Here is a 144179-nt window from a genome sequence, read left to right as displayed (position 1 = left end):
TGTACGAGTTCAGGTAGCCAGGCTAGAGCCCTGTCCTGTACGAGTTCAGGTAGCCAGGCTAGAGCCCTGTCCTGTACGAGTTCAGGTAGCCAGGCTAGAGCCCTGTCCTGTACGAGTTCAGGAAGCCAGGCTAGAGCCCTGTCCTGTACGAGTTCAGGTAGCCAGGCTAGAGCCCTGTCCTGTTCGAGTTCAGGTAGCCAGGCTAGAGCCCTGTCCTGTACGAGTTCAGGTAGCCAGGCTAGAGCCCTGTCCTGTACGAGTTCAGGTAGCCAGGCTAGAGCCCTGTCCTGTACGAGTTCAGAAAGCCAGGCTAGAGCCCTGTCCTGTACGAGTTCAGGTAGCCAGGCTAGAGCCCTGTCCTGTACGAGTTCAGAAAGCCAGGCTAGAGCCCTGTCCTGTACGAGTTCAGAAAGCCAGGCTAGAGCCCTGTCCTGTACGAGTTCAGGTAGCCAGGCTAGAGCCCTGTCCTGTACGAGTTCAGGTAGCCAGGCTAGAGCCCTGTCCTGTACGAGTTCAGAAAGCCAGGCTAGAGCCCTGTCCTGTACGAGTTCAGGTAGCCAGGCTAGAGCCCTGTCCTGTACGAGTTCAAGAAGCCAGGCTAGAGCCCTGTCCTGTACGAGTTCAGGAAGCCAGGCTAGAGCCCTGTCCTGTTCGAGTTCAGGAAAGCCAGGCTAGAGCCCTGTCCTGTACGAGTTCAGGAAAGCCAGGCTAGAGCCCTGTCCTGTACGAGTTCAGGAAAGCCAGGCTAGAGCCCTGTCCTGTACGAGTTCAGGAAAGCCAGGCTAGAGCCCTGTCCTGTACGAGTTCAGGAAGCCAGGCTAGAGCCCTGTCCTGTACGAGTTCAGGAAGCCAGGCTAGAGCCCTGTCCTGTTCGAGTTCAGGAAGCCAGGCTAGAGCCCTGTCCTGTACGAGTTCAGGAAGCCAGGCTAGAGCCCTGTCCTGTACGAGTTCAGGAAGCCAGGCTAGAGCCCTGTCCTGTACGAGTTCAGGAAGCCAGGCTAGAGCCCTGTCCTGTACGAGTTCAGGAAGCCAGGCTAGAGCCCTGTCCTGTACGAGTTCAGGAAAGCCAGGCTAGAGCCCTGTCCTGTACGAGTTCAGGTAGCCAGGCTAGAGCCCTGTCCTGTACGAGTTCAGGTAGCCAGGCTAGAGCCCTGTCCTGTACGAGTTCAGGTAGCCAGGCTAGAGCCCTGTCCTGTACGAGTTCAGGAAGCCAGGCTAGAGCCCTGTCCTGTACGAGTTCAGGTAGCCAGGCTAGAGCCCTGTCCTGTACGAGTTCAGAAAGCCAGGCTAGAGCCCTGTCCTGTACGAGTTCAGGTAGCCAGGCTAGAGCCCTGTCCTGTACGAGTTCAGGAAGCCAGGCTAGAGCCCTGTCCTGTACGAGTTCAGGTAGCCAGGCTAGAGCCCTGTCCTGTACGAGTTCAGAAAGCCAGGCTAGAGCCCTGTCCTGTACGAGTTCAGGTAGCCAGGCTAGAGCCCTGTCTGATGATCAGAAGGGTGGGGGCAGAAGTTTTAATCAAGAGAGAGCTTTAGAAAATAGATCAATTTTCTCTAACACTAAACATGTATGTATTTTATAGTTATAAGGAAAGTAAAATCTTACGGTTTGTATTTTTATAATTTGATTGTTACTATATTTAGAAAGCATGTCGAACCTTTCAAGCCCTGTTCATCCACTTTTGTTGAATAGGAACTACATTCTATATAACATTCCATATTTTCATTCATTAATTCGTACTATGGACTTGAGTTTGTATCCTCAAAAGTGAGTACACCTTTTCACAGGTGGAGGTGGGCGGGAAGACGGACTGGGATCTGGGCGTGGCCAGCCGCTCCATCAACAGGAAGGGGAAGATAACGGTATCCCCTAGCAACGGCTACTGGTTCCTCAGCCTCAGAGATGAACACAACTATGCGTTCCGGACAGATCCCTCCACTGAGCTGCCTCTCAACCTCAGACCACAGAAGATCGGGGTGTATGTGGATTATGAGAAAGGGCAGGTAGGATGTCACACGTTTGTACTCCGCAGTTTGTTGTTGTTGTTGCAAAAAATTCCAGGGTTTTAACCTTCAACAAGGATTTTTGAACTACTTGGAAATTGTGCAACCCTCCTTGACCACACACACACACACACACACACACACACACACACACACACACACACACACACACACACACACACACACACACACACACACACACACACACACACACACACACACCTACCTCTTTCTTCTCTCCCTGTCTATCTTACTATATAACGTTGACTAACTTACCCTTCTTCTCCCCTGTTCAGGTATCGTTCTATGTGGACTAACTTCCCCTTCCTCTCCCCTGTTCAGGTATCGTTCTATGTGGACTAACTTCCCCTTCCTCTCCCCTGTTCAGGTATCATTCTATAATGTGGACTAACTTCCCCTTCTTCTGCCCTGTTCAGGTATGGTTCTATTACGTGGACTAACTTCCCCTTCTTCTCCCCTGTTCAGGTATCGTTCTATGATGTGGACTAACTTCCCCTTCTCCCCTGTTCAGGTATCGTTCTATGTGGACTAACTTCCCCTTCTTCTCCCCTGTTCAGGTATCGTTCTATAACATGGACTAACTTCCCCTTCTTCTCCCCTGTTCAGGTATCGTTCTATAATGTGGATTAACTTCCCCTTCCTCTCCCCTGTTCAGGTATCGTTCTATAACGTGGACTAACTTCCCCTTCTTCTCCCCTGCTCAGGTATCGTTCTATGTGGACTAACTTCCCCTTCTTCTCCCCTGTTCAGGTATCGTTCTATAACGTGGACGCTAAGCTCCACATCTACACCTTCATGGCCTCCTTCTGCGAGTCTGTGTTCCCGTTCTTCAGTCCCTGCACCAACAAGTCAGGCAAGAACGACGGAGCCCTCGTCATCACACCAGTACTGCTCATGGACACCCATCCACTACAGCCCGATGATTGTGATGAAGTGAACATCTGAGGCCCCGACTCTGACCCCCTAATAGAGAAATGTGCTTTGGGCTACAGATCAGGGGGAACAATTGTTTTTGACTATCTTTTTGTTGCCTGATTTAGATATGTTTCTGTTTATAATTTCCGACATTAGATACATGAAGCTTATCTTCTGTACCTATGTTTCCCCTAGAAGACTAAATCAATCGTTGCTCACCAGAATAAATGTCATAAATCGATTAGAATGAATGATTAAGATTTCAGTTTGTCTTGGATCCATATTTTATGTGGTTGAAATACTATCCGCTTTTTTATGGCGCTAATTAAGCATCTCTATAGAAGGTATCTAACTAAACTCTCAAGATGCTGAAATAAATAAATCATATTTCTCCACTCCTGTTTCCCGAGTCAACATTTAGCCTACATTTGGTGTACCATTTTACTGCAATAAATGCTTAATTCTGCAGGAGTTAATATTAAGGTTATGTGAGAGGTTATAGACCTACAGTCAGTGTCCAGATGTCAGTGTCCATTTTACCCATCTGAACAGTAGGCTACAGTTCCCTTGACGTGCAACAGGCCTATTTGAAGTTGCCCTTCTTGTGACTGTTGAATTTGTACAGTGCCTCACAATCATCACACATAAAACACTGTCATCATCCTCTTTTACCATTTCAACAAATCTTTCCCAAACATTACTTTTCTGGGTCTCCCTTCTCTTTATTTTCAATTCTCATTTCACAGCTTTTTCTCTTATTGAATGAAACTTATTGATTGACATTTTGGGCAAAAAAAGGAAAAAGTCAGCTCCATCATTCATCGAATCAGATGACTCGGAAGATTGTGGGAGCTGTTTTGTTAGGCTTCAGTGCGGCTTTTGACATTATCGATCATAGCTTGCTGCTGGAAAAACGTATGCGTTATCGCTTTACACCCCCTGCTATATTGTGGATAAAGAGTTACCTGTCTAACAGAACACAGAGGGTGTTATCGCTTTACACCCCCTGCTATAATGTGGATAAAGAGTTACCTGTCTAACAGAACACAGAGGGTGTTATGGCTTTACACCCCCTGCTATAATGTGGATAAAGAGTTACCTGTCTAACAGAACACAGAGGGCGTTATGGCTTTACACCCCCTGCTATAATGTGGATAAAGAGTTACCTGTCTAACAGAACACAGAGGGTGTTATGGCCTCTACAACATAATCCAGGTAGAATCAGGAATCCCCCAGGGAAGCTGTCTAGGCCCCTTACTTTTTTTTCAATCTTTACTAACGACATGGCACTGGCTTTGAGTAAAGATAGTCTGTCTATGTATGTGGATGACTCAACACTATACACGTCAGCTACTACAGCGAGTAAAATCACTGCAACACATAACAAAGAGTTGCAGTTAGTTTAAAAATGGGTGGCAAGGAATAAGTTAGTTCTAAATATTTCTAAAAAATAAAAGCATTTTATTTGGGACAAATCATTCACTAAACTTCAACTAAATTTTGGAATAAATAATGTGGAAATTGAGCAGGTTGAGGTGACTAAACTGCTTGGAGTAACCCTGGATTGTAAACTGACATGGTCGAAACATGTTGATACAACAGTAGCAAAGATGGGGAGAAGTTTTTCTATAATAAAGCATTGCTCTACCTTCTTAACAACACTATAGACAAGGCAGGTCCTACAGTCCCTAGTTTCTACATTCTTAACAACACTATCAACAAGGCAGGTCCTACAGGCCCTAGTTTCTACCTTCTTAACAACACTATCAACAAGGCAGGTCCTACAGACCTTAGTTTTGTCACACCTGGACTACTGTTCAGTAGCGTGGTCAGGTGCCACAAAGAAAGACCTCAGAATATTATAATTGGCTCAGAACAGGGCAGCACGGTTGGCTCAGAACAGGGCAGCACGGTTGGCTCAGAACAGGGCAGCACGGTTGGCTCAGAACAGGGCAGCACGGCTGGCTCAGAACAGGGCAGCACGGTTGGCTCAGAACAGGGCAGCACGGCTGGCTCAGAACAGGGCAGCACGGTTGGCTCAGAACAGGGCAGCACGGCTGGCTCAGAACAGGGCAGTACGGCTGGCTCAGAACAGGGCAGCACGGCTGGCTCAGAACAGGGCAGCACGGCTGGCTCAGAACAGGGCAGCACGGTTGGCCCTTAAATGTACACGGAGAGCTAACATTAATGACATGCAAGTCAATCTCTTATAGCTCAAAGTGGAGGAGAGATTGACTTCATCACTACTTGATTTTGTGAGAGGTATTGCTGAATGCACTGAGGTGTCTGTTTAAACTACTAGCACACAGCTCAGACACCCGTGCATACCCCACAAGACATGCCACCAGAGGTCTGTTTAAACTACTAGCACATAGCTCAGACACCCATACATACCCCACAAGACATGCCACCAGAGGTCTGTTTAAACTACTAGCACACAGCTCAGACACCCATACATACCCCACAAGACATGTCACCAGAGGTCTGTTTAAACTACTAGCACACAGCTCAGACACCCATACATACCCCACAAGACATGTCACCAGAGGTCTGTTTAAACTACTAGCACACAGCTCAGACACCCGTGCATACCCCACAAGACATGTCACCAGAGGTCTGTTTAAACTACTAGCACACAGCTCAGACACCCCGTGCATACCCCACAAGACATGCCACCAGAGGTCTGTTTAAACTACTAGCACACAGCTCAGACACCCCGTGCATACCCCACAAGACATGCCACCAGAGGTCTGTTTAAACTACTAGCACACAGCTCAGACACCCATCCATACCCCACAAGACATGCCACCAGAGGTCTGTTTAAACTACTAGCACACAGCTCAGACACCCCATACATACCCCACAAGACATGCCACCAGAGGTCTGTTTAAACTACTAGCACACAGCTCAGACACCCATACATACCCCACAAGACATGTCACCAGAGGTCTGTTTAAACTACTAGCACACAGCTCAGACACCCGTGCATACCCCACAAGACATGTCACCAGAGGTCTGTTTAAACTACTAGCACACAGCTCAGACACCCGTGCATACCCCACAAGACATGTCACCAGAGGTCTGTTTAAACTACTAGCACACAGCTCAGACACCCCGTGCATACCCCACAAGACATGTCACCAGAGGTCTGTTTAAACTACTAGCACACAGCTCAGACACCCGTGCATACCCCACAAGACATGTCACCAGAGGTCTGTTTAAACTACTAGCACACAGCACAGACACCCGTGCATACCCCACAAGACATGTCACCAGAGGTCTGTCTAAACTACTAGCACACAGCTCAGACACCCATACATACCCCACAAGACATGTCACCAGAGGTCTGTTTAAACTACTAGCACACAGCTCAGACACCCGTGCATACCCCACAAGACATGCCACCAGAGGTCTGTTTAAACTACTAGCACACAGCTCTGACACCCGTGCATACCCCACAAGACATGTCACCAGAGGTCTGTTTAAACTACTAGCACACAGCTCTGACACCCGTGCATACCCCACAAGACATGCCACCAGAGGTCTGTTTAAACTACTAACACCCAGCTCAGACACCCCATACATACCCCACAAGACATGTCACCAGAGGTCTGTTTAAACTACTAGCACACAGCTCAGACACCCGTGCATACCCCACAAGACATGCCACCAGAGGTCTGTTTAAACTACTAGCACACAGCTCAGACACCCGTGCATACCCCACAAGACATGCCACCAGAGGTCTCTGCACGGTCCCCAAGTCCAGAACAGACTATGGGAAGAGCACAGTACTGAATAGAGCCATGACTACATGGAACTATTCCACATCAAGTAACTGATGCAGCAGTAGAATCAGATTTAAAAACAGATAAAAATACACCTTATGGAACAGCAGGGACTGTGAAGAGACACACACACACAGGTACAGACACACATTCAGTGCCTTGCAAAAGTATTCATCACCCTTGGCGTTTTCCTATTTTGTTGCATGACAACCTGTAATTTGAATGGATTTTTATGTGGATTTCATGTAATGGACAAACGCAAAATAGTCCAAATTGGTGAAGTGAAATTTAAAAAATAACTTGTTTCAATAAATATTATTATTTTTTAACGGAAAAGTGGTGCATGCATGTGTATTCACCCCCTTTGCTATGAAGCCCCTAAATAAGATCTGGTGCAACCAATTACCTTCAGACGTTACATAATTAGATAAATAAAGTCCACCTGTGTGCAATCTAAGTGTCACATGATCTGTCACATGATCTCAGTATATATATTGCAGTATATATACACGTGTTCTGAAAGGCCCCAGAGTCTGCAACACCACTAAGCAAGGGGCAACACCAAGCAAGCAGCGCCATGAAGACCAAGGACCTCTCCAAACAGGTCAGGGACCAAGTTGTTGAGAAGTACAGATCAGGGTTGGGTTATAAAAAAATATCCAAAACTTTGAACATCCCACGGAGCACCATTAAATCCATTGTTAAACAATGGAAACATTATGGCACCACAACAAAACTGCCAAGTGAAAGCCGCCCACCAGAACTCACTGACCAGGCATGGAGGGCATTAATCAGAGAGGCAACAAAGAGACTAAAGATAACCCTGAAGGAGCTGCAAAGCTCCACAGCGGAGATTGGAGTATCTGTCCATAGGACCACTTTAAGCCGTACACCCTACAGAGCTGGGCTTTACGGAAGATTGGACAGAAAAAAAGCCATTGCTTAAAGAAAAAAATAAGCAAACACGTTTGGTGTTCGCCAAAAGGAATGTGGGAGACTCCCCAAACATATGGAAGAAGGTACTCTGCTCAGATTAAACAAAAATTTAGCTTTTTGGCCATCAAGGAAAACGCCATGTCTGGCGCAAACCCAACACCTCTCGTCACCCTGAGAATATCAGTGAAGCATGGTGGTGGCAGCATCATGCTGTGGAGATGTTTTTATCAGCAGGGACTGGGAAACAGGTCAGAATTGAAGGAATGATGGATAGCGCTAAATACAGGGAAATTATTGAGGAAAACCTGTTTCAGTCTTCAGAGATTTGAGACTGGGACGGAGGTTCACCTTCCAGCAGGACAATGACCCTAAGCATACTGCTAAAGCAGGGGGAGTGAATAGTTATGCACGCTCAAGTTGTTTTTTTGTCTTATTTCTTGCTTGTTTCACAATAAAAAATATTTAGCATCTTCAAAGTGGCATGTTGTGTAAATCAAATGATACAAACCCACAAAAAAATACATTTTAATTCCAGGTTGTAAGGCAACAAAGTAGGAAAAATGCCAAGAGGGTGAAAACTTTCACAAGCCACTGTACACATGATAAGACACGCCCTCTACACACACCTACACATGGATGTTGTATTTTAGATATGTGGTAGTAGAGTAGTGGCCTGAGGGAACACATTTAATGTGTTGTGAAAAGTTATGAAATGTAATGTCATGTAATATTTCTTATTTTATAATAACTTCCTTAATGTTACTGGACCCCAGGAAGAATAGTGAGGATCCTTAATAAATACAAATACAAACTCAGACTTTTTTGGGGGGGCCTCCATGGATTGACATTAACTTGTTTTGGGGGTGATTGGCGTTTAGGCTATTTGGTCCGCGTACAGTTAGGCCCTAAATCAAATCGAGTCAAATGTTATTTGTCAAATGCGCTGAATACCGTGCTTCTACACCTGCATTGCTTGCCGTTTGTGGTTTTAGGCTGGGTTTCTGTACAGCACTTTGTGACATTAGCTGATGTAAGAAGGGCTTTTAAATAAATTTGATTGATTGAATACAACTGGAATAGACTTTACCGTGACATGCTAGCTTATGAGCCTTTCCCAACAAGCTCAGGCTTTATGCACTAATGCCAGAAAGACTCAAATAATGACATAAAAAACCTCAAAGTAATATAAAAATCGCACCATTTTCTTTGAATGAATTGTTTTCCCTTTATTCAACACTATTTTATGACCCTAAACCCGCGGTTATGCCGGCAGCGTAGCCTAGCGGTTAGAGCGTTGGACTAGTAACCGAAAGGTTGCAAGATCGAATCCCCGAGCTGACAAGGTAAACATCTGTCGTTCTGCCCCCTGAACAAGGCAGTTAAACCCACTGTTCCTAGGCCGTCATTGAAAATAAGAATTTGTTCTTAACTGACTTGCCTAGTTAAATAAAAAAATATGCCGCATTTATGTCCTAGTGGGAACTAGGAAACTCTGACATTTCCCACTTGCTAACTGAATGTGTATAACTACAGCCAGTTAGCAAGTCTGACATTTCCTAGTTTCCACCTAGGACTTGAATGCAGCCTAATGCCAATGGAAAGTGAGGAGAATTCTACTATACTTCACGTTACTGAACACTAGATGTCAGGCTCCCCCACCACAGATAAGAAGTTGTTGGCCATGAGACACACAACATACAAATAGACAGTATAGAATCAGTCGCAATATACACACCTACGTGTGTGTGTGTGTGTGTGTGTGTGTGTGTGTGTGTGTGTGTGTGTGTGTGTGCCCTCCACTGATTTAGAAAGAAAAGGAAACAACAATTCCTCTCTTGTTCTGTATATGAATAGCGTACGTTTGAACAGTTTCACAACTAAACACGCCTTCACTCTAACACCACCACAAACTCTCACCACATATTATCGTTATCAATAGATCTTCTTTCCTACTTACATGTGAAATGAGACAAACGTAAGCATTTCGCTACACCCACAATAACATCTGCTAAATATGTGTATGTGATGTGATCAATTTGATTTGACATGATATAGGTGTCCAACAATTTCTGTTCTGTATGGGGAGTCTCTCTCCCTCCCTCCCTGGTTTCTGTTCTGTATGGGGAGTCTCTCTCCCTCCCTCCCTGGTTTCTGTTCTGTATGGGGAGTCTCTCTCCCTCCCTCCCTGGTTTCTGTTCTGTATGGGGAGTCTCTCTCCCCCCCTCCCTGGTTTCTGTTCTGTATGGGGAGTCTCTCCCCCTCCCTCCCTGGTTTCTGTTCTGTATGGGGAGTCTCTCTCCCTCCCTCCCTGGTTTCTGTTCTGTATGGGGAGTCTCTCTCCCTCCCTCCCTGGTTTCTGTTCTGTATGGGGAGTCTCTCTCCCTCCCTCCCTGGTTTCTGTTCTGTATGGGGAGTCTCTCTCCCTCCCTCCCTGGTTTCTGTTCTGTATGGGGAGTCTCTCTCCCTCCCTCCATGGTTTCTGTTCTGTATGGGGAGTCTCTCCCCCTCCCTCCCTGGTTTCTGTTCTGTATGGGGAGTCTCTCTCCTCCCGTCCCTGGTTTCTGTTCTGTATGGGGAGTCTCTCTCCCTCCCTCCCTCTCTGGTTTCTGTTCTGTATGGGGAGTCTCTCTCCCTCCCTCCCTCCCTGGTTTCTGTTCTGTATGGGGAGTCTCTCTCTCTCCCTCCCTGGTTTCTGTTCTGTATGGGGAGTCTCTCCCTCCCTCCCTGGTTTCTGTTCTGTATGGGGAGTCTCTCTCCCTCTCTCCCTCCCTGGTTTCTGTTCTGTATGGGGAGTCTCTCTCCCTCTCTCCCTCCCTGGTTTCTGTTCTGTATGGAGAGTCTCTCTCCCTCCCTCCCTGGTTTCTGTTCTGTATGGGGAGTCTCTCTCCCTCCCTCCCTGGTTTCTGTTCTGTATGGGGAGTCTCTCTCCCTCCCTCCCTGGTTTCTGTTCTGTATGGGGAGTCTCTCTCCCTCCCTCCCTGGTTTCTGCTCTGTATGGGGAGTCTCTCTCCCTCCCTCCCTGGTTTCTGTTCTGTATGGGGAGTCTCTCTCTCTCCCTCCCTCCCTGGTTTCTGTTCTGTATGGGGAGTCTCTCTCCCTCCCTCCCTGGTTTCTGTTCTGTATGGGGAGTCTCTCTCCCCCCCTCCCTGGTTTCTGTTCTGTATGGGGAGTCTCCCTCCCTCCTTGGTTTCTGTTCTGTATGGGGAGTCTCTCTCCCTCTCTCCCTCCCTGGTTTCTGTTCTGTATGGAGAGTCTCTCTCCCTCCCTCCCTCCCTGGTTTCTGTTCTGTATGGGGAGTCTCTCTCCCTCCCTCCCTGGTTTCTGTTCTGTATGGGGAGTCTCTCCCTCCCTCCCTGGTTTCTGTTCTGTATGGGGAGTCTCTCTCTCTCCCTCCCTCCCTCCCTGGTTTCTGTTCTGTATGGGGAGTCTCTCTCCCTCTCTCCCTCCCTGGTTTCTGTTCTGTATGGGGAGTCTCTCTCCCTCCCTCCCTGGTTTCTGTTCTGTATGGGGAGTCTCTCTCCCTCCCTCCCTGGTTTCTGTTCTGTATGGGGAGTCTCTCTCCCTCCCTCCCTGGTTTCTGTTCTGTATGGGGAGTCTCTCTCTCTCCCTCCCTCCCTGGTTTCTGTTCTGTATGGGGAGTCTCTCTCCCTCCCTCCCTGGTTTCTGTTCTGTATGGGGAGTCTCTCTCCCTCCCTCCCTGGTTTCTGTTCTGTATGGGGAGTCTCTCTCCCCCCCTCCCTGGTTTCTGTTCTGTATGGGGAGTCTCTCTCCCCCCCTCCCTGGTTTCTGTTCTGTATGGGGAGTCTCCCTCCCTCCTTGGTTTCTGTTCTGTATGGGGAGTCTCTCCCTCCCTCCCTGGTTTCTGTTCTGTATGGGGAGTCTCTCTCCCTCCCTCCCTGGTTTCTGTTCTGTATGGGGAGTCTCTCTCCCTCCCTCCCTGGTTTCTGTTCTGTATGGGGAGTCTCTCTCCCTCCCTCCCTGGTTTCTGTTCTGTATGGGAAGTCTCTCTCTCTCCCTCCCTGGTTTCTGTTCTGTATGGGGAGTCTCTCTCCCTCCCTCCCTGGTTTCTGTTCTGTATGGGGAGTCTCTCTCCCTCCCTCCCTGGTTTCTGTTCTGTATGGGGAGTCTCTCTCCCTCCCTCCCTGGTTTATGAACGGTATGAGGAGTCTCTCTCCCTCCCTCCCTGGTTTCTGTTCTGTATGGGGAGTCTCTCTCTCTCTCCCTCCCTCCCTCCCTGGTTTCTGTTCTGTATGGGGAGTCTCTCTCCCTCCCTCCCTGGTTTCTGTTCTGTATGGGGAGTCTCTCTCCCTCCCTCCCTGGTTTCTGTTCTGTATGGGGAGTCTCTCTCCCTCCCTCCCTGGTTTCTGTTCTGTATGGGGAGTCTCTCTCCCTCCCTCCCTGGTTTCTGTTCTGTATGGGGAGTCTCTCCCCCTCCCTCCCTGGTTTCTGTTCTGTATGGGGAGTCTCTCTCCCTCCCTCCCTGGTTTCTGAAAGGTATTTCTGTCTGATCCTACAGCCTGTCTGGACACGTTCTGAATAACAGTGAAAGCAGGGAGGGACACAGACAAGGTGAACAATAAACCTATCGGGCAGAAATGTGCAGTACTGATACCAGACCACTAGAGTGGGTGCTAGACTCTTATAAAGAGATAATGGATGCAGGTGGCTTCCAGTGATGGATGAAAAGCCAGGCACTTTTATTTAACCTTTTATTTAACTAGGCAAGACAGTTAAGAACAAATTCTTATTTTACAATAACGGCCTACCAAACCCCTAACTCTTCTCCGCTTCCCTATGGGACTCACAATCACGGCCGGTTGTGATACAGCCCGGAATGGTGTCTATAGTGACGCCCCTAGCACTGAGATGCAGTGCCTCAGACCATTCTGTGCTGGAGGCCGTGCCCCTTTGCAGCTCCCACGTGCCAAGTGTTCTTTCGGGTGATGGTATAGTTTATTAAAATATATATACCGTTTTTGTCGTTTTTCTGAACCCACTGCCCCCTCAAGTCGTCGGGATGTCGTTAAGTTTGCCACCCACTTCCCTGTCCATTGGTCTACCCTGTACAGAGCTCGCACACACCCGGTTGTGCCTTTTTCCACAGTCTGCCTCCTGTCCGGAGAATGCGCGCGCCCGGTTTGGTGATATTATTCGAGACGTCGAAACAATAACTTATGAGTGCTTGTTGGACAGAGCGCTGGATGAACCACGGCCCAGTAGATGGAGCTAGGTATGTTGGACAGAGCGCTGGATAAACCACGGCCCAGTAGATGGAGCTAGGCATGTTGCTCTTGCACTCGTAGTGCTTTCACGACGACGACGACAAATCATGACGTCAGTGATCTTCAGGTCGAAAAGTCGGAGCTCTAGAAAGATGCCCGAGTTGGATGACCGTTCAAAACGATTTTTCCCAGTCGGAGCCAATTTGTTTTCTTAGTTCTCAGTTGTCTTGAACACATTGAAGTCGGTTAGTCGGAGATTTCCGAGTTCCCGGTTGTTTTTGCATGGGACACATTATGGTCGCGTTCCCCTGCTCAGACGTCGAATGTATCAACCAATGGTTGCGTGGTACGTCATTAATTGTGTCATCGACTGACAGATTGCTAAAACATATGATGTGGTTAGCTGATACCTAAAATACCTATCCAGGCGTTGTGAGATCTGGCAGGCGTCAGCAATGCAACCATTATTACACAGAGATAGACCTCTCATTTTACAATGGGTCCATGATGGTTCTGTATAGTTATAATGATCACGGGAGGTTGGTGACACCTTAATTGGGGAGGACAGGCTCGTGGTAACAGCTGGAGCGGAATGGTATCAAATACATCAAACGTTCGGTTTCCATGGTGTTTGATGTCATTCCATTTGCTCCGTTCCAGGCATTACCACGAGCGCGTCCTCCCCTCAACAGCCCCCACTGATGATACTATATTTGATATAGCAGTGAATTTGGTCTATGACTTAATAAGTACAATTCTGTATCTTTCAGTAGCAAACAGAGAAACATCAACGAGTTCCAGCCGGTTGTCAATAGAACATACGTTTCCTTGGAAACGTGGCTGAGGATAGAAACCGCCCTGCGCTGAGTTTGGTCATGTTTATCTGACTTCTTTGGTTATCTTCTGTCCAGAACACTATTTATGTTGCTCAACTTAGAGCTTGAAATCCGTTGAAAAGGTTGGTTTGACTGACATGAAAATGACACCAAAGGGGAACGGATCCACAGACACAGAGGATGGTCATCTTTCTACACATCTCTTTATTTGTAATGCTGGTTACCATGGTTAACAAAAAGACAGGACGTTGAAATGCTACCTGAAAAAAACAAACACACACAGCATCACAGCCAGCGTGTTGTGTATCTGCGTCTGTATGTGATGTTTGTGTGCGAAGTAAGTCACGCATCGTCTCTTAGAAACAGGTTTGAATAGAGAGGAGAGACTTTTGTACAGTCTCATTTGAAAACTTTGCTCATTCACAAGACTTCAGACATTATTGTGAATTGAACCTTGTCCTCCCACTAAGCATTTACCAACGTCTTTTGGATGTCTTTTTTTTGTTGGTGTCGTCTGAACTGGCCTTGATTTCAACATCCAAGAAACATTTGTTTGTTTATTTCAGATTTGGTCCGGTCCGGACCAGCCTTGATTTCAACATCCACAGACATCTGGTCTGGACCGGTCTATATTTGGCCCAAACATAGACATCTATAATTGGTTCAGATTTGGTCCGGTCCAGACATTAAAGTAAAGTGTACTGTATTGTACCCTACTTTACTCTAATATACTCTACTGAATACAACTCTACTGTACTCTACTGAATTAAATTGTACTGTACTGAATTAAACTGTACTGTACTGAATTAAACTGTACTGTACTGAATTAAACTGTACTGTACTGAATTAAATTGTACTGTACTGAATTAAATTGTACTGTACTGTACTGAATTAAATTGTACTGTACTCTACTGAATGAAACTGTACTCTACTGAATGAAACTGTACTCTACTGAATGAAACTGTACTCTACTGAATGAAACTGTACTCTACTGAATGAAACTGTACTCTACTGAATGAAACTGTACTCTCCTGTATGAAACTGTACTCTCCTGAATTAAACTGTACTCTCCTGAATTAAACTGTACTCTCCTGAATTAAACTGTACTCTCCTGAATTAAACTGTACTCTCCTGTATTAAACTGTACTCTCCTGTATTAAACTGTACTCTCCTGTATTAAACTGTACTCTACTGTATTAAACTGTACTCTACTGTATTAAACTGTACTCTACTGAATTAAACTGTACTCTACTGAATTAAACTGTACTCTACTGAATTAAACTGTACTCTCCTGTATTAAACTGTACTCTACTGTATTAAACTGTACTCTCCTGTATTAAACTGTACTCTACTGTATTAAACTGTACTCTACTGTATTAAACTGTACTCTCCTGAATTAAACTGTACTCTACTGAATTAAACTGTACTCTACTGAATTAAACTGTACTCTCCTGTATTAAACTGTACTCTACTGTATTAAACTGTACTCTCCTGTATTAAACTGTACTCTACTGTATTAAACTGTACTCTACTGTATTAAACTGTACTCTACTGAATTAAACTGTACTCTACTGTATTAAACTGTACAATACTGTATTAAACTGTACTGTACAATACTGTATTAAACTGCACTCTACTGAATTAAACTGTAAAAGTTTAATACAGTAGAGTACAGTTTAATGCAGTAGAGTACAGTTTAATTCAGTAGAGTACAGTTTAATTCAGTAGAGTACAGTTTAATACAGTAGACTGAATTAAACTGTACTGTACTGAATTAAACTGTACTGTACTGAATTAAACTGTACTCTACTGAATTAAACTGTACTCTACTGAATTAAACTGTACTCTACTGAATTAAACTGTACTCTACTGAATTAAACTGTACTCTACTGAATTAAACTGTACTCTACTGTATTAAACTGTACTCTACTGTATTAAACTGTATTAAACTGTACTCTACTGAATTAAACTGTACTCTACTGTATTAAACTGTACAATACTGTATTAAACTGTACTGTACAATACTGTATTAAACTGCACTCTACTGAATTAAACTGTACTCTACTGTATTAAACTGTACTCTACTGTATTAAACTGTACTCTACTTTATTAAACTGTACTCTACTGTATTAAACTGTACTCTACTGTATTAAACTGTACTCTACTGTATTAAACTGTACTCTACTGTATTAAACTGTACTCTACTGAATTAAACTGTACTCTACTGAATTAAACTGTACACTACTGTATTAAACTGTACTGTACAATACTGTATTAAACTGCACTCTACTGAATTAAACTGTAAAAGTTTAATACAGTAGAGTACAGTTTAATACAGTAGAGTACAGTTTAATTCAGTAGAGTACAGTTTAATGCAGTAGAGTAGTTTAATTCAGTAGAGTACAGTTTAATACAGTAGACTGAATTAAACTGTACTGTACTGAATTAAACTGTACTGTACTGAATTAAACTGTACTGTACTGAATTAAACTGTACTGTACTGTATTAAACTGTATTCTACTGTATTAAACTGTACTCTACTGAATTAAACTGTACTCTACTGTATTAAACTGTACTCTACTGTATTAAACTGTACTATACTTATTAAACTGTACAATACTGTATTAAACTGTACTCTACTGTATTAAACTGTACTCTACTGTATTAAACTGTACTCTACTGTATTAAACTGTACTCTACTGTATTAAACTGTACTATACTGTATTAAACTGTACTCTACTGTATTAAACTGTACTCTACTTATTAAACTGTACTCTACTTATTAAACTGTACTCTACTGTATTAAACTGTACAGTACTGTAGTGTGATTGTGAAACATAGCCTAGAGGTTTATGATTCATTCAGATATGGATCTGGTCCGCACCGACCAAATGTGCACTTGTTTCGTTTACAAAACTGTGTCGGGGCCAGGCTGGTGGAGAATATGGTTCACATTATGTAGTTGTTTTGACTCTGTTTGAATAAACATCCTTTATTCTGTTGGTGTGTCCCCCTTCGTGTGCTTGAGCAACGATGATATATTGCAAATAATTGAATGACACCTTTCTTAAATTCAGTCCAGAAGATATTTATATTCTGTGGATTCTGAACAGTCGTGTAACAATTTGGAAGGATTAGTTGCATTGCGGTCGAAACGTGGTTTTGTTGCCAAGTAGAAGTGGAACTTATAGACGCAGATATATACTGGATCAGATAAACGGTTGACCCTTGACCCTTAACCCCTCAGAAAAGACCAGCCCGTGTTCTGTGATGCTTTGTGCCTCTACTACGAATCAAATGTGTTTATTAAGACCTTGACACACGTTTAAAGCTTTTCAAAGAACCTGTACTCCAAACACGTACGGACGTTCTATCTTGTGACGTGGGTTGAGTTTAGTATTTTTTTTTGGACTCCGGTGGGGTGACAACCGGTTAGGCCTCTCTACATAAAAAAAAACACGAAACTAAAAGTCACCCAGTTACAACGGTCACATTCATCTATGAATCAATTGCTTGTGACACACACACACACACACACACACACACACCCTCTTTCACCCACGCATATACATACAACACGTACACATCGCCGTTTTGTCACCTCGCCGGCTGGAACTGGACCAACAGGTATCAACGGATAACGAACTGAGATTCCACTGAATACCACCTCACCACCTCACTCACTCACTCACTCACTCACTCACTCACTCACACACTCACTCACACACTCACTCACACACTACCTCACTCACACACTACCTCACTCACACACTACCTCACTCACACACTACCTCACTCACACACTACCTCACTCACACACTACCTCACTCACACACTACCTCACTCACACACTACCTCACTCACACACTACCTCACTCACACACTACCTCACTCACACACTACCTCACCACCTCACTCACCACCTCACTCACCACCTCACTCACCACCTCACTCACCACCTCACTCACCACCTCACTCACCACCTCACCACCTCACTCACTCAGTCACTCACACACTACCTCACTCACACACTACCTCACACAGTGTGAGGAATGCTTCTGTGAGACAAGAATAAACTAATAAACTTGTATCTTTTTCCACACTGATTCTTCCCCCATAGTATATTCTGTCATCATGAAGTGCTTTGAGAGACTAGTCAAGGATCATATCACCTCCACCTTACCTGACACCCTAGACCCACTTCAGTTTGCATACCGCTCCAACAGGTCCACAGACGATGAAATCGTCATCACACTGCCCTATCCCATCTGGACTAGAGGAATACTATGTAAGAATGCTGTTCATTGACTACAGCTCAGCATTCAACACCACAATAACCTCCAATCTCATCATTGAGCTCGGGGCCCTGGGTCTGAACCCCGCCCTGTGCAACTGGGTCATGGACTTCCTGACGGTCTGCCCCCAGGTGGTGAAGGTAGGCAACAACACCTCCACCCCGCTGATCCTCAACTCTGGGGCCCCACAAGGGGTGCGTCCTCAGCCCCCTCCTGTACTCCCTGTTCACCCACAACTGCGTGGCCATGCATGCCTCCAATTCAGTCATCAAGTTTCCAGACGACACTACAGTGGTAGGCTTGATTACCAACAACGATGAGACAGCCAACAGGGAGGAGGTGAGGGCCCTCGGAGTGTGGTGTCAGGAAAACAACCTCTCATTCAACGTCAACAAAACAAAGGAGATGATTGTGGACTTCAGGAAACAGCAGAGGGACCAGCCCCCTATCCACATCGACGGGACAGTAGTGGAGAAGGTGGAAAGTTTTAAGTTCCTCGGCGTACACATTACAGACAAACTGAAATGGTCCACCCACACAGACAGCGTTGTGAAGAAGGCGCAACAGCACCTCTTCAACCTCAGGAGGCTGAAGAAATTTGGCTTGTCACCCAAAACCCTGACAAACTTTTACAGATGCACAATCGAGAGCATCCTGTCGGGCTGTACCACAGCCTGGTACGGAAACTGCTCCGCCCACAACCGTAAGGCTCTCCAGAGGGTGGTGCAGTCTGCACAATGCGTCACCGGGGGCAAACTACCTGCCCTCCATGACACCTACAGCACCCGATGTCACAGGAAGGCCAAAAAGATAATCAAGGACAACAACCACCCGAGCCACTGCCTGTTCACCCCGCTATCATCCAGAAGGCGAGGTCAGTACAGGTGCATCAAAGCTGGGACCGAGAGACTGAAGAACAGCTTCTATCTCAAGGCCATCAGTCTGCTGAACAGCCATCACTAACATAGAGAGGCTGCTGCCTACATGGAGACCCAATCACTGGTCCCTTTAATAAATGGATCACTAGTCACTTTAAACAATGCCACTTTAATAATGTTAACATATCTTACATTACTCATATCATAAAGTTGAAGTCGGAAGTTTACATATACTTTAGCCAAATACATTTATACTCAGTTTTTCACAATTCCTGACAAATTCCCTGACTTAGGTCAGTTAGGATCACCACTTTATTTTAAGAATGTGAAATGTCAGAATAATAGTAGAAAGAATGATTTATTTCTGACCCATTTCCAGTGGGTCAGAAGTTCACATACACTCAATTAGTATTTGGTAGCATTGCCTTTAAATTGTTTAACTTGGGTCAAACGTTTTGGGTAGCCTTCCACAAACTTCCCACAATAAGTTGGGTGAATTTTGGCCCATTCCTCCTGACAGAGCTCATGTAACTGAGTCAGGTTTGCTCGCACAAGATTTTTCAGTTCTGCCCACAAATGTTCTATAGGATTGAGATCAGGGCTTTGTGATGGCCAGTCCAATACCTTGACTTTGTTGTCCTTAAGCCATTTTGCCACAACTTTGAAAGTATGTTTGGGGTCTTTGTCCATTTGGAAGACCCATTTGCGATCAAGCTTTAAATTCCTGACTGATGTCTTGAGATGTTGCTTCAATATATACACATCATTCTCCCTCATGATGCCATCTATTTTGTGAAATTCACCAGTCCCTCCTGCAGCAAAGCACCCCCACAACATGATGATGCCACCCCCGTTCTTCACGGTTGGGATGGTGTTCTTCGGTTTGCAAGCCTCTCCCTTTTCCCTCCAAACATAACGATGGTCATTATGGCCAAACAGTTCTATTTTTGTTTCATCAGTCCAGAGGACATTTCTACAAAAATAACTATCTTTGTCCCCATGTGCAGTTGCAAACCGTAGTCTGGCTTTTTTATGGCGGTTTTGGAGCAGTGGCTTCTTCCTTGCTGAGCGGTCTTTCAGGTTATGTGGATATAGGACTCGTTTTTTTACTGTGGATATAGATACTTTTGTACCGGTTTCCTCCAGCATCTTCAGAAGGTCCTTTGCTGTTGTTCTGGGATTGGTTTGCACTTTTCGCACCAAAATACGTTCATCTCTAGGAGACAGAACGCGTCTCCTTCCTGAGCGGTATGACGGCTGCGTGGTCCCATGGTGTTTATACTTGCATACTGTTGTTTGTACAGATGAACGTGGTACCTTCAGGCGTTTGGAAATTGATTCCAAGGATGAACCAGACTTGTGGAGGTCTACAATAATTTTCTGAGGTCTTGGCTGATTTCTTTGTATTTTCCCATGATGTCAAGCAAAGAGGCACTGAGTTTGAAGGTAGGCCTTGAAATACATCCACAGGTACACCTCCAATTGACTCAAATTATGTCAATTAGCCTATCAGAAGCTTCTAAAGCCATGACATCATTTTCTGGAATTTTCCTAGTTGTTTAAAGGCACAGTCAACTTAGTGTTTGTAAACTTCTGACCCACTGGAATTGTGATACAGTGAATTATAAGTGACATAATCTGTCTGTAAACAATTGTTGGAAAAATTACTTGTGTCATGCAAAGTAGATGTCCTAACTGACTTGTCAAAACTATAGTTTGTTAACAAGAAATTTGTGGAGTGGTTGAAAAATGAGTTTTAATGACTCCAACCTAAGTGTATGTAAACTTCTGACTTCAACTGTATGTATATACTGTATTTTATACTATCAATTGCACATTTCCCATTCCGCTCGGCCATCGCTCATCCATTTATTTATATGTACATATTCTCATTCACCCCTGTAGATTTGTGTGTATTAGGTAGTTGTTGGGGAATTGTTAGATTACTTGATAGATATTACTGCACGGTCGGAACTAGAAGCACAAGCATTTCACTACACTCACATTAACATCTGCTAACCATGTGTATGTGACCAATCAAATTTGATATCAAAGACCCATACTATAGACCCATATTATAGACCCCGTATTATAGAACCATATTATAGACCCATACTATAGACCCATATTAAAGACCCATATAATAAAGCCATATTATAGACCCATATTATAGACCCAATATTATAGACCCCGTACTATAGACCCATATTAAATACTCAAATTATATAGACCCCGTATTATAGAACCATATTATAGACTCATACTATAGAACCATATTAAAGACCCATATAATAAAGCCATACTATAGACCCATATTAAAGACCCATATTATAGAACCATATTATAGAACCATATTAAATACTAAAATTATATAGACCCCGTATTATAGACTCATATAACAAAGACATATTATAGAACCATATTATAGACCCCATACTATAGACCCATATTAAAGACCCATATTATAGACCCCGTATTATAGACCCATATTAAATACTCAAATTATATAGACCCCGTATTATAGAACCATATTATAGACCCATATTAAAGACCCATATAATAAAGCCATATTATAGAGCCCATATTATAGAACCATATTATAGAACCATATTATAGACCCCGTATTATAGACCCATATTAAATACTCAAATTATATAGACCCCATACTATAGGCTCAAATTATAGACCCATATTAAAGACCCATATCATAGACCCATATTATAGACCCCATATTATAGACCCATATTAAATACTCAAATTATATATAGACCCATATTATATAGATCCTGTACTTTAGACCCATATTATATGGACCCCGTACTATAGACCCATATTATAGACCCCATATTATAGACCCCGTACTATAGACCCATATTAAATAATCAAATTATATAGACCCATATTATATAGACCCATATTACAGACCCCGTACTATAGACCCATATAATATGGACCCATATTATAGACCCCGTATTATAAACTCAAATTATAGACCCATAATATAGACCCATATCAAAGACCCATTTTAAAGACCCATATTATAGACCCCATATCATAGACCCATATTAAAGACCCATATTATATACCCTGTACCATAGACCCATAATAAAGACCCATATTATAGACCCATAATAAAGACCCATATTATAGACCCATATTAAAGATCCATATTATAGACCCATCTTGGGTGGCAGGTAGCCTAGTGGTTAGAGCGTTGGACTAGTAACCAAATGGTTGCATGATCGAATCCCCGAGCTGACAAGGTAAAAATCTGTCGTTCTGCCCCTGAACAAGGCAGTTAAACCCACTGTTCCTAGGCCGTCATTGAAAATAAGAATTTGTTCTTAAAATGACTTGCCTAGTTAAATAAAGACTTTAAAATTTAAAGAGCCCGTATTATAGACTCATAAAGCATCACAGAGGAGTGCTGGTAATGTTTTACCTTCTAAATCATAATGAATTAGAGGGTGGTCTGATCCGAGATCTCTGACGGACATCCCACGGTAGTTATCGGGGTCAAATTTGTCTCCACTTTCGTGGATTGGGGGGGGGGGGGGGGGGGGGGGGGTCAGTCCTTGGTTCCAAATATTGGGGAAGATGCCAGAGCTAAGGATGATGTTTAAGAGTTTAAGTATAGCCAATTGGAATTTGTTGTCTGTATATTTGACCATTTCATTGACGATACCATCAACACCACAGGCCTTTTTGGGTTGGAGGGTTTGTATTTTTGTATTTTGTCCTGTTGTTCATTCAAGGTAATTGGAGAATCCAGTGGGTTCTGTTAGTCTTTAATAGATGATTCTAAGATTTGTATTTGATCATGTATATGTTTTTGCTCTTTGTTCTTTGTTATAGAGCCAAAAAGATTGGAGAAGTGGTTTACCCATACATCTCCATTTTGGATAGATAATTCTTCGTGTTGTTGTTTGTTTAGTGTTTTCCAATTTTCCCAGTAGTCGTTAGATTCTATAGATTCTTCAATTACATTGAGCTGATATCTGACGTGCTGTTCCTTCTTTTTGCGTAGTGTATTTCTGTATTGTTTTAGTGATTCTCCATAGTGAAGGCGTAGACTCAGGTTTTCCGGGACTCTATGTTTTTGGTTGGACAGGTTTCTCAATTTCTTTCTCAGATTTTTGCATTCTTCATCAAACCAAAAGTCATTGTTGTTAATTTTCTTCCGTTTTCTATTTGAGATTTTTAGATTTGATAAGGAAGCTGAGAGGTCAAATACACTGTCTAGGTATTCTACTGCCAAGTTTACACCTTCCCTATTACAGTAAAACGTTCTGTTCAGGAAGTTGTCTAGAAGGGATTGAATTTGTTGTTGCCTAATAGTTTTTTGGTAGATTTCCACACTACTTTCCTTCCATCTATAGCATTTCTTAATATTATTCAGTTCGATGCCTCATGATTGAGTATTGTTCTGTTCAGGTAGACTGTGGTTTTGCTGTAGTCTGATAGGGGTGTCAGTAGGTATGTACATAGTCAAGCCTACCATTGACTGTGTACATACCCAGCGTACGACAGAGCTGCAGGAGTTGTGACCCGTTTCTGTTGGTTATGTTGTCATAGTTGTGTCTTGGGTGGCATATGGGGGAGGGAATGCTGTCACCTCCAGGCAGGTGTTTGTCCCCCTGTGTGCTGAGGGTGTCAGGTTCTTGTCCAGTTCTGACATTTAGGTCACCACAGACTAGTACATGTCCCTGGGCCTGGAAATGATTGATTTCCCCCTCCAGGATGGAGAAGCTGTCATTGTTAAAGTATGAGGATTCTAGTGGGGGATATAGATAGCACATAGGATGGAGAAGCTGTCATTGTTAAAGTATGAGGATTCTAGTGGGTGAAATAGGTAGCACACAGGATGGAGAAGCTGTCATTGTTAAAGTATGAGGATTCTAGTGGGTGAAATAGGTAACACACAGGATGGAGAAGCTGTCATTGTTAAAGGGGATTCTAGTGGGGGATATAGGTAACACACAGGATGGAGAAGCTGTCATTGTTAAAGGGGATTCTAGTGGGGGATATAGGTAACACACAGGATGGAGAAGCTGTCATTGTTAAAGTATGAGGATTCTAGTGGGTGAAATAGGTAACACACAGGATGGAGAAGCTGTCATTGTTAAAGGGGATTCTAGTGGGTGATATAGGTAGCACACAGGATGGAGAAGCTGTCATTGTTAAAGGGGATTCTAGTGGGGGATATAGGTAACACACAGGATGGAGAAGCTGTCATTGTTAAAGGGGATTCTAGTGGGTGATATAGGTAACACACAGGATGGAGAAGCTGTCATTGTTAAAGTATGAGGATTCTAGTGGGGGATATAGGTAACACACAGGATGGAGAAGCTGTCATTGTTAAAGGGGATTCTAGTGGGGGATATAGGTAACACACAGGATGGAGAAGCTGTCATTGTTAAAGGGGATTCTAGTGGGGGATATAGGTAACACACAGGATGGAGAAGCTGTCATTGTTAAAGTATGAGGATTTTAGTAGGGGATATAGGTAACACACAGGATGGAGAAGCTGTCATTGTTAAAGGGGATTCTAGTGGGGGATATAGGTAACACACAGGATGGAGAAGCTGTCATTGTTAAAGGGGATTCTAGTGGGTGATATAGGTAACACACAGGATGGAGAAGCTGTCATTGTTAAAGGGGATTCTAGTGGGGGATATAGGTAACACACAGGATGGAGAAGCTGTCATTGTTAAAGGGGATTCTAGTGGGGGATATAGGTAACACACAGGATGGAGAAGCTGTCATTGTTAAAGTATGAGGATTCTAGTGGGGGATATAGGTAACACACAGGATGGAGAAGCTGTCATTGTTAAAGTATGAGGATTCTAGTGGGGGATATAGGTAACACACAGGATGGAGAAGCTGTCATTGTTAAAGGGGATTCTAGTGGGGGATATAGGTAACACACAGGATGGAGAAGCTGTCATTGTTAAAGGGGATTCTAGTGGGGGATATAGGTAACACACAGGATGGAGAAGCTGTCATTGTTAAAGGGGATTCTAGTGGGGGATATAGGTAACACACAGGATGGAGAAGCTGTCATTGTTAAAGGGGATTCTAGTGGGGGATATAGGTAACACACAGGATGGAGAAGCTGTCATTGTTAAAGGGGATTCTAGTGGGGGATATAGGTAACACACAGGATGGAGAAGCTGTCATTGTTAAAGTATGAGGATTCTAGTGGGGGATATAGATAGCACACAGGATGGAGAAGCTGTCATTGTTAAAGTATGAGGATTCTAGTGGGGGATATAGGTAACACACAGGATGGAGAAGCTGTCATTGTTAAAGGGGATTCTAGTGGGGGATATAGGTAACACACAGGATGGAGAAGCTGTCATTGTTAAAGTATGAGGATTCTAGTGGGGGATATAGGTAACACACAGGATGGAGAAGCTGTCATTGTTAAAGGGGATTCTAGTGGGGGATATAGGTAACACACAGGATGGAGAAGCTGTCATTGTTAAAGGGGATTCTAGTGGGGGATATAGGTAACACACAGGATGGAGAAGCTGTCATTGTTAAAGTATGAGGATTCTAGTGGGGGATATAGGTAACACACAGGATGGAGAAGCTGTCATTGTTAAAGTATGAGGATTCTAGTGGGGGATATAGGTAACACACAGGATGGAGAAGCTGTCATTGTTAAAGGGGATTCTAGTGGGTGATATAGGTAACACACAGGATGGAGAAGCTGTCATTGTTAAAGGGGATTCTAGTGGGGGATATAGGTAACACACAGGATGGAGAAGCTGTCATTGTTAAAGTATGAGGATTCTAGTGGGTGATATAGGTAACACACAGGATGGAGAAGCTGTCATTGTTAAAGGGGATTCTAGTGGGGGATATAGGTAACACACAGGATGGAGAAGCTGTCATTGTTAAAGTATGAGGATTCTAGTGGGGTGATATAGATAGCACACAGGATGGAGAAGCTGTCATTGTTAAAGGGGATTCTAGTGGGGGATATAGGTAACACACAGGATGGAGAAGCTGTCATTGTTAAAGTATGAGGATTCTAGTGGGGGATATAGGTAACACACAGGATGGAGAAGCTGTCATTGTTAAAGTATGAGGATTCTAGTGGGGGATATAGGTAACACACAGGATGGAGAAGCTGTCATTGTTAAAGGGGATTCTAGTGGGGGATATAGATAGCACACAGGATGGAGAAGCTGTCATTGTTAAAGTATGAGGATTCTAGTGGGGGATATAGGTAACACACAGGATGGAGAAGCTGTCATTGTTAAAGTATGAGGATTCTAGTGGGGGATATAGGTAACACACAGGATGGAGAAGCTGTCATTGTTAAAGGGGATTCTAGTGGGGGATATAGGTAACACACAGGATGGAGAAGCTGTCATTGTTAAAGTATGAGGATTCTAGTGGGGGATATAGATAGCACACAGGATGGAGAAGCTGTCATTGTTAAAGTATGAGGATTCTAGTGGGGGATATAGGTAACACACAGGATGGAGAAGCTGTCATTGTTAAAGGGGATTCTAGTGGGGGATATAGGTAACACACAGGATGGAGAAGCTGTCATTGTTAAAGTATGAGGATTTTAGTAGGGGATATAGGTAGCACACAGGATGGAGAAGCTGTCATTGTTAAAGTATGAGGATTCTAGTGGGGGATATAGGTAACACACAGGATGGAGAAGCTGTCATTGTTAAAGGGGATTCTAGTGGGGGATATAGGTAACACACAGGATGGAGAAGCTGTCATTGTTAAAGTATGAGGATTCTAGTGGGGGATATAGGTAACACACAGGATGGAGAAGCTGTCATTGTTAAAGTATGAGGATTCTAGTGGGGGATATAGGTAACACACAGGATGGAGAAGCTGTCATTGTTAAAGGGGATTCTAGTGGGGGATATAGGTAACACACAGGATGGAGAAGCTGTCATTGTTAAAGGGGATTCTAGTGGGGGATATAGGTAACACACAGGATGGAGAAGCTGTCATTGTTAAAGGGGATTCTAGTGGGGGATATAGGTAACACACAGGATGGAGAAGCTGTCATTGTTAAAGTATGAGGATTCTAGTAGGGGATATAGATAGCACACAGGATGGAGAAGCTGTCATTGTTAAAGGGGATTCTAGTGGGGGATATAGGTAACACACAGGATGGAGAAGCTGTCATTGTTAAAGGGGATTCTAGTGGGGGATATAGGTAACACACAGGATGGAGAAGCTGTCATTGTTAAAGGGGATTCTAGTGGGGGACATAGGTAACACACAGGATGGAGAAGCTGTCATTGTTAAAGTATGAGGATTCTAGTGGGGGATATAGGTAACACACAGGATGGAGAAGCTGTCATTGTTAAAGTATGAGGATTCTAGTGGGGGATATAGGTAACACACAGGATGGAGAAGCTGTCATTGTTAAAGTATGAGGATTCTAGTGGGGGATGATATAGGGATGATATAGGGATGATATAGGGATGATATAGGTAGCACACAGGGGGACATTTTTCTCTGCTGAGACCATTTCCTTATTAATTTCTAGCCAAATGTAAAATGTAAAATATCAAATTAGCATACCCCCTGAGTCCCTTCCCTGTTTCACACCTGGTAGTTTGGTGGATGGGACTACCAGCTCTCTGTAACCTAGAGTGCAACCAGTGGGTCCGTCTCTCTCTCTCTCTCTCTCTCGTATGTAAAACAGTTTGACCTGAATGACTAGACGTACTCTGGGGAATAACACACCGTGTTTAGCTAGTGTAGTTGAAATTTCACACACACTCTAATCATGGATGCATGGATTGAGAGAGAGAGAGAAGATTGAGAAAGAGGGAGAGAGGGGAGAGAGAGAGAGAAGATTGAGAAAGAGGGAGAGAGGGAGAGAGGGGAGAGAGAGAAGATTGAGAAAGAGGGAGAGAGGGAGAAGATTGAGAAAGAGGGAGAGAGGGGAGAGAGAGAAGATTGAGAAAGAGGGAGAGAGGGAGAGAGGGGAGAGAGAGAGAAGATTGAGAAAGAGGGAGAGGGGAGAGAGGGTAGAGAGAGAGAAGATTGAGAAAGAGGGAGAGAGGGGAGAGGGGAGAGAGAGAGAGAGAGAGAGAGAGGGGAGAGGGGAGAGGGGAGAGAGAGAGAGAGAGAGAGAGAGAGAGAGAGGGAGAGAGGGGAGAGAGGGGAGAGAGAAAGAAGTTGTAAATACCGCCAATATTTATCTGTGTATTTATCTTCACCTACTATAGGTTCAGCTTGTAGTGTACCTCTCCTCCTCTCCTCCCCCTCTTCTCCTCCCCTCCTCCTCCTCTCCTCCCCTCCTCCTCCTCCTCTTGTCTCTCTGTGAGGTTGTTGCCACTATAAGGTATGGGGCCTGCACAGAATGATATATAGAAAGACCACCAAGTGAAATTCCTGCTCAAGGTGACTCTGATTCTAATTTATACACACAGTATATTGTGTTGCAGGTAAAGTTAAGTCATGCAGCGGTGTTGGCAGAAATATTGGCTCTCTATCGTCTCTTATATACATCATTTTGGGGCTCCTGAGTGGAGCAGCAGTCTAAGGCACTGCATCTCAGTGCTAGAGGTGTCACTACAGACCCTGGTTCGATTCCAAGCTGTATCACAACCGGCTGTGATTGGGAGTCCCATAGGGCGTGGCACATTTGGCCCAGCGTCGTCCGGGTCTGGACCGTGGTAGGCCGTCATTATAAATAAGAATTTGTTCTTAACTGACTTGCCTCGTTAAATAAACATTAAATAAATACAAATGTATCAGAAACACCTGTACCACAGTAAATATGTTTTAGTGCCTGCAACTGTTAAGAATATGTTGGTGATGATACACTGTCAATCTTTACACTAAAGAAAAGCCTTGCCAGAGTTCCAAAACACAATCATAAGAGGAGGAGAGTAACAGGTACAGATGGAGGGAGAGAGAGAAGAGAAGGAGAGTAACAGGTACAGATGGAGGGAGAGAGCGAGAGGAGAGTAACAGGTACAGATGGAGAGAGAGGAGGAGGAGAGTAACAGGTACAGATGGAGGGAGAGAGCGAGAGGAGGAGAGTAACAGGTACAGATGGAGGGAGAGAGAGAGAGGAGGAGAGTAACAGGTACAGATGGAGGGAGAGAGAGGAGGAGGAGAGTAACAGGTACAGATGGAGGGAGAGAGAGAGAGGAGGAGAGTAACAGGTACAGATAGAGAGATAGAGAGGAGGAGGAGAGTAACAGGTACAGATGGAGGGAGAGAGAGGAGGAGAAGAGTAACAGGTACAGATGGAGGGAGAGAGGAGGAGGAGAGTAACAGGTACAGATGGATGGAGAGAGAGGAGGAGGAGAGTAACAGGTACAGATGGATGGAGAGGAGGAGAAGGAGGAGAGTAACAGGTACAGATGGAGGGAGAGAGAGAGAGGAGGAGAGTAACAGGTACAGATGGAGGGAGAGAGAGAGAGGAGGAGAGTAACAGGTACAGATGGAGGGAGAGAGAGGAGGAGGAGAGTAACAGGTACAGATGGAGGGAGAGAGAGAGAGGAGAGTAACAGGTACAGATAGAGAGATAGAGAGGAGGAGGAGAGTAACAGGTACAGATGGAGGGAGAGAGAGGAGGAGAAGAGTAACAGGTACAGATGGAGGGAGAGAGGAGGAGGAGAGTAACAGGTACAGATGGATGGAGAGAGAGGAGGAGGAGTGTAACAGGTACAGATGGATGGAGAGGAGGAGAAGGAGGAGAGTAACAGGTACAGATGGAGGGAGAGAGAGGAGGAGGAGAGTAACAGGTACAGATGGAGGGAGAGAGAGGAGGAGGAGAGTAACAGGTACAGACGGAGGGAGAGAAGGAGGAGGAGAGTAACAGGTACAGATGGAGGGAGAGAGAGGAGGAGGAGAGTAACAGGTACAGATGGAGGGAGAGAGAGGAGGAGGAGAGTAACAGGTACAGATGGAGGGAGAGAGAGGAGGAGGAGAGTAACAGGTACAGACGGAGGGAGAGAAGGAGGAGGAGAGTAACAGGTACAGATGGAGGGAGAGTAATTATAGATAAAATGTGTCGGTGCTCATCGGCCATAAACATTACACAACAAGTTGGAAAACGTAAATTCAACAATGAGTGGTTTGGAAGGAATCCGTGGCTACCTGCAAGCATTGCAAAGCAATCATTTGCCTGCTATTCAGTGGAGTGGATGTGTGGTCCCAAGTCTAAGATTAAGGGTCTCTGTTCCAAGTTATAAATGATAAACATTCAACGTTAGCCGTGCTGTCAATGAAGCATGATGTGTGTAGCGCTCAAAACAACTGTTAACTCGGAACTGCAAAATCTGATTTTGGTGAGTTCAAGGCAACTGGGAACTCGGGGGGAAAACGAACTAGGACTGGGAAAATACATTTTGAACTGTCATCCAACTGGGAATTGTAAATCCAGGAGGTCGGGTCTCTTTCTAGAGCTACGACCTGAAGATCATTGACGTCATCATAAAACGTATTGCTTTTTTCGAGTTCCAAGTTGTCTTGAAAGCAGCATATATCCAGAGAATTTTATGACAAAGTTTAATGACAAAAATTTGCCCACGAAAGACCGCCGTGCCACTTCCTGTTCAAGGAAGCACAGCACAACAAGGTGAGTCCATGAATGTACTCAGACCCCTTGACTTTTTCCAATTTATTTTACATTACAGCCTTATTCTAAAATGTATTAAATTTGTTTTTGTTCCTCATCAATCTACACACAATACCCCATAATGACATAGCGAAAACAGGTTTTTTGAAATGTTTGCAAATTTATGAAAATAAAAAACTGAAAAACCTTATTTACATAAGTATTCAGACCCTTTGCTATGAGACTCAAATTGAGGTCAGTTGCATCCTGTTTCCAATGATCATCCTTGAGATGTTTCTACAACTTGACTGGAGTCCACTTGTGGTAAATTCAACTGATTGGGCATGATTTGGAAAGGCACACACCTGTCTATCACACAGTTGACAGTGCATGTCAGAGCAAAAACCAAGCCATGAGGTTGAAGGAATTGTCCGTAGAGCTCCGAGACAGCAATGTGTCGAGGCACAGATCTTGGGAAGTGTACAAAAACATATCTGCAACATTGAAGGTCCCCAAGAACACAGTGGCCTCCATCATTCTTAAATGGAAGACGTTTGGAACCACTAAGACTCTTCCTAGAGCTGGCCGCCCAGCCAAACTGAGCAATCTGGGGTGAAGGGCCTTGGTCAGGGAGGTGACCAAGAACCCGATGGTCACTCTGATGGAGCTCCAGAGTTCCTCTGTGGAGATGGGAGAACCTTCCAGAAGGACAACCATCTCTGCAGCACTCCACCAATCAGGCCTTTATGGTAGAGTGGCCAGACGGAAGCCACTCCTCAGTAAAAGGCACATAACAGCCACAGCCCGCTTGGAGTTTGCCAAAAGGCACCTAAAGACACTCAGACCATGAGAAACAAGACTTTCTGGTCTGATAAAACCAAGATTGAACTATTTCAAATCAAATCAAATTATTTGTCACATGCGCCGAATACAACAAGTGTAGACTTTACCGTGAAATGCTTAATTACAAGCCCTTCACCAACAGTGCAGTTCAAGAAGAGTTAAGAAAATATTTACCAAGTTGACTAAAATAAAAAGTAATAATAAAAAGTAACACAATAAGAATAACGAGACTCTATACCAGGGGGCACCGGTACTGAGTCACTGTGCAGGGGTACAGGTTAGTTGAGGTAATCTGTACATGTAGGTGGGGGCGAAGTGACTGCACACCTGTCTGGCCATTTGGCCTGAATGCCAAGCGTCACGTCTGGAGGAAACCTGGCACCATCCCTACGGTGAAGCATGGTGGTGGTTGCATCATGCTGTGGGGATGTCTCTGAATGTCCTTGAGTGGCCCAGCCAGAGCCCGGACTTGAACCTAATCGAACATCTCTAGAGAGACCTGAAAATCGCTGTGCAGCGTCGCTCCCCATCCAACCTGACAGAGCTTGAGAGGATCTGCAGAGAAGAAAAGGAGAAACTCCCCAAATACAGGTGTGCCAAGCTTGTAGCGTCATACCCAAGAACACTTGAGGCTGTAATCGCTGCCAAAGGTGCTTCAGCAAAGTACTGAGTAAAAGGTCTGAATAGTTATGTGAAGAATAAGGCTGTAATGTAACAAAATGTGGAAAAAAGTCAAGGGGTCTGAGTACTTTTCGAATGCACTTCCCCACCCCTCACCCCACCCCCCACCAGAACAAACACAAACACACGGGAATAAAAGAGGGGTGAATAGCGCCTCCCATACCTGTTCCTTGTGCGCCGCTGTGGCGAAGCACTTTCCCCTTTCCCACTAATCAACTATTTATTTATCCTCTATACGTACTCTACTGTCATACTCGAACATTTCCCCTCCCCTTTCTAATATGTTTTCAAGCCCTTCTTCTCGTCCCCACCTCGAAGCGGAATGGTGAAAGCGAGAGGGAGTGTGTAACAAAAAAAAGAAGAAAAGAAACCGGTCGAACAGGTACTAGCCTGGCCCAGATCTAGTTTGTCACCGTTATTTCTGAGACGCATGCGCGCTGCTACCTGTGCTTCCTGAATAAAGGAAAGGACTAGCCTACCTGTGTTGCCTTTGACCAACCTCTGAATTCACCGTGTTGTGTGGCTGTGAATCGGAATATTATCAGCGGTCTACCTGACAAACTCCGAGGATAGAACGTAGCCTGAAGGTACGGGCACACCTGAACAAGCGAACTCACCTGCAGAGACGCTACCGTTGCTGTTTTTGTGGAGTATGGGCTTGGAGAAAAACAACGGATAAAAAGAGAAAGAAAACGGGATAGGTAGAAGACCGAAACTACAGAGCTACCAAAGTTTGTTGTTAGGTGGAGAAGGAGGGAGGGGAACAATCCTTACCTTTTTGTTATTTGTTTTCCAACGGGAAGTTTTTTTAAGCACTTTTTTTTTTCTTCATCAGTTTACCAGGAGTATATTGATTAGACGAAGACGACAGGTTAACCGTAAAAACCGACCATGCCGCGAGCCTTCCTTGTAAAGAAGGCGAGATACTCTCCCGGTAAGCGGAACTGGAGCGAGCTGCCAGACCACGAGCGCGGGTACGTCTATATCCCAGGTGAGGTTGTGTTCCGTTAATAAACCATTTTGTTTCAGTGGAGCACGAGCAGCAGCACCGAATAACGGGAAATCAGTGTTCAATGACACGATTAATAAATTGTTAGGCTATAACGGTTTAACAAAAACTCAACCAGAAACGGTTACAATTGTGTATCTAAACGAGTAGGTAGGCTACATTACAGCAGTATCGGGGTGGAACGTTTTGGCATCATTTTTACACTGTCATCAAAGGCCATATTCCAGGATAGATCATAGGACTTCCGATAACATTTTTTTGAGGGTTTTATTGAGCTTTTCTTGGTCTAGAGGTTAAGACACTGCGTTGCAGCGGGCCAGGCCCAACTATAGTGCGTGTGGCAATGTTCCCCTGTGAGCCACAAAGATAACCAGGACACCCGGTTACAACTCCCGCTGTCCGGTCTTCAGACCCGAGTAGTTTCCTTGAAGGAGAGAAAGAGGGGGGATGAAAACGGTTGCAGCACTGCCACAATCTACCTCACCCATACGGCCTGTCATATCTATTGTAAACCAAGACCCACTTGTTTCACGAAGCGCCGCTGTATAGACTGCATTGGTTGGCCTTATAGGCAGTCTACCGCGGCGCTTCATGACAAAATAGTATCTTGGTTTGCAATAGATTTGAGATGTAAACCCTACTGTGTAGAACAGATATGCCTTTAACTGCTTGACATGCAGACTCAAATATATATTATTTATTTTTTGCCATAATCCACACAGTAGCCGAACACTTAACGTGACCAGTGTTTTACACGGAGGGACGTTTCACCTCATATTCTTCTTCTTTTATCTAGACTAGATATGTCTCTCTTGCGTCACAGTCCTGAGAACAATCGTCATTGTACCGGTGGGCTTTTTGTTATTGTTATGTGTTGTGATATCAGATAACTGATAGTGGGCAGGAAGCCTCGCGGTTAATAGCGTTGGTGTAGTAACTGAAAGGTTGCTGGTTCGAGACGACTAGGTGAAAAGTCTATCGATGTGCCCTTGAGCAAGGCACCAACCCCATATTGCTCCTGTAAGTCGGTCTGTATAAGAGCGCCCTACTATATGACTAAAATGTCAATGTAAACACGTTCACCTAAGACCTCCTTCCCCCACCACAGTTAACGTTTAATCAGTGCCTTTTAGATCCTTTAAAAGTCTCTGGTACTGAAAACGATCGTTAGATTAGCACCCAACAGGAGATAGATTTCACTTCCTGAACTAATATATTTTAAAAACATTAAGAACGCGTTAAGTAAGAAACAAACCAAGCCTCTCAGTATGGTTATGGGGTAGGCTGTAAGATCTATCTTTTATTTGATTGTTATAAAATTGTCTAAGTTGAATATTTTTTATGAAAACAATTGAAAACCGAGGCTATTTCAAACTGCAAAGATGTGAACGTTTAGGTTATTGCCTGAAGAGCCAAATCACCAGCAGTAGTCATGGTGACAACGCTAGCAGCAGTCCACAGCCTAGTTATTACCCGGCTGTGTGAAGTTACCTGCCCCACCGACTCGACTTGTGTTTCACTCCAACTACAGCTGTTATCATTGTGCTTACTAACAATGCGTCCATGGCGTTTATCACAGTATGCGTTTAGCATGGGTTAGGTTACACATTTCTCACCATAATTCTGAGCAAGATAATTTGATAGTTGGATATTGAAACGCATGTGCTTAGTCGCTATTCTATTATTTTTGTAGCTTCAACTAATAAATAAATACAATGGCACAGGAGATATTTTTTCTAAGTTGAGAAGAAAAAAAAAACGTCGCTAACAGTACCTGTGGACATTTGGGAAGAAGCATTCTTCATTGAGTGCCCTGGACGCGCCCCCGCCGTCTGGGTAATGTTCAGGAGGGTAGATGCTAGGTGAAATAACGGACTAGGGCTAGTACCCTCGTCTCCCAACACACAGTCATACACCCTTAGCAAACACACCAAACCACTGCCGCCTGTTCTTCTGTTGACTCTCTCTCTCTCCATGGGAGGTTAAGATAGCACATAGGCCTATTGTTTTGAATATTAGCCGATACATTGTCTTTGACTTCATCCTGTGTTTGACACTTTTCATTAAACCGTTAGTTCAGCCTGTACTCAGGGATAGACGTAACATATTAAACTTAAATTGGGGACATTCCAATTAGTATGAAATGTTTCGTATGGCATGTATTAAATTGTCGATGTCCATCATCCATTTCATATGCTGTGCAATACGTACATTATGTTACAAATTTGCAAAATGTATGATATGTTACAAATTCCAATTTGTTGTGGATAACTTTGGCTAGGTGGCTAACTTTGGCTAGGTGGCTAACATTAGGCTAGGGGTTATAGTTTGGGGTTGAGGTTAAGGTTAGGGGCTATGGGTTAGGGTTAGGTTAGATTAAAGGTTAGGGTTAGGGTTAGAGGAAGGGTTAGCTAACATTAGCTAGGCTAGGGGTTATAGTTTGGGGTTGAGGTTAAGGTTAGGGGCTATGGGTTAGAGGAAGGGTTAGCTAACATGCTAAATTGTTGCAAAGTAACTAAAAAGTAGTAAGTAGTAGAAAAGTTGTCCGTGATGAGATTTGAAAACACAGCCTTTGGGTTATACCAGCCTACTTTAGTTTTGCCTTAAGTAACCTTATTGTCTTCTGTAACCACACCAGACGTCAAATATTATACTCATTTGAGTGTCCAGGATTTACGTTTACTTTATTACGTCTAGTCCAGGGGTAGGCAACCCTGTTTACTGGCGTGCCACAGCTACTGCAGGGTTTTGTTCCACACCTGACCAATTAAACTAATTGATTTGTTCAGTGACTGCCTAAACTCAACACACTGGTGCCACTCCAGAACCAGAGATGCCTACCCCTGGTCTAGTCTATGAGAACAGGCGGGTTAGTTTCAGACTGTTTGATAACATGAATTAGGTTTTCAAAGATGTGACTGAACCAAGGTTTCAGATATCCGTGTCATAATATCTGGTTATATGGATAGTCATTGTTTGCCTGGAGGCGCACTTGGTGCTGGTGTGAGGGAAGGGAGGATGAGCAAACAGCTCGAGGTTAACAATTCACCAACATGTCTAATCAGGTGTGTGCGTGTACGGTTTTTTTATTGTTTGAAATGAAATATGACTTCAGTTGAGCAATTAAACGGTTACAATAAAAACAACTTAATTCTGTCCCAATATGACACTGGGAATAGGTGGAACCTGCTCCTCAGATTAAACTGTTACATAAAAATACAAATATATTTATTTACTAAACTTCATTTTAAAGCCCATGTTTTATCCTAATTATTTATTTTAAAAAAATATGTCAGATGTATTTTGAGGAGGGAGCACAGTGACTGGACCAGGCAAAGAGTAACCCCCCCCCTATCCTTCCTAGTAAATGGTTCCTTCCGAGGTGCCCGGATCCATCAGTAGAGGAAAGTGTAGAGCGGAAGAGGAAGCGGAGTCTTTTTTCCTGTTTTCAAAGGAATTCAGTGAGCTAAGTAAACCCTTTGTGTCTATAGGGGAGCAACCACCTTAAGCAGTGGTGTTGTTTCACCTGGAGAAGTGGGTATACTCAAATTTTGCCCCAAATTTCCCAAACGGTCTGCCCAGCGAAGGATGCTGTGGAGATGTTTTTCTCAGCGGCAGGGACTGGGAGACTGGTCAGGATCGAGGGGAAAGATGAACGGAGCAAAGTACAGAGATGATAATGAAAACCTGCTCCAGAGTGCTCAGGAACTCAGACTGGGGCGAAGGTTCACCTTCCAGCAGGACAACAACCCTAAGTGTAACAGTATAACTTTAGACCGTCCCCTCGCCCCGACCCGGGCGCGAACCAGGGACCTTCTGCACACATCAACAACAGTCACCCACGAAGTGTCGTTACCCATCGCTCCACAAAAGCCGCGGCCCTTGCAGAGCAAGGGGAACCACTACTTCAAGTCTCAGAGCAAGTGACGTCACCGACTGAACTAACATCTCTGGAGAGACCTGAAAATAGCTGTGCAGCGACGCTTCCCATTCAACCTGACAGAGTTTGAGAGGATCTGCAGAGAAGAATGGGAGAAACTCCCCAAATCCAGGTGTGCCAAGCTTGTAGCATCATACCCAACAAGACTCGAGGCTGTAATCACTGCCAAAGGTGCTTCAACAAAGTACTGAGTAAAGGGTCTGAATACTTATGTAAATGTTATATTTCATTTTTGTAAATTTTGAATACATTTGCAGAAATGTCTAAAAACCTCTTTCTGCTTTGTCATTATGGGGCATTGTGATGTCATTATGGGGCATTGTTGAAGATTGATGAGGAGGAAAAAAATATTTAATACATTTTAGAATAAGGTTGTAACGTAACAAAATGCGGAAAAAGTCAAGGGGTTCTGAATACTTTCCGAATGTACTGTATGTCTGTAAATTCAATTGACCACCAAGAAGCCATTTCAAGCTATAAATCAAGTTTGAATTGCTATCTTGTCTAACTAATTTAGCTGGCAAGCCTGTTGGCAAGGTTATTAGACTTTAGAAAAGCAGCCAACAACTACATGTACTGAATAAGACTCACATTCATTTAAATATTTTACCCAGATTTTTAGCAGAGATGGATATTTTACTTTCTTTTTTAAAGAAGCCCTCAGGGTTTTAGGTTGACACCCCTGATTATGACCCACACAAAACAAACGGGACCTCACGCAATGCTTTGATTTGTGAGTTATCCGATTTGGCTCCTGTCCTGTTATAGAAACAACAGATTCAATTGTGTGATCAACTGACATTTATAGAGCACACACACACATACGTCTCTACAATTACTGGCTGGAGATGTGTCTGTACTGTCTGGAGGGGTGTCTGTACTGTCTGGAGTGGTGTCTGTACTGTCTGGAGGAGTGTCTGTACTGTCTGGAGGGGTGTCTGTACTGTCTGGAGGGGAGTCTGTACTGTCTGGAGGGGTGTCTGTACTGTCTGGAGGAGTGTCTGTACTGTCTGAAGGGGTGTCTGTACTGTCTGGAGGGGTGTCTGTACTGTCTGGAGGAGTGTCTGTACTGTCTGGAGGGGTGTCTGTACTGCCTGCGGAGGTGTGTGTGTGTTTGAGGAGTTTACAGCAGGAACCTGTGTCTCTGGACTGGCCGGTCAGACTGGTCCAACGGTAACTATAGTGTGTGTGAGGCACAAGACAATGCCTTTAAACACACACACAACCCCCCCCGGTCCTCTCTGTCACCCTTTACACACTCACTTAGACTGGCACAAGCTCATATTAACTGTTACCAACATCACCACACTAGAATCCCTAGATTATATCCTTTATCCAGCTAAACCATTTCCCTCTGTCCTTCGTGTGTGTGTGTGTGTGTGTGTGTGTGTGTGTGTGTGTGTGTGTGTGTGTGTGTGTGTGTGTGTGTGTGTGTGTGTGTGTGTGTGTGTGTGTGTGTGTGTGTGTGTGTGTGTGTGTTAGCATATTGTAGGTTATATTCTATATGTAATGTATCTTTTCTCCTCTCTTGTTCCAGTGTCTGCATTCCCCTTATTGGAGGAGACTGAAGCCAGCCCAGCAGAGACCGCTCTCTGTCTCTCCACGACGACACGCTACGAATACACCAAACGCACAGAATCACTCCTGCGTGACGTGCACAGCGTGATGACCCCTAGAGCGGAGCTGCCCTCGTGCACGGTGCTGGGTAGACCCCAAAGCCCGGGTCAGGGGTTAGAGGTCAAGAGGAGGGCACAGAGCAGTCCCTACGTCCGCTCCAAAATCAAGGTGAGTGACTGAGGCATTATGGGGAATGTAGTCTTTTTTGTTGTCATTGTGTTTGTTGTTCTGGGAATATAAAGCCCCCAATCATCTCTTAACTCTTTTTTTTCTCCTGTCTGTCTCTTCTACAGGTGACCACAGGTGAGCTACCCAGTGAGATTCCAACACCTCCCCGGCCTTCCGTCCCCGAAATCACCACCACACCTGTTGCCTTGACGACGTCCGCTACTGTCCCGGTCTCCACAGTAACGAGGTCAGGGACAGGTGCTCAGGCGACGTTCGTGTGCCAGGTATGTCATATAACCTCCTCTCTCACCATCCCCCCTCTCTCCACCCTCTCCATGTCTAATCCCATCCTCTCGCCTCTTCGTCCATGTCTAATCCCCCCCTCTCTCTTCTCCCTTCATGTCTAATCCCCCCTCTCTCCCTCCATGTCTAATCCCCCCCTCTCGCCTCTCCCTCCACGTCTAATCTCCCCCTCTCGCCTCTCCCTCCATGTCTAATCCCCCCCTCTCGCCTCTCCCTCCATGTCTAATCCCCCCCTCTCTCCTCTCGCTCCATGTCTAATCCCCCCTTCTCTCCTCTCCCTCCATGTCTAATCCCCCCCTCTCGCCTCTCCCTCCATGTCTAATCCCCCCTTCTCTCCTCTCCGTCCATGTCTAATCCCCCCCTCTCTCCTCTCCCTCCATGTCTAATCTCCCCTCTCTCCTCTCCCTCCATGTCTAATCTCCCCCTCTCGCCTCTCCCTCCATGTCTAATCTCCCCTCTCTCCTCTCCCTCCATGTCTAATCTCATCCTCTCTCCTCTCCCTCCATGTCTAATCTCCCCCTCTCTCCTCTCCCTCCATGTCTAATCTCCCCCTCTCGCCTCTCCCTCCATGTCTAATCCCCCCCTCTCGCCTCTTCGTCCATGTCTAATCCCCCCCTCTCTCTTCTCCCTCCATGTCTAATCCCCCCTCTCTCCCTCCATGTCTAATCCCCCCCTCTCGCCTCTCCCTCCACGTCTAATCTCCCCCTCTCGCCTCTCCCTCCATGTCTAATCCCCCCCTCTTTCCTCTCGCTCCATGTCTAATCCCCCCTCTCTCCACTCTCTCCATGTCTAATCCCCCCCTCTCGCCTATCCCTCCACGTCTAATCTCCCCCTCTCGCCTCTCCCTCCATGTCTAATCCCCCCTTCTCTCCACTCTCTCCATGTCTAATCCCCCCCTCTCTCCACTCTCTCCATGTCTAATCCCCCCCTCTCGCTTCTCCCTCCATGTCTAATCCCCCCCTCTCGCTTCTCCCTCCATGTCTAATCTCCCCCTCTCTCCACTCTCTCCATGTCTAATCCCATCCTCTCGCCTCTCCCTCCATGTCTAATTCTCGCCTCTCCCTCCATGTCTAATCCCCCCCCCTCTCGCTTCTCCCTCCATGTCTAATCCCCCCCTCTCGCTTCTCCCTCCATGTCTAATCCCCCCCTCTCCACTCTCTCCATGTCTAATCCCATCCTCTCGCCTCTCCCTCCATGTCTAATTCTCGCCTCTCCCTCCATGTCTAATCCCCCCTCTCTCCTCTCCCTCCATGTCTAATCCCCCCCTCTCTCCACTCTCTCCATGTATAATCCCCCCCTCTCGCTTCTCCCTCCATGTCTAATCCCCCCCTCTCGCTTCTGTCTCCATGTCTAATCCCCCTCTCTCCTCTCCCTCCATGTCTAATCCCCCTCTCTCCTCTCCCTCCATGTCTAATCCCCCCTCTCTCCACTCTCTCCATGTCTAATCCCCCCCTCTCGCTTCTCCCTCCATGTCTAATCCCCCCCTCTCGCTTCTCCCTCCATGTCTAATCCCCCCCTCTCTCCTCTCCCTCCATGTCTAATCCCCCCCTCTCTCCTCTCCCTCCATGTCTAATCCCCCCCTCTCCTCTCCCTCCATGTCTAATCCCCCCCTCTCCTCTCCCTCCATGTCTAATCCCCCCCTCTCCTCTCCCTCCATGTCTAATCCCCCTCTCTCCTCTCCCTCCATGTCTAATCCCCCCCTCTCTCCACTCTCTCCATGTCTAATCCCCCCCTCTCTCCTCTCCCTCCATGTCTAATCCCCCCCCTCTCTCCTCTCCCTCCATGTCTAATCCCCCCCCCTCTCGCCTCTCCCTCCATGTCTAATCCCCCCCTCTCTCCTCTCTCTCCATGTCTAATCGCCCCCCCTCTCGCCTCTCCCTCCATGTCTAATCTCCCCTTTCTCCAATCCCTCCATGTCTAATCCCCCTCTCTCCTCTCCCTCCATGTCTAATCCCCCCCTCTCGCCTCTCCCTCCATGTCTAATCGTCCCCCCCTCGCCTCTCCCTCCATGTCTTATCCCCCCCTCTCGCCTCTCCCTCCATGTCTAATCTCCCCTTTCTCCAATCCCTCCATGTCTAATCCCCCTCTCTCCTCTCCCTCCATGTCTAATCCCCCCCCCTCTCGCCTCTCCCTCCATGTCTAATCCCCCCCTCTCGCCTCTCCCTCCATGTCTAATCCCCCCCCCTCTCGCCTCTCCCTCCATGTCTAATCCCCCCCCTCTTGCCTCTCCCTCCATGTCTAATCCCCCCCTCTCGCCTCTCCCTCCATGTCTAATCCCCCCCTCTCGCCTCTCCCTCCATGTCTAATCCCCCCCTCTCGCCTCTCCCTCCATGTCTAATCCCCCCCTCTCTCCTCTCCCTCCATGTCTAATCCCCCCCCTCTCGCCTCTCCCTCCATGTCTAATCTCCCCTTTCTCCAATCCCTCCATGTCTAATCCCCCCCCTCTCGCCTCTCCCTCCATGTCTAATCTCCCCCTCTCGCCTCTCCCTCCATGTCTAATCCCCCCCTCTCGCCTCTCCCTCCATGTCTAATCTCCCCTCTCTCCTCTCCCTCCATGTCTAATCTCCCCCTCTCGCCTCTCCCTCCATGTCTAATCCCCCCCTCTCGCCTCTCCCTCCATGTCTAATCTCCCCCTCTCTCCTCTCCCTCCATGTCTAATCTCCCCCTCTCGCCTCTCCCTCCATGTCTAATCCCCCCCTCTCGCCTCTTCGTCCATGTCTAATCCCCCCCTCTCTCTTCTCCCTCCATGTCTAATCCCCCCTCTCTCCCTCCATGTCTAATCCCCCCCTCTCGCCTCTCCCTCCACGTCTAATCTCCCCCTCTCGCCTCTCCCTCCATGTCTAATCCCCCCCTCTCTCCTCTCGCTCCATGTCTAATCCCCCCTCTCCCCACTCTCTCCATGTCTAATCCCCCCCTCTCGCCTATCCCTCCACGTCTAATCTCCCCCTCTCGCCTCTCCCTCCACGTCTAATCCCCCCTTCTCTCCACTCTCTCCATGTCTAATCCCCCCCTCTCTCCACTCTCTCCATGTCTAATCCCCCCCTCTCGCTTCTCCCTCCATGTCTAATCCCCCCCTCTCGCTTCTCCCTCCATGTCTAATCTCCCCCTCTCTCCACTCTCTCCATGTCTAATCCCATCCTCTCGCCTCTCCCTCCATGTCTAATTCTCGCCTCTCCCTCCATGTCTAATCCCCCCCCTCTCGCTTCTCCCTCCATGTCTAATCCCCCCCTCTCGCTTCTCCCTCCATGTCTAATCCCCCCCTCTCTCCACTCTCTCCATGTCTAATCCCATCCTCTCGCCTCCCCTCCATGTCTAATTCTCGCCTCTCCCTCCATGTCTAATCCCCCCTCTCTCCTCTCCCTCCATGTCTAATCCCCCCCTCTCTCCACTCTCTCCATGTCTAATCCCCCCCTCTCGCTTCTCCCTCCATGTCTAATCCCCCCCTCTCGCTTCTCTCTACATGTCTAATCCCCCCCTCTCCTCTCCCTCCATGTCTAATCCCCCTCTCTCCTCTCCCTCCATGTCTAATCCCCCCCTCTCCTCTCCCTCCATGTCTAATCCCCCCCTCTCGCTTCTCCCTCCATGTCTAATCCCCCCCTCTCTCCTCTCCCTCCATGTCTAATCCCCCCCTCTCTCCTCTCCCTCCATGTCTAATCCCCCCCTCTCTCCACTCTCTCCATGTCTAATCCCCCCCTCTCTCCTCTCCCTCCATGTCTAATCCCCCCCCCTCTCGCCTCTCCCTCCATGTCTAATCCCCCCCTCTCTCCTCTCTCTCCATGTCTAATCGCCCCCCCCTCTCGCCTCTCCCTCCATGTCTAATCTCCCCTTTCTCCAATCCCTCCATGTCTAATCCCATCCTCTCGCCTCTCCCTCCATGTCTAATTCTCGCCTCTCCCTCCATGTCTAATCCCCCCTCTCTCCTCTCCCTCCATGTCTAATCCCCCCCTCTCTCCACTCTCTCCATGTCTAATCCCCCCCTCTCGCTTCTCCCTCCATGTCTAATCCCCCCCTCTCGCTTCTCCCTCCATGTCTAATCCCCCCCTCTCCTCTCCCTCCATGTCTAATCCCCCTCTCTCCTCTCCCTCCATGTCTAATCCCCCCTCTCTCCACTCTCTCCATGTCTAATCCCCCCCTCTCGCTTCTCCCTCCATGTCTAATCCCCCCCTCTCCTCTCCCTCCATGTCTAATCCCCCTCTCTCCTCTCCCTCCATGTCTAATCCCCCCTCTCTCCACTCTCTACATGTCTAATCCCCCTCTCTCCTCTCGCTCCATGTCTAATCCCCCCTTCTCTCCTCTCCCTCCATGTCTAATCCCCCCCTCTCGCCTCTCCCTCCATGTCTAATCCCCCCTTCTCTCCTCTCCCTCCATGTCTAATCCCCCCCTCTCTCCTCTCCCTCCATGTCTAATCTCCCCTCTCTCCTCTCCCTCCATGTCTAATCTCCCCCTCTCGCCTCTCCCTCCATGTCTAATCTCCCCTCTCTCCTCTCCCTCCATGTCTAATCTCCCCCTCTCGCCTCTCCCTCCATGTCTAATCTCCCCCTCTCTCCTCTCCCTCCATGTCTAATCTCATCCTCTCTCCTCTCCCTCCATGTCTAATCTCCCCCTCTCTCCTCTCCCTCCATGTCTAATCTCCCCCTCTCGCCTCTCCCTCCATGTCTAATCCCCCCCTCTCGCCTCTTCGTCCATGTCTAATCCCCCCCTCTCTCTTCTCCCTCCATGTCTAATCCCCCCTCTCTCCCTCCATGTCTAATCCCCCCCTCTCGCCTCTCCCTCCACGTCTAATCTCCCCCTCTCGCCTCTCCCTCCATGTCTAATCCCCCCCTCTTTCCTCTCGCTCCATGTCTAATCCCCCCTCTCTCCACTCTCTCCATGTCTAATCCCCCCTCTCTCCACTCTCTCCATGTCTAATCCCCCCCTCTCGCCTATCCCTCCACGTCTAATCTCCCCCTCTCGCCTCTCCCTCCATGTCTAATCCCCCCTTCTCTCCACTCTCTCCATGTCTAATCCCCCCCTCTCTCCACTCTCTCCATGTCTAATCCCCCCCTCTCGCTTCTCCCTCCATGTCTAATCCCCCCCTCTCGCTTCTCCCTCCATGTCTAATCCCCCCCTCTCGCTTCTCCCTCCATGTCTAATCTCCCCCTCTCTCCACTCTCTCCATGTCTAATCCCATCCTCTCGCCTCTCCCTCCATGTCTAATTCTCGCCTCTCCCTCCATGTCTAATCCCCCCCCCTCTCGCTTCTCCCTCCATGTCTAATCCCCCCCTCTCGCTTCTCCCTCCATGTCTAATCCCCCCCTCTCCACTCTCTCCATGTCTAATCCCATCCTCTCGCCTCTCCCTCCATGTCTAATTCTCGCCTCTCCCTCCATGTCTAATCCCCCCTCTCTCCTCTCCCTCCATGTCTAATCCCCCCCTCTCTCCACTCTCTCCATGTATAATCCCCCCCTCTCGCTTCTCCCTCCATGTCTAATCCCCCCCTCTCGCTTCTGTCTCCATGTCTAATCCCCCTCTCTCCTCTCCCTCCATGTCTAATCCCCCTCTCTCCTCTCCCTCCATGTCTAATCCCCCCTCTCTCCACTCTCTCCATGTCTAATCCCCCCCTCTCGCTTCTCCCTCCATGTCTAATCCCCCCCTCTCGCTTCTCCCTCCATGTCTAATCCCCCCCTCTCTCCTCTCCCTCCATGTCTAATCCCCCCCTCTCTCCTCTCCCTCCATGTCTAATCCCCCCCTCTCCTCTCCCTCCATGTCTAATCCCCCCCTCTCCTCTCCCTCCATGTCTAATCCCCCTCTCTCCTCTCCCTCCATGTCTAATCCCCCCCTCTCTCCACTCTCTCCATGTCTAATCCCCCCCTCTCTCCTCTCCCTCCATGTCTAATCCCCCCCCTCTCTCCTCTCCCTCCATGTCTAATCCCCCCCCCTCTCGCCTCTCCCTCCATGTCTAATCCCCCCCTCTCTCCTCTCTCTCCATGTCTAATCGCCCCCCCCTCTCGCCTCTCCCTCCATGTCTAATCTCCCCTTTCTCCAATCCCTCCATGTCTAATCCCCCTCTCTCCTCTCCCTCCATGTCTAATCCCCCCCTCTCGCCTCTCCCTCCATGTCTAATCGTCCCCCCCTCGCCTCTCCCTCCATGTCTAATCCCCCCCTCTCGCCTCTCCCTCCATGTCTAATCTCCCCTTTCTCCAATCCCTCCATGTCTAATCCCCCTCTCTCCTCTCCCTCCATGTCTAATCCCCCCCCTCTCGCCTCTCCCTCCATGTCTAATCCCCCCTCTCGCCTCTCCCTCCATGTCTAATCCCCCCCCCTCTCGCCTCTCCCTCCATGTCTAATCCCCCCCCTCTCGCCTCTCCCTCCATGTCTAATCCCCCCCTCTCGCCTCTCCCTCCATGTCTAATCCCCCCCTCTCGCCTCTCCCTCCATGTCTAATCCCCCCCTCTCGCCTCTCCCTCCATGTCTAATCCCCCCCTCTCGCCTCTCCCTCCATGTCTAATCCCCCCCCTCTCGCCTCTCCCTCCATGTCTAATCTCCCCTTTCTCCAATCCCTCCATGTCTAATCCCCCCCCTCTCGCCTCTCCCTCCATGTCTAATCTCCCCCTCTCGCCTCTCCCTCCATGTCTAATCCCCCCCTCTCGCCTCTCCCTCCATGTCTAATCTCCCCTCTCTCCTCTCCCTCCATGTCTAATCTCCCCCTCTCGCCTCTCCCTCCATGTCTAATCCCCCCCTCTCGCCTCTCCCTCCATGTCTAATCTCCCCCTCTCGCCTCTCCCTCCATGTCTAATCTCCCCCTCTCGCCTCTCCCTCCATGTCTAATCCCCCCCTCTCGCCTCTTCGTCCATGTCTAATCCCCCCCTCTCTCTTCTCCCTCCATGTCTAATCCCCCCTCTCTCCCTCCATGTCTAATCCCCCCCTCTCGCCTCTCCCTCCACGTCTAATCTCCCCCTCTCGCCTCTCCCTCCATGTCTAATCCCCCCCTCTCTCCTCTCGCTCCATGTCTAATCCCCCCTCTCCCCACTCTCTCCATGTCTAATCCCCCCCTCTCGCCTATCCCTCCACGTCTAATCTCCCCCTCTCGCCTCTCCCTCCACGTCTAATCCCCCCTTCTCTCCACTCTCTCCATGTCTAATCCCCCCCTCTCTCCACTCTCTCCATGTCTAATCCCCCCCTCTCGCTTCTCCCTCCATGTCTAATCCCCCCCTCTCGCTTCTCCCTCCATGTCTAATCTCCCCCTCTCTCCACTCTCTCCATGTCTAATCCCATCCTCTCGCCTCTCCCTCCATGTCTAATTCTCGCCTCTCCCTCCATGTCTAATCCCCCCCCTCTCGCTTCTCCCTCCATGTCTAATCCCCCCCTCTCGCTTCTCCCTCCATGTCTAATCCCCCCCCCTCTCCACTCTCTCCATGTCTAATCCCATCCTCTCGCCTCCCCTCCATGTCTAATTCTCGCCTCTCCCTCCATGTCTAATCCCCCCTCTCTCCTCTCCCTCCATGTCTAATCCCCCCCTCTCTCCACTCTCTCCATGTCTAATCCCCCCCTCTCGCTTCTCCCTCCATGTCTAATCCCCCCCTCTCGCTTCTCTCTACATGTCTAATCCCCCCCTCTCCTCTCCCTCCATGTCTAATCCCCCTCTCTCCTCTCCCTCCATGTCTAATCCCCCCCTCTCCTCTCCCTCCATGTCTAATCCCCCCCTCTCGCTTCTCCCTCCATGTCTAATCCCCCACTCTCTCCTCTCCCTCCATGTCTAATCCCCCCCTCTCTCCTCTCCCTCCATGTCTAATCCCCCCCTCTCTCCACTCTCTCCATGTCTAATCCCCCCCTCTCTCCACTCTCTCCATGTCTAATCCCCCCCTCTCTCCTCTCTCTCCATGTCTAATCCCCCCCTCTCTCCTCTCTCTCCATGTCTAATCGCCCCCCCCTCTCGCCTCTCCCTCCATGTCTAATCTCCCCCTCTCGCCTCTCCCTCCATGTCTAATCCCCCCCTCTCGCCTCTCCCTCCATGTCTAATCTCCCCTCTCTCCTCTCCCTCCATGTCTAATCTCCCCCTCTCTCCTCTCCCTCCATGTCTAATCCCCCCCTCTCGCCTCTCCCTCCATGTCTAATCTCCCCCTCTCGCCTCTCCCTCCATGTCTAATCTCCCCCTCTCGCCTCTCCCTCCATGTCTAATCCCCCCCTCTCGCCTCTTCGTCCATGTCTAATCCCCCCCTCTCTCTTCTCCCTCCATGTCTAATCCCCCCCTCTCTCTTCTCCCTCCATGTCTAATCCCCCCTCTCTCCCTCCATGTCTAATCCCCCCCTCTCGCCTCTCCCTCCACGTCTAATCTCCCCCTCTCGCCTCTCCCTCCATGTCTAATCCCCCCCTCTCTCCTCTCGCTCCATGTCTAATCCCCCCTCTCCCCACTCTCTCCATGTCTAATCCCCCCCTCTCGCCTATCCCTCCACGTCTAATCTCCCCCTCTCGCCTCTCCCTCCACGTCTAATCCCCCCTTCTCTCCACTCTCTCCATGTCTAATCCCCCCCTCTCTCCACTCTCTCCATGTCTAATCCCCCCCTCTCGCTTCTCCCTCCATGTCTAATCCCCCCCTCTCGCTTCTCCCTCCATGTCTAATCTCCCCCTCTCTCCACTCTCTCCATGTCTAATCCCATCCTCTCGCCTCTCCCTCCATGTCTAATTCTCGCCTCTCCCTCCATGTCTAATTCTCGCCTCTCCCTCCATGTCTAATCCCCCCCCTCTCGCTTCTCCCTCCATGTCTAATCCCCCCCTCTCGCTTCTCCCTCCATGTCTAATCCCCCCCTCTCTCCACTCTCTCCATGTCTAATCCCATCCTCTCGCCTCCCCTCCATGTCTAATTCTCGCCTCTCCCTCCATGTCTAATCCCCCCTCTCTCCTCTCCCTCCATGTCTAATCCCCCCCTCTCTCCACTCTCTCCATGTCTAATCCCCCCCTCTCGCTTCTCCCTCCATGTCTAATCCCCCCCTCTCGCTTCTCTCTACATGTCTAATCCCCCTCTCTCCTCTCCCTCCATGTCTAATCCCCCCCTCTCTCCTCTCCCTCCATGTCTAATCCCCCCCTCTCTCCACTCTCTCCATGTCTAATCCCCCCCTCTCTCCTCTCCCTCCATGTCTAATCCCCCCCCCTCTCGCCTCTCCCTCCATGTCTAATCCCCCCCTCTCTCCTCTCTCTCCATGTCTAATCGCCCCCCCCTCTCGCCTCTCCCTCCATGTCTAATCTCCCCTTTCTCCAATCCCTCCATGTCTAATCCCATCCTCTCGCCTCTCCCTCCATGTCTAATTCTCGCCTCTCCCTCCATGTCTAATCCCCCCTCTCTCCTCTCCCTCCATGTCTAATCCCCCCCTCTCTCCACTCTCTCCATGTCTAATCCCCCCCTCTCGCTTCTCCCTCCATGTCTAATCCCCCCCTCTCGCTTCTCCCTCCATGTCTAATCCCCCCCTCTCCTCTCCCTCCATGTCTAATCCCCCTCTCTCCTCTCCCTCCATGTCTAATCCCCCCTCTCTCCACTCTCTCCATGTCTAATCCCCCCCTCTCGCTTCTCCCTCCATGTCTAATCCCCCCCTCTCGCTTCTCCCTCCATGTCTAATCCCCCCCTCTCTCCTCTCCCTCCATGTCTAATCCCCCCCTCTCTCCACTCTCTCCATGTCTAATCCCCCCCTCTCTCCTCTCCCTCCATGTCTAATCCCCCCCCTCTCGCCTCTCCCTCCATGTCTAATCCCCCCCTCTCTCCTCTCTCTCCATGTCTAATCGCCCCCCCCTCTCGCCTCTCCCTCCATGTCTAATCTCCCCTTTCTCCAATCCCTCCATGTCTAATCCCCCTCTCTCCTCTCCCTCCATGTCTAATCCCCCCCTCTCTCTCCTCTCCCTCCATGTCTAATCCCCCCTCTCTCTCCTCTCCCTCCATGTCTAATCCCCCCTCTCTCTCCTCTCCCTCCATGTCTAATCCCCCCTCTCTCGCCTCTCCCTCCATGTCTAATCCCCCCTCTCTCGCCTCTCCCTCCATGTCTAATCCCCCCCCCCCTCTCGCCTCTCCCTCCATGTCTAATCCCCCCCCCCTCTCCACTCTCTCCATGTCTAATCCTCCACTCTCTCCATGTCTAATCCGCCTCTCCCTCCATGTCTAATCCCCCCTCTCTCTCCACTCCCTCCATGTCTAATTCCCACCACTCCCTCCATGTCTAATCCCCCCTCTCGCCTCTCCCTCCATGTCTAATCCTCCACTCTCTCCATGTCTAATCCTCCACTCTCTCCATGTCTAATCCTCCACTCTCTCCATGTCTAATCCTCCACTCTCTCCATGTCTAATCCTCCACTCTCTCCATGTCTAATCCTCCACTCTCTCCATGTCTAATCCTCCACTCTCTCCATGTCTAATCCTCCACTCTCTCCATGTCTAATCCTCCACTCTCTCCATGTCTAATCCTCCACTCTCTCCATGTCTAATCCTCCACTCTCTCCATGTCTAATCCTCCACTCTCTCCATGTCTAATCCTCCACTCTCTCCATGTCTAATCCTCCACTCTCTCCATGTCTAATCCTCCACTCTCTCCATGTCTAATCCTCCACTCTCTCCATGTCTAATCCTCCACTCTCTCCATGTCTAATCCTCCACTCTCTCCATGTCTAATCCTCCACTCTCTCTCTCTCCTCTCCCCGTGTAACCCGTCTCTCTCTCTCTCTCTCTCCTCTTCCCGCGTAACCCGTCTCTCTCTCTCTCTCTCTCCTCTTCCCGCGTAACCCGTCTCTCTCTCTCTCTCTCCTCTTCCCGCGTAACCCGTCTCTCTCTCTCTCTCTCCTCTTCCCGCGTAACCCGTCTCTCTCTCTCTCTCTCCTCTTCCCGCGTAACCCGTCTCTCTCTCTCTCTCTCCTCTTCCCGCGTAACCCGTCTCTCTCTCTCTCTCTCCTCTTCCCGCGTAACCCGTCTCTCTCTCTCTCTCTCCTCTTCCCGCGTAACCCGTCTCTCTCTCTCTCTCTCCTCTTCCCGCGTAACCCGTCTCTCTCTCTCTCTCTCCTCTTCCCGCGTAACCCGTCTCTCTCTCTCTCTCTCCTCTTCCCGCGTAACCCGTCTCTCTCTCTCTCTCTCCTCTTCCCGCGTAACCCGTCTCTCTCTCTCTCTCTCCTCTTCCCGCGTAACCCGTCTCTCTCTCTCTCTCTCCTCTTCCCGCGTAACCCGTCTCTCTCTCTCTCTCTCCTCTTCCCGCGTAACCCGTCTCTCTCTCTCTCTCTCCTCTTCCCGCGTAACCCGTCTCTCTCTCTCTCTCTCCTCTTCCCGCGTAACCCGTCTCTCTCTCTCTCTCTCCTCTTCCCGCGTAACCCGTCTCTCTCTCTCTCTCTCCTCTTCCCGCGTAACCCGTCTCTCTCTCTCTCTCTCCTCTTCCCGCGTAACCCGTCTCTCTCTCTCTCTCTCCTCTTCCCGCGTAACCCGTCTCTCTCTCTCTCTCTCCTCTTCCCGCGTAACCCGTCTCTCTCTCTCTCTCTCCTCTTCCCGCGTAACCCGTCTCTCTCTCTCTCTCTCCTCTTCCCGCGTAACCCGTCTCTCTCTCTCTCTCTCCTCTTCCCGCGTAACCCGTCTCTCTCTCTCTCTCTCCTCTTCCCGCGTAACCCGTCTCTCTCTCTCTCTCTCCTCTTCCCGCGTAACCCGTCTCTCTCTCTCTCTCTCCTCTTCCCGCGTAACCCGTCTCTCTCTCTCTCTCTCCTCTTCCCGCGTAACCCGTCTCTCTCTCTCTCTCCTCTTCCTGTGTAACCCGTCAGATGTGCCAGAAGGTGTTCCAGCACCAGAGGATGTTGAACCGGCACCTGAAGTGTCACAGTGATACTAAGAGACACCTGTGTAACCACTGTGGTAAAGGATTCAACGACACCTTCGACCTGAAGAGACACGTCAGAACACACACAGGTAGGACACACACACACACACATACACACACAAGCACAGGTAGGACACACACACATACACACATACACATGCACGCACACACACAGGTAGGACAGAGAGACGTACCCCCTCACTAAACCCCTCAGCCCCCCCTCACTAAGCCCCTCAGCCCCCCCTCACTAAACCCTCACTAAACCCCTCAGCCCCCCCCCTCACTAAACCCTCACTCAGCCCCCCCTCACTAAACCCTCACTAAACCCCTCAGCCTCCCCCTCACTAAACCTCTCAGCCCCCCCTCACTAAACCCCTCAGCCAACCCCTCAGCCCCCCCCCCTCACTAAACCCCTCAGCCCCCCCTCACTAAACCCCTCAGCCCCCCCTCACTAAACCCCTCAGCCCACCCCTCACTAAACCCCACCCACCCCTCAGTAAACCCCACCCACCCCTCAGTAAACCCCACCCACCCCTCAGTAAACCCCACCCACCCCTCACCCACCCCTCACTAAACCCCACCCCTAACTCCACCCAGTGCTGCTCCTCTCTCATTCCTCTCCCATCTCTTCCTCCCTCCATCCCTCCGTCTCTAATCCAGTCCCTCTCTCCCTCTAGGAGTGCGTCCCTACAAGTGTTCTCTCTGTGACAAGGCCTTCACCCAGCGCTGCTCTCTGGAGTCTCACATGAAGAAGATTCACGGTGTGACTCTGCAGTACGCCTATAAGGAGAGACGCAACAAACTCTACGTCTGTGAGGAGTGTGGCCACACCGCCCCTTCCCAGGATGCACTGCTCGAACACTACCACGCCCTCCACCCCAACTCCGCCTTCCTGAGGGCGAAGGGGGGGAGAGGGACAGGGGGTGAGGAGTCAATGCCTGGGTCGCCACTTTCGAACAGTCAGTATAGTGATGATACTACAGGATCAGGGGGGCAGTAGAGGGAGGGATGAGGAGGTGCGGCGGTTTGGAACAGGATAACGGTCGTGTCTTTGACAAAAAAACAGCAACGGGGTCGTATTCATTAGGGCATGCAAAGTAATGTATGTATGACAATTTAACCGTTTCCTATTGGACAGATGCAAGGTTGTCTCTCCCTGTTTCAGTCCATTTACTTCCGTTTGGTGCCTAATGAACACGACCCAGGTAAATGTAAAACGTTAAGGGAAATCTAACGTAGTGGCAACATGTGAGATTAGGATTGAGATTATGTCTAGTTTGTTATGGTTCTTATCGTAACACTCCTCTATGTACAAAGAAAAAATATATAAATATATATATAAATTATGCAGTAAAGGGTTTAATATATTTATTTTGTTATAAATTGAATATGTGTATGTTATTATGAATTTGATTGATAAAAAGAGACAATGTTTGTTTTTGGGGTTTAGGAAATCTTTTGCACAACTACATTACCCTATACTACTGTATGGGTCTAACTACATTACCCTATACTACTGTATGGGTCTGTAACTACATTACCCTATACTACTGTATGGGTCTGTAACTACATTACCCTATACTACTGTACGGGGCTGTAACTACATTACCATATACTACTGTACGGGTCTGTAACTACATTACCCTATACTACTGTATGGGTCTGTAACTACATTACCCTATACTACTGTACGGGGCTGTAACTACATTACCCTATACTACTGTATGGGTCTAACTACATTACCCTATACTACTGTATGGGTCTGTAACTACATTACCCTATACTACTGTACGGGTCTGTAACTACATTACCCTATACTACTGTACGGGGCTGTAACTACATTACCCTATACTACTGTACGGGGCTGTAACTACATTACCCTATACTACTGTACGGGGCTGTAACTACATTACCCTATACTACTGTATGGGTCTGTAACTACATTACCCTATACTACTGTACGGGTCTGTAACTACATTACCCTATACTACTGTACGGGGCTGTAACTACATTACCCTATACTACTGTATGGGTCTAACTACATTACCCTATACTACTGTACGGGGCTGTAACTACATTACCCTATACTACTGTACGGGTATGTAACTACATTACCCTATACTACTGTACGGTGATGTAACTACATTACCCTATACTACTGTACGGGGCTGTAACTACATTACCCTATACTACTGTACGGGTCTGTAACTACATTACCCTATACTACTGTACGGGTCTGTAACTACATTACCCTATACTACTGTACGGGTCTGTAACTACATTACCCTATACTACTGTACGGGTCTGTAACTACATTACCCTATACTACTGTACGGGGCTGTAACTACATTACCCTATACTACTGTACGGGGCTGTAACTACATTACCCTATACTACTGTATGGGTCTGTAACTACATTACCCTATACTACTGTACGGGGCTGTAACTACATTACCCTATACTACTGTACGGGTCTGTAACTACATTACCCTATACTACTGTACGGGGCTGTAACTACATTACCCTATACTACTGTATGGGTCTGTAACTACATTAACCCTATACTACTGTATGGGTCTCTAACTACATTACCCTATACTACTGTATGGGTCTAACTACATTACCCTATACTACTGTATGGGTCTGTAACTACATTACCCTATACTACTGTATGGGTCTGTAACTACATTACCCTATACTACTGTATGGGTCTAACTACATTACCCTATACTACTGTACGGGGCTAACTACATTACCCTATACTACTGTACGGTGATGTAACTACATTACCCTATACTACTGTACGGGTCTGTAACTACATTACCATATACTACTGTACGGGTCTAACTACATTACCCTATACTACTGTACGGGTCTGTAACTACATTACCCTATACTACTGTACGGGTCTAACTACATTACCCTATACTACTGTATGGGTCTAACTACATTACCCTATACTACTGTATGGGTCTAACTACATTACCCTATACTACTGTACGGGTCTGTAACTACATTACCCTATACTACTGTACGGGGCTGTAACTACATTACCCTATACTACTGTATGGGTCTGTAACTACATTACCCTATACTACTGTATGGGTCTAACTACATTACCCTATACTACTGTACGGGTCTGTAACTACATTACCCTATACTACTGTACGGGGCTGTAACTACATTACCCTATACTACTGTACGGTGATGTAACTACATTACCCTATACTACTGTACGGGGCTGTAACTACATTACCCTATACTACTGTACGGGTCTGTAACTACATTACCCTATACTACTGTATGGGTCTAACTACATTACCCTATACTACTGTACGGGTCTGTAACTACATTACCCTATACTACTGTACGGGGCTGTAACTACATTACCCTATACTACTGTATGGGTCTAACTACATTACCCTATACTACTGTACGGGGCTGTAACTACATTACCATATACTACTGTACGGTGATGTAACTACATTACCCTATACTACTATACGGGGCTGTAACTACATTACCCTATACTACTGTACGGGTCTAACTACATTACCCTATACTACTGTACGGTGATGTAACTACATTACCCTATACTACTGTACGGGTCTAACTACATTACCCTATACTACTGTACGGGGCTGTAACTACATTACCCTATACTACTGTACGGTGATGTAACTACATTACCCTATACTACTGTACGGGGCTGTAACTACATTACCCTATACTACTGTACGGGGCTGTAACTACATTACCCTATACTACTGTACGGTGATGTAACTACATTACCCTATACTACTGTACGGGGCTGTAACTACATTACCCTATACTACTGTATGGGTCTGTAACTACATTACCCTATACTACTGTACGGGGCTGTAACTACATTACCCTATACTACTGTACGGGTCTGTAACTACATTACCCTATACTACTGTACGGGTCTGTAACTACATTACCCTATACTACTGTACGGGGCTGTAACTACATTACCATATACTACTGTATGGGTCTAACTACATTACCATATACTACTGTACGGGTCTGTAACTACATTACCCTATACTACTGTACGGGGCTGTAACTACATTACCCTATACTACTGTACGGGGCTGTAACTACATTACCCTATACTACTGTACGGTGATGTAACTACATTACCCTATACTACTGTATGGGTCTAACTACATTACCATATACTACTGTACGGGTCTGTAACTACATTACCCTATACTACTGTACGGTGATGTAACTACATTACCCTATACTACTGTTTGGTGCTGTAACTACATTACCCTATACTAATGTACGGTGATGTAACTACATTACCCTATACTAATGTACGGTGATGTAACTACATTACCCTATACTAATGTACGGTGATGTAACTACATTACCCTATACTACTGTACGGGGCTGTAACTACATTACCCTATACTACTGTACGGGGCTGTAACTACCCTATACTACTGTACAGGGCTGTAACTACATTACCCTATACTACGGTATGGGTCTAACTACATTACCCTATACTACTGTATGGGTCTGTAACTACATTACCCTATACTACTGTAAGGTCCTGTAACTACATTACCATATACTACTGTATGGTGCTGTAACTACATTACCCTATACTACTGTATGGTGCTGTAACTACATTACCCTATACTACTGTAAGGTGATGTAACTACATTACCCTATACTACTGTACGGGGCTGTAACTACATTACCCTATACTACTGTAAGGTGATGTAACTACATTACCCTATACTACTGTACGGGGCTGTAACTACATTACCCTATACTAATGTACGGTGCTGTAACTACATTACCATATACTACTGTACGGGGCTGTAACTACATTACCCTATACTACTGTACGGTGCTGTAACTACATTACCATATACTACTGTACGGGTCTGTAACTACATTACCATATACTACTGTACGGGTCTGTAACTACATTACCCTATACTACTGTACAGGGCTGTAGGTACTGGTCCTCTGTAGGTACTGGTCCTCTGTAGGTACTGGACCTCTGTAGGTACTGGACCTCTGTAGGTACTGGTCCTTCTATAGGTACTGGTCCTTCTATAGGTACTGGTCCTTCTATAGGTACTGGTCCTTCTATAGGTACTGGTCCTTCTATAGGTACTGGTCCTTCTATAGGTACTGGTCCTCTGTAGGTACTGGTCCTTCTATAGGTACTGGTCCTCTGTAGGTACTGGTCCTTCTATAGGTACTGGTCCTCTGTAGGTACTGGTCCTCTGTAGGTACTGGACCTCTGTAGGTACTGGACCTCTGTAGGTACTGGTCCTTCTATAGGTACTGGTCCTTCTATAGGTACTGGACCTCTGTAGCTACTGGTCCTTCTATAGCTACTGGTCCTTCTATAGGTACTGGTCCTTCTATAGGTACTGGTACTCCGCAGGTAATGGACCTCCATTGCCGAACATGTAGCACCCACCTGGGTGATGCCACAGCTTCTGAAAGGTGTAATTGAATTGACTGGAATTAAAAATGGAATTGATTCCAATCCTGTGTTATATAACCGTAACTGCTGTTTAAAGACCGAGATTGTGAGACAAAGTACCAGTCATGTTTACATTCATATCCAATAGGACTTGGAAGGGATATAACTTCTATGGAAGAGATTACTACTAGCATACTGGAAAAGCACAGTTTGTTTATTCTGTATTGGTCCCAGATCTGTTTTGTGCTGTGTAGCAAACTCCTGTTGCATTTGACAAGACAACACAAACAGATCTAGAACCAGGCTCGATTTACACCGACGCTCAGATTAGAAAACATTCCACTATAGCCCGGTCCAAGACCTGTTTGTGCTGTGTCGCCAGCTCCTGTTGCATTTGACGAGACAACAAAAACAGATCTGGAACCAGGCTAAGATTGTTGTAGGTATAGTAAAGGATTTAGACTGATTCCTGGGTTACAAAGAACTCCATTATATAACACTTTTGTTTTTCTATTTTTTTCTCTGTAAGTAGCGTTTGTTGTAGGTTTTCACGTCATGTTTGATGTGCTGTTTTCATTTTTTTGTATGCGACATTGTTATTAGAGATTGGGAATCTGCAATTATTATTTTGTGTGTGTGTGTGTGTGTGTGTGTTTCTACTGTATAAGTGCCTGACTACTCATAAGCTAAAGAGAACCAAAAGGCTATCTGCTTTCTGCATTGCTGAGATCACGATGATAGTTTCTATCACTGTATAATAGAGTTTAAACAATGGAGAGAGAGAGAGACAGAGGTGTTTTCTATTGATGACAGACATTTGAATGACGACTGTACTGTAGGTATTGTCAGGTCCATCATTATTGACCCGCCTTGATAAAGATGAGCAAAATTATTCTGTACAAAATACTAATTCTGAGCTATATTGCTCAACAAAATGGGGAAATGTATATATATATTTTTTTTACCAATACAATTGCTCAGCGAAAGAGAACTCTATTTTCATGTCATCTGACCATAGCACCGCCTGGAGTTTGCACCGCCTGGTGTTTTGATAAACAGCATTGGCCCTTGGATTGGAACCGGTGCTTTGGTCAGATGACATGTAAATAGAGCTCCTTGGCAACACACAACAGCGGTGGGTTTGGTGTTGAAAAACAGAAGCATACGCAGGAATGAACCTCCATACCTAATGTAAAATATGGTGGTGGATCTTTGATGTTATGGGGCTGTTTTGCTTCCACTGGTCCTGGGGCCCTTGTTGAGGTCAACGGCATCAGGAACTCTATCCAGTACCAGGATATTTTTTTTGTGTGCCAAAAACCTGATTTCTTCTGCCAGGAGGCTGACACAAGTGGATCCTCCAGCAAGATAATGACCCCCCAGGACTAATCAAACATTTTAGCCATACATCTAAATGCTGCAATGGTCACCTCAGTCTCTGGACTTTGGTTCTGTATGGAGGAATGGACTAAGATCCCTTCCAACGTGTTCTCCAGTCTCATAAAACATTTTAGAAATAGGCTCAGTGGTGTTATCGTTGCAAGGGGAGGGTGCTGGAACAGGGGGGTCAAGAACCCCAATCTTTTTTTTGTGTGATTTTTGTACATATTTCTTGTTCAACAAAATCTCATTTTGTGAGCAATTGCATTGTTATAAAATAGTATAATTTCACCCTCTTTCTTTATTTTTTTTTGCATGAAATATATCTCAGTATTTATATTGTTTATTTATACAATATTTTTGCTCATCTTTATCCAGGGTGCCAATAATTATGGACCTGACTGTATCTGGGGTTTGGTTTTCAGTTTATCTTTTTTTTTTTTTTTTATGAGCATTTTATCACACTAAAATATAACTTGTTGTATCAAACTGTTCTATTTAGTCTATTTAGTTAAACACTACTGCATTTGTTTGTTGCTGTGGTTGTCTATGGCCAGTAAAACAGTGAGATTTGTTTCTTTCTTTCAAAGACTTTCCGACCTGACTTTATCTGGGGTTTATCTTCAGTTTATATTTGTTTTTAATGAGCATTTTATCACACTAAAATGTAACTTGTATCAAATTGTTATATTTAGTTGTGTACTGTATAAAAAAAAACACTACTGCGTTTGTTTGTTTGTTTGTTTGTTGCTGTGGTTGTCTATGGCCAGTAAAACAGTGAGACTCGTTTCTTTCTTTCAAAGACTTTCCGTGTTGCAAAACTTGACTTGTTGTCGGTTATCGCCAAAAGATTGTTTTGCTGCTGTGGTGGGTTGTGTGGATGCTGTCTGTGGTGGGTTGTGGATGTGCTGTCTGTGGTGGGTTGTGGATGTGCTGTGTGGTGGGTTGTGGATGCTGTCTGTGGTGGGTTGTGGGGATGCTGTCTGTGGTGGGTTGTGGGTGCTGTCTGTGGTGGGTTGTGGATGCTGTCTGTGGTGGGTTGTGGATGTGCTGTCTGTGGTGGGTTGTGGATGTGCTGTCTGTGTGTTCAGTCGGTGTTTTATATGACAATCACGGTGTCACTCATTACTCAATATTAAATCTATTTCCTGGAATGTATAAAGTATTGGCCTCCTGTGTATCTGTAGTTCAATCAGTTTGTTTTGATTCCGTTTAAATGAATAGAAAATAAGAAAGCTGTTGGTGTGTGTGTGTGTGTGTGTGTGTGTAGGGGGGGTGAGACAGATTACACAGACCCACAAAGATTTTGAAAACAGATCCAATTTTGATAAACTCCCACATCTATTGGGTGAAATACCACAGTGTGCCATCACAGCAGCAAGGTGTGTGAGCTGTTGACACAAGAAAAGGGCAACCAGTGAAGAACAAACACCATTGTAAATACAACCCATATTTATGTTGATTTATTTTCCCTTTTGTACTTTTGTAACTATTTGCACTTCATTATGTAGCCAAGTAGCCTAGTGGTTAGAGCATTGAGACTAGTAAAGGAAAGATTGGTAGATCAAATCCCAGAGCTGACATGGTAAACATCTGTCATTCTGCCCCTGAACAAGGCAGTTAACCCGCTGTTCCAAGGCCGTCATTGAAATTAAGAATTGGTTCTTCACTGACTTGCCTAGTTAAATAAAAGTTTAAAAAAATAACACCGTTAATAGACATATGACATGTCTATTCTTTTGGAACTTTGGTGAGTGTAATGTTTAATGTTTATTTAACTTTTATTTGATCTATTTCCCTTTCTCTGGAGTAAACACGTTTCCCATGCTAATAAAGCCCTTTGAATTTAATTGAGACTTAGGGGAGTGAGATGGCGGACGGGTGAGAGGAGAGAGAGAGGAAAGTAGGGTGGGAGTAGCGTCTGAGGCAGTAGATTCCAGCTGGTCGTTGTTTGGTCTTGTTGATGGAATCCAACGGAAATCTCCTTCTGCGTTCTGTACTCGGAGGCGGTTCTCGGGCGTTAACGGTACACGGGAGCCTGATTTGGGAAAATCATTGCATTAAAAGGTCTATTTATCTGGAAATCTTTGGGCTACACATTTGTAGGCTAATATATAACAAACAATGGCAATTTTGAAAGTCACAAGCATGTTTACTAAGTTAACATTTCATAATACTGATTTGAAAATGAAAACGTAAACCACCTGTGTTTCACTTAAGGGTTAACAATTGGTTCTGCACGTAGGCTTCCTACCTCGCGTTTAAATAAAAACTATATTTTGTGCATGTAGCTTCATTGTGCATTAGACTACATCGTTGACTTTCATCTTTCTTTACTTTGATACAAGATACAGTTGTAACTTTTAAAGTTGTATTGTCGCCGACGGATGGCGCTAATACGCTGTCGGATCGTATCAAACGTTTTGCTCCTCGCATGTCACATGACCCTTTGACTCGGAAGGCGGCAGGTTGCGTGGTTGAAACAGAACCAACAAACTGAAAGGTACCTTTTTAATGCAACTATTAATAATATAAAAACAGATCTGACTTTACATGATGTGTATTCATCCGACGCGCTGTTTTAAATATTGGCAGAGCAGACAGTGACTGCAGATTGTTAGTCAGCTAACGTTAGCTTGCTAACCAACTTCAATGTGTAGCTACTGTAGCTAGTTTGTCATCTAACAGCTGTTAAACACACGTTATTGTGGCAGGTGTACCGTTACTTTAATGTTCTTGTAGTTTAGTTGAGTAGACTATTTAATCAACTTTATTTATCAAATATCGTCTTTTTTAATCGGCAGCAGCTGTTTCCTTTCTTCACAGCGTTTTGTATAACGTTAGCACATGCGCAAAACGTTTAGAAAACGGGAAAAGGTGTGCTGGGCGCGGAGCAAATCAACAACAACAACAACACTCCGCATGTCTTTATCTCTCTCTCTCCCAGTACCATTAGCCATGTGGCTGGACTAGAGACACAGTGATGCCAGCTGTAGAGCATGTCCGTCTGGGTAGGAAGCGCACCTTGCCCCCGTGCCCAAACCCTCTCTTCCTCCAGTGGCTGTCAGAGCTACGGGACCAGGCGGCAGAGAAGGGACAGAAGACACAGTACGTTTATCAGAAGGTAAACAAACACACTCGGGCTATAATGACTTGCACTAGGTGTAATACAAGGTAACTCGCTACATAAACTGCTGGGTCTGGAACAAAAGCCTTTATACCCCAGAACACTTTCTGCATGTCACTGGGGTCCCTTGGGGTGTGCAGGCTTTCGTTCCAGACCAGCGCGTAAACACCTGACTCATTGCTAACAAGATTATCATCCAGACCTTGACTAGTTGAATCAGGTGTGGTAGTGCTGGGCTGGAACAAAAGCCTGCACTGAAGAACGCTATTAGCTAGCAAGACACGTTTTCTGTTGCATATCCCACACGTCTCCGTCTTACCAGGCTATCAGTTCGTTGAAATACTCCCTCTCTATCTTACCAGGCTATCAATTAGTTGAAGAAGTACCCCCTCTCCGTCTTACCAGGCTATCAGTTCGTTGAAATACTCCCTCTCTATCTTACCAGGCTATCAGTTCGTTGAAGAAGTACCCCCTCTCCGTCTTACCAGGCTATCAGTTCGTTGAAGAAGTACCCCCTCTCCGTCTTACCAGGCTATCAGCTCGTTGAAGAAGTACCCCCTCTCCGTCTTACCAGGCTATCAGCTCGTTGAAATACTCCCTCTCTATCTTACCAGGCTATCAGTTCGTTGAAATACTAACTCTCTATCTTACCAGGCTATCAGTTAGTTGAAGAAGTACCCCCTCCCCCTCTCTGTGTTACCAGGCTATCAGTTCGTTGAAATACTCCCTCTCTATCTTACCAGGCTATCAGTTCGTTGAAGAAGTACCCCCTCTCTGTGTTACCAGGCTATCAGCTCGTTGAAGAAGTACCCCCTCCCCCTCTCTGTGTTACCAGGCTATCAGCTCGTTGAAGAAGTACCCCCTCCCCCTCTCTGTGTTACCAGGCTATCAGCTCGTTGAAGAAGTACCCCCTCCCCCTCTCTGTGTTACCAGGCTATCAGCTCATTGAAGAAGTACCCCCTCCCCCTCTCTGTGTTACCAGGCTATCAGCTCATTGAAGAAGTACCCCCTCCCCCTCTCTGTGTTACCAGGCTATCAGCTCGTTGAAGAAGTACCCCCTCCCCCTCTCTGTGTTACCAGGCTATCAGCTCGTTGAAGAAGTACCCCCTCCCCCTCTCTGTGTTACCAGGCTATCAGCTCGTTGAAGAAGTACCCCCTCCCCCTCCAGAACGCTCGAGAGGCTAAGATTTTACAGAACTTTGGAGACGGAATCTGCAAGATACTGGATGAGAAGTTACAGAGGCATTACAGAGAGAACGGTGAGATGGATGGATACAGAGAGAGAGGGGGATGGATGGATACAGAGAGAGATGGATGGATGGATGGATACAGAGAGAGAGAGATGGATGGATACAGAGAGAGAGGGGGATGGATGGATACAGAGAGAGGGGGGGGGATGGATGGATACAGAGAGAGAGGGATGGATGGATGGATGGATACAGAGAGAGAGAGATGGATGGATGGATACAGAGAGAGAGAGAGAGATGGATGGATGGATACAGAGAGAGAGAGATGGATGGATACAGAGAGAGGGGGATGGATGGATACAGAGAGAGAGAGATGGATGGATACAGAGAGAGAGGGATGGATGGATGGATGGATACAGAGAGAGAGAGATGGATGGATACAGAGAGAGAGGGATGGATGGATGGATGGATACAGAGAGAGGGGGATGGATGGATACAGAGAGAGGGGGATGGATGGATACAGAGAGAACGGTGAGATGGATGGATACAGAGAGAACGGTGAGATGGATGGATACAGAGAGAGAGAGATGGATGGATACAGAGAGAGGGGGATGGATGGATACAGAGAGAGGGGGATGGATGGATACAGAGAGAGAGGGATGGATGGATGGATGGATACAGAGAGAGGGGGATGGATGGATACAGAGAGAGGGGGATGGATGGATACAGAGAGAGAGAGATGGATGGATACAGAGAGAGGGGGATGGATGGATGGATGGATACAGAGAGAGAGGGGGATGGATGGATACAGAGAGAGAGAGATGGATGGATGGATACAGAGAGAGAGGGATGGATGGATACAGAGAGAGGGGGATGGATGGATGGATGGATACAGAGAGAGGGGGATGGATGGATACAGAGAGAGAGGGATGGATGGATACAGAGAGAGGGGGATGGATGGATACAGAGAGAGAGGGATGGATGGATACAGAGAGAGGGGGATGGATGGATACAGAGAGAGGGGGATGGATGGATACAGAGAGAGAGATGGATGGATACAGAGAGAGAGAGATGGATGGATACAGAGAGAGGGAGATGGATGGATGGATGGATACAGAGAGAGAGAGATGGATGGATACAGAGAGAGGGGGATGGATGGATACAGAGAGAGAGAGATGGATGGATACAGAGAGAGGGAGATGGATGGATACAGAGAGAGAGATGGATGGATGGATACAGAGAGAGAGAGAGAGATGGATGGATGGATACAGAGAGAGAGAGATGGATGGATACAGAGAGAGGGGGATGGATGGATACAGAGAGAGAGAGATGGATGGATACAGAGAGAGAGAGATGGATGGATACAGAGAGAGAGAGAGAGAGAGGGGGATGGATGGATGGATGGATGGATACAGAGAGAGAGAGATGGATGGATACAGAGAGATGGATGGATGGATGGATACAGAGAGAGAGAGATGGATGGATACAGAGAGAGAGAGATGGATAAAGGATGGGGGGTGTATTCTGGACTGGAGAAAGGGGGCGATAGAGAAATGTGAAGAGATGAATGGAGTGATGGATTGATCATAAGTTTCTACTCCCCATCCCTCCCACCCCCTTCCAGGTCCGGACGCTCCCATCCACTCCCTTCCCAGCGGTGTGACGGTGGCCCCTAGTCGCCGTAGCAACAATAACCTGGCTCAGCCCACCAAACAGCCCTCTAGGAAAGAGAGGGAAGGAGGGAGGAGGAAAAGGGAATACGTGCCCCAGAAGAGGTCTGGTGGATATGCTGTCCTGTTAACACTCTACAGAGAGTCTCAGGTCTGTTCTCACTCCCTATCCCTCGCTCCCTGTCCCTCGCTCCCTGTCCCTCTCCCCTCGCTCCCTGTCCCTCGCTCCCTGTCCCTCTCCCCTCGCTCTCTGTCCCTCGCTCTCTGTCCCTCGCTCTCTGTCCCTCGCTCCCTGCCCCACGCTCCCTGTCCCTCTCCCGACGCTCCCTGCCCCACGCTCCCTGCCCCTCTCCCCACGCTCCCTGCCCCACGCTCCCTGTCCCTCTCCCCACGCTCCCTGCCCCACGCTCCCTGTCCCTCTCCCCACGCTCCCTGTCCCTCTCCCCACGCTCCCTGTCCCTCGCTCCCTCTCCCCATGCTCCCTCTCCCCATGCTCCCTGTCCCTCGCTCCCTGTTCCTCGCTCCCTGTCCCTCTCCCCTCGCTCCATGTCCCTCCCCTCGCTCCCTGTCCCTCTCCCCTCGCTCCCTGTCCCTCTCCCCTCGCTCCCTGTCCCTCTCCCCTCCCTCCCTGTCCCCTCGCTCCCTGTCCCCTCGCTCCCTGTGCCTCTCTCCCGATCCTTCATCTTTCCCTCCTCTATAAAAATCAGAAGGATCTGTGCACTCTGTGATTCCCAGTAAATGTAAATAAGATGCTGTTTTGTTTTTTCAGGCGTGTGACATTGATAGTCCCTCCCCCTGTCCTCTCTCTAGGTTCCTGGGGGTAAGGGCTTTATGTTTAAACTGGAGCTACAGGCTGAGGCCCAGCATCTGTCTGACAAGTCCTTCTCTGTGGTGAGTCTGAGCCACATTCAGACAACGTTTGCTACAACATTCAGACAACGTTTGCTACAACATTCAGACAACGTTTGCTACAACATTCAGACAACGTTTGCCACAACATAACTCTTGGTCTCTTGTCATGCTAGCACAAACAATCAATGACTCTAACATACCCTCTTTTTCCCTGTCCCCCTCCCTCCTGTCCCCCTCCCTCCTGTCCTCCTTCCCCCTGTCCTCCTCCCCCCTGTCCCCCTCCCCCCTGTCCCCCCCCCCTCCTGTCCTCCCCCACCCTCCTGTCCCCCCCCTCCTGTCCCCCTCCCCCCTGTCCCCCTCCCCCCTGTCCCCTCCCCCTCCCTCCTGTCCCCCTCCCCCCTGTCCTCCCCCTCCCTCCTGTCCTCCTTCCTCCTGTCCTCCTTCCCCCTGTCCTCCTCCTCCCTGTCCTCCTCCCCCTCCTGTCCCCCTCCCCACTGTCCCCTCTCCCCTGTCCCCCTCCCATCTGTCCCCCTCCCTCCTGTCCTCCTTCCCCCTGTCCTCCTCCCCCCTGTCCTCCTCCCCCCTGTCCCCTCATCCCTCTCGTTGCCTGTAGCCTGATCTAGGTAGTAAATACACAGCCTGGTCCTCAGTGAGCACACTGATACAGAAAGACTTGGTCCAGAAGACACACAACCCCGCCAGGTAAACGACGAGACGACACCTTGTCTTCTTTTTAAAACGCTCCGTGTTCTTTCTACCTCGTTTGTTCCTCTTTGTCTGTTACCCTGTAGTGATCTCTTTCCATCTCTCTCTCTGTCTGTCCCTCATCCCCCCTCTCCCTCCTAGGTATTCTCTGACTGAGCTGGGTTTGGCCCTGGCACAGAGACTAGAGGACGGAGAGAGAGAACAAGAAGAGGACAGGAGGAGTGACGTGAGGGAAGCAGAGGAGGGAAGTGGGCCCGGTGTTGTTGATCTTACTGCCGAGGAAGATGAGAAAAAGAAGAGAATAGAGTGAGTGAATGAGAGACACAAATTATGTTTTATCATTGGTGTTTTGGATGGTTTAGTTTGATAATTGTAGTAATGTAATTAACTAAGATTCGTTTCTCTCTATTTCTCTCGGCCTGTGGTAGGCCCATAGCGGGGCCTACCCCGGCAGCCTATGTTGCCCAGAGAGGGAGTGAGGTGCCTGGGGTAAACTCCTCAGAAAAGCCCCAGGCTGCAGAGACAAAGACTAGGCCGGCTGGAGGCTGTCTGTACCCAGGCAGTTATGACATTGTGCTATGTGTGGACTTCATTGAGACTACTGGGTAAGAGGTCTGTCTGTCTGTATAGGTGAGGTTGAGGTTTCTGTGTAGGCACAACATGTATGCGTGCTAGTGGTGGGGGGAAAAATCGGTACTTACATATCGGGATTTCATTGTTGTTGACTATATATCATATTATTTTTGCGATAGTTGGCACTACCTGCACCAAATCTCCAGTATTTTTCCTTCATAGCTCGTTCTCCATCTTTTTTTAAATAGGGAGACAATTTAGTGTTCAGGTCTTGTGTTTCCATGACTGATCAAAACTAATTTTCTAATGGCTCTCTCTGTCTCTAGCAGACATATGGTGAGGAATATGTTGGGAACATCCAATAGCAAATAAAATCACAGTATCCAATCGCAATGCATATAGAATCATGAGAATCACAATACATATAGAATCATGAGAATCACAATACATGTAAAATCACAATACATATAGAATCATGAGAATCACAATGCATACAGAATCATGAGAATCACAATACATATAGAATCATGAGAATCACAATGCATGTAGAATCATGAGAATCACAATGAATAAAATCACAATGCATATAGAATGACAATACATATAGAATCACAATGAATAAAATCACAATGCATATAGAATCATGAGAATCACAATGCATATAGAATCATGAGAATCACAATGCATACAGAATCATGAGGATCACAATACATATAGCATCATGAGAATCACAATACATATAGAATCATGAGAATCACAATGCATGTAGAATCATGAGAATCACAATGAATAAAATCACAATGCATATAGAATGACAATACATATAGAATCACAATGAATAAAATCACAATGCATATAGAATCATGAGAATCACAATGCATATAGAATCATGAGAATCACAATGCATACAGAATCATGAGGATCACAATACATATAGAATCATGAGAATCACAATGCATGTAGAATCATGAGAATCACAATGCATACAGAATCATGAGGATCACAATACATATAGCATCATGAGAATCACAATACATATAGAATCATGAGAATCACAATGCATGTAGAATCATGAGAATCACAATGAATAAAATCACAATGCATATAGAATGACAATACATATAGAATCACAATGAATAAAATCACAATGCATATAGAATCATGAGAATCACAATGCATGTAGAATCATGAGAATCACAATGCATGTAGAATCATGAGAATCACAATACATATAGAATCATGAGAATCACAATGCATATAGATTCACAATGCATATAGAATCATGAGAATCACAATGCATATAGAATCATGAGAATTGCAATGCAGGTAGATTCATGAGAATCAAAATACATATAGAATCATGAGAATCACAATGCATATAGATTCACAATGCATATAGAATCATGAAAATCACAATACATGTAGAATAATGAGAATCACAATGCATATAGAATCATGAGAATCACAATACATATAGAATCATGAGAATCACAATGCATATAGAATCACAATAAATATAGAATCATGAGAATCACAATACAAATAGAATCACAATAAATATAGAATCATGATAATCACAATGCATATAGAATCACAATACATATAGAATCATGAGAATCACAATGCATATAGAATCATGAGGATCACAAAACATGTAGAATCGTGAGAATGACAATACATGTAGAATCATGAGAATCACAATGCATACAGAATCATGAGGATCACAAAACATGTAGAATCGTGAGATTGACAATACATGTAGAATCATGAGAATCACAATACATATAGAATCATGAGAATCACAAAGCATATAGAATCATGAGAATCACAATGCATATAGAATCATGAGAATTGCAATGCAGGTAGATTCATGAGAATCACAATACATATAGAATCATGAGAATCACAATGCATATAGAATCATGAGAATTGCAATGCAGGTAGATTCATGAGAATCACAATACATGTAGAATCATGAGAATCACAATGCATATAGAATGACAATACATATAGAATCACAATGCATATAGAATCTCAATGCATATAGAATCACAAAGCATATAGAATCTCAATGCATATAGAATCACAAAGCATATAGAATCACAAAGCATATAGAATCTCAATGCATATAGAATCTCAATGCATATAGAATCTCAATGCATATAGAATCACAAAGCATATAGAATCTCAATGCATATAGAATCATGAGAATCACAATGCATGTAGAATCATGAGAATCACAATGCATATAGAATCATGAGAATCACAATGCATGTAGAATCATGAGAATCGCAATGCATATAGAATCACAATGCATATAGAATCATGAGAATCACAATACATATAGAATCATGAGGATCACAATACATATAGAATCATGAGAATCACAATACATATAGAATCATGAGAATCACAATGCATATAGATTCACAATACATATAGAATCATGAGAATCACAATACAATAAGAATCACAATGCATATAGATTCACAATGCATATGGAATCACAATGCATATAGAACCATGAGTCACAATACAAATAGAATCACAATACAATAAGAATCACAATGCATATAGAATCACAATGCATATAGAATCATGAGAATCACAATGCATATAGAATCATGAAAATCACAATACATGTAGAATAATGAGAATCACAATGCATATAGAATCATGAGAATCACAATGCATATAGAATCATGAGAATCACAATACATATAGAATCATGAGGATTACAATACATATAGAATCATGAGAATCACAATACATGTAGAATCATGAGAATCACAATGCATATAGAATAATGAGTCACAATACAATTAGAATCACAATACAAATAGAATCACAATACAAATAGAATCACAATGCATACAGAATCATGAATCATAATACATATAGAATCATGAGAATCACAATACATATAGAATCATGAGAATCACAATGCATACAGAATCATGAGAATCATAATACATATAGAATCATGATAATGACAATACATATAGAATCACAATACATATAGAATCATGAGAATTGCAATGCAGGTAGATTCATGAGAATCGCAATGCAGGTAGATTCATGAGAATCGCAATGCTGGTAGAATCATGAGAATCGCAATGCTGGTAGAATCATGAGAATCACAATGCATATAGAATCATGAGAATCATAATACATATAGAATCATGAGAATCACAATGCATATAGAATGACAATACATATAGAATCGCAATGCTGGTAGAATCATGAGAATCACAATGCATATAGAATCACAATACATATAGAATCACGAGAATCACAATACATATAGAATCATGAGAATCGCAATGCAGGTAGAATCATGAGAATCGCAATGCAGGTAGATTCATGAGAATCGCAATGCAGGTAGATTCATGAGAATCGCAATGCTGGTAGAATCATGAGAATCGCAATGCTGGTAGTTTCATGAGAATCGCAATGCTGGTAGAATCATGAGAATCGCAATGCAGGTAGATTCATGAGAATCGCAATGCAGGTAGATTCATTGAGAATCGCAATGCAGGTAGATTCATGAGAATCGCAATGCAGGTAGATTCATGAGAATCGCAATGCAGGTAGATTCATGAGAATCACAATACATGTAGAATAATGAGAATCACAATGCATACAGAATCATGAGGATCACAATACATATAGAATCATGAGAATCACAATACATGTAGAATAATGAGAATCACAATGCATATATGATCATGACAATCACAATGCATACAGAATCATGAGGATCACAATACATATAGAATCATGAGAATCACAATGCATATAGAATCATGAGAATCACAATACATATAGAATCACAATGCATACAGAATCATAATACATATAGAATCATGAGAATCACAATGCATATAGAATCACAATACATATAGAATCATGAGAATCACAATACATATAGAATCATGAGAATCACAATGCATATAGAATCACAATACATATAGAATCATGAGAATCACAATACATATAGAATCATGAGAATCACAATACATATAGAATCATGAGGATCACAATACATGTAGAATCATGAGGATCACAATACATGTAGAATAATGAGAATCACAATGCATATAGAATCATGAGAATCACAATGCATATAGAATCATGAGTCACAATACATATAGAATCATGAGAATCACAATACATATAGAATCATGAGAATCACAATACAAATAGAATCACAATAAATATAGAATCATGAGGATCACAATACATATAGAATCATGAGAATCACAATACATATAGAATCACAATGCATATAGAATCATGAGAATCACAATACATATAGAATCATGAGAATCACAATACAAATAGAATCATGAGAATCACAATACATATAGAATCACAATAAATATAGAATCATGAGGATCACAAAACATGTAGAATCGTGAGAATGACAATACATGTAGAATCACAATGCATATAGAATCATGAGGATCACAGTGCATGTAGAATCATGAGAATCACAGTGCGGGTAGAATCATGAGAATCGCAATGCGGGTAGATTCACGAGAATCGCAATGCGGGTAGATTCACGAGAATCGCAATGCGGGTAGATTCACGAGAATCGCAATGCGGGTAGATTCACGAGAATCGCAATGCGGGTAGATTCACGAGAATCGCAATGCGGGTAGATTCACGAGAATCGCAATGCGGGTAGATTCACGAGAATCGCAATGCGGGTAGATTCACGAGAATCGCAATGCGGGTAGATTCACGAGAATCGCAATGCGGGTAGATTCACGAGAATCGCAATGCGGGTAGATTCACGAGAATCGCAATGCGGGTAGATTCACGAGAATCGCAATGCGGGTAGATTCACGAGAATCGCAATGCGGGTAGATTCACGAGAATCGCAATGCGGGTAGATTCACGAGAATCGCAATGCGGGTAGATTCACGAGAATCGCAATGCGGGTAGATTCACGAGAATCGCAATGCGGGTAGATTCACGAGAATCGCAATGCATATAGAATCATGAGTCACAATACATATAGAATCATGAGGATCGCAATGCAGTTAGAATCATGAGAATCGCAATGCAGTTAGAATCATGAGAATCGCAATGCAGTTAGAATCATGAGAATCGCAATGCAGTTAGAATCATGAGAATTGCAATGCAGGTAGGTTAATGAGAATCGCAATGCAGGTAGGTTAATGAGAATCGCAATGCTGGTAGAATCATGAGAATCGCAATGCATATAGAATGACAATGCATATAGAATCTCAATGCATATAGAATCACAATGCATATAGAATCATGAGAATCACAATGCAGTTAGAATCATGAGAATCACAATGCAGTTAGAATCATGAGAATCACAATGCAGTTAGAATCATGAGAATCACAATACATATAGAATCATGAGAATCACAATGCATACAGAATCATGAGGATCACAATACATATAGAATCATGAGAATCACAATACATGTAGAATCATGAGAATCACAATACATGTAGAATCATGAGAATCACAATGCATACAGAATCATGAGGATCACAATACATATAGAATCATGAGAATCACAATACATGTAGAATAATGAGAATCACAATGCATACAGAATCATGAGGATCACAATACATATAGAATCATGAGAATCACAATACATGTAGAATCATGAGAATCACAATGCATATAGAATCATGAGAATCACAATGCATATAGAATCATGAGAATCACAATGCATATAGAATCATGAGAATCACAATGTATACAGAATCATGAGGATCACAATACATATAGAATCATGAGAATCACAATACATGTAGAATCATGAGAATCACAATGCATACAGAATCATGAGGATCACAATACATATAGAATCATGAGAATCACAATGCATACAGAATCATGAGAATCACAATGCATACAGAATCATGAGGATCACAATGCATATAGAATCATGAGAATCACAATGCATATAGAATCACAATGGATATAGAATCATGAGAATCACAATGCATATAGAATCACAATGGATATAGAATCATGAGAATCACAATGCATACAGAATCATGAATCACAATACATTTAGAATCATGAGAATCACAATACATATAGAATCATGAGAATCACAATACAAATAGAATCATGAGAATCACAATACATATAGAATCACAATAAATATAGAATCATGAGGATCACAAAACATGTAGAATCGTGAGAATGACAATACATGTAGAATCACAATGCATATAGAATCATGAGGATCACAGTGCATGTAGAATCATGAGAATCACAGTGCGGGTAGAATCACGAGAATCGCAATGCGGGTAGATTCACGAGAATCGCAATGCGGGTAGATTCACGAGAATCGCAATGCGGGTAGATTCACGAGAATCGCAATGCGGGTAGATTCACGAGAATCGCAATGCGGGTAGATTCACGAGAATCGCAATGCGGGTAGATTCACGAGAATCGCAATGCGGGTAGATTCACGAGAATCGCAATGCGGGTAGATTCACGAGAATCGCAATGCGGGTAGATTCACGAGAATCGCAATGCGGGTAGATTCACGAGAATCGCAATGCGGGTAGATTCACGAGGATCGCAATGCGGGTAGATTCACGAGGATCGCAATGCGGGTAGAATCACGAGGATCGCAATGCGGGTAGAATCACGAGGATCGCAATGCGGGTAGAATCACGAGGATCGCAATGCGGGTAGAATCACGAGGATCGCAATGCGGGTAGAATCACGAGGATCGCAATGCGGGTAGAATCACGAGGATCGCAATGCGGGTAGAATCACCAAATTGTCATCATAATATGGTATTGTGAGATCCTGGGTTATTCCCAGCCCTAGGGTGTGTTAATGCGTTCCTCCTGTGTGTGTGTGTGTGTGTGTGTGTGTGTGTGCGTGTGTGTGTGTGTGTGTGTGTAGGGGCAACACGGCCTGTAAGCAGGAGCTGGTGAAGGAGCTGCAGAGGAACGGCGTAACCTTTGACGTCAGGAAGTTAAACGTAGGTGACTTCCTGTGGGTGGCCAAGGAGAGGGTCGCTCCCGTGTCAGGTAACACACTGAGCTCGTCTTCTTTTCCCCCTGGGTACTAAGTATTTTTCCCCCTGGGCGCTAGTAGTATTTTTCCCCCTGGGCGCTAATAGTATTTTTCCCCTGGGTACTAAAAGTCTTTCCCCCCTGGGTACTAAAAGTATTTTTCCCCTGGGCACTAAAAGTCTTCCCCCCCTGGGTACTAAAAGTCTCTTCCCCCCCTGGGTACTAAAAGTCCTTTCCCCCTGGGTACTAAAAGTCTCTTTCCCCCTGGGTACTAAAAGTCTCTTTCCCCCTGGGTACTAAAAGTCTCTTCCCCCCTGGGTACTAAAAGTCTCTTCCCCCCTGGGTACTAAAAGTCTCTTCCCCCCTGGGTACTAAAAGTCTCTTCCCCCCCTAGGTACTAAAAGTTTCTTCCCCCCTGGGTACTAAAAGTCTCTTCCCCCCCTAGGTACTAAAAGTCTCTTCCCCCCCTAGGTACTAAAAGTCTCTTCCCCCCCTGGGTACTAAAAGTCTCTTCCCCCCCTGGGTACTAAAAGTCTCTTCCCCCCCCTGGGTACTAAAAGTCTCTTCCCCCCCCTGGGTACTAAAAGTCTCTTCCCCCCCTGGGTACTAAAAGTCTCTTTCCCCCCTGGGTACTAAAAGTCTCTTCCCCCCTGGTTACTAAAAGTCTCTTCCCCCCTGGGTACTAAAAGTCTCTTCCCCCCTGGGTACTAAAAGTCTCTTCCCCCCCTGGGTACTAAAAGTCTCTTCCCCCCTGGGTACTAAAAGTCTCTCCCCCCCCCCTGGGTACTAAAAGTCTCTTCCCCCCCCTGGGTACTAAAAGTCTCTTCCCCCCCTAGGTACTAAAAGTCTCTTCCCCCCTAGGTACTTAAAGTTTCTTCCCCCCTGGGTACTAAAAGTCTCTTTCCCCCTGGGTACTAAAAGTCTCTTTCCCCCTGGGTACTAAAAGTCTCTTTCCCCCTGGGTACTAAAAGTCTCTTTCCCCCTGGGTACTAAAAGTCTCTTTCCCCCTGGGTACTAAAAGTCTCTTCCCCCCTGGGTACTAAAAGTCTCTTCCCCCCTGGGAGCTGAAAGCGAGGGTGTGATGAATGTCAATAGTAGACTGTATATCATGTTTATCCACTGGATGGCGACCTTGTAAAGGGCTGTGATTCACTGTTCTATCTGACATTTTCCTCTGGACCTGGACTGTCTAGGACTGGGGTTCCGCTATTCAATCAACAGAAATCTCATAATTCAAATTTCTCAAACATACAAGTATTAGACACCATTTTAAAGATAAAATTCTCGTTAATCCAACCACAGTGTCTGATTTCAAAAAAGCTTTTTGGCAAAAGCAGAACATATCATTATGTTAGTTCAGCAACTATTCACAGAAAGCATACAGTGATTTTCCAACCAAAGAGAGGAGTCACAAAAAGCAGAAATAGAGATAAAGTTTATCACTAACCTTTGATATTCATCAGATGACACTCCCGGGACAACATGTTACACAATATATGTATGTTTTGTTCGATCAAGTTCATATTTATATCTAAAAACCTCAGTTTACATTTGGCTTTGCCTCCAAAACATTCTGTGAATTAGCACAGAGCCACATCAATTTACAGAAATACTCATAATAAACATTGATAAAAGATACAAGTGTTATTCACAGATTTAAAGATATACTTCTCCTTAATGCAACCGCTGTGTCAGATTTCAAAAAAACTTTACGGAAAAAGCAAACCATGCAATAATCTGAGTACGGCGCTCAGAGACCAACACAACCCCAAAAGATATCCGCCATGTTGGAGTCAACATAAGTCAGAAATAGCATTATAAATATTCACTTACCTTTGATGATCTTCATCAGAATGCAGTCCCAGGAATCCCAGTTCCACAATAAATGTTTGATTTGTTCCATAATATCCATCATTTATGTCCAAATTCCTCCTTGTTGTTCACGCGTTCAGTACACAATCTAAACTCACGACGCGCGGGCAGGTCCAGGCAAAAGTTCAGACGAAAAGTCATATTAAAGTTTGCAGAAACATGTCAAACAAAGTATAGAATCAATCTTTAGGATGTTTTCAACATAAATCTTCAATAATGTTCCAACCGGAGAATTCCTTGGTCTTCAGAAATGCAATGGAAAGCAGGTCGCTCTCACGTGAGGGCACATGGTCAGCTCGTGGCTCTCTGGCAGAGACCTTACTCAATCCCCTCTCATTCGCCCCCACTTCACAGTAGAAGCATCAAACAAGGTTCTAAAGACTGTTGACATCTAGTGGAAGCCTTAGGAAGTGAAAAATGACCCCATAGACACTGTGTATTCGATAGGCCAAGAGTTGAAAAACTACAAACCTCAGATTTCCCACTTCCTGGTTGGATTTTTCTTAGGTTTTCGCCTAGCATATGAGTTCTGTTATACTCACAGACATCATTCAAACAGTTTTAGAAACTTCAGAGTGTTTTCTATCCAAATCATAAATTAGCAACTGGGACAGAGTAGCAGGCAGTTTACACTGGGCATGCTTTTCATCCAAACGTAAAAATGCTGCCCACTAGCCATAAGAAGTTAATGTGAAATATTTTTTTACAGGTTCTTTTGAATATCCACTTTTATTTTCAACCTACTCTCTCGCTCTCTTTCCCCATCCTTCTCTCTTTCCCCATCCTTCTCTCTCTCCCTCCCCCCTCCAGGTCAGTTGCGTGCCCCCCCAAGTAGGGAGCTGGTCCTTGATTACATCATCGAGAGGAAGAGGATGGACGACTTGTGTGGTAGCATCATCGACGGACGATTCAGGGAACAGAAGGTGTGTGTGTGTGTGTTTGTGTGTGTGTGTGTGTGCGCAGGACTCATCAACATAATGCTTTTTCCCTGCAGTTAGTTTCCAGACATTTCATGCTCTTTCTCGCTGCAGTTAGTTTCCAGACATTTCATGCTCTTTCTCCATCAGTTAGTTTTCAGACATTTCATGCTCTTTCTCCCTCAGTTAGTTTCCAGACATTTCATGCTCTTTCTCCATCAGTTAGTTTTCAGACATTTCATGCTCTTTCTCCCTCAGTTAGTTTCCAGACATTTCATGCTCTTTCTCCATCAGTTAGTTTCCAGACATTTCATGCTCTTTCTCCCTCAGTTTCGTCTGAAGAGGTGTGGTCTACAGAAGCCCATCTACCTGGTGGAGGAGTGTGGCTCTGCTGCTGCTCACCTGAGTTTACCTGAGACCACGCTGCAGCAGGCTATAGTTAATACGCAGGTACACCTGACACCCCCTACAGCAGACTATAGTTAATACAACCTGAGACCCCCTACAGCAGATTATAGTTAATACAACCTGAGACCCCCCCCCCCCTACAGCAGACTATAGTTAATACAACCTGAGACCCCCTACAGCAGATTATAGTTAATACAACCTGAGACCCCCCCCCCCCTACAGCAGATTATAGTTAATACAACCTGAGACCCCCCCCCCCTACAGCAGACTATAGTTAATACAACCTGAGACCCCACCCCCTACAGCAGACTATAGTTAATAAAACCTGAGACCCCCCCCCTACAGCAGACTATAGTTAATAAAACCTGAGACCCCCCCCCCCCTACAGCAGACTATAGTTAATACAACCTGAGACCCCCCCTAACAGCAGACTATAGTTAATACAACCTGAGACCCCCCCCCCCCCCTACAGCAGACTATAGTTAATACAACCTGAGACCCCCCTACAGCAGACTATAGTTAATACAACCTGAGACCCCCCTACAGCAGACTATAGTTAATACAACCTGAGACCCCCCCCCCCTACAGCAGACTATAGTTAATACAACCTGAGACCCCCCCCCCCCCCTACAGCAGACTGTAGTTAATACAACCTGAGACCCCCCTACAGCAGACTATAGTTAATACAACCTGAGACCCCCACAGCAGATTATAGTTAATACAACCTGAGACCCCCCCCCCCCCTACAGCAGACTATAGTTAATACAACCTGAGACCCCCCCCCCCCCCCCTACAGCAGATTATAGTTAATACAACCTGAGACCCCCCCCCCCTACAGCAGACTATAGTTAATACAACCTGAGACCCCCCCCCCCCCCTACAGCAGACTATAGTTAATACAACCTGAGACCCCCCCCCTCCTACAGCAGATTATAGTTAATACAACCTGAGACCCCCCCCCCCTACAGCAGACTATAGTTAATACAACCTGAGACCCCCCCCCCCCCCCTACAGCAGACTATAGTTAAAACAACCTGAGACCCCCCCCCCCCTACAGCAGACTATAGTTAATACAACCTGAGACCCCCCCCCCCCCCTACAGCAGACTATAGTTAATACAACCTGAGACCCCCCCCCCTACAGCAGGCTATAGTTAATACAACCTGAGACCCCCCCCCCCCCCCCCCTACAGCAGACTATAGTTAATACAACCCGAGACCCCCCCCCCCCTACAGCAGACTATAGTTAATACAACCTGAGACCCCCCCCCCCTACAGCAGACTATATTTAATACAACCCGAGACCCCCCCCCCCCCCTACAGCAGACTATAGTTAATACAACCTGAGACCCCCCTACAGCAGACTATAGTTAATACAACCTGAGACCCCCCCCCCCCTACAGCAGACTATAGTTAATACAACCTGAGACCCCCCCCCTACAGCAGATTATAGTTAATACAACCTGAGACCCCCCCCCCTACAGCAGACTATAGTTAATACAACCTGAGACCCCCCCCCCCCCTACAGCAGACTATAGTTAAAACAACCTGAGACCCCCCTACAGCAGACTATAGTTAATACAACCTGAGACCCCCCCCCCTACAGCAGACTATAGTTAATACAACCTGAGACCCCCCCCCCTACAGCAGATTATAGTTAATACAACCTGAGACCCCCGTACAGCAGATTATAGTTAATACAACCTGAGACCCCCCCCCCCCCTACAGCAGACTATAGTTAATACAACCTGAGACCCCCCCCCCCACCAGCAGACTATAGTTAATACAACCTGAGACCCCCTACAGCAGATTATAGTTAATACAACCTGAGACCCCCCCCCCCCTACAGCAGACTATAGTTAATACAACCTGAGACCCCCCCCCCTACAGCAGACTATAGTTAATACAACCTGAGACCCCCCCCCTACAGCAGACTATAGTTAATACAACCTGAGACCCCCCTACAGCAGACTATAGTTAATACAACCTGAGACCCCCCCCCCCCCCCCTACAGCAGACTATAGTTAATACAACCTGAGACCCCCCCCCCCCCCCCCCTACAGCAGACTATAGTTAATACAACCTGAGACCCCCCCCTACAGCAGACCTACTGGCCGTGTTTCATGACTACTGGCCGTGTTTTATGACTACTGGCCGTGTTTCATGACTACCGGCCGTGTTTCATGACTACCGGCCGTGTTTCATGACTACCGGCCGTGTTTCATGACTACCGGCCGTGTTTCATGGCTACCGGCCGTGTTTCATGACTACCGGCCGTGTTTCATGGCTACCGGCCGTGTTTCATGGCTACCGGCCGTGTTTCATGGCTACCGGCCGTGTTTCATGGCTACCGGCCGTGTTTCATGGCTACCGGCCGTGTTTCATGGCTACCGGCCGTGTTTCATGGCTACCGGCCGTGGTTCATGACTCCCGGCCGTGGTTCATGGCTACCGGCCGTGGTTCATGGCTACCGGCCGTGTTTCATGGCTACCGGCCGTGTTTCATGGCTACCGGCCGTGGTTCATGGCTACCGGCCGTGTTTCATGGCTACCGGCCGTGTTTCATGGCTACCGGCCGTGTTTCATGGCTACCGGCCGTGTTTCATGGCTACCGGCCGTGTTTCATGGCTACCGGCCGTGGTTCATGACTCCCGGCCGTGGTTCATGACTATTGGCCGTGTATTATGTCTATTGGCTATAGCTTACCTTTCCAACTCTGTCAGGTGGTAGATGGCTTCTTTGTGAAGAGAGTCCAGGATGTGAAGGAGTCTGTAGCCTACCTCACTGTCATGACCCGATACCTCACCAAGCTATACCAGGTAACTATACACACACACACACACACACACACACACACACACACACACACACACACACACACACACACACACACACACACTTGACCAGATGCCTGACCATGGCACTTCTATAAGCCAATATCCCACCATAGTCTGAGGCACTTCTATAAGCCAATATCCCACCATAGCCTGAGGCACTTCTGAAAGCCTATATCCCACCATAGCCTGAGGGATTTCTGAAAGCCTATATCCCACCATAGCCTGAGGGATTTGTACAATAACATTTCTTTCAGTTTAATTTCGGGAATTGGGTAAGGTGCAACGCAAAAAATCACAATCACCCGACCTCAACCCAATTGAGTTGGTTAGGGATGAGTCGGACCGCAACAAGTGCTCATTATATGTGGGAACTCCTTCAAGACTGTTGGAAAAGCATTCCAGGTGAAGCTGGTTGAGAGAATGTAGAAAGCTGTCATCAAGGCAAAGGGTGGCTACTTTGAAGAATCTAAATGTATTTTAATTTGTTAAGCACTTTTTTGGTTACCACATGATTCCATATGTGTTATTTTATAGTTTTTTATGTCTTCACTATTATTCTCAATGTGGAAAATAGTAAAAATAAAGAAAACCCTTGAATGAGTAGGTGTTCTAAACCTTTTGACTGGTGGTATACTCCACTGGTAACTATACACACAACTGACCAGATTCCTCACCAAGCTATACCAGGTCATGATATTGCTGTTTTGGATTCGACATTATTTTGAATAGAATTAACATTTTAAAACTAAAAAGGTAACTACAGTATTCAGCACTTGACTCTAGCCCCATACTGAATAGAACGGTAATATAATGGTAAAGTATTGGTAATATAGCGGTAATATAATGGTAATATAGCGGTAATATAATGATAAAATATTGGTAATATAATGGTAATACAGCGGTAATGTATTGGTAATATAGTGGTAATGTAATGGTAATACAGCGGTAATGTAATGGTGAAATATAATGGTAATATAGCGGTAATATAATGGGAATATAATGGGAATATAGCGGTAATATAATGGTAATATAGTGGTAATATAGTGATAATATAACGGTAATATAGTGATAATATAATGGTAATATAGTGATAATATAATGGTAATATAGTGATAATATAATGGTAATAAAATTGTAATATAGTGATAATATAATGGTAATATATTGATAATATAGTGATAATATAATGGTAATATAGTGCTAATACAATGGTAATATAGCAATAATGTAATATAGCAGTAATATGTTAATATAGCGGCAATATAGTGGTAATAAAATGGTAATATAGTGGTAAAATAGCGATAATATAACGGTAATATAGAGGTAATATAATGGTGATATAGTGATAATATAATGGTAATATAGTGATAATATAATGGTAATATAGTGATAATATAATGGTAATATAGTGATACTATAATGGTAATATTGCGATAATGTAATATAGCAGTAATGTTAATATGGCGGCAATATAGCGGTAATATAATGGTAATATAGTGGTAGTATAGCGGTAATATAATGGTAATGTAATGTGATGGTAATATAATGGTACTGTAATGGTAATATAGTGGTAATATAGTTATAATATAATGTAATATAGCAGTAATATGTTAATATAGGGGCAATATAGCGGTAATATAGTGGTTTTATAATGGTAATATAGTGGTAATATAGCAGTAATATAGGGGCAATATAGCAGTAATATAATGGTAATATAGTGGTATTATAATGGTAATATAGCGGTGATATAGTGGTAATATAGTGGTAATATAGTGGTAATATAATGGTCATATAGTGATAATATAATGTAATATAGCAGTAATATGTTAATATATTTACATTTACATTTAAGTCATTTAGCAGACACTCTTATCCAGAGCGACTTACAAATTGGAAAGTTCATACATATTCATCCTGGTCCCCCGTGGGAATTGAACCCACAACCCTGGCGTTGCAAGGGCCATGCTCTACCAACTGAGCCACACGGGACCAATATATGGGCAATATAGTGGTAATAGAATGGTAATATAGCGGTAATATTATGGTAATATAATGGTCATATAGTGGTAATATAGTGGTAATATAATGGTAATATAGTGGTATAAAAATGGTAATGTAGTGGTAATAGAATGGTAATAGAATGGTAATAGAATGGTAATATAGTGGTATTATAATGGTAATATAGCGGTAATAGAATGGTAATAGAATGGTAATATAACGGTAATAGAATGGTAATAGAATGGTAATATAGCAATACTAGAATGGTAATATAGTGGTAATAGGATGGTAATGTAGTGGTAATATAATGGTAATATAGTGGTATTATAATGGTAATATAGTGGTATTATAATGGTAATATAGTGGTAATAGAATGGTAATATAGCAGTAATATATTGATAATGGTAATATAGCGGTAATATAATGGTAATATGGTGATAATATAATGTATATAGCAGTAATATGTTAATATAGCGGCAATATAGTGGTAATATAATGGTAATATAGTGGTAATATAGCGGTATTATAATGATAATATAGTGGTAATATAATGGTAATATAGCGGTAATATAGTGATAATATAGTCGTAATATAGCGTTAATATAATAGTAATATAGTGATAATATAATGGTAATATAGCGGTAATATATTGATAATGGTAATATAGCGGTAATATAATGGTAATATAGCGGTAATATAATGGTAATATGGTGATAATATAATGTATATAGCAGTAATATGTTAATATAGCGGCAATATAGTGGTAATATAGTTATAATATAATGTAATATAGCAGTAATATGTTAATATTGGGGCAATATAGCGGTAATATAGTGGTTTTATAATGGTAATATAGTGGTAATATAGCGGTAATATAGGGGCAATATAGCAGTAATATAATGGTAATATAGTGGTATTATAATGGTAATATAGCGGTGATATAGTGGTAATATAGTGGTAATATAATGGTCATATAGTGATAATATAATGTAATATAGCAGTAATATGTTAATATATTTACATTTACATTTAAGTCATTTAGCAGACGCTCTTATCCAGAGCGACTTACAAATTGGAAAGTTCATACATATTCATCCTGGTCCCCCGTGGGAATTGAACCCACAACCCTGGCGTTGCAAGCGCCATGCTCTACCAACTGAGCCACACGGGACCAATATATGGGCAATATAGTGGTAATAGAATGGTAATATAGCGGTAATATAGTGGTCATATAGTGGTCATATAGTGGTAATAGAATGGTAATGTAGTGGTAATAGAATGGTAATGTAGTGGTAATAGAATGGTAATGTAGTGGTAATAGAATGGTAATGTAGTGGTAATAGAATGGTAATGTAGTGGTAATAGAATGGCAATGTAGTGGTAATAGAATGGCAATGTAGTGGGAATAGAATGGTAATAGAATGGTAATAGAATGGTAATAGAATGGTAATAGAATGGTAATAGAATGGTAATAGAATGGTAATAGAATGGTAATAGAATGGTAATATAGTGGTAATAGAATGGTAATAGAATGGTAATGTAGTGGTAATATAATGGTAATATAGTGGTATTATAATGGTAATATAGTGGTAATATATTGGTAATATAGCGGTAATATATTGATAATGGTAATATAGCGGTAATATAATGGTAATATAGCGGTAATATAATGGTAATATGGTGATAATATAATGTATATAGCAGTAATATGTTAATATAGCGACAATATAGTGGTAATATACTGGTAATATAGTGGTAATATAGCGGTATTATAATGATAATATAGTGGTAATATAATGGTAATATAGCGGTAATATAGTGGTCATATAGTCGTAATATAGCGGTAATATAATGGTAATATAGCGGTAATATATTGATAATGGTAATATAGCGGTAATATATTGATAATGGTAATATTGCGGTAATATAATGGTAATATAGCGGTAATATAATGGTAATAGAATGGTAATATAGTGGTAATAGAATGGTAATAGAATGGTAATGTATTGGTAATGTATTGGTAATATAACGGTAATGTAATGATAATATAATGGTAATGTAGTGGTATTATAATGGTAATATAGCGGTAATAGAATGATAATATAGTGGCAATATAGTGGTAATATAATGGTATTATAACGGTAATATAACGGTATTATAGTGGTAATATAACGGTAAATGCCAACTCTGGCGCTGTTCCTATATGTGTCCATATATATCATTATTCATCAAATGGTGTTCACTGATTTTCATTGTTTTCTGATTTAGAACCGTACGCTGGTCTGTCGCTCCAGGGAGCTGGAGGGGGATGGACAGGACGAGGAAGAGGGTGGAGGGAGGGAGAGAGAGGACCCCTCCTGTTCTCTCATCTCCTTCCCAGAGTTCAACCAAGGAGCTGTCAAGAACAAGGTGTTTGTTAACCGTCTCCCTGTCTCTCTACAGTGAGAGGTGTTTGTTAACCGTCTCCCTGTCTCTCTACAGTGAGAGGTGTTTGTTAACCGTCTCTCTACAGTGAGAGGTGTTTGTTAACGTCTCTCTACAGTGAGAGGTGTTTGTTAACCGTCTCTCTACAGTGAGAGGTGTTTGTTAACCGTCTCTCTACAGTGAGAGGTGTTTGTTAACCGTCTCTCTACAGTGAGAGGTGTTTGTTAACCGTCTCTCTACAGTGAGAGGTGTTTGTTAACCGTCTCTCTACAGTGAGAGGTGTTTGTTAACCGTCTCTCTACAGTGAGAGGTGTTTGTTAACCGTCTCTCTACAGTGAGAGGTGTTTGTTAACCGTCTCTCTACAGTGAGAGGTGTTTGTTAACCGTCTCTCTGTCTCTCTACAGTGTCATACAGTGAGAGGTGTTTGTTAACCGTCTCTCTGTCTCTCTACAGTGTCAGACAGTGAGAGAGGTGTTTGTTAACCGTCTCCCCGTCTCTCTACAGTGTCAGACAGTGAGAGAGGTGTTTGTTAACCGTCTCCCCGTCTCTCTACAGTGTCAGACAGTGAGAGAGGTGTTTGTTAACCGTCTCCCCGTCTCTCTACAGTGTCAGACAGTGAGAGAGGTGTTTGCCAGACAGCTGATGCAGATCTCTGGACTATCTGGTGATAAGGCTGTTGCTATACTAGAGCACTACAGTACTTTACACAGGTAACACACACACACACTCTCACACACACACACACACACTCTCACACACACACACACACACTCTCACACACACACACACACACACACACACACACTCTCACACACACACACACACACACACACACTCTCACACACACACACACACCACACACACCACACACACCACACACACCACACACACCACACACACCACACACACCACACACCACACACACCACACACCACACACCACACACACCACACACCACACACACCACACACACCACACACCACACACACACACAAAGCTGACCTCTTGGCTTTTCAATTTAAGGGGCTTTATGTTAATATTGCCAAAGCAATTGAAGAAGATAATATATAAATATGAACAGTAAACATTACACTCACAGAAATTTCAAAAGAATAAAGACATTTCAAATGTCATATTATGTATATATACAGTGTTGTAACGATGTGCAAATAGTTAAAGTACAAAAGGGAAAATAAATAAACATAAATATGAGTTGTATTTACAATGGTGTTTGTTCTTCACTGGTTGACCTTTTCTTGTGGCAACAGGTCACAAATCTCGCTACTGTGGTATTTCACCCAGTAGATATGGGAGTTTATCAAAATCGTGTTTGTTTTTGAATTCTTTGTAGATCTGTGTAATCTGAGGGAAATATGTGTCTCTAATATGGTCATACATTTGGCAGGAGGTTAGGAAGTGCAGCTCGGTTTCCACCTAATTTTGTGGGCAGTGAGCACATAGCCTGTCTTCTCTTGAGAGCCAGGTCTGCCTACAGCGGCCTTTCTCAATAGCAAGGCTATGCTCACTGAGTCAAAGCTTTTCCTTAAGTTTGGAGATGAACCTGGAGAAGAGTCCCCTAAGCAAGCTGGTCCTGGGCCTCTGTTCACAAACACAAACAGACCCCACAGAGCCCCAGGACCAGCTTGCTTAGGGGACTCTTCTCAAGGTTCATCTCTCTGTAGGTGATGGCTTTGTTATGGAAGGTTTGGGAATCGCTTCCTTTTAGGTGGTTGTAGAATTTAACGTCTCTTTTCTGGATTTTGATAATTGGCGGGAATCGGCCTAATTCTGCTCTGCATGCATTATTTGGTGTTTTACGTTGTACACGGAGGATATTTTTGCAGAATTCTGCATGCAGAGTCTCAATTAGGTGTTTGTCCCATTTTGTGAATTCTTGGTTGGTGAGCGGACCCCAGACCTCACAACCATAAAGGGCAATGGGCTCTATGACTGATTCAAGTATTTTTGGGATGTTAAATTTTGTTACTTTTGATGGCATAGAAGGCCATTCTTGCCTTGTCTCTCAGATTGTTCACAGCTTTGTGGAAGTTACCTGTGGTGCTGATGTTTAGGCCGAGGTATGTATAGTTTTTTGTGTGCTCTAGGGCAGCGGTGTCTAGATGGTATTTGTATTTATGGTCCTGGGAACTGGACCTTTTTTGGAACACCATTATTTTTGTCTCTCTGAGATTTACTGTCAGGGCCCAGGTCTGGCAGAATCTATGTAGAAGATCTAGGTGCTGCTGTAGGCCCTCCTTGGTTGGGGACAGAAGCACCAGATCATCAGCAAACAGTAGATATTTGACTTCAGATTCTAGTAGGGTGAGACCGGGTGCTGCAGACTGTCCTAGTGCCCGCGCCAATTCGTTGATATAAAAATGTTGAAGAGGGTGGGGCTTAAGCTGCATCCCTGTCTCACCCCACGACCCTGTGTGAAGAAATGTGTGTGTTTTTTGCCTATTTTAACCGCACACCAGTTGTTTGTGTACATGGATTTTATAATGTCGTATGTTTTACCCCCAACACCACTTTCCATCAATTAGTATAGCAGACCCTCATGCCAAATTGAGTCAAAGTCTTTTTTTAGATTAACAAAGCATGAGAAGATGATTTGGTAAAAAGCCTCTCTCTGTGTCTATCTGTCTGTATGTTAACCGTCTCCCTGTCTGTCTCTGTCTCTCACTCTGTCTCTTTGTCGGTCTCTCTGTCGATCTCTCCCGATCCCTGGTGCTCTCTGTGTCTCTCTCTATCTGTCTGTCTCTGGGTCTGTCTCTCTCTGTCTCACTGTCTGTCTCTCTGTCTCTTTGTCTGTCTGTGTCAGTCGGTCTCTCTGTCGATCTCTCCCGATCCCAGGCGCTCTCTGTGTCTCTCTCTATGATTGATTAGTTGATTGACAAGGTCATTTATTGATCAGATAGTTATTGATTGACTCTGCCTGCTGGCTCTGGAAGCACCATTTTGTCACTATAAATTGCTCTACTTTTGACCAGAGTCCTATGAGGGAATAGGGTGCAATTTGGGGCACATTAAAGCTGAGGATGTAGTTTCCCCTCCAGTCACTGGCCCCTAGTTTCCCCTCCAGTCGCTGGCCCCTAGTTTCCCCTCCAGTCACTGACCCCTAGTTTCCCCTCCAGTCACTGGCCCCTAGTTTCCCCTCCAGTCGCTGGCCCCTAGTTTCCCCTCCAGTCGCTGACCCCTAGTTTCCCCTCCAGTCGCTGGCCCCTAGTTTCCCCTCCAGTCACTGGGCCCTAGTTTCCCCTCCAGTCACTGACCTCTAGTTTCCCCTCCAGTCACTTACACCTAGTTTCCCCTCCAGTCGCTGACACCTAGTTTCCCCTCCAGTCGCTGACCCCTAGTTTCCCCTCCAGTCGCTGACCCCTAGTTTCCCCTCCAGTCGCTGACCCCTAGTTTCCCCTCCAGTCGCTGACCCTTAGTTTCCCCTCCAGTCGCTGACCCCTAGTTTCCCCTCCAGTCGCTGACCCCTAGTTTCCCCTCCAGTCACTGACCCCTAGTTTCCCCTCCAGTCACTGACCCCTAGTTTCCCCTCCAGTCACTGACCCCTAGTTTCCCCTCCAGTCACTGACCCCTAGTTTCCCCTCCAGTCGCTGGCCCCTAGTTTCCCCTCCAGTCACTGACCTCTAGTTTCCCCTCCAGTCACTTACACCTAGTTTCCCCTCCAGTCACTGACCCCTAGTTTCCCCTCCAGTCACTGGCCCCTAGTTTCCCCTCCAGTCGCTGGCCCCTAGTTTCCCCTCCAGTCGCTGACCCCTAGTTTCCCCTCCAGTCGCTGGCCCCTAGTTTCCCCTCCAGTCACTGGGCCCTAGTTTCCCCTCCAGTCACTGACCCCTAGTTTCCCCTCCAGTCACTGACCCCTAGTTTCCCCTCCAGTCACTGACCCCTAGTTTCCCCTCCAGTCACTGACCCCTAGTTTCCCCTCCAGTCACTGACCCCTAGTTTCCCCTCCAGTCGCTGGCCCCTAGTTTCCCCTCCAGTCACTGACCTCTAGTTTCCCCTCCAGTCACTTACACCTAGTTTCCCCTCCAGTCACTTACACCTAGTTTCCCCTCCAGTCACTGGCCCCTAGTTTCCCCTCCAGTCGCTGAACCCTAGTTTCCCCTCCAGTCACTGGCCCCTAGTTTCCCCTCCAGTCGCTGGCCCCTAGTTTCCCCTCCAGTCGCTGACCCCTAGTTTCCCCTCCAGTCGCTGACCCCTAGTTTCCCCTCCAGTCACTGACCCCTAGTTTCCCCTCCAGTCACTGACCCCTAGTTTCCCCTCCAGTCACTGACCCCTAGTTTCCCCTCCAGTCACTGACCCCTAGTTTCCCCTCCAGTCACTGACCCCTAGTTTCCCCTCCAGTCACTGACCCCTAGTTTCCCCTCCAGTCGCTGGCCCCTAGTTTCCCCTCCAGTCGCTGGCCCCTAGTTTCCCCTCCAGTCGCTGGCCCCTAGTTTCCCCTCCAGTCGCTGGCCCCTAGTTTCCCCTCCAGTCGCTGACCCCTAGTTTCCCCTCCAGTCGCTGACCCCTAGTTTCCCCTCCAGTCACTGACCTCTAGTTTCCCCTCCAGTCACTGACCTCTAGTTTCCCCTCCAGTCTCTGACCTCTAGTTTCCCCTCCAGTCATGCAGTTAGGAGTCAGAGGGCACCCTATTCCCTACATAGTGCACTGGAGCCCTATGAGTCCTGGTCAAAAGTAGTGAAGTTTAGACTGACTAAAGATCTTTTTAGGTCATTTCTTTCTAGAAGCATTTGTCTAGAAGTGAAAGTTATAGGGCTGGTTTCTCTGTTGACAGGTGAGAGAGGGCTGGTTTCTCCTTTGACAGGTGAGAGAGGGAGCTGGTTTCTCCTTTGACAGGTGAGAGAGGGAGCTGGTTTCTCCTTTGACAGGTGAGAGAGGGAGCTGGTTTCTCTGTTGACAGGTGAGAGAGGGCTGGTTTCTCTGTTGACAGGTGAGAGAGGGAGCTGGTTTCTCCTTTGACAGGTGAGAGAGGGCTGGTTTCTCTGACAGGTGAGAGAGGGAGCTGGTTTCTCTGTTGACAGGTGAGAGAGGGCTGGTTTCTCTGTTGACAGGTGAGAGAGGGCTGGTTTCTCTGTTGACAGGTGAGAGAGGGCTGGTTTCTCCCTTGACAGGTGAGAGAGGGCTGGTTTCTCTGACAGGTGAGAGAGGGCTGGTTTCTCTGTTGACAGGTGAGAGAGGGCTGGTTTCTCTGTTGACAGGTGAGAGAGGGCTGGTTTCTCCCTTGACAGGTGAGAGAGGGCTGGTTTCTCTGACAGGTGAGAGAGGGCTGGTTTCTCTGTTAGGTGAGAGAGGGCTGGTTTCTCTGTTAGGTGAGAGAGGGCTGGTTTCTCTGTTGACAGGTGAGAGAGGGCTGGTTTCTCTGTTGACGTAGGTGAGAGAGGGCTGGTTTCTTTGTTGACGTAGGTGAGAGAGGGCTGGTTTCTCTGTTGACGTAGGTGAGAGAGGGCTGGTTTCTCTGTTGACGTAGGTGAGAGAGGGCTGGTTTCTCTGTTGACGTAGGTGAGAGAGGGCTGGTTTCTCTGTTGACGTAGGTGAGAGAGGGCTGGTTTCTCTGTTGACGTAGGTGAGAGAGGGCTGGTTTCTCTGTTGACGTAGGTGAGAGAGGGCTGGTTTCTCTGTTGACGTAGGTGAGAGAGGGCTGGTTTCTCTGTTGACGTAGGTGAGAGAGGGCTGGTTTCTCTGTTGACGTAGGTGAGATGGGGCTGACTACTTTCAAATTGTTTTCTTTCATCTTTATTTAACCAGGTTAAAGATAAAGCAAAGCAGTGCGACACAAACAACAACACAGAGTTACACATGGAATAAACAAACGTACAATCAATAACACAATAGAAAAGTCTATATACAGTGTGTGCAAATGAGGTAAGATAAGGGAGGTAAGGTAGTAAATAGGCCATAGTGGCGAAAACAATTACAATTTAGCAATAAAACACTGGAGTGATAGATGTGCAGAAGATGAATGTGCAAGTAGAGATACTGGGGTGCAAAGGAGCAAAACAAAAAACACTGGGGATGAGGTAGTTGGATTGGCTATTTACAGATGGCCTATACCAGCATGTCCTTTATCTCTCTCATCTCTCTCTCCTCTCATCCCTCCAGTCTGTTGAAAGCATATGAGCAGTGCCCCAGCGACACAGAAAGAGAGAAACTACTCTCCTCCGTCCGATATGGAAAACTGAAAAGGTGAGAACGTGTGAAAAGAACTGCAGATGTTAATGAATTGACTGCTTATTGTTGGTTCTGTTTGCATTTCAGGAACTTGGGTCCAGCTTTGAGTCGCACAGTCTACCAGCTCTACTGTACGAAAGGAGCACTGTCATAGACACACTCTCGCTCACTCACCACAACACACACACACACCTCTACAATGTAGTGTTTAAAATACTTTGTTCCTTTGTCATTCCCTGCCAAGGTAAACCTATATGTAAATGCTGCTATTGTTGTGCTTTTTTTAACTATTTTCTAGTCAAGTGCGGCAGTGGGTAGCCTAGTGGTTAGAGCGTTGGACTAGTAACCGAAAGGTTGCAAGATCGAATCCCCGAGCTGACAAGGTACAGATCTGTCGTTCTGCCCCTGAACAAGGCAGTTACCGTTCCTAGGCCGTCATTGAAAATAAGAATTTGTTCTTAGCTGACTTGCCTAGTTAAATAAAGGTTAAATAAGTGAAAAGAAAAAAGTATTTTAAAAAGTTCTAGAAATTATGTTTAAGAATGAATAAAAGTCTTGGCTGTAGTTTGGAGAAATATTATGTGTTGTTGTCACTGTTATAAATGGATGTGTTACCCATAACACCCAAAGATGTTCCAGTTTATCACATTAAAGCATTTTAAAACAGCCCTAATTGTACAAAACATTAGGTACACCTGCTCTCCCCATGACATAGACTGACCAGGTGAATCCAGGTGAAAGCTATGATCCCTTATTGATGTCACTTGTTAAATCCACTTCAATCCGTGTAGATGAAGGTGGAGGAGCAGTGGCGACACGTCATTCTGTTTTCAGCCCTGCCTTTTTTAGCTTAGGGGGGGAAAAGGCCTGTTTTTTAATGTAATTTTGGCATCGATACGTGTGTCACATATCAGTTTGCAAAGAATGTAAACAATGTAATAAAGCTGTATACAAACATGGTCTCTCTTTGTTTTCTTGAGTAAAGCAGCTCCCAAAATGCATGTGTTTCAGCCTAGTGCTTTCTGTGGTGGTGGGGCAGCCAGCGGAAAAACAGAGCGTAGGGGTTGGTAATGTTCTCTAGTTGCGCCGTGATTGGCCCAGTGTTCTGTCACTCATGGGGGACACTACGTCACCGAAAAATCTATGGGGAGAGTTTGAGAATTCAAGCCCCCTGGGTGCTGCCATAGAGTTACATTAGAAGTGCCCATCCAAGATCATTGGCCACAGATAAAATTACGTCAAATTATGTTATATCTACAGTATCTTTGATTAGACTGATCATGTTAACATCATACTTTCAAAATCTTAGCTAGCAGTCATCATCATCAATCACGTCGACAATCTACTGGCAAATACGTTTTAGTCCTTATTCATAGGAAGATAAAACGTATCGGTGCTCATCGGCCATAGAACATAAACATTACAAAACTGGAAATCGCAAATCCAACAATGAGAAGTTTGGAAGGAATCAGTGGCTACCTGCAAGCATTGCAAAGCAATCACTAGCCTGCTATTCAGTGGAGTGGGTGTGTGGTCCCAAGTCTGGGTTTAAGGGCCTCTTTTTCCAAGCTTAAAAGGATAAACATTCAACATTGGCCATATTGTCAATGAAGCATGATTTCTGCTGCGCTGGAAACTGAAATCTGACTTCAGTGAGTCCAAGACAACTGGGAACTCGGGGAACAAACGAGCTCCGACTGGGAAAATACGTTGTCAAATGGTCATCCCAACTCAGAATTTTAAGTCGGGAACTCTGGCCTCTTTCTAGAGCTCCGACCTGAAGATCACTGACGTCATGATTCAACCTTGTTTTTTTCCCAGAGTTCCCAGTTGTCTTGGAAGCACCATAAATCCAGAGAATGCCAGACTTTGATGTCAAAGTTTGATGAGAAAATTTGCCCACAAGGACTTCCTGTTCAAGTGTGCACATCACAAGGTGAGTCCAGAAATGTCTTGTATGCTGCTGCATTAATGATGTAATATGCCAGGGAGATGTGTATACTGTAGCTAAGAAAGTAATACTAAGTATATGTTGTGTAGTAAACTGTTAGTAGCCCATGAGCCTCACCTTAATAATTTGGTCCCTTTTCCCTCTCACAACTTCTACTGTTCTGACTTGGTGGTGCACATGTAGCCTATAACCTGTTTTAGAGAAATGTAGTTATTGAATATTGTAAGAGCTTCATAAATTATGTATTGTGCCAGCAGGGTTGGGGAGTAACTGATTACATGTAATCAGTTACATGTGAGGGATTCCGTTACATTACCAGCAAAAATATTGTAATCAGATGAGATTCTTTTGAACAACTTGATTACTTCGATGATTACTTTTACATTCAAAAAGGATGTTTTTTCATTCAGAATAATGAAAAAAAAATGTCATCTGTATTTTGAATGACATTCAAATCAGCATTGAAAAAGGAGCAAGTTTAAATTTGTTCAATGTGAACAAGTCTGACCATAATTCAGAGACCACTATGATGTCAGAGACCACTATGATGTCAGAGACCACTATGATGACAGAGACCACTATGATGACAGAGACCACTATGATGACAGAGACCACTATGATGTCACTCCAAATATGTTTGATGGATTGTAGGAAAAGAGCAGGAATAGGCTTTTGTAGGCTACATTTCAAGCCATGTCTTCCAATGGTGGGACTGCTGTCGGCGTCCAAAGATGATCCAACTTGAATAAACGCTTGGAGGTAAGGATGACAGCAGTGGGGTAGTCAACGGCGATACGGATGTCACTTCTTATTGATATCTACATAGCGCACTGATGTGAATCACAGCTTTTTACCAAAACAGAGGCGGGGCAACCGCTTTGTTATTGTTTCATCTGTGGATTTGCCCTTTAAACAGCTGCGTATTATCAAGATGTCATAGTGTCCACAACAAAAAGGAAAACAATAGGCCTATAGCCAATGCAGCACATGGCATCCATTTTTCACATGTAAATAGCACTTTTCAGTGGTGCTCAAAACATGCCATTCCATGACAACATCATAAACAACAGAGTAAGGCTGGGTAATAAGTCCTTAGTTTTGGGGTTATATTCAGGTAAAACAATATGGATAATCTATACTTCCATATTTCCACTCCTGTTCTTGAAGATCAAAGGGTATAACATTTATTGGAATGACTGGAATTGTGATAGACTTTGGTTTTTAATGTAAAGATATTTTCCATGAAGATACCTATGTCCAGTTCTGCTACTGAATGTTTGTGACAATATTCGTGACTCTGAGAAAGACAAGAAAAATAAAAAAAATATATAATTGAATATTATTTTATGTTGTAGAAAGCGATGGGTTAGAAGAAGCCTACATAACCAACCCATAAAGTAAAATTTAACATCCATATATGGCCAGCTATGTAAACTTTAACATTGATTTATCCTGCAATACATGTCGTTCAATTGGTAACATACATTTTTGTCTTCTTCTAATGCCTCTTAAGGGTAAAGTATTCTAAAAGTAACAATGTAATCAGAGTACGTTATTGAGTTTGGGTAATCTAAAATTGATGTTACTGATTACAATTTTGGACAGGTAACTAGTAACTGTAACGGATTACAGTAACCTACCCAACCCTGTATGCCAGGGAGATGTGTATACTGTAGCTAAAAAAGTAATAATTAGTGTATGTTGTGTAGTGAGCTGTTAGAAGCCCATGTGCCTCACCCTAATAATTTGTCCCTTTTCCCTCTCATAATTTAGCCTACTGTTCTGACTTGGTAGTGCACATGTAGCCTATAACCTGTTTTAGATAAATGTAATCATTGAATATTGTAAGAGCTTTCATTGTCTGCTTTTATCCTACGGCTCTGACTTGGTGTACAGGGAGAACACTGTAAGAACGGCCCATGTTCTGAATTCTGTCGCTGTACATTTCAAAGGTGCTTAACAAAAGTCAATTCAGAACAAATTCTTATTTAACAATGAAGACATCAGCCAAACCCTTCCCTAACCCGAATAACTCTGGGCCAATTGTGTGTCGCCCCTATGGGACTCCCGATCACAGTCGGCTGTGATACAGCCAGGGATCGAACCAGGGTCTGTAGTGACGCCTCTAGCGCCAAGATGAAGTGCCTTAGACTGCTGCGCCACTCGGGAGCCACTAATAGCTATATTGACTACGTCCGTCCTAGCTCGCTCATTAATGTCTTTTATCGAAATTACGAATTGCCTCTTACCACTCGTCGTCCCCTTATGCCATAGTTTGTACATCTCAATTGTCAGAAGAAAAAAACACATTTGTTTCAGCAAGTCAGCCATATAAGCTATGTTTTCTTAAAAGGCAGTAAATGAGGCTGAATGAACTGTTTCCCTGTCAGACAAGGCTCCGCTGAAAGCCAGCTGTAGCAGTGGTAACGTGGTGGGACAGCTTTAACAGTTTGTGCGCACCGTTTGTCACCGTTATAGTGCAATGAATGTATTGTTTTGTGTTGTGTAGTGGCTTTGCTGGCATGCATTTAAAAAAAAATGGTGTTTGCCCCACCAAGATTTCCATGCTAAACCCGCCATTAGGGAGGAGACAGGTTAACGGAGGACTTTTAATCCTTGAGACATGGATGTGCGCGACTCAGAAAGGTAGGGTAGTAGGTGCCAGGCACACCGGTTTGTGTCACGAACTGCAACACTGTGTAACGCTCGTCTTCCTCCTCGTCTGAGGAGGAGCAAGGATCGGACCAAAGCGCAGCGTGGTTTGAATACATAATTTAATATTATCAACGAAGACGAAAAACACTTGACAAAATACAAAAACAATAAACGACGTGAACAAACGAACGAAAACAGTACCGTGTGGCGAAACAAACACAGACACGGCAACAATCACCCACAAACAAACAGTGAAAACAGTCAACCTTAATATGATTCCCAATCAGAGACAATGACAAACACCTGCCTCTGATTGAGAACCATATTAGGCCAAACAATAAACCCAACCTAGAAACACATAACATAGAATGCCCACCCAGCTCACGTCCTGACCAACTTAACAAGACTGAACAAAGGAAATAAGGTCAGGAACGTGACACACTGCTGGGTTTTTCATGCTCAACAGTTTCCGGTGTGCATCTAGAATGGTCCACCACCCAAAGGACTGTGAGGGAACATGTTATGTTTGTGTGTATCAGATTGTACACAGTTGCTTTTCTGCCGACTAATTTCACTGGATTCATGCGAGTGGCTGATTGTGCCTTGGAGGGATCCTCACTCCAAGTATAAGCAATTTGTCAGTACGCCCAGAACATTGTTTTGAGAACCGAAAGGGGTATCTCAGTTTCAAGTTCTCAGTTTTGAGAGAAGAAACCTTGTGAGATATTGGTCAGTCACATACATGGAACCAGAGTTAATGATGAGTCATGTAAATCATGGTGATATGACTTGTTTGTATAGCCGTATATAAGAGTTCCGAAGTGAGTTCCGTATAAGAGTTCCCGAAGTGTGTGGTTGGCGGTTTTAGGGTCATGAAAATACTGTGTGGATTACATGTGTTTGATGTATTTGATACCATTCCACTCCAGCCATTACCACGAGCTTGTCCTCCCAAATTAAGGTCCCACCAACCTCCTGTGGTGGATTAGTGATGCATGGGTCAGCTGTTTGGTCACCCTCACCCACAATTGCTAATAACACATCCGCCGCCTCCTAGTCCTACGTTTCTGCTTATGCTTTTCGGTAGGCTATTTGCATGTCTGAAATGTTCACTTGAACACATATAATGATACGGTTGAGAATGTTGTTATTAGCAAATGCTGGTGACCGGGTGAACAAACAGCTGACCTGCGCATCTCTAATGTATGTTGGCTATATGCTCAGGTGGTGGGCGACGTCGGTGGGCAAGCAGAAGGATGAGTAGGTGGAACCTTCTAGTTCTAAGGAGACAAAATAGAAAGAAAATAACTACCAGAGATGGGTTTTATCGTTGTTATTTATTTATTTTAATTCAGAGAATAAACTGTTTACCATAGAAAAGGAATCGGTTGTTCCTGGTTTTGCTTTTTACCGAGATCGCTGTCTGCCTTCGGAAAAACATCCTCCTCCTACCCATCCATCTTTCACATCAGCGCTCTCGTGCCTGCCCCTCGTGCTCACTCTGAACGAAACCGTAACCGTTGGCTCATGCCGCGTTCATGTGCTAGTCGGAACTAGGACACTCGGAAATGTTCGACTTGCTAACCGGTTGAACAACCAGTAAGCAAGTTGGACATTTCAGAGTTGTCTAATTCCGAATAGTACATGAACTCAGCATTAGTCATCTCGAGCGTATGCAAACACACCGCCCCACCTGCGTCTAGAACGAAGCCTAGAAGCATCCCGGTTATCACCGCCAAACACTGAAGCGCACAGGACTAACGAACAGACGTTAATCTAATCTTTAACGGAAGAATTGTGGGTTTTATCTAATCTATGCTATGTTTGCATGGGAAAGGTGAATTAATCAAACCATGGAAGGCGTGAAGAACCGAGAGGCACCGGGTGAATGAACTCTTCTGATCCCGACAGAGACGACTTTCAATCGGCGTGGATTATGCGCATTTGCCGCAGGCTGTACTGTCATCACTACAGTGAAACCGGATCTCGACCGGCGACGGATGGGGTGACTCCCTCCGTGCCGAAGAGGTGGTCCCAGCCTCTGTCCAGGGCCGCCACTGCTGGGGTGGGTCCCCATCCCTGGCACCGTTAACCGTAGGGCTAACGGTAGGGCACGTGTCAGGGTGGAAGAGGAAAGATAACATGCAGACGGAGGTGCCAGTACCACCGGAGACAGGAGAGGAGACCTTAGAAGACCGAGCAGGGAGAGAGGAGGTAGGGGAACACTGCGGTGTGACTGACTGAATGACTGGGTGTATAGGCTACATGGGGGACAGGCGCGCTTAGCCTAATTGTCTTTAAGGTCCATCAATAGATCAGACGCGCCTTTTTAGTTTATCCTTAGTTTTTATAGATGTGACACCTTTGCTTCCGGTGGCCTTGTTGTCATGGGTGATGGTGCAAGTTTTACTGTAGATGATAACACGTGACTGAAGATGCATGTCTTGGCCTACTCAACACTTTTAGCCTAGAAATTAATTGCCAATTTATAGGGATGGTAGGTCTATAGTCCTATAAAAAACATGAGCTGGCGCACACCCAGAGAAACGTATTTTATGTAGAGGTGCTGACTAACGTGGAATATAAACTATAAGCTATAAAAAAGAAACACAGTCACACGCTCTATATATAAACTCCCAGTCATTTATTGGGTAAAAAAAAACATCAACGTTTCTGCATCTCTGTGCCTTCTTCAGGGTGATGTCATGAATGCTCGAACCAATGACAACAATGAAGGGTGTGTCATAATGATTAAGTTAATTAGAATGAATTGAGTGAAACTGTTAAAAAAAAAATATATAGTTTATGGCATATTAAATATATTAGGCTATTGTTATCATATGGAAACATAATTGAATATTGTACGTAGTAGTAGCATCAACATACATTATTGGTTAATTCAATAGTTTTTTTAAAAAAACATAGTCTGACTATGGCCTATTAGCATTGTTTGAAATGTTCCACAAGATGTGTTTTGTTAAAGGGGAAACTAATGTTGCCTATAGCACATCCAGATAGGGACAAAACATTACCACGGTGCGGATGAAAGGGCAGTGAAAAGCAAGGTGCCCTATTTCACTAACCTTATATACACTACATGACCAGAACCAGAACCAGAACACTACATATATACACTACATATACACTACATGACCAGAAGTATAACACTACATGACCAGAAGTATAACACTACATGACCAGAAGTATAACACTACATGACCAGAAGTACACATACTGATATATATATTTAATTTAACCTTTATTTAACTTGGCATGTTAGTTAAGAACACATTCGTATTTACAATGATGGCCTACATATAGGGGCCTACTGTAAATTACATTATGTCTGAGCGTGGACGTGTTGTCGATAAACTAGATTAAATTAACAACAAAAAAGTGAACAATTCGAAACGACTAGTTTTAAGTGTCTGAATACTCTTACAGGCGCTATAATGGCTCTCCATATAATATACTACATGGTACTACAAAATTAGGTGGACACCTGCTGGTCCAAAATCATGGGCATTAATATGGAGTTGGTCCCTCCCTTTGCTGCTATAACAGCCTCCACTCTTCTGGGGAAGGCTTTCCACTAGATGTTGGAACATTGCTGTGGGGACTTGCTTCCATTCAGCCACAAGAGCATTAGTGAGGTTGGGAGTACTGATGTTGGGCGATTAGGCCTGGCTCGCAGTCTGCGTTACAATTCATCCCAAAGGTGTTCAGTGGGGTTGAGGTCAGGGCTCTGTGCAAGCCAGTGAAGTTCTTCCACACCGATCTCGACAAACCATTTCTGTATGGACCTCGCTTTGTGCACAGGGGCATTGTTATGCTAAAACAGGAAAGGGCCTTCCTCAAACTGTTACCACAAAGTTGGAAGCACAGAATCATCTAGAATGTCATTGTATGCTGTAGTGTTAAGATTTCCCTTAACGGTAACTAAGAGGCCCGAACCATGAAAAACAGCCCCAGACCGTTATTCCTCCTCCACCAAACTTTACAGTTGGCACTATGCATTGGAGCAAGTAGCGTTCTTCTGGCATCCGCCAAACCCAGATACGTCCATCGGACTGCCAGATGGCGAAGCGTGATCCATCACTCCACCGAACGCGTATCCACTGCTCTAGAGTCCAATGGCGGCGAGCTTTACACCACTTAAGCCGACACTTGACATTGAGCATGGTGAACTTAGGCTTGTGTGCGGCTGCTCGGCCATGGAAACCCATTTCGTGAAGCTCCCGATGAACAGTTCTTGTGCTGACGTTGCTTCCAGAGGCAGTTTGTATCTCGGTAGTGAGTGTTGCAACGGAGGACAGACACATTTTATGAGCTACACGCTTCAGCACTCAGCGGTTCCGTTCTGTGAGCTTGTGTGGCCTACCACTTCGCGGTTGAGCCGTTGCTGCTCCTAAATTAATCCACTTCACAATAACAGCACTTACAGTTGATCGGGGCAGCTCTAGCAGGGCAGAAATTTGACGAACTGACTTGTTGGAAAGGTGGCATCCTATGACAGTGCCACTTTAAAAGTCACTGAGCTCTTCAATAAGACCATTCTACTGACAATGTTTGTCTATGGAGATTGCATGGCTGCGTGCTCGATTTTATACACCTGTCAGCAACGGGTGTGGCTGAAATAGATGAATCCACTAATTTGAAGGGGTGTCCACATACATTTGGCCATGTAGTGTATTTCAGGCTGTTTGATGCAGCCCTCTGAAACACATTATCAATAGGCAGCTGTAGCCTGTCCTAAACACATTATCAATAGGCAGCTGTAGCCTGTCCTAAACACATTATCAATAGGCAGCTGTAGCTTGTCCTAAACACATTATGAATAGGCAGCTGCAGCCTGTCCTAAACACATTATCAATAGGCAGCTGTAGCCTGTCCTAAACACATTATGAATAGGCAGCTGCAGCCTGTCCTAAACACATTATGATTAGGCAGAAGCCTGTCCTAAACACATTATGATTAGGCAGCTGTAGCCTGTCCTAAACACATTATGAATAGGCAGCTGTAGCCTGTCCTAAACACATTATGATTAGGCAGCTGTAGCCTGTCCTAAACACATTATGATTAGGCAGCTGTAGCCTGTCCTAAACACATTATGATTAGGCAGCTGTAGCCTGTCCTAAACACATTATCATTAGGCAGCTGCAGCCTTTCCTAAACACATTATCATTAGGCAGCTGCAGCCTTTCCTAAACACATTATCATTAGGCAGCTGTAGCCTGTCCTAAACACATTATGATTAGGCAGCTGTAGCCTGTCATAAACACATTATCATTAGGCAGCTGTAGCCTGTCCTAAACACATTATCATTAGGCAGCTGTAGCCTGTCCTAAACACATTATCAATAGGCAGCTGTAGCCTGTCCTAAACACATTATCAATAGGCAGCTGTAGCCTGTCCTAAACACATTATGATTAGACAGCTGTAGCCTGTCCTAAACACATTATCATTAGGCAGCTGTAGCCTGTCCTAAACACATTATGATTAGGCAGCTGTAGCCTGTCCTAAACACATTATCATTAGGCAGCTGTAGCCTGTCCTAAACACATTATGATTAGGCAGCTGTAGCCTGTCCTAAACACATTATGATTAGGCAGCTGTAGCCTGTCATAAACACATTATCATTAGGCAGCTGTAGCCTATCCTAAACACATTATGAATAGGCAGAAGCCTGTCCTATTCCACAGCATGTAGAACTAGTCCGACTCAAGACAACAGCCTGGATGTTTATTTCGGGAAGGCTGATATTCCCATCTCTCCATCCTCAGCCATGCCTGCATCCCTCCCCCGTTCCTTTTCTCTCGCCCTCCATCTCCCCCTCCATATTTCCTGTGCAGTCTGCTGCATGTCTGCATTGCAGTCTGCCTGCCACAACCGCTGCTCCCCGCCTCATCTACCTACCTCACCATCTCTCTATTCCTTAATCTCTCTGTCCTCTCCCTCCATCTCTCTCTGTCCTCTCCCTCCATCTCTCTCTGTCCTCTCCCTCCATCTCTTTCTGTCCTCTCTCTCCATCTCTCTCTGTCCTCTCTCTCCATCTCTCTCTGTCCTCTCCCTCCATCTCTCTCTGTCCTCTCCCTCCATCTCTCTCTGTCCTCTCCCTCCATCTCTCTCTGTCCTCTCTCTCCATCTCTCTCTGTCCTCTCCCTCCATCTCTCTCTGTCCTCTCCCTCCATCTCTCTCTGTCCTCTCCCTCCATCTCTCTCTGTCCTCTCCCTCCATCTCTCTCTGTCCTCTCCCTCCATCTCTCTCTGTCCTCTCCCTCCATCTCTCTCTGTCCTCTCCCTCCATCTCTCTCTGTCCTCTCTCTCCATCTCTCTCTGTCCTCTCTCCATCTCTCTCTGTCCTCTCTCTCCATCTCTCTCTGTCCTCTCCCTCCCTCCATCTCTCTCTGTCCTCTCTCTCCATCTCTCTCTGTCCTCTCCCTCCATCTCTCTCTGTCCTCTCTCTCCATCTCTCTCTGTCCTCTCCCTCCATCTCTCTCTGTCCTCTCCCTCCATCTCTCTCTGTCCTCTCCCTCCATCTCTCTCTGTCCTCTCTCTCCATCTCTCTCTGTCCTCTCTCTCCATCTCTCTCTGTCCTCTCCCTCCATCTCTCTCTGTCCTCTCCCTCCATCTCTCTCTGTCCTCTCTCTCCATCTCTCTCTGTCCTCTCTCTCCATCTCTCTGTCCTCTCCCCGTCTCTCTCTCCCTCCATCTCTCTGTCCTCACCATCTCTCCCTCCCTCCATCTCTCTGTCTTCACCATCTCCCTCTCTCTCCCTCGTCTCTCTCCTCTTCCATCTCGCTGTCCTCTCCCTCCATCTCTTTCTCTCTCCGTCTCTCTCTCTCCCTCCATCTCTCTGTCCTCTCCCTCGTCTCTCTCCCTCCATCTCTCTGTCCTCTCCCTCCATCTCTTTCTCTCTCCGTCTCTCTCTCTCTCTCCATCTCTCTGTCCTCTCCCTCGTCTCTCTCTCCCTCCATCTCTTTCTCTCTCCGTCTCTCTTTCTCTCTCCATCTCTCTGTCCTCTCCCTCGTCTCTCTCTCCCTCCATCTCTCTGTCCTCTCCCTCCATCTTTACTCTCTCTGTCTCTCTCTCTCTTTCCATCTCTCTCTCTCTCCCTCCATCTCTCTGTCCTCTCCCTCCATCTCTTTCTCTCTCCGTCTCTCTCTCTCCCTCCATATCTCTCTCTCCCTCCATCTCTCTGTCCTCTCCCTCCGTCTCTCTCTCTCCCTCCATCTCTCTCTCTCCCGCCATCTCTCTGTCCTCTCCCTCCGTCTCTCTCTCTCCCTCCATCTCTCTCTCTCTCTCTCCCTCCATCTCTCTGTCTTCACCATCTCTCTCTCCATCTCTCTCTCCCTCCATCTCTCTGTCCTCTTACAACCCGTGTGTTGTGATAGTAGCGTTGTTTGCTCTATAACCTGTTAGTTGATGCGTCTTGACACCGTGATCTACTGTACAGGCCTTAAGGCCGAGACAATAAGAAGACACAGTGGCAGAGTAAAGTCAACCACACTTTTGTTTCATCACTAAACCGGAGAGCGACCTCTGTCTTGTGAAGTTCACGAAACATTTAGAATGTAACCAACAGTTACATGACCTACAGCATCAAGGTCACGTTTTCCAACAGTTTCAGACTACTAAACAACTGTTGATTTAGTTACCTCACGTCGCAAAGAACCCTGGAGCTTCCTTCACCATTTACACACGTCATCTAATCACCTCTGATTAGTCTAACACAGTGACAACTGAAAGATACCAAAAACAACTTAGTCCAACGTAAGCTAAATATGACGTGGCTGTCCATGGTACTGATTTCTCTTTCTGTCTGTCTGTGTGTGTGTGTGTTTATTTATTTTATTTTACCGTTATTTTACCAGGTAAGTTGACTGAGAACACGTTCTCATTTGCAGCAACGACCTGGGGAATAGTTACAGGGGAGAGGAGGGGGATGAATGAGCCAATTGTAAACTGGGGATTATTAGGTGACCATGATGGTTTGAGGGCCAGATTGGGAATTTAGCCAGGACACCGGGGTTAACACCCCTACTCTTACGATAAGTGCCATGGGATCTTTAATGACCTCAGAGAGTCAGGACACCCGTTTAACGTCCCATCCGAAAGACGGCACCCTATACAGGACAGTGTCCCCAATCACTGCCCTGGGGCATTGGGATATTTTTTAGACCAGAGGAAAGAGTGCCTCCTACTGGCCCTCCAACACCACTTCCAGCAGCATCTGGTCTCCCATCCAGGGACTGACCAGGACCAACCCTGCTTAGCTTCAGAAGAAAGCCAGCAGTGGTATGCAGGGTGGTATGCTGCTGTGTGTGTGTGTGTGTGTGTGTGTGTGTGTGTGTGTGTGCGTGCGTGCGTGCGTGCGTGCGTGCGTGCGTGCGTGCGTGCGTCATACTCTGTTATACAGTAAACGGTCTATCACTCTGTTAAACAGTAAACGGTCTATCACTCTGTTATACAGTAAACGGTCTATCACTCTGTTATACAGTAAACGGTCTATCACTCTGTTATACAGTAAACGGTCTATCACTCTGTTATACAGTAAACGGTCTATCACTCTGTTATACAGTAAACGGTCTATCACTCTGTTATACAGTAAACGGTCTATCACTCTGTTATACAGTAAACGGTCTATCACTCTGTTATACAGTAAACGGTCTATCACTCTGTTATACAGTAAACGGTCTATCACTCTGTTATACAGTAAACGGTCTATCACTCTGTTATACAGTAAACGGTCTATCACTCTGTTATACAGTAAACGGTCTATCACTCTGTCACTCTGTTATACAGTAAACGGTCTATCACTCTGTTATACAGTAAACGGTCTATCACTCTGTTATACAGTAAACGGTCTATCACTCTGTTATACAGTAAACGGTCTATCACTCTGTTATACAGTAAACGGTCTATCACTCTGTTATACAGTAAACGGTCTATCACTCTGTTATACAGTAAACGGTCTATCACTCTGTTATACAGTAAACGGTCTATCACTCTGTCACTCTGTTATACAGTAGACGGTCTATCACTCTGTTATACAGTAAACGGTCTATCACTCTGTTATACAGTAAACGGTCTATCACTCTGTTATACAGTAAACGGTCTATCACTCTGTTATACAGTAAACGGTCTATCACTCTGTCACTCTGTTATACAGTAGACGGTCTATCACTCTGTTATACAGTAAACGGTCTATCACTCTGTTATACAGTAAACGGTCTATCACTCTGTCACTCTGTTATACAGTAAACGGTCTATCACTCTGTTATACAGTAAACGGTCTATCACTCTGTTATACAGTAAACGGTCTATCACTCTGTCAGACAGTAAACGGTCTATCACTCTGTTATACAGTAAACGGTCTATCACTCTGTTATACAGTAAACAGTCTATCACTCTGTCAGACAGTAAACGGTCTATCACTCTGTCAGACAGTAAACGGTCTATCACTCTGTTATACAGTACACGGTCTATCACTCTGTTATACAGTAAACGGTCTATCACTCTGTTATACAGTAAACGGTCTATCACTCTGTTATACAGTAAACGGTCTATCACTCTGTCACTCTGTTATACAGTAAACGGTCTATCACTCTGTCGTACAGTAAACGGTCTATCACTCTGTTATACAGTAAACGGTCTATCACTCTGTTAAACAGTAAACGGTCTATCACTCTGTTATACAGTAAACGGTCTATCACTCTGTTAAACAGTAAACGGTCTATCACTCTGTTATACAGTAAACGGTCTATCACTCTGTTATACAGTAAACGGTCTATCACTCTGTTATACAGTAAACGGTCTATCACTCTGTTAAACAGTAAACGGTCTATCACTCTGTTATACAGTAAACGGTCTATCACTCTGTTAAACAGTAAACGGTCTATCACTCTGTTATACAGTAAACGGTCTATCACTCTGTTATACAGTAAACGGTCTATCACTCTGTTATACAGTAAACGGTCTATCACTCTGTTATACAGTAAACGGTCTGTCACTCTGTTATACAGTAAACGGTCTATCACTCTGTTATACAGTAAACGGTCTATCACTCTGTTATACAGTAAACGGTCTATCACTCTGTTATACAGTAAACGGTCTATCACTCTGTTATACAGTAAACGGTCTATCACTCTGTTATACAGTAAACGGTCTATCACTCTGTTATACAGTAAACGGTCTATCACTCTGTTATACAGTAAACGGTCTATCACTCTGTTATACAGTAAACGGTCTATCACTCTGTTATACAGTAAACGGTCTATCACTCTGTTATACAGTAAACGGTCTATCACTCTGTTATACAGTAAACGGTCTATCACTCTGTTATACAGTAAACGGTCTATCACTCTGTTATACAGTAAACGGTCTATCACTCTGTTATACAGTAAACGGTCTATCACTCTGTTATACAGTAAACGGTCTATCACTCTGTTATACAGTAAACGGTCTATCACTCTGTTATACAGTAAACGGTCTATCACTCTGTTATACAGTAAACGGTCTATCACTCTGTTATACAGTAAACGGTCTATCACTCTGTCACTCTGTTATACAGTAAACGGTCTATCACTCTGTTATACAGTAAACGGTCTATCACTCTGTTATACAGTAAACGGTCTATCACTCTGTTATACAGTAAACGGTCTATCACTCTGTTATACAGTAAACGGTCTATCACTCTGTTATACAGTAAACGGTCTATCACTCTGTTATACAGTAAACGGTCTATCACTCTGTTATACAGTAAACGGTCTATCACTCTGTCACTCTGTTATACAGTAGACGGTCTATCACTCTGTTATACAGTAAACGGTCTATCACTCTGTTATACAGTAAACGGTCTATCACTCTGTTATACAGTAAACGGTCTATCACTCTGTTATACAGTAAACGGTCTATCACTCTGTCACTCTGTTATACAGTAGACGGTCTATCACTCTGTTATACAGTAAACGGTCTATCACTCTGTTATACAGTAAACGGTCTATCACTCTGTCACTCTGTTATACAGTAAACGGTCTATCACTCTGTTATACAGTAAACGGTCTATCACTCTGTTATACAGTAAACGGTCTATCACTCTGTCAGACAGTAAACGGTCTATCACTCTGTTATACAGTAAACGGTCTATCACTCTGTTATACAGTAAACAGTCTATCACTCTGTCAGACAGTAAACGGTCTATCACTCTGTCAGACAGTAAACGGTCTATCACTCTGTTATACAGTACACGGTCTATCACTCTGTTATACAGTAAACGGTCTATCACTCTGTTATACAGTAAACGGTCTATCACTCTGTTATACAGTAAACGGTCTATCACTCTGTCACTCTGTTATACAGTAAACGGTCTATCACTCTGTCGTACAGTAAACGGTCTATCACTCTGTTATACAGTAAACGGTCTATCACTCTGTTAAACAGTAAACGGTCTATCACTCTGTTATACAGTAAACGGTCTATCACTCTGTTAAACAGTAAACGGTCTATCACTCTGTTATACAGTAAACGGTCTATCACTCTGTTATACAGTAAATGGTCTATCACTCTGTTATACAGTAAACGGTCTATCACTCTGTTATACAGTAAACGGTCTGTCACTCTGTTATACAGTAAACGGTCTATCACTCTGTTATACAGTAAACGGTCTATCACTCTGTTATACAGTAAACGGTCTATCACTCTGTTATACAGTAAACGGTCTATCACTCTGTTATACAGTAAACGGTCTATCACTCTGTTATACAGTAAACGGTCTATCACTCTGTTATACAGTAAACGGTCTATCACTCTGTTATACAGTAAACGGTCTGTCACTCTGTTATACAGTAAACGGTCTATCACTCTGTTATACAGTAAACGGTCTATCACTCTGTTATACAGTAAACAGTCTATCACTCTGTTATACAGTAAACGGTCTATCACTCTGTTATACAGTAAACGGTCTATCACTCTGTTATACAGTAAACGGTCTATCACTCTGTTATACAGTAAACGGTCTATCACTCTGTTATACAGTAAACGGTCTATCACTCTGTTATACAGTAAACGGTCTATCACTCTGTTATACAGTAAACGGTCTATCACTCTGTTATACAGTAAACGGTCTATCACTCTGTTATACAGTAAACGGTCTATCACTCTGTTAAACAGTAGACGGTCTATCACTCTGTTAAACAGTAAACGGTCTATCACTCTGTTATACAGTAAACGGTCTATCACTCTGTTATACAGTAAACGGTCTGTCACTCTGTTATACAGTAAACGGTCTATCACTCTGTTATACAGTAAACGGTCTATCACTCTGTTATACAGTAAACGGTCTATCACTCTGTTATACAGTAAACGGTCTATCACTCTGTTATACAGTAAACGGTCTGTCACTCTGTTATACAGTAAACGGTCTATCACTCTGTTATACAGTAAACGGTCTATCACTCTGTTATACAGTAAACGGTCTGTCACTCTGTTATACAGTAAACGGTCTATCACTCTGTTATACAGTAAACGGTCTATCACTCTGTTATACAGTAAACAGTCTATCACTCTGTTATACAGTAAACGGTCTATCACTCTGTTATACAGTAAACGGTCTATCACTCTGTTATACAGTAAACGGTCTATCACTCTGTTATACAGTAAACGGTCTATCACTCTGTTATACAGTAAACGGTCTATCACTCTGTTATACAGTAAACGGTCTATCACTCTGTTATACAGTAAACGGTCTATCACTCTGTTATACAGTAAACGGTCTATCACTCTGTTATACAGTAAACGGTCTATCACTCTGTTAAACAGTAGACGGTCTATCACTCTGTTAAACAGTAAACGGTCTATCACTCTGTTATACAGTAAACGGTCTATCACTCTGTTATACAGTAAACGGTCTGTCACTCTGTTATACAGTAAACGGTCTATCACTCTGTTATACAGTAAACGGTCTATCACTCTGTTATACAGTAAACGGTCTATCACTCTGTTATACAGTAAACGGTCTATCACTCTGTTATACAGTAAACGGTCTGTCACTCTGTTATACAGTAAACGGTCTATCACTCTGTTATACAGTAAACGGTCTATCACTCTGTTATACAGTAAACGGTCTATCACTCTGTTATACAGTAAACGGTCTATCACTCTGTTATACAGTAAACGGTCTATCACTCTGTTATACAGTAAACGGTCTATCACTCTGTTATACAGTAAACGGTCTATCACTCTGTTATACAGTAAACGGTCTATCACTCTGTCACACAGTAAACAGTCTATCACTCTGTTATACAGTAAACGGTCTATCACTCTGTTATACAGTAAACGGTCTATCACTCTGTTATACAGTAAACGGTCTATCACTCTGTTATACAGTAAACGGTCTGTCACTCTGTTATACAGTAAACGGTCTATCACTCTGTTATACAGTAAACGGTCTATCACTCTGTCACTCTGTTATACAGTAAACGGTCTATCACTCTGTTATACAGTAAACGGTCTATCACTCTGTTATACAGTAAACGGTCTATCACTCTGTTATACAGTAAACGGTCTGTCACTCTGTTATACAGTAAACGGTCTATCACTCTGTTATACAGTAAACGGTCTATCACTCTGTTATACAGTAAACGGTCTATCACTCTGTTATACAGTAAACGGTCTATCACTCTGTCACACAGTAAACGGTCTATCACTCTGTTATACAGTAAACGGTCTATCACTCTGTCAGACAGTAAACGGTCTATCACTCTGTCGTACAGTAAACATTCTATCACTCTGTTATACAGTAAACGGTCTATCACTCTGTTATACAGTAAACGGTCTATCACTCTGTTATACAGTAAACGGTCTATCACTCTGTTATACAGTAAACGGTCTATCACTCTGTTATACAGTAAACGGTCTATCACTCTGTCAGACAGTAAACGGTCTATCACTCTGTCGTACAGTAAACATTCTATCACTCTGTCATACAGTAAACGGTCTATCACTCTTTTAAACAGTAAACGGTCTATCACTCTGTTATACAGTAAACGGTCTATCACTCTGTCCTACAGTAAACGGTCTATCACTCTGTCGTACAGTAAACGGTCTATCACTCTGTCATACAGTAAACGGTCTATCACTCTGTTATACAGTAAACGGTCTATCACTCTGTTATACAGTAAACGGTCTATCACTCTGTTATACAGTAAACATTCTATCACTCTGTTATACAGTAAACGGTCTATCACTCTGTTATACAGTAAACGGTCTATCACTCTGTTAAACAGTAAACGGTCTATCACTCTGTTATACAGTAAACGGTCTATCACTCTGTCGTACAGTAAACGGTCTATCACTCTGTCATACAGTAAACGGTCTATCACTCTGTTAAACAGTAAACGGTCTATCACTCTGTTATACAGTAAACGGTCTATCACTCTGTTATACAGTAAACGGTCTATCACTCTGTTATACAGTAAACGGTCTATCACTCTGTTATACAGTAAACGGTCTATCACTCTGTTATACAGTAAACGGTCTATCACTCTGTTATACAGTAAACGGTCTATCACTCTGTTATACAGTAAACGGTCTATCACTCTGTTATACAGTAAACGGTCTATCACTCTGTTATACAGTAAACGGTCTATCACTCTGTTAAACAGTAAACGGTCTATCACTCTGTTATACAGTAAACGGTCTATCACTCTGTTATACAGTAAACGGTCTATCACTCTGTCGTACAGTAAACGGTCTATCACTCTGTTATACAGTAAACGGTCTATCACTCTGTTATACAGTAAACGGTCTATCACTCTGTCACTCTGTTATACAGTAAACGGTCTATCACTCTGTTAAACAGTAAACGGTCTATCACTCTGTTATACAGTAAACGGTCTATCACTCTGTTAAACAGTAAACGGTCTATCACTCTGTTATACAGTAAACGGTCTATCACTCTGTTATACAGTAAACGGTCTATCACTCTGTTATACAGTAAACGGTCTATCACTCTGTCGTACAGTAAACGGTCTATCACTCTGTTAAACAGTAAACGGTCTATCACTCTGTTATACAGTAAACGGTCTATCACTCTGTCATACAGTAAACGGTCTATCACTCTGTTATACAGTAAACGGTCTATCACTCTGTTATACAGTAAACGGTCTATCACTCTGTTATACAGTAAACGGTCTATCACTCTGTTATACAGTAAACGGTCTATCACTCTGTTATACAGTAAACGGTCTATCACTCTGTTATACAGTAAACGGTCTATCACTCTGTCGTACAGTAAACGGTCTATCACTCTGTTATACAGTAAACGGTCTATCACTCTGTTATACAGTAAACGGTCTATCACTCTGTCACTCTGTTATACAGTAAACGGTCTATCACTCTGTTAAACAGTAAACGGTCTATCACTCTGTTATACAGTAAACGGTCTGTCACTCTGTTAAACAGTAAACGGTCTATCACTCTGTCACTCTGTTATACAGTAAACGGTCTATCACTCTGTTATACAGTAAACGGTCTATCACTCTGTTATACAGTAAACGGTCTATCACTCTGTCACTCTGTTATACAGTAAACGGTCTATCACTCTGTTATACAGTAAACGGTCTATCACTCTGTTATACAGTAAACGGTCTATCACTCTGTTAAACAGTAAACGGTCTATCACTCTGTTATACAGTAAACGGTCTATCACTCTGTTATACAGTAAACGGTCTATCACTCTGTTATACAGTAAACGGTCTATCACTCTGTTATACAGTAAACGGTCTATCACTCTGTTAAACAGTAAACGGTCTATCACTCTGTTATACAGTAAACGGTCTATCACTCTGTTATACAGTAAACGGTCTATCACTCTGTTATACAGTAAACGGTCTATCACTCTGTTAAACAGTAAACGGTCTATCACTCTGTTATACAGTAAACGGTCTATCACTCTGTCGTACAGTAAACGGTCTATCACTCTGTTAAACAGTAAACGGTCTATCACTCTGTTATACAGTAAACGGTCTATCACTCTGTTATACAGTAAACGGTCTATCACTCTGTTATACAGTAAACGGTCTATCACTCTGTTATACAGTAAACGGTCTATCACTCTGTTATACAGTAAACGGTCTATCACTCTGTTATACAGTAAACGGTCTATCACTCTGTCACACAGTAAACGGTCTATCACTCTGTTATACAGTAAACGGTCTATCACTCTGTTAAACAGTAAACGGTCTATCACTCTGTTATACAGTAAACGGTCTATCACTCTGTTATACAGTAAACGGTCTATCACTCTGTTATACAGTAAACGGTCTATCACTCTGTTATACAGTAAACGGTCTATCACTCTGTCGTACAGTAAACGGTCTATCACTCTGTTATACAGTAAACGGTCTATCACTCTGTTATACAGTAAACGGTCTATCACTCTGTTATACAGTAAACGGTCTATCACTCTGTCGTACAGTAAACGGTCTATCACTCTGTTATACAGTAAACGGTCTATCACTCTGTTATACAGTAAACGGTCTATCACTCTGTTATACAGTAAACGGTCTATCACTCTGTTATACAGTAAACGGTCTATCACTCTGTTATACAGTAAACGGTCTATCACTCTGTTATACAGTAAACGGTCTATCACTCTGTTATACAGTAAACGGTCTATCACTCTGTTATACAGTAAACGGTCTATCACTCTGTTATACAGTAAACGGTCTATCACTCTGTTATACAGTAAACGGTCTATCACTCTGTTATACAGTAAACGGTCTATCACTCTGTTAAACAGTAAACGGTCTATCACTCTGTTATACAGTAAACGGTCTATCACTCTGTCGTACAGTAAACGGTCTATCACTCTGTTAAACAGTAAACGGTCTATCACTCTGTTATACAGTAAACGGTCTATCACTCTGTTATACAGTAAACGGTCTATCACTCTGTTATACAGTAAACGGTCTATCACTCTGTTATACAGTAAACGGTCTATCACTCTGTTATACAGTAAACGGTCTATCACTCTGTTATACAGTAAACGGTCTATCACTCTGTCACACAGTAAACGGTCTATCACTCTGTTATACAGTAAACGGTCTATCACTCTGTTAAACAGTAAACGGTCTATCACTCTGTTATACAGTAAACGGTCTATCACTCTGTTATACAGTAAACGGTCTATCACTCTGTTATACAGTAAACGGTCTATCACTCTGTTATACAGTAAACGGTCTATCACTCTGTCGTACAGTAAACGGTCTATCACTCTGTTATACAGTAAACGGTCTATCACTCTGTTATACAGTAAACGGTCTATCACTCTGTTATACAGTAAACGGTCTATCACTCTGTCGTACAGTAAACGGTCTATCACTCTGTTATACAGTAAACGGTCTATCACTCTGTTATACAGTAAACGGTCTATCACTCTGTTATACAGTAAACGGTCTATCACTCTGTTATACAGTAAACGGTCTATCACTCTGTTATACAGTAAACGGTCTATCACTCTGTTATACAGTAAACGGTCTATCACTCTGTTATACAGTAAACGGTCTATCACTCTGTTATACAGTAAACGGTCTATCACTCTGTTATACAGTAAACGGTCTATCACTCTGTTATACAGTAAACGGTCTATCACTCTGTTATACAGTAAACGGTCTATCACTCTGTCATACAGTACACACTTTTAGTTTTTGTTGTCCTAGGCTACCTGGCTAAAATGCTAGCTTGCTAGCCTAACTTTCTTTCATGGGCAACGATTAGCCAGCTAGTTAACATTAGCCTTCTACATCAAGCTACATCCTCTCAGGCCAGAGGTGCAATTTATGGTTGGATCAGAATCGTCGTTATAATTATTGGCCAGTACGGAGAATTAAGTAAAACCACAAGTCCAAATCCCTATTTCTGTCCATGGCTAATTTCGGAAAGGGCCAATTTTAGCTAGCTAGCCACCGGAGCACAATACAAACAGATGCAACAATTCAATTTTTTTTCTGTTAATGACTTTTGGCTTGATCTGATGTGATTGGTGTGAAGCCAAATCCAAACGGACTTCCTTTGACAGTTTTTATTGGTGTGCCAGGACCATTCTCAGTTTAGTTCAATGCCCATTGGCTATTATTGTATAATTTCTTTATCAAGGGATGCCAAATACTCACTGGCTTCATTCCCTTGCATTCAATGCTACTTGCAGCAACAATATTATACTGTTTTTGTCCAGACAGCATCAGATAGATGGGCTACACACTAAGAGACAGAGGGTTGCTGTTTCTCTCTCTCTGAGGCTTTCTCCTGTGAGATACATTCAGCCTCTGGCCTGAAGGACATTTATGAAACACACCGAGACAGAAGATACAATGTTTTTTTGTTGTTGTTGTTTTTATCCCCCAATTTGTTTGGGGAAGCCTGGCTTCCCTTGGCTTCCATGAATACACATTACTGCTATCTGCTTCCCCCTCTCTCACTAAATTAGATTTCTCAAGGGATCCCCTTTGACTAATATCAATTATAAGGGGGAGGGCTAGTCATGTTTGGGGCGGCAGGTTAGCCTAGTGGTTAGAGCGTTGGCCCAGTAACCGAAAGGTTGCAAGTTCAAATCCCCGAGGTGACAAGGTACAATCTGTCATTCTGCCCCTGAACAGGCAGTTAACCCACTGTTCCTAGGCCGTCATTGAAAATAAGAATTTGTTCTTAACTGACTTGCCTAGTTAAATAAAGATAAAATAAATAAAAAAAAATGTTTGAAGAAAGCCTTTAGCAGCAGACATGTAGGTTAGTGATTTTTTTACGGACGAGAGAGAGGCAAACTGAACATTTTAGATAAGATATAAACATTGTTCTCAGCTGTCAGTTTTGTCCGTTTAGCGTTTCTTGATTTATTCCATTCCACTCTGTTGCTCGCTTCCTTTCTCCCTGCTTCGCCAACCAACGCACTTCCAGTCCACTAATTATAGCCAATCAGAATCCAGCTGATTCAACTGTTGATCGTGAAAAAGAGGGAGAAAGCCTCTTCTCCTGCCAATCGTTTAGGGCCTTTTTTGTTGTTGTTGTTGTAAAATGGCAACTAACGGTTTTACTGACAGTTGTATTTCTCTCTGCTAAACATTTTGCCCGATGACCTCACACAGAAAGGCTAGAAACCACGTGGTAGCTGTCAGTGGTGACATCATCTAGGCTCGTAGATGGACACGTAGCCTAGATGGGAATGTTTGGAGATGACACAGGAAACATACACATGGTGCAGTCAGTGTCAAATCACAACAGAGGAAAAAGAGGCTGTTTTTTTTTGGCAGTAGTACGGTTCCCTGGGAGGGACAATCTGTCTTTTTTCTGGCTTCTCCTTTGTGTCTCTCTCTGTATCTCTCTCTGTATCTTTCTCTGTATCTTTCTCTCTCGCTCTCTCTCTCTCTGTATCTCTCTCTCTCTGTATCGCTGTCTCTCTCAATTCAATAAAAAAAAACAATGTCAATTTACGGGGCTTTATTGGCATGGGAAACATATGTTAACATTGCCAAAGTCTCTCTCTCTCTCTCTGTCTCTCTGTCTCTGTCTCTCTCTCTCTCGCTCTCTCTGTATCTCTCTCTGTATCTCTCTCTGTCTGTCTGTCTCTCTCTCTGTCTCTCTCTCTCTCTGTCTCTGTCTGTCTCTATCTCTCTCTCTGTATCTCTCTCTGTCTGTCTGTCTCTCTCTCTTGTTTGTCACTAAGGTTTCTGTCAGAGGTGTCACACCCATAGGGGGAACAGGGGCACATGCCCTCTCAGATTTATCCTGTTGTAAAGATTTTATTTTTCTTTAAAAAATGGAATAAAATAATAAATGATAGTTGTTTCTCTGTAATACTACTAGCCGCCAAACAACTGTTATGAAGTCTTTAGCCAAGATAGATTCCCAACCTTTACAACCTCATGACTAGATACCCAGAAGCCATTACAGTGTGGTAATCACAAAACATATTATTTTCCATGTTATAGCCTAACGAGACGATAGGCTATAAATGCCTGGTGAATTTGAGAGGCATGCTAGACAAGACATTGCAAGATACAGATTACCAAGACATATGCATACGATTTGTTCTGCCTGCCCTCTCTCTCCCTCACACTGACCTGCCTGCTCTCTCTCCCTCACACTGACCTGCCTGCTCTCTCTCCCTCACACTGACCTGCCTGCTCTCTCTCCCTCACACTGACCTGCCTGCTCTCTCTCCCTCACACTGACCTGCCTGCTCTCTCTCCCTCACACTGACCTGCCTGCTCTCTCTCCCTCACACTGACCTGCCTGCTCTCTCTCCCTCACACTGACCTGCCTGCTCTCTCTCCCTCCCACTGACCTGCCTGCTCTCTCTCTCCCTCACGCTGGCCTGCCTGGCCCCTCCTCTCTCTCCCTCACACTGACCTGCCTGCTCTCTCCTTTCTCTCCCTCCCACTGACCTGCCTGCTCTCTCTCTCCCTCACACTGACCTGCCTGCTCTCTCCTTTCTCTCCCTCCCACTGACCTGCCTGCTCTCTCTCTCCCTCATGCTGGCCTGCCTTCCCCCTCCTCTCTCTCCCTCACACTGACCTGCCTGCTCTCTCTCCCCCACACTGACCTGCCTGCTCTCTCTCCCTCACGCTGGCCTGCCTGCTCTCTCCTCCCTCATGCTGACCTGCCTGCTCTCTCTCCCTCACGCTGACCTGCCTGCTCCCTCCTCTCTCTCCCTCACACTGGCGTGCCTGCTCCCTCCTCGATCCTCCCTCACGCTGGCCTGCCTGCTCTCTCCTCCCTCACGCTGGACTGCCTCCTCTCTCTCCCTCACACTGACCTGCCTCCTCTCTCTCTCTCACACTGACCTGCCTGCTCTCTCTCCCTCACGCTGGCCTGCCTGCTCTCTTCCCTCACGCTGGCCTGCCTCCTCTCTCTCCCTCACACTGACCTGCCTGCTCTCTCTCTCTCACACTGACCTGCCTGCTCTCTCTCCCTCACGCTGGCCTGCCTGCTCTCTCCTCCCTCACGCTGGCCTGCCTGCTCTCTTCCCTCACGCTGGACTGCCTCCTCTCTCTCCCTCACACTGACCTGCCTGCTCTCTCTCTCTCACACTGACCTGCCTGCTCTCTCTCCCTCACGCTGGCCTGCCTGCTCTCTTCCCTCACGCTGGCCTGCCTGCTCTCTCTCCCTCACGCTGGCCTGCCTGCTCTCTCCTCCCTCACGCTGGCCTGCCTGCTCTCTTCTCCCTCACGCTGGCCTGCCTCCTCTCTCCTCCCTCACGCTGGCCTGCCTGCTCTCTCCTCCCCCACGCTGGCCTGCCTGCTCTCTCCTCCCCCACGCTGGCCTGCCTCCTCTCTCCTCCCTCACACTGGCCTGCCTGCTCTCTCCTCCCCCACGCTGGCCTGCCTCCTCTCTCCTCCCTCACACTGGCCTGCCTGCTCTTTCTCTTCGCTAATGATGCCAGTGTGTTGTTCAGTATTCGGTCTGTTGCGTGTAGAATATCATAGCTTATTCATTGATGATTGACCCTGCTTTACTGAAGTTGCTAGACATTGTAAGCCAAGAAATTGAAAAACAGCTATTGATTGCTGATAGATAGACCTAGTGCACAGTTCTGTCTGGTGCTGACCTGTCTATACTGATAGATAGACCTAGTGCACGGTTCTGTCTGTCTGTCTGGGTGCTGACCTGCCTATACTGATAGATAGACCTAGTGCACGGTTCTGTCTGTCTGTCTGGTGACTGACCTGTCTATACTGATAGATAGGCCTAGTGCACGGTTCTGTCTGTCTGTCTGTCTGGTGGCTGACCTGCCTATACTGTGCCCCCCCCTGCCCTCTCTGTCCCTCGCTAGCTCGCTTTTGAAAAATGCAAAGTGTTTGTGTTCTCGAAAGTACGCAACTAATCAGTCTCCTCCGTTCCAAAAATACTGAATCTTAAGAGTCATCACCAGGAGTCGATGATCCATTATTTTGGAGTCCGATCCACCACCACGTCATTGGAAAAGTTGGAGAAATGGCAGGAAAAAGTCAAGCGACAGCAGCGAAGTCCTGTATGGGAGTACTTTGAGAAGAGGTGCAGGGACTCTTCCTGTAAAAGAAGTTGCATCATCCTGCAGCAGAGCTTGGTGGGGTGCTGAGGAATGGTGTGGAATGTTGAAGTGCATGCAGTCATAGTATTTTACTGACAGCCATTGTTGCCGTTGAAGCTAGTTTTCGACCACCAGAGGGCGTCTGTGAGAAGCTGAGTTATTGAAAGGACATGGAGCTGACGGCCTAACAGTCCTGTTTACTGTAGCTGTCTTAGTGTAACTTACTTATTGTCATAAAGACCTACTGTATTTCAATATACAGGATATCAATCAATGATTCACTCATTTGTGCATGTCATCACACAGCATACAAGTCATCCATGTCGTTAAATACAGTCAAGCATTTTAGTTATAAAACTAAATAACAAAGGGATCCTTGAACACTTAAACAATGAATAAACCTCAACATGTCGGCTAAAGCGATTGAATTCACGAATGCATTTGACTGTTTTTAATATTGGCTGCACTAGAGACTTTAAAACCTCTTTTTGTTAGAACAGACTAAATGCGATTGATTGTAATTGGTTTGTAAATGTCACGCCCTGGCCTTAGTATTCTTTGTTTTCTTTATTATTTTAGTTAGGTCAGGGTGTGACATGGGGAATGTTTATGTTTTGTTTTTCTAAAGCTGCGTTTTGGTCCATCAATCCTCCACACGATCGTGACAGTAAATTATTGTTGTATTCCTTGTTTATACTGAAACGTAGCTCAGTTTAATTGATTAATATTATGGCGTTTCTATTCCAAGAAAAAACGAAAATGCATTTCTTACTGTAGCCTATGTAGGCCTCAGGGTTTCCGTTAGGATAATATGGCGCTGTACAACGTGACCGGTCGGGAGTAGGCCTAGGCTACTAAGCGACTGCGAGTGAAGAGCAAAATAATCCTAACATTTCCACACCCTAATTGTAGGCTAATGAAGATTCCCGAAAAAGACCCGTCCCCAGGATTGTCTCAAGGCAGCGTGAAACGGTGCTGAAATAGTTGACCACACGCGGGTTGGCTATTGCTTCAAATCCTATTATAACAATTGGATGACTTTGGGTGTTTCAGTAAGTAACAATTTGTTGTCTTCAATTGCATTATTATACTTTATTCTGTCATTCAGTGATATTTATTCCCATAGTAATTTGTTATGGATCCATCCAGATATGGTTAGAAACCCCTGTATTTGGTGGGCTATGCAAAAGAGACGTGACTTACCTCGCTAACATCCATTAATACATTTAAAGCCCCTAAACTCGGCAACAGTCTATTGTTCTGCTATTGAGAGAATGCCAAGACTGTTAATTGAAATGCATTCCAGGTGACTACCTCACGAAGCTGGTTGAGAGAATGCCAAGAGTGCGCAAAGCTGTCATCAAAGCAAAGGGTGGCTACTTTGAAGAATCTAAAAATATTTGAAAAACATTTGATTTGTTTAAACACTTTTTTGGTTACTACATGATTCCATATGTGTTATTTCATAGTTTTGATGACTTCACTATTATTCTACAATGTAGAAAATAGTAAAAAATAAAGAAAAACTGTAGTAACCAAAAAAGTAGGCGTGTCCAAGCTTTTGACTGGTCTTTCATTTGGTTACTAGGCGATTCCATATGTGTCGTCACTGGTACTGCAGCTGTTCAATGTGGTTTCTTTTTAGCCAAATGTTGAATAGACATGCAGACAAATTAATTAATGCAAGGAAAAGAGGAATATTAGCCTACTGTGTGTAATCATAAAAACAATTAATAAACAATTAACAGTTAATAAACATACATTATTTTGTTTTGTAACGGATCGGCTCTCGGAACTCATTAAAGAGGCGGCTTCTATCTTCAAAATAATCATTCATTCAGAAGGTTAAATCCATATGCAGTATATTAAATTAAATTACCAGGTTCATCATTTTTCATCAGGTTATAATAATCCATGCCTTCTGGGAATGTTATAAAGTCCAACAGTTGTGGGCGGAGTTAGACAATTAGCTGTCAGAAGTATTACACTGGAAACTAACTTTTAATCATTAGTCTGTTTGCATGTTTCAAGACACGGCATATAAGGGTGCAGTACTTTTCTCGTCAATCTTGAAAAAACATATACTTAAAAAATGAAAATCAACCAATGTCAGCCTTTAAATGCTTTATTATCTAAATGTTGAAAGTGTGTGTGAAAAGAAACAAAACGGTGCAGTTTGAGGCCGTGTGGCGGAGAGTGATGTAGTTGGTCTGGAGATGGAGGTGTGATGTAGTTGGTCTGGAGATGAAGGTGTGATGTAGTTGGTCTGGAGAGAGTGATGTAGTTGGTCTGGAGATGGAGGTGTGATGTAGTTGGTCTGGAGATGAAGGTGTGATGTAGTTGGTCTGGAGAGAGTGATGTAGTTGGTCTGGAGATGGAGGTGTGATGTAGTTGGTCTGGAGATGGAGGTGGGATGTAGTTGGTCTGGAGATGGAGGTGTGATGTAGTTGGTCTGGAGATGGAGGAGTGATGTAGTTGGTCTGGAGATGAAGGTGGGATGTAGTTGGTCTGGAGATGGAGGTGGGATGTAGTTGGTCTGGAGAGAGTGATGTAGTTGGTCTGGAGATGAAGGTGTGATGTAGTTGGTCTGGAGAGAGTGATGTAGTTGGTCTGGAGATGGAGGTGTGATGTAGTTGGTCCTTGAGATGGAGGTGTGATGTAGTTGGTCTGGAGATGGTGGTGTGATGTAGTTGGTCTGGAGATGGAGGTGGGATGTAGTGGGTCTGGAGATGGAGGTGTGATGTAGTTGGTCTGGAGATGGAGGTGTGATGTAGTTGGTCTGGAGATGAAGGTGGGATGTAGTTGGTCTGGAGATGGAGGTGGGATGTAGTTGGTCTGGAGAGAGTGATGTAGTTGGTCTGGAGATGGTGGTGTGATGTAGTTGGTCTGGAGATGGAGGTGTGATGTAGTTGGTCTGGAGATGAAGGTGGGATGTAGTTGGTCTGGAGATGGAGGTGTGATGTAGTTGGTCCTTGAGATGGAGGTGTGATGTAGTTGGTCTGGAGAGAGTGATGTAGTTGGTCTGGAGATGGTGGTGTGATGTAGTTGGTCTGGAGATGGAGGTGGGATGTAGTTGGTCTGGAGAGAGTGATGTAGTTGGTCTGGAGATGGTGGTGGGATGTAGTTGGTCTGGAGATGGAGGTGGGATGTAGTTGGTCTGGAGAGAGTGATGTAGTTGGTCTGGAGATGAAGGTGTGATGTAGTTGGTCTGGAGAGAGTGATGTAGTTGGTCTGGAGATGGAGGTGTGATGTAGTTGGTCCTTGAGATGGAGGTGTGATGTAGTTGGTCTGGAGATGGTGGTGTGATGTAGTTGGTCTGGAGAGAGTGATGTATTTGGTCTGGAGATGGAGGTGGGATGTAGTTGGTCTGGAGAGAGTGATGTAGTTGGTCTGGAGAGAGTGATGTAGTTGGTCTGGAGAGAGTGATGCAGTTGGTCTGGAGAGAGTGATGTAGTTGGTCTGGAGAGAGTGATGTAGTTGGTCTGGAGAGAGTGATGTAGTTGATCTGGAGAGAGTGATGTAGTTGGTCTGGAGATGGAGGTGTGATGTAGTTGGTCTGGAGAGAGTGATGTAGTTGGTCTGGAGAGAGTGATGTAGTTGGTCTGGAGAGAGTGATGTAGTTGGTCTGGAGAGAGTGATGTAGTTGGTCTGGAGAGAGTGATGTAGTTGGTCTGGAGAGAGTGATGTAGTTGGTCTGGAGATGGAGGTGTGATGTAGTGGGTCTGGAGATGGAGGTGTGATGTAGTTGGTCTGGAGATGGAGGTGTGATGTAGTGGGTCTGGAGATGGAGGTGTGATGTAGTTGGTCTGGAGATGGAGGTGTGATGTAGTTGGTCTGGAGAGAGTGATGTAGTGGGTCTGGAGATGGAGGTGTGATGTAGTGGGTCTGGAGATGGAGGTGTGATGTAGTTGGTCTGGAGATGGAGGAGTGATGTAGTTGGTCTGGAGATGGAGGTGGGATGTAGTTGGTCTGGAGACGGAGGTGTGATGTAGTTGGTCTGGAGATGGAGGTGGGATGTAGTTGGTCTGGAGATGGAGGTGTGATGTAGTTGGTCTGGAGATGGAGGTGTGATGTAGTTGGTCTGGAGATGGAGGTGTGATGTAGTTGGTCTGGAGATGCAGGTGTGAGCAGGTGGGTCTGGAGATGGAGGTGTGATGTAGTTGGTCTGGAGATGGAGGTGTGAGCAGGTGGGTCTGGAGATGGAGGTGTGAGCAGGTGGGTCTGGAGATGGAGGTGTGAGCAGGTGGGTCTGGAGATGGAGTTGTGAGCAGGTGGGTCTGGAGATGGAGGTGTGAGCAGGTGGGTCTGGAGATGGAGGTGTGAGCAGGTGGGTCTGGAGATGGAGGTGTGATGTAGTTGGCCTGGAGAGAGTGATGTAGTTGGTCTGGAGAGAGTGATGTAGTTGGTCTGGAGAGAGTGATGTAGTTGGTCTGGAGAGAGTGATGTAGTTGGTCTGGAGAGAGTGATGTAGTTGGTCTGGAGATGGAGGTGTGATGTAGTGGGTCTGGAGATGGAGGTGTGATGTAGTTGGTCTGGAGATGGAGGTGGGATGTAGTTGGTCTGGAGACGGAGGTGTGATGTAGTTGGTCTGGAGATGGAGGTGGGATGTAGTTGGTCTGGAGATGGAGGTGTGATGTAGTTGGTCTGGAGATGAAGGTGGGATGTAGTGGGTCTGGAGATGGAGGTGGGATGTAGTTGGTCTGGAGATGGAGGTGGGATGTAGTTGGTCTGGAGATGGAGGTGTGATGTAGTTGGTCTGGAGAGAGTGATGTAGTGGGTCTGGAGATGGAGGTGTGATGTAGTTGGTCTGGAGATGGAGGTGTGATGTAGTTGGTCTGAAGATGGAGGTGGGATGTAGTGGGTCTGGAGATGGAGGTGTGAGCAGGTGGGTCTGGAGATGGAGGTGTGAGCAGGTGGGTCTGGAGATGGGGGTGTGAGCAGGTGGGTCTGGAGATGGAGGTGTGAGCAGGTGGGTCTGGAGATGGAGGTGTGATGTAGTTGGTCTGGAGATGGAGGTGTGATGTAGTTGATGTTTGTATGTGTATGTTTTGTATTGTCTAAAAATATAGAATAAAATCTTACAAAAATTATGTCAATTACATCTGATTATTTATTATGAATAGGACTGTCACGCAATGGAACCAAACTAATTCATTGGTTCCATTGCACCAGACTAAACCCAGGTCTGCCTAAAAGAGATTCTCCAGGTTCCGCTGGATGTAACAGTGGGAGTTTGTGAATGAATCGTCACAATACGAACACAACAGAAGCCTGCAGGGTGTTCCAGTTTGTCTGTCAACAGCTCAGAGAAAGGAAGAGGGGTTCTCGAGATCCTGAGGTATTTGTACTGTATATTTAGAGAGATGCCCACCCCCCCACCCCCCCTCCGATTCTGACACTCAATTACAGCAGAAGCCTTCCACTAAGGGGAAGAAAGGAGAGGCCTTCCACTAAGGGGAGGAAGGGAGAGGCCTTCCACTAAGGGGAGGAAGGGAGAGGACTTCCACTAAGGGGAGGAAGGGAGAGGCCTTCCACTAAGGGGAAGAAGGGAGAGGCCTTCCACTAAGGGGAGGAAGGGAGAGGCCTTCCACTAAGGGGAGGAAGGGAGAGGCCTTCCACTAAGGGGAGGAAGGGAGAGGCCTTCCACTAAGGGGAAGAAGGGAGAGGCCTTCCACTAAGGGGAAGAAGGGAGAGGCCTTCCACTAAGGGGAAGAAGGGAGAGGCCTTCCACTAAGGGGAAGAAGGGAGAGGCCTTCCACTAAGGGGAAGAAGGGAGAGGCCTTCCACTAAGGGGAGGAAGGGAGAGGCCTTTCACTAAGGGGAAGAAGGGAGAGGCCTTTCACTAAGGGGAAGAAGGGAGAGGCCTTCCACTAAGGGGAAGAAGGGAGAGGCCTTCTACTAAGGGGAAGAAGGGAGAGGCCTTCCACTAAGGGGAAGAAGGGAGAGGCCTTCCACTAAAGGGAGGAAAGGAGAGGCCTTCCACCAAGGGGAGGAAGGGAGAGGCCTTCCACTAAGGGGAGGAAGGGAGAGGCCTTCCACTAAGGGGAGGAAGGGAGAGGCCTTCCACTAAGGGGAAGAAGGGAGAGGCCTTCCACTAAGGGGAAAAAGGGAGAGGCCTTCCACTAAGGGGAAGAAGGGAGAGGCCTTCTACTAAGGGAAAGAAGGGAGAGGCCTTCCACTAAGGGGAGGAAAGGAGAGGCCTTCCACTAAGGGGAGGAAGGGAGAGGCCTTCCACTAAGGGGAAGAAGGGAGAGGCCTTCCACTAAGGGGAAGAAGGGAGAGGCCTTCTACTAAGGGAAAGAAGGGAGAGGCCTTCCACTAAGGGGAGGAAAGGAGAGGCCTTCCACTAAGGGGAGGAAGGGAGAGGCCTTCCACTAAGGGGAAGAAGGGAGAGGCCTTCCACTAAGGGGAAGAAGGGAGAGGCCTTCCACTAAGGGGAAGAAGGGAGAGGCCTTCTACTAAGGGAAAGAAGGGAGAGGCCTTCCACTAAGGGGAGGAAAGGAGAGGCCTTCCACTAAGGGGAGGAAGGGAGAGGCCTTCCACTAAGGGGAAGAAGGGAGAGGCCTTCCACTAAGGGGAAGAAGGGAGAGGCCTTCCACTAAGGGGAGGAAAGGAGAGGCCTTCCACTAAGGGGAGGAAGGGAGAGGCCTTCCACTAAGGGGAAGAAGGGAGAGGCCTTCCACTAAGGGGAAGAAGGGAGAGGCCTTCCACTAAGGGGAGGAAGGGAGAGGCCGTCCACTAAGGGGAGGAAGGGAGAGGCCTTCCACTAAGGGGAAGAAGGGAGAGGCCTTCCACTAAGGGGAAGAAGGGAGAGGCCTTCCACTAAGGGGAGGAAGGGAGAGGCCTTTCACTAAGGGGAAGAAGGGAGAGGCCTTTCACTAAGGGGAAGAAGGGAGAGGCCTTCCACTAAGGGGAAGAAGGGAGAGGCCTTCTACTAAGGGGAAGAAGGGAGAGGCCTTCCACTAAGGGGAAGAAGGGAGAGGCCTTCCACTAAGGGGAGGAAAGGAGAGGCCTTCCACCAAGGGGAGGAAGGGAGAGGCCTTCCACTAAGGGGAGGAAGGGAGAGGCCTTCCACTAAGGGGAGGAAGGGAGAGGCCTTCCACTAAGGGGAGGAAGGGAGAGGCCTTCCACTAAGGGGAAGAAGGGAGAGGCCTTCCACTAAGGGGAAGAAGGGAGAGGCCTTCTACTAAGGGAAAGAAGGGAGAGGCCTTCCACTAAGGGGAGGAAAGGAGAGGCCTTCCACTAAGGGGAGGAAGGGAGAGGCCTTCCACTAAGGGGAAGAAGGGAGAGGCCTTCCACTAAGGGGAAGAAGGGAGAGGCCTTCCACTAAGGGGAGGAAGGGAGAGGCCTTCCACTAAGGGGAAGAAGGGAGAGGCCTTCCACTAAGGGAAGGAAGGGAGAGGCCTTCCACTAAGGGGAAGAAGGGAGAGGCCTTCCACTAAGGGGAAGAATGAGAGGCCTTCCACTAAGGGGAAGAAGGAGAGGCCTTCCACTAAGGGGAAGAAGGGAGGTCCTGATCTGGGCTCTAGTTCTTCAGGAGGCTGAAGAAATTCAGCTTGGCACCTAAGATCCTCACAAACCTTTACAGATGCACAATCGAGAGCATCCTGTCGGGCTGTATCACCGCCTGATATGACAACTGCACCCCCTCAACCGCAAGGCTCTCCAGAGGGTGGTGCGGTCTGCACAACGCATCACCGGGGGCAAACTACCTGCCCTCCAGGACACCTACAGCACCCGATGTCACAGGAAGGCCAAAAAGATCATCAAGGACAACAACCACCCGAGCCACTGCCTGTTCACCCCGCTATCATCCAGAAGGCGATGTCAGTACAGGTGCATCAAAGCTGGGACTGAGAGACTGAAAAACAGCTTCTATCTCAAGGCCATCACTAGGCTGCTTCCACCCGGTTACGTAACGCTGCACCTTAGAGGCTGCTGCCCCAAATACATAGACATGAAATCACTGGCCGCTTTAATAATGGAACACTAGTCACTTTAATAATGTTTACATATTTTTGCTTTACTCATCTCATATGTCTATACTGTATTCAATTCTACTGTATTTTAGTCTATGCCACTCCGACATTGCTCATCCGAATATTTACATGCATATATTCCTTCTTTTACTTTTAGGTTGTGGGTATTGTGTGTTTTGTTGTGAATTGTTAGATACTACTACACTGTTGGAGCTAGAAACACAAGCATTTCGCTACACCCACAATAACAGCTGCTAAACATGTGTATGTGACCAATAACATTTGATTTGATTTTGATTCGGTGAGGGCTCTGGTGACTTCCTCTCTTTCTTCATCTGTTCTGTTGTTTCCTTGCCTCCCTCTCACCATAACACAGACAGACATTACAGACAACATTAGCACATCAATGTCAAACCTCCCCCTTACTTCTCTCCTCTCTCTCCTCGCCTTTCCTCTCTCCTCTCCCCTCTGTCGCTCTCCTCTCTCTGTCTCTCTCTCCTCTTTCCTCTCTCTCTCTTTCCTCTCTCTCTTTCCTCTCCTCTCTCTTCTCTCTCTCTCTCAGTAATCTTATTACACAACAAACATCTTTCTGTGAACGTTACTGGACGTTACTGGACGTTACTGTTACTGGACGTTACTGGACGTTACTGTTACTGGACGTTACTGGACGTTACTGGACGTTACTGTTACTGGACGTTACTGGACGTTACTGGACGTTACTGTTACTGGACGTTACTGGACGTTACTGGACGTCACTGGACGTTACTGTTACTGGACGTTACTGGACGTTACTGTTACTGGACGTTACTGGACGTTACTGTTACTGGACGTTACTGGACGTTACTGTTACTGGACGTCACTGGACGTTACTGTTACTGGACGTTACTGGACGTTACTGTTACTGGACGTTACTGTTACTGGACGTTACTGGACGTTACTGTTACTGGACGTTACTGGACGTCACTGGACGTTACTGTTACTGGACGTTACTGGACGTTACTGTTACTGGACGTTACTGGACGTTACTGGACGTCACTGGACGTTACTGTTACTGGACGTTACTGGACGTTACTGTTACTGGACGTTGCTGTTACTGGACGTTACTGGACGTTACTGTTACTGGACGTTACTGGACGTTACTGTTACTGGACGTTACTGGACGTTACTGGACGTCACTGGACGTTACTGTTACTGGACGTTACTGGACGTTACTGTTACTGGACGTTACTGGACGTTACTGTTACTGGACGTTACTGGACGTTACTGTTACTGGACGTTACTGGACGTTACTGTTACTGGACGTTACTGGACGTTACTGTTACTGGACGTTACTGGAGGTTACTGTTACTGGACGTTACTGGACGTTACTGTTACTGGACGTTACTGGACGTTACTGGACGTTACTGGACGTTACTGGACGTTACTGTTACTGGACGTTACTGGACGTTACTGGACGTTACTGTTACTGGACGTTACTGGACGTTACTGGACGTCACTGTTACTGGACGTTACTGGACGTTACTGTTACTGGACGTTACTGGACGTTACTGTTACTGGACGTTACTGGACGTTACTGTTACTGGACGTTACTGGACGTTACTGTTACTGGACGTTACTGGACGTTACTGTTACTGGACGTTACTGGACGTTACTGGACGTTACTGGACGTTACTGTTACTGGACGTTACTGGGCGTTACTGGACGTTACTGTTACTGGACGTTACTGGACGTTACTGGACGTTACTGTTACTGGACGTTACGTTACTGGACGTTACTGGACGTTACTGGACGTTACTGGACGTTACTGTTACTGGACGTTACGTTACTGGACATTACTGGACGTTACTGTACGTTACTGTTACTGGACGTTACTGGACGTTACTGGACGTTACTGGGCGTTACTGTTACTGGACGTTACGTTACTGGACGTTACTGTTACTGGACATTACTGGACGTTACTGGACGTTACTGTTACTGGACGTTACTGGACGTTACTGGACGTTACTGTTACTGGACGTTACTGTTACTGGACGTTACTGGACGTTACTGTTACTGGACGTTACTGGACGTTACTGGACGTTACTGGACGTTACTGTTACTGGACGTTACTGGACGTTACTGGACGTTACTGTTACTGGACGTTACTGGACGTTACTGGACGTTACTGGACGTTACTGTTATTGGACGTTACTGGACGTTACTGGACGTTACTGGACGTTACTGGACGTTACTGTTACTGGACGTTACTGGACGTTACTGTTACTGGACGTTACTGGACGTTACTGTTACTGGACGTTACTGGACGTTACTGGACGTTACTGGACGTTACTGTTACTGGACGTTACTGGACGTTACTGGACGTTACTGTTACTGGACGTTACTGGGCGTTACTGGGCGTTACTGTTACTGGACGTTACGTTACTGGACGTTACTGTTACTGGACATTACTGTTACTGGACATTACTGGACATTACTGTTACTGGACATTACTGTTACTGGACATTACTGTTACTGGACGTTACTGTTACTGGACATTACTGTTACTGGACATTACTGGACATTACTGTTACTGGACATTACTGGACATTACTGTTACTGGACAATACGTTACTGGACGTTACTGTTACTGGACATTACTGTTACTGGACATTACTGTTACTGGACGTTACTGTTACTGGACATTACTGTTACTGGACATTACTGTTACTGGACATTACTGGACATTACTGTTATTGGACATTACTGGACATTACTGTTACTGGACGTTACGTTACTGGACGTTACTGTTACTGGACGTTACTGTTACTGGACATTACTGTTACTGGACGTTACTGTTACTGGACATTACTGTTTCTGGACATTACTGTTACTGGACATTACTGGACATTACTGTTACTGGACATTACTGGACATTACTGTTACTGGACATTACTGTTACTGAACGTTACTGTTAATGTTACTGGACATTACTGTTACTGGACATTACTGTTACTGGACATTACTGTTACTGGACATTACTGGACATTACTGTTATTGGACATTACTGGACATTACTGTTACTGGACGTTACGTTACTGGACGTTACTGTTACTGGACGTTACTGTTACTGGACATTACTGTTACTGGACGTTACTGTTACTGGACATTACTGTTTCTGGACATTACTGTTACTGGACATTACTGGACATTACTGTTACTGGACATTACTGGACATTACTGTTACTGGACATTACTGTTACTGAACGTTACTGTTAATGTTACTGGACGTTACTGTTACTGGACATTACTGTTACTGGACATTACTGTTACTGGACATTACTGGACATTACTGTTATTGGACATTACTGGACATTACTGTTACTGGACGTTACGTTACTGGACGTTACTGTTACTGGACGTTACTGTTACTGGACATTACTGTTACTGGACGTTACTGTTACTGGACATTACTGTTTCTGGACATTACTGTTACTGGACATTACTGGACATTACTGTTACTGGACATTACTGGACATTACTGTTACTGGACATTACTGTTACTGAACGTTACTGTTAATGTTACTGGACATTACTGTTACTGGACATTACTGTTACTGGACATTACTGGACATTACTGTTACTGGACATTACTGTTACTGGACATTACTGTTACTGGACATTACTGGACATTACTGTTACTGGACATTACTGGACATTACTGTTACGGGACATTACTGTTACTGGACATTACTGGACATTACTGTTACTGGACATTAATGGACGTTACTGTTACTGGATATTAATGGACGTTACTGTTACGGGACATTACTGGACATTACTGTTACGGGACATTACTGGACATTACTGTTACTGGAATTACTGTTACTGGACATTACTGGACATTACTGTTACTGGACATTACTGTTACTGGACATTACTGGACATTACTGCTACTGGACGTTACTGTTACTGGACATTACTGGACATTACTGCTACTGGACATTACTGTTACTGGAATTCCTGTTACTGGACATTGCTGTTACTGGACATTACTGTTACTGGACATTAATGGACGTTACTGTTACTGGACATTACTGTTACTGGACATTAATGGACGTTACTGTTACTGGACATTACTGGACATTACTGCTACTGGAATTACTGTTACTGGAATTACTGTTACTGGACATTACTGGACATTACTGCTACTGGACATTACTGTTACTGGAATTACTGTTACTGGAATTACTGTTACTGGACATTAATGGACGTTACTGTTACTGGACATTACTGGACATTACTGCTACTGGACATTACTGTTACTGGAATTACTGTTACTGGAATTACTGTTACTGGACATTACTGTTACTGGACATTACTGTTACTGGAATTACTGTTACTGGACATTGATGGACGTTACTGTTACTGGACATTACTGGACATTACTGCTACTGGACATTACTGTTACTGGAATTACTGTTACTGGAATTACTGTTACTGGACATTAATGGACATTACTGTTACTGGACATTACTGGACATTACTGTTACTGGACATTACTGTTACTGGACATTACTGTTACTGGACGTTACTGTTACTGGAATTACTGTTACTGGACGTTACTGTTACTGGACGTTACTGTTACTGGACATTACTGTTACTGGACATTACTGTTACTGGACATTACTGTTACTGGAATTACTGTTACTGGAATTACTGTTACTGGACATTACTGTTACTGGACATTAATGGACGTTACTGTTACTGGACATTACTGTTACGGGACATTAATGGACGTTACTGTTACTGGACATTACTGTTACGGGACATTACTGGACATTACTGTTACGGGACATTACTGGACATTACTGTTACTGGAATTACTGTTACTGGACATTACTGTTACTGGAATTACTGTTACTGGACATTACTGTTACTGGACATTACTGGAATTACTGTTACTGGACATTACTGGACATTACTGGAATTACTGTTACTGGAATTACTGTTACTGGAATTACTGTTACTGGACATTACTGTTACTGGACATTACTGGAATTACTGTTACTGGAATTACTGTTACTGGACATTACTGGACATTACTGTTACTGGAATTACTGTTACTGGACATTACTGTTAATGGACATTACTGGACATTACTGTTACTGGACATTACTGTTACTGGACATTACTGTTACTGGAATTACTGTTACTGGACATTACTGGACATTACTGTTACTGGACATTACTGGACATTACTGTTACTGGACATTACTGTTACTGGAATTACTGTTACTGGAATTACTGTTACTGGACATTACTGGACATTACTGTTACGGGACATTACTGGACATTACTGTTACGGGACATTACTGTTACGGGACATTACTGGACATTACTGTTAATGTTACTGGACATTACTGTTACTGGACATTACTGGACATTACTGTTACTGGACATTAATGGGCGTTACTGTTACTGGACATTAATGGACGTTACTGTTACTGGACATTACTGTTACTGGACATTACTGGACATTACTGTTACTGGACATTAATGGACGTTACTGTTACTGGACATTACTGTTACTGTAATTACTGTTACTGGAATTACTGTTACTGGACATTACTGGACATTACTGTTACGGGACATTACTGGACATTACTGTTACGGGACATTACTGTTACGGGACATTACTGGACATTACTGTTAATGTTACTGGACATTACTGGACATTACTGTTACTGGACATTAATGGGCGTTACTGTTACTGGACATTAATGGACGTTACTGTTACTGGACATTAATGTTACTGGACATTACTGGACATTACTGTTACTGGACATTACTGTTACTGGACATTACTGTTACTGGACATTAATGGACGTTACTGTTACTGGACATTAATGGACGTTACTGTTACTGGACATTACTGTTACTGGATATTACTGTTACGGGACATTACTGTTACTGGACATTACTGGACATTACTGTTACGGGACATTACTGGACATTACTGTTACTGGACATTACTGTTACTGGACATTACTGTTACTGGACATTACTGGACATTACTGTTACTGGACATTACTGGACATTACTGTTACTGGACATTACTGGACATTACTGTTACTGGACATTACTGTTACTGGACATTACTGGACATTACTGTTACTGGACATTACTGTTACTGGACATTACTGTAACGGAGAGTGTGTGTGTGTGTGTAACGGAGTGTGTGTGTGTGTGTGCAGTCTTTGTGTCTCTGAACAACTGGTTATCAATATATAGTTTATCGATGACAAGAGCTACTCGTTTCCCTTTTAATCTATTTTTTAAAAATCTATCTAATTGGATACAGAACTTTACGCCGTTCTGCAATTTCCTTCGGGAACTGGTCATTCATGCCAATTTTGATCCCAGCAAGTCTTTTACCCAGGCTTTTAACCATTATTTTATCTTTAAAGGAAGCATATTTGACTAAGATCGGGCGTTCGTACCTCTGCCCTCTCTGTCCGAAGCGGTTTACACGTTCGAGTTGGATTTTGTCGATAGCTTTGCGTGGAATCTGAAGCGCTGTAAGGAGGAACTCTCTAACTACAGATTCAGGAACTTCTCCTTTCTCTTTGATACCTGTAAGTACCAGATTCTCTCTCATGGATCTAGTCTGTATGTCAAGTAAGGCTTCTCTCAGAACGATGTTCTCCTTTTTTAATTTCATTCATTTCGGTTTCAATCTTATTGACTGTCCCTTTTAGCTTGTGTGTTTCCTTCTCCAATGTCGCAGCTTTTTCATCACTCATCTCTAGGCTTGCCTTCAACTCTTTTATATCCTTACTGACTAGTTCAAGTATACCCAGTTTGTCATTTATTGATTTTAACAGATCGGTTTCGACCTTTACCATTCCCGGTGGTGAAAATATGAAATCGTCTGTGTCTGTAGAAGAGAGTCCCCTGTCTTACTCTCCGTCATGTTTGGGTGTTGCATGTTTTCGCAATATTTGTCGATAAATGTCTCTAGTCTTAAGATTTGTTTTGTGTTATTATCCAGATTGAAGGTTATCACCCACCAGATTGTGTAGTGCTAATATTTAGTCTAACTTGCCGATATTGAATATTACGTTTTTATCTTGAGGTGCTCTACATAACTACACTCAGTCCGCCATTACCTGTTGTCATTGTGTATTACGGGGGTACGCATGCCGTCGGGGGTACGCCAAATAAAAATGTGATTCACATTATTAATTAAAAAATTATGAATAAAAAATTATTATTTCCAACGGGGCTATACATTTGGGTGAGGTTTTTTTCTTGCCTGAGTAGCCTCGTTTCACTGCCAAAAATAAAATGAAACCATCTAGTGTTCAGCGAAATAACAACACAATGTCAGGTAGCCTAGTCAAATAGTTAACATCCAATCACATTAACCGTTACTCTCTCATGGGAAACCTTCACTCTTGCGCAGATATTTAGAAACGGAACATGGAAATGTGAAAAATAAGCTACAGAAGTTTTTTTTTTTGCGAGAATAAAGACGACTTTCGAGTAGTAAGACATGGATAAAAGCAACAGATACCATTACGAAGGGGCTAGAAGAGTCTTATATGGTGAGTTACCGAGTGGCTAGGACAGGCAAGCTCCATACTATTGTGGAGGACTTAATTCTTCCTGCTGCCGCGGATATGGCTGGGACAATGCTGGGGGAAAAGGCCCAAAAAACTATACAGACAATGCCTTCATCAAACAACACTGTTTTACGACGCATCAGTGACATGGCAGGAGATGTTTTGAAACAATTACTGCTTCGCAAACAAGCCAGTGAATTATATGCGTTACAGCTGGATGATGGGTCAACAGACGTGGCGGGCCTGGCACAGCTCCTGGTATATGTCCGTTACGTTTATGGCGGGTCAATTAAGGAAGACATCCTATTCTGCAAACCAGGACAACAGGAGAGGATATTTTTAAAGTACTGGACAGCTTTGTGACATCAAATGGACTTTGGTGGTCAAGATGTGTTGGTATCTGTACTGATGGTGCAAAAACCATGACAGAGAGACATAGTGGAGTGGTAACGCGCGTGCAAGCAGTTGCTCCCGATGCCACTTGGGTACACTGCAGCATCTACCGAGAGGCTCTTCCTGCCTAGGGAATGCCTGACAGTTTGAAAGATGTTCTGAACTCTACAGTGTAATTGTTAACTTTGTTAAAGCAAGGCCCCTGAACTCTCGTGTATTTTCTGTACTATGCAATGATATGAGCAGCAACCATGTAACGCTTTTACAACATACAGAAGTGCGCTGGTTATCAAGGGCAAAGTATTGACACGTTTTTTAAAATTGAGAGACAAGCTTAAAGTTATCTTTACTATCCATAATTTTCACTTGTCTGACCGCTTGCATGATGACGAGTTTCTCACACGACTGGCCAATCTGGGTGATGTTTTTTCTCGCCTGAATGATCTGAATCTAGGATTACAGGGACTCTCCGCAACTATATTCAATGTGCGGTACATAATCCAGGCTGTGATTAAGAAGTTGGAGCTCTTCTCTGTCTGCATTAAGAAGGACAACACAAAGGTCTTTCAATCATTGTATAATTGTTTGTATGCAAATGAACTCAAGCTTACGGACAACGTCAAATGTGATATAGCGAAGCACCTGAGTGAGTTGCCCAATTGCGCAAGTACTTTCCCGAAACGGATGACACAAACAACTGGATTTGTTATCCCTTTCATGCCCTGCCTCCAGTCCACTTACCGATATCTGAAAAAGAGAGCCTCATCAAAATTGCAACAAGCGGTTCTGTGAAAATTGAATTTAATCAGAAGCCACTGCCAGATTTCTGGATTGGGCTGCGCTCAGAGTATCCTGTCTTGGCAAATCGCGCTGTTAAGACACTGATGCCCTTTGCAACCACGTACCTATATGAGAGTGGATTCTCAGCCCTCACTAGCATGAAAACTAAATACAGGCACAGACTATTTGGAAAATAATTTAAGACTGAGACTCTCTCCAATACAACCCAACATTGCACAGTTATGTGCATCCTTTCAAGCACACCCTTCTCATTAACCTGTGGTGAGTTATTCACTATTTTTGATGAACAAATAAGGTTTTATATGTAAGATGGCTAAATCAAGAGATCAATTATTGATTATTATTATTTGTGCGCTGGTCCTATAAGAGATCTTTGTCACTTCCCACAAGCCAGGTTGTGACAAACACACTCATTCTTATGTTTAATAAATGTATCGTATAGTGTGTGTGGGAGGCTTACAATGATGGCAAAAAACAACATTAGAGAGTGCGCTGACCCTGGTGCTAGAGGGGGTACAGCTGGAGGTTGACTGTTTGAAGGGGTACGGGACTATAAAAAGTTTGGGAACCACTGGTGTAATACAACCTTATCGTTGCGTATGACAGCATTATCATTGTAAATTGCACCATTACCGTTATGTGTTGCAGCATTATCGTTGCGTATTACAGCATTCTCGTTGTATATTACAGTATTATCATTGCATATCGCAGCATTATCCTTGCGTATTACCGCATTACCGTTGTGTATTACATATTATTGTGTTTTACAGCATTATCATTGTTTATGGTACCATTACCATTGTGTATTGCAACATTACCATTGTGTATTACACCATTGCCTTTGTGTATTACACCATTATCCTTGTGTATTACGCCATTATCGTTGCGTATTACACCATTATCCTTGTGTAGTACAGCTTCTCTGTACTGCCCTTCTTCCTTCCTCTCTCCCTCCAATAGCAACAGTGTCTGCTCATAACTCTCCTCAATATGAACTTTCTCTCTCTTCTCATCCCTTCCTTCCTTGTCTCTGTCTGTCTGTCTGTCTGTCTGTCTTTCTGTCTGTCTGTCTGTCTGTCTGTCTGTCTGTCTGTCTGTCTGTCTGTCTGTCTGTCTGTCTGCCTGCCTGCCTGCCTGCCTGTCTGTCTGCCTGTCTGTCTGCCTGTCTGTCTGTTTGTCTCTGTCTGTCTGTCTGTGTCTCTATCTGTCTCCGTCTGTCTGTCTCTCCTCTGTTTGTCTCTGTCTGTATGTCTTTGTCTCTATCTGTCTCTGTCTGTCTCTGTGTGTCTGTCTGCCTCTCCTCTGTCTGTCTGTCTGTCTGTCTCTCCTCTGTTTGTCTCTGTCTGTCTGTCTGTCTGTCTTCTCTCTGTCCTAATAGCAGCGTCCCCTGCAGCAGTCCCTGGCTGCCTCTCTGTGTCGTGAGTCTTACTGGAAGTGCCTCGTCCTCACTCTACTCATGTACGGGTGTTTCACCACGCTGGGTTGGTGTGTCGTCTGCCGCGTCCCAGTTCTGGGCTCCGGGGAGTATGTTGTTGTCTCGGCTACGACCGCCACCACCTTCCCTGACTTACCTCAGCTGCACCTCCAGCACGACAGGTTAGTTAGTGTGTGTGTCACGCTGGCCTTAAACCTCTCCCACTACCCTAAAAAGACTTGTAGACAGCTGAAGCTAGTTTTCCTTGTGTGTTTTCTATGTTAATGTTCAATGTTAATCTTCTCGTTTGTTTGATGGTTTTATTGTTCTTTCTACTGCTGTAAGAAAATGTTGATGGGATTTTACATACACTTTAAATAAAGTTAAATGAAGTTAAATGAACTTTAAATGAAGTTAAATGAACTTTAGATGAAGTTAAATGAACTTTAGATGAAGTTAAATGAACTTTAGATGAAGTTAAATGAACTTTAGATGAAGTTAAAATAACTTTAAATTAAGTTAAATGCACTTTATATTAAGTTAAATGAACTTTAAATAAAAGTTAAATGAACTTTAAATAAAAGTTAAATGAACTTTAGATGAAGTTAAATCCACAGTTTGATTGTGTTTGTATCTCTAACAGCCCGTGTTCCAGTGGCTCCTCTGTACATCCCTAACACAAGTGTTTAAATAAAGTTTGACTATGTTTGTATGAACATGACCTTTCTCTTCTCTTCCCACCTCCCCCCCCCCCCCCTCCTCTGTCTCCCTCCTCTAACAGCCCATGTTCCAGTGGTTATGTGTACATCCCTCTAGCCTTCCTAGCTATGCTGTACGTGGTGTATCTGGTGGAATGCTGGCACTGTTACTCCAAGACCGCCATTTTGGCTCACGCAGAGACGGCAGAGGTATGCTACTGACTTTTGTTTTGGTTGGGACTCTTGTGAGTCCTTATCCGTCGCTATCCCGTCTGTCGTTATCCCGTCTGTCGTTACCCCGTCCGCCGTTACCCCGTCCGCCGTTACTCCATCCGCCGTTACCCCGTCTGTCGTTATCCCGTCTGTCGTTACCCCGTCCGCCGTTACCCCGTCCGCCGTTACCCCGTCCGCCGTTACTCCGTCCGCCGTTACCCCGTCCGCCGTTACCCCGTCCGCCGTTACCCCGTCTGTCGTTACCCCGTCCGCCGTTACCCCGTCCGCCGTTACCCCGTCCGCCTTTACTCCGTCCGTCGTTACCCCGTCCGCCGTTACCCCGTCCGTCGTTACCCCGTCCGTCGTTACCCCGTCCGTCGTTACCCCGTCCGCCGTTACCCCGTCCGCCGTTACCCCGTCCGCCGTTACCCCGTCCGTCGTTACCCCGTCCGCCGTTACCCCGTCCGCCGTTACCCCGTCCGCCGTTACCCCGTCCGCCGTTACCCCGTCCGCCGTTATTTTGGGGGGAATTTAATTGACTTTGGTGAAGAGAACAATGGGTGTTTAATGGAGTGAGTTGGGCAGACTTTGATATATTGTGTGTGTGTGTGTGTGTGTGTGTGCGTGTGCGTGTGCGTGTGCGTGTGCGTGTGTGCGTGTGCGTGTGTGTGTGTGTGTGTGCGTGTCCAGGTGTATGAGCGTGTCACAAGGCTCCAGCAGGCTACTCCCTGTATCTGGTGGAAGGCCATCAGTTACCACTACGTCAGACGGACCAGACAGGTGACCAGGTATCGCAACGGAGATGCTTATACCACTACACAGGTGAGTAGGTATCACAACGGAGATGTTTATACCACTACACAGGTGAGTAGGTATCACAACGGAGACGCTTAAACCAAGAAGTAGAGGAACACCTGAGAATTGAGGCCCTAAAAGTAAGTCCAGGGCAAAATGTTCTGACGATATTGCCCCTTTGTTCAGTAGCAATTTCAGCTTCAAATTTTTAAGTTGCACTATGCAGAAATCAATCATTTCCTGGTTGCTAAAACTCTCAATAGTTCGCCTAATTTCAGTTTATGTGACAAAACAAGCTAGTACAGTGTAGAGAGTCATTGTACAGTGTAGAGTCATTGTACAGTGTAGAGAGTCATTGTACAGTGTAGAGAGTCATTGTACAGTGTAGAGAGTCATTGTACCATCTAAACCACTGTTTAGATGGTACATATTTTCCAGGGCCTCTGAGTGGTGCAGGAAACTGCATCACACTGCTAGCTGTGTCACTAGAAAACCTGGTTAGAGTCCAGGCTCTGTCATAGCTGGCTGTGACCGGGACACCCATGGGGCGGTGTGCAATTGGCCCAGCGTCGTACAGGTTAGGGGAGGGTTTGGCCGGCAGGGATGTTCCTGTCCCATCGCGCACTAGCGACTCCTGTGGTGGACCGGGCTCATGCACGCTGACACGGTCGCCAGGTGTACGGTGTTACCTCCGACACATTGGTGCGGCTGGCTTCGGGGTTCAGCGAGAGTTGTGTCAAGAAGCAGTGCGGGTTGGCTGGGTTGTGTTGTGTTTCGGAGGACGCATGACTCTCGACCTTCGCCTCTTCCGAGTCCGTACTGGAGTTGCAGCGATGGGACAAGAAGGTAACTACCAATTGGATACCGAAAAAGGGGTAAATATTTTTAAATGTTTTATTTAACCTTTATTTAACTAGGCAAGTCAGTTAAGAACAAATTCTTATTTACAATGACGGCCTACCCCGGCCAAACCCGGACGACGCTGGGCAAATTGTGCGCCGCCCTATGGGACTCCCAATCACAGCCGGATGTGATGCAGCCTGGATTCGAACCAGGTACTGTAGTGACACCTCTTGCACTGAGATGCAGTGTTTAAGACGACTGCGCCACTCGGGAGTATAACCCAAAATATATTTCTTTCAGCTGTTTGAAGCAAAACCGAAAGTAAAAAAGGCAAAAAATTAAACTTAAGCTCTGGAAGCATAGAAATAGCACACATAGAACAGATCTACCGCTTCTTAGACTTGTTTTCTAATAGAATGAATGATCCATAACACTATTTCTATGTGAATTTGGTCGGGTCGGCCAAAAAGTTACACAATGTCACTTTAAGTAGAAATGTCCTTAAAGTTACTCTGAAAATAGGACAGCGTTACTATAAAACAATAAACTTTTTTTATTTTATTCCCCTCGCTCACAGGTCTACCATGAGAGGGTTAACACCCACGCCTCCAGCTCTGAGTTTGACTACGGTCGCCACGGGGTGAAAGACGTCTCCAAGGAGCTCCAGGGACTTCAGGAGCACCCGGCTGTCAGGCTACGCTTCACCAAGTGTTTCAGGTTAACACAAATACACACAGCATACACACAAATACACACAAATACACACAAATACACACCAATACTCACAGCATACACACAGCATACACACAGCACACACAGCGTACACACAGCACACACACAAATACACACAAATACACACAAATACACACAAATACACACAGCATACACACAAATACACACAGCACACACACAAATACACACAAATACACACAGCATACACACAGCATACACACAGCATACACACAAATACACACAGCATACACACAGCATACACACAAATACACACAGCATACACACAAATACACACAAATACACACAGCATACACACCAATACTCACAGCATACACACAAATACACACAGCATACACACAAATACACACAGCTACACACAGCATACCCAGAAATACACACAGCATACACACAAATACACACAGCATACACACAAATACACACAGCTACACACAGCATACACACAAATACACACAAATACACACAGCATACACACCAATACACACCAATACACACAGCATACACACAGCATACACACAAATACACACAGCATACACACAAATACACACAGCACACAGCATACACACAAATACACACAGCACACAGCATACACACAAATACACACAGCATACACACAAATACACACAGCACACAGCATACACACAAATAAACACAAATACACACAAATACACACAAATACACACAGCACACACAAATACACACAGCATACACACAGCATACACACAGCATACACACAAATACACACAAATACACACAAATACACACAGCATACACACAGCATACACACAAATACACACAGCATACACACAAATACACACAGCATACACACAGCATACACACAGCATACACACAAATACACACAGCATACACACAAATAAACACAAATACACACAGCATACACACAAATACACACAAATACACACAAATACACACAGCATACACACAGCATACACACAAATACACACAGCATACACACAAATACACACAAATACACACAAATACACACAGCATACACACAAATACACACAAATACACACAGCATACACACATTTGGAATTGTAGATGTTCAGCTAGGTGAGTTTCTCACCTTAGCCTGCTTTGAGCTACTGTAAAAACGCTATATAAATCGAATCAGTGAATTAATTAATCAAGGAATCAATTGTTCCTCTGTTTCAGTTTTGCCAGTGCCCGTGCGGAGGCTGCATACCTCACCCAGCGAGCACGCTTCTTCGGAGACAACGAGGGTCTGGACGATTACATGGAAGCACGGGAAGGGATGCATCTAAAGAACGTGGATTTCAAGGAGCATATTCTGGCGTTCCCGGACCCGACCCGGCAACCGTGGTATTCCCGACACCGGGTCTTCTGGCTAGCCTCAGCGTTCCTCTTCTCCTGGCCCATCCGGGTCGTGTCGGAGTACTGCACGGCCCATGTACACTACCACGTGGAGAAACTGTTCGGAGAGGAGACGATCCGTGAGGACGGAGTGACGGAGAACGGAGGAACGACAGGCGAGAGGAGTGTCAACGGCGGGTCGAGCTACAGAGCGATATCGCGGGTGAACACGGTGGATATGACGGAGCTGGAGTGGCACATTCGCTGTAATCAACAAATGGTTCCTTCATATTCCGAAGCTCTTCTCATGGACTTGGAGAGAGAGAGTAATGGAGGAGTTAGTGGAACAGGAGGAACGAACACCACCTCCTCCACACCTGGAGCTCCAGGCTCCATCCAGGGAGGCTTTCCAACCAGCATGACCCGCCCAGTGGCTTTCTCCACGGCTTACCTCCTCCAGAGCTGTCCCCGGTGCCGGAGTACCACGTCAAGCTCCAGCCTGCCCTCCAGGCTAAGGGCCCCGACGGGGAATCAAGCCCTGCTGAACGGCACTGTGGCTGGGATGAGGGCGAATGGCGTAGGGGGTGGGGGTCAGGGTGGTGGCAGGTTAGTGTTGAGTCGTAGTGGGTTTTCTCTAGGGACACGGCCGAGACCAGCAAGTCTATTTCACTCTCGTAGTATGGGGGGAGGACTGGGAGGAGGACGGGGGGAAGACGGAGGAGGAGGGTTTCTGGGGTTAGGGTCCTGGCAGGGTCAGGATGATGAGGAAAGTAGAGGAGTGTTGGAAGGAGAGAGGGAGGAGGAAGAGGAGGTGGAGGAAGAGGAGGAAGAAGAGCAGGAGGGAGGAGGAGAGGTGGATGAGGGGATGAGGGATAGGCCTCCGTCTTACCACGATGAGCAGGAGGGAGGAGGAGAGGTGGATGAGGGGGTGAGGGATAGGCCTCCGTCTTACCACGATGCATTTTTCTTCCCGGTGTTGATCGTACACGGAGAGGAGAGCTGCCACGGTGGAGATGACGTGATGGACACAATAGTAAACTAACAGAAAAGAAAGGAATAAAAAGATTAAATGGAAAAAGAATGGTTGCCATAGTCTGAGAGACAGTGGAAAGGAGGGGATATTGTAGAACAGGACAAGAAAGAGGGGGATGTAAATCAACTGAGAGAAAAAGGGAAGATATTGGTAGACGTTGGATAATATGAGAGAGAGGTGGGGGTGGAGAGAGAGAGAGATAGGGATGTAGGAAGAGGGGGAGAGGGAGGGAGAAAGAAAGGGATGGAGAGAGGTTTGGAGTGAGAGAGAGAGAAAGACAGAGAGAGAGAGAGGCGAGGCAGAGAGAGAGAGAGAAAGACAGAGAGAGAGGCGAGGCAGAGTGAGAGAGAGAGAAAGAGAGACAGAGAGAGAGGTGAGGCAGAGTGAGTGATGAAGGAATCAGTTGTCTATGTTTGTTAACCAATTTAATTATAACAAAGCAAACACTCTGTCCGTTTCTAAGAATTTGTAAGATCCTTATTTGCATAAAATAGACATAGACCCGTGTCCAAATTAATCAATAGCGTTTATTCTCGAGAGAGCTCTGACGTGCATGTACAAAACCGTTATTTTTATCCCTTCTATTACTAGCGCACATACATACACACTAATCTGGATTATCTCCTGAAGTCTCACCACAGTTTATTACCACTTAGCTGACAGTTCCAGTCGCCCCCCAGGTACGGAAAAGCTAGAGGGGCTTCTGCTGTCTTCCCTTATCTCCACAGAGTTATAGCTTAATCGGTTCAAACATAGGTTAATGATCCATTTAGTTTTCTTTAGGCACACACAGACATTCCTTTCTCCCCCTGTACATGCTACATAACCTCTAATCCTAATGGTTAAGTTTCTGGGTAGAATTATTTAATCATTTATCTTAAACCTTGATAAAATATCTTAACAGTGAGAGAGAGAGAAATACGAGGCAGAGTGAGAGTGAGAGAGAGAGAAAGACAGAGAGAGAGAGGCAGAGTGAGAGAGAGAGAAAGACAGAGAGAGAGGCGAGGCAGAGAGAGAGAGAGAGAGACAGAGAGAGAGGTGGGGGTGGAGAGAGAGAGAGAGAGACAGAGAGAGAGGTGGGGGTGGAGAGAGAGAGAGAGAGACAGAGAGAGAGGTGGGGGTGGAGAGAGAGAGAGAGAGACAGAGAGAGAGGTGGGGGTGGAGAGAGACAGAGAGAGAGGCGAGGCAGAGAGAGAGAGAGAGAGAGACAGAGAGAGAGGTGAGGCAGAGAGAGAGAGAGAGAGACAGAGAGAGAGGTGAGGCAGAGAGAGAGAGAGAGAGACAGAGAGAGAGGCGAGGCAGAGAGAGAGAGAGACAGAGAGAGAGGTGGGGGTGGAGAGAGAGAGAGAGACAGAGAGAGAGGTGGGGGTGGAGAGAGAGAGAGAGACAGAGAGATAGGTGGGGGTGGAGAGAGAGAGAGAGACAGAGAGAGAGGTGGGGGTGGAGAGAGAGACAGGGATGTAGGAAGAGGAGGAGAGGGAGGGAGAAAGAAAGGGATGTAGAGAGGCTTGTAGTGAGAGAGCAGTCTTAAGTGGAAGGCCGTTGACTGCACATTGGAATGTTTGTTTTCCAGATATCTATGCTAGGATACTGTAGGATGCTGTAGGATGCTGTAGGATACTGTAGGATGATCTAGGATAATGTAGGGGGCTGTAGGATACTGTAGAAGGCTGCATGATACTGTAGGAGGCTGTAGGATTCTGTAGCATACTGTAGGAGGCTGTGGGATTCTGTAGGATACTGTAGGATACTGTAGGAGGCTGTAGGATTCTGTAGGATACTGTAGGATACTGTAGGAGGCTGTAGGATACTGTAGGAGGCTGCAGGATACTGTAGGATACAGTAGGAGGCTGTAGGAGGCTGTAGGATACTGTAGGATACAGTAGGAGGCTGTAGGAGGCTGTAGGATACAGTAGGAGGCTGTAGGAGGCTGTAGGATACAGTAGGAGGCTGTAGGATACTATAGGAGGCTGTGGGAGGCTGTAGGATACTATAGGAGGCTGTAGGAGGCTGTAGGATACAGTAGGAGGCTGTAGGATACTATAGGAGGCTGTGGGAGGCTGTAGGATACAGTGGGAGGCTGTAGGAGGCTGTAGGATACAGTAGGAGGCTGTAGGATACTATAGGAGGCTGTGGGAGGCTGTAGGATACAGTAGGAGGCTGTAGGATACTATAGGAGGCTGTGGGAGGCTGTAGGATACAGTAGGAGGCTGTAGGATACTATAGGAGGCTGTGGGAGGCTGTAGGATACTATAGGAGGCTGTAGGATACAGTGGGAGGCTGTAGGATACTATAGGAGGCTGTGGGAGGCTGTAGGATACTATAGGAGGCTGTAGGATACAGTGGGAGGCTGTAGGATACTATAGGAGGCTGTGGGAGGCTGTAGGATACTATAGGAGGCTGTAGGATACTATAGGAGGCTCTATAGAAGGATAGATGCACCCTATTCCCTATTTAGTGCTCTTCTCTCCGGGAGATCCATACTGCACATAGACCCATACTGCACATAGACCCATACTGCACATAGACCCACACTGCACATAGACCCATACTGCACATAGACCCATACTGCACATAGACCCATACTGCACATAGACCCACACTGCACATAGACCCATACTGCACATAGACCCACACTGCACATAGACCCATACTGCACATAGACCCATACTGCACATAGACCCATACTGCACATAGACCCACACTGCACATAGACCCATACTGCACATAGACCCATACTGCACATAGACCCATACTGCACATAGACCCACACTGCACATAGACCCATACTGCACATAGACCCATACTGCACATAGACCCATACTGCACATAGACCCATACTGCACATAGACCCACACTGCACATAGACCCATACTGCACATAGACCCATACTGCACATAGACCCATACTGCACATAGATCTCTCGTCGCTGATGGCGACATCCCGTACCCCGAAAAACACATTTAAACAGACCTCTGGTTGACCTATTTCCAATCAACTTTTCCCATCACTGAAGGCAAATCTAGGATCCGGGATACCTTACCAGTCGTTTTGGGCTGTACAATGTGTGAGCTGTGGTCAAAATAAACATTTACATGTAATCATTTCCGACGCTACACTGAACAAAAATATAAAACGCAATATGTAAAGTACCATGTTTCATGAGCTGAAATAAAAGATCCCAGAAATGTTCCATACGTATAAAAAAATTGATTTCTTTCAAATGTTGTGCACAAATTTGTTTACATTCCTGTTAGTTAGCATTTCTCCTTTGCCAAGTTAATCCATCCACCTGACAGGTGTGATATAGCAAGAAGCTGATTAAACAGCATAATAATTACACAGGTGGACCTTGTGCTGGTGTCAATAAAAGGCCACTCTAAAATGTGCCGTTTTGTCACAACACAATGCCACAGATGTCTCAAGTTGAGGGAGCGTGCATTTGGCATGCTGACTGCAGGAATGTCCACCAGAGCTGTTGCCAGGGAATTTACTATTTATTTTTCTACCATAAGCCGCCTCCAACGTCGTTTTAGAGAATTTGGCAGTACTTTCAACCGGCCTCACAACCGCAGACCACGTGTAACCACATCAGCCCAGGCTTCTTACATTTACATTTTACATTTAAGTCATTTAGCAGACGCTCTTATCCAGAGCGACTTACAAATTGGTGCATTCACCTGCGGGATCATCTGAGACCAGCCACCCGGACAGCTGATAAAACTGTGGGTTTGTACAACCAAAGAATGTCTACACAAACGGTCAGAAACCGTCTCAGGGAAACTCATCTGCGTGCTCGTCGTCCTCACCAGAGTCTTGACCTGACTGCAGTTTGGCGTCGTAACCGACTTCAGAGGGCAAATGCTCACCTTCGATGGCCACTGACACGCTGGAGAAGTGTGCTCTTCATGGATGAATCCCAGTTTGAACTGTACCGGGCAGATGGTACACAGCGTGCATGGCATCGTGTGGGAGAGCGGTTTGCTGATGTCAACATTGTGAACAGAGTGCCCCATGGTGGTGGTGGGGTTATGGTATGGGCAGGTATAAGCTATGGACAACGAACACAATTTTATTTTATCGATGGCAATTTGAATGCACAGAGATACTGTGATGAGATCCTGAGGCCCATGGTCCTGCCATTCATTCGCCGCCATCACCTCATGTTTCAGCATGATAAAGCACAGC

The 144179-nt window shown here is 45.1% G+C and overlaps 4 protein-coding genes and 1 non-coding gene across 6 annotated transcripts in view; all 5 read left to right on the top strand.

Annotated features, from left to right (window-relative positions):
* The window catches only part of LOC129835623 (E3 ubiquitin-protein ligase TRIM39), a 46737-nt gene extending 43408 nt beyond the window's left edge, over positions 1–3329 (top strand). Inside the window, exons 14-15 of the mRNA XM_055901336.1 lie at positions 1783–1998; positions 2770–3329. Coding sequence (XP_055757311.1) covers positions 1783–1998; positions 2770–2964 — 411 coding nt within the window. The 3' untranslated portion in view covers positions 2965–3329. The remainder of the gene's footprint in view (positions 1–1782; positions 1999–2769) is intronic.
* A 29153-nt stretch (positions 3330–32482) lies between these two features.
* ovol1a (ovo-like zinc finger 1a) lies at positions 32483–52174 on the top strand. The gene is made up of 5 exons (XM_055901332.1): positions 32483–32967; positions 38463–38710; positions 38836–38994; positions 50767–50911; positions 51500–52174. The coding sequence occupies exons 1-5, from the start codon at positions 32868–32870 to the stop codon at positions 51820–51822; spliced, it is 975 nt and encodes a 324-aa protein (XP_055757307.1). The 5' UTR covers positions 32483–32867; the 3' UTR covers positions 51823–52174.
* A 7917-nt stretch (positions 52175–60091) lies between these two features.
* mus81 (MUS81 structure-specific endonuclease subunit) lies at positions 60092–90417 on the top strand. Its single transcript, XM_055901331.1, has 16 exons — positions 60092–60181; positions 60626–60802; positions 61935–62064; positions 63617–63813; positions 64473–64553; positions 65128–65216; positions 65361–65525; positions 65648–65824; positions 72712–72839; positions 75507–75619; positions 75944–76063; positions 78743–78838; positions 83123–83263; positions 83886–83989; positions 89394–89477; positions 89550–90417. Exons 2-16 carry the CDS (start codon positions 60662–60664, stop codon positions 89614–89616), a joined length of 1833 nt encoding a protein of 610 aa, XP_055757306.1. The 5' UTR covers positions 60092–60181; positions 60626–60661; the 3' UTR covers positions 89617–90417.
* Positions 90418–92649: 2232 nt separating this feature from the next.
* On the top strand, positions 92650–92718 carry LOC129835853 (small nucleolar RNA SNORD38). Its single transcript, XR_008756570.1, has one exon. It is a non-coding gene; the product is annotated as a small nucleolar RNA SNORD38 (small nucleolar RNA).
* Positions 92719–95123: 2405 nt separating this feature from the next.
* Positions 95124–143184, top strand: LOC129835616 (transmembrane protein 151A). Of its 2 annotated transcripts, XR_008756478.1 has the most exons (7): positions 95124–96282; positions 134289–134506; positions 135106–135232; positions 135926–136057; positions 137451–137590; positions 138800–141029; positions 141172–143184. XR_008756478.1 is itself a non-coding variant. In XM_055901330.1 (6 exons), the coding sequence occupies exons 1-6, from the start codon at positions 96211–96213 to the stop codon at positions 139998–140000; spliced, it is 1890 nt and encodes a 629-aa protein (XP_055757305.1). In that variant the 5' UTR covers positions 95124–96210; the 3' UTR covers positions 140001–143184. The 2 variants fall into 2 exon arrangements, 1 of the variants encoding a protein (XP_055757305.1); XM_055901330.1 differs by having other exon boundaries at positions 138800–143184.
* Positions 143185–144179: the final 995 nt, after the last annotated feature.

The sequence above is a fragment of the Salvelinus fontinalis genome, chromosome 36 (genome assembly GCF_029448725.1).
Source record: "Salvelinus fontinalis isolate EN_2023a chromosome 36, ASM2944872v1, whole genome shotgun sequence".
In the NCBI taxonomy this organism is placed as follows: Eukaryota; Metazoa; Chordata; class Actinopteri; order Salmoniformes; family Salmonidae; genus Salvelinus; species Salvelinus fontinalis.
This window is presented reverse-complemented; position numbering and strand designations above follow the sequence as displayed.

Excerpts from the sequence above, each read along its gene's own strand:
- ovol1a (XM_055901332.1), top strand. The coding sequence starts at position 32,868 with ATGCCGCGAGCCTTCCTTGTAAAGAAGGCGAGATACTCTCCCGGTAAG. Across the intron at positions 38,711-38,835 it reads ACGTCCGCTCCAAAATCAAG|GTGACCACAGGTGAGCTACC; the intron begins GTGAGTGACTGA and ends TCTCTTCTACAG. Across the intron at positions 38,995-50,766 it reads AGGCGACGTTCGTGTGCCAG|ATGTGCCAGAAGGTGTTCCA; the intron begins GTATGTCATATA and ends GTAACCCGTCAG.
- mus81 (XM_055901331.1), top strand. The coding sequence starts at position 60,662 with ATGCCAGCTGTAGAGCATGTCCGTCTGGGTAGGAAGCGCACCTTGCCC. Across the intron at positions 63,814-64,472 it reads CACTCTACAGAGAGTCTCAG|GTTCCTGGGGGTAAGGGCTT; the intron begins GTCTGTTCTCAC and ends TCCTCTCTCTAG. Across the intron at positions 78,839-83,122 it reads ACCTCACCAAGCTATACCAG|AACCGTACGCTGGTCTGTCG; the intron begins GTAACTATACAC and ends TTTCTGATTTAG.
- LOC129835616 (XM_055901330.1), top strand. The coding sequence starts at position 96,211 with ATGCAGACGGAGGTGCCAGTACCACCGGAGACAGGAGAGGAGACCTTA. Across the intron at positions 96,283-134,288 it reads ACCGAGCAGGGAGAGAGGAG|CAGCGTCCCCTGCAGCAGTC; the intron begins GTAGGGGAACAC and ends CTGTCCTAATAG. Across the intron at positions 137,591-138,799 it reads CGCTTCACCAAGTGTTTCAG|TTTTGCCAGTGCCCGTGCGG; the intron begins GTTAACACAAAT and ends CCTCTGTTTCAG.